The sequence below is a fragment of the Emys orbicularis genome, chromosome 14 (assembly GCF_028017835.1).
Source record: "Emys orbicularis isolate rEmyOrb1 chromosome 14, rEmyOrb1.hap1, whole genome shotgun sequence".
Classification (NCBI taxonomy): Eukaryota; Metazoa; Chordata; order Testudines; family Emydidae; genus Emys; species Emys orbicularis.
Genome location: NC_088696.1, coordinates 34067213 through 34198614, shown reverse-complemented (window position 1 = coordinate 34198614; position 131402 = coordinate 34067213). Strand labels below are relative to the sequence as shown.

At 41.9% G+C, this 131402-nt stretch overlaps 1 protein-coding gene across 1 annotated transcript; it reads right to left on the bottom strand.

The window, feature by feature from the left end:
* Nucleotides 1-25017: 25017 nt before the first annotated feature.
* Nucleotides 25018-91882, bottom strand: SMPD3 (sphingomyelin phosphodiesterase 3). The gene is made up of 7 exons (XM_065416835.1): nt 90539-91882; nt 63157-63232; nt 43089-43244; nt 36887-36976; nt 33886-33949; nt 28198-28360; nt 25018-25119 (listed from the first exon to the last, which is right to left on the bottom strand). Exons 1-7 carry the CDS (start codon nt 91880-91882, stop codon nt 25018-25020), a joined length of 1995 nt encoding a protein of 664 aa, XP_065272907.1.
* Between the last annotated feature and the right edge of the window lie 39520 nt (nt 91883-131402).

Sequence of the window (131402 nt, the reverse complement as noted above, 5' to 3'; positions counted from 1 at the left end):
GTGGAACAGTTCAGTGTGGCGATAATGAACAGAATGCCTCAAGGATTGATACTGGGCCCAATTCTTGTCCACTAGTATAAGCTACAAGCAGGAATATAGAATGAAACTATATTGCTCATGGGAAAAAAAATGTAGGAAGCAAAGTTAATGCAGAGGAAAAGGGCAATAACTGTATGTGAGACATGGACACACTGGAATCAATAAATAGTTCACATAAATAGTTGACTTATTCTTACTCTAGTCAATCAAGAAAAAGTATGCTACTGTGGTTAGGGTAAAGAAATTAACACTGAATATTTCTGGTACAAAAGCAAACCCAGTTTGGTGAGGAATAAATACCTATAGTATGTGTGATAGAAATCATTCTGTACTGAATAAAGTTTAATAAGGTCACACAGCAATACTCTGCCATTCAGGTGCCTCTCTTTTTGGGAGGTAGGGTGGGTGAGGGGGAAGAGAGATGTTATTTCTAGCACTGTCAATGAATAATGAATAATCAGTCTGCTGAGAAACTTCAGAGCTACAATTCATTAGCAAACTTAACACAATCACTATGGGCTTGAATAAGGACTGGGAGTGGCTGGCTCACTACAAAAGTAATTTTCCATCTCTTGGTATTGACCCCTCCACATCCATTATTGGGAGTGGATCACATCTACCCTGACTGAATTGGCCTTCAACATTGGTTCTCCACATGTAAGGTAACTCCCTTCTCTTCATGTGCCAATATATATTTGCCTGTGTCTGTAATTTTCACTCCATGCAGCTGAAGAAGGGGGGGGGTTTACCCACGAAAGCTTATGCCCAAATAAATGTTAGTCTTTAAGGTGCCACGGGACTCCTCATTGTTTTTGTGGATGCAGACTAACATGGCTACCCCCTGATACTGTCAATGAATGTAGCAGGAGGTCACCAGGAAGATGCATAGAGCCACATCTGCAGTTTGGTGTCACAGTGGAGCTATGTTGACTTACACCAACTGATGATCTGGGTCATAGTTTGCAAGAGATGGTAGGAAGTAGGTAACTGGTTTTTTTAAATTGGTTTGGGAAAGATATTTACTAGAGATCTACAAAGCTCTAAAGGGAATCGAGGAGCCAAGGGTAGCAACAGAAATTATTAGAATTCACTGGTTTTTAAAAGTGTAAAATAAAAATAAGTACAGGAGAAGATTGACTACAGTGACTTGTAGCAGTATGGCAAAAATGAATGATTTAAAAATAACAGCTAGATGGGGGAAATAACCTTCTGGGAGAAAGAGAAGAGTGAGGGCAGATTAAGCAATGGGAAATAAGTTTTATACAAGGAGGTGGCTGAGTTATTCTTGCTAGAGTCAAATTAGTTAACTCCTGAGGGAGTAGTGAAGAAGAAGAAATCTCTACTCCTACTGGAAGTGGACTTGGTTATTATTTGTATTGGGGAGGCCAGAGAGCCACTGTGCTAGGCCCTGTATAAACATAGTGACTTTTCTGCCCATCAACTAAAATTTGAAAAAATCTTTTTAATAGTGGGGTGGATACACCAGAATCAAGCTGTAAATTAAAACCAGGGGCTAGATGTAGCCCTTATAATGGGAAAAGCTAAAATATGCATAACTGTACTACAGACCTAAGCTGCAGAAGTTAACCCAAGCACCATCCACACATAAGGAAAGAAATTTAAAGTTTCAAACTGCCCCCTGCACAGTGATGTTGCTGCAATTTGAGAAAAGGTGGAGCACTGCAACTATAGCCTCTGTGGTAAAGGACCACATCAAGTGGACATGTGCAGCAGGCTTTTCTGATCCTATTTCAGCCTGCAATGCTGAGGGCCAACACCACTGCTGTTTGCAGATGGCCCCAATATATTTAGACAAGCACTGATATGCATACAATTATGGACTTGGCAGATCTGCATGAGACTCTTCTGCTGGTATGGCAGCAGACGCCTACAAAGTAGATGGTGTGATCTGATGCATAAATTTGAGGCACAATTTGCCTTTCTGACATGCAACACACATCAAGACATTACATGCTTACAATGTACCTAATATAATTGTTCTGATGTCTGAGCATCTAAATGATTTGGTGGGAAATGAGTGCTTTCAGATGCAACATGTTTATGTCCAACAGCTGTATTGATCTCCCTGTGCTGTGGACCCTTCCAGGTGGAATTATGATACTGCACTACCTGTAATTGCTTGAATAACCACTGCTCCGAAAAGACTATCATCCCTGACATTGTACATATCGTTAAGAAAAAACATTTCTTTCTCTCTCTGTACTATGCCATGAGGCACACCAAGAAATAAGCCACTTTGCTAGAAAAGCACACTTTACCCAACAGCAATGCTCAAACTCCCATTTATTCCCAGATCTGACACCAGCACTGCACTAATGTAATGTCTGAGCTAGAGCTGCTGTGGGCTGCGGCGTCCAAATAAGCAGACCAAGCTTTGCAGATTGCTTTATAATGACTATAGTCAGCCCTGCCACAACAGGCAGCAGGTTTGATCCCAGCTCAGACATGCCCAAACTTGTATGCTATCAGCAGTAGAAACCACCAGGGAGAATTATAGCTTACATTTTTATATATAGGAGGCTCAGTATTTAACTAGTCACTCTTTCATGGAGGCACTAGGAGACAATTAGCATAGTTTCTATTCAGATATGTTGTAGTGAGCCAGAATCATTATGAACAGGTAGTGTGAGGTGAGTATTTTGGATGTGAAGGTACATGGGGGTGTAGCAACTTCCTCACTTTTCAGTTTTAACTTTTTTTTTTTCCAGGGTGTAATAATCTGCTCTAAGATCATTCTCTCTTCCTTTCAGTCTTCACATATAAGTGTTACTGTCATCGTTTCCATGTTTTGTAACTAAGGGCTGGTCTACACTAACCCCCCCACTTCGGACTAAGGTACGCAAATTCAGCTACGTTAATAACGTAGCTGAATTCGAAGTACCTTAGTCCGAAGTTACCGCGGTCCAGACGCGGCAGGAAGGCTCCCCCGTCGATGCTGCGTACTCCGCTCGCCGAGCTGGAGTACCAGCGTCGAAGGCGAGCACTTCCGGGATCGATCCGGGGCACTTCCGGGATCGATCCGGGATCGATTTATCGCGTCTTAACCAGACGCGATAAATCGAACTCAGAAAATCGATTGCTTACATCCGGACCCGGATGTAAGTGAAGACGTACCCTAAGAGGAACAATAATACTCATTAGAGCAGCTGAGACTGACACCAGTGAGCCACTAGAGGGTGCTGAAAATTCACTTTCGAATCCATTTTAGTTTTGTTTTTTTAATGTATTTTTGGAGATGTTCTAGGCTTACCTCTCCCCTCAGAAAAGTACATAATGGGACAGACTTGTACAAGGCACCTGGCTGGCTTGTGTGTACATGAGGTATTTGGTGCTAAATTAGACACACCATATATGCATGCACCTAATTTGAAAAATCTGGCCCTAAAAGACTGCAAGTTACCTTTGCTAACAAGACTGCTATGGACTTATGTATAATGAACAGATCAGCATCATAAAAAGAGCCGCCTCCAAATGTGAAGAATGACAAGAAACATCCCCTGACAGAGAGTGGTCAGTGTGTGTTTGGGGCCTTGTAATAATGATTTACAGCGCCTTCTTTCCAGAGAGCTGCAAGCACTTTACACGTTAGTGAATTAAGACTCTCAGCCCCTGAGAGATAGGTAGGCATTATCCCCATTGTTCAGATTAAGGTGCTCTGTGTGAATGTAGTGATTCACCTACACAGAGCTCATTGCAGGATCAGGGCCTTAGAGCTTAAATCATTTGCTCAAGGCCATGTAGCTCTGACAGACTCAGGAATCAAACTCATGCCCTGACTTGCAGTTGCTCTGCTTTAATGGTTTGTTTCCTTAGTGCACATACAACACTGCAACCTTATGGAGTTTTACTGTGAGATGCAGCAGAGAGAGGCTTGGTAGCAGCAAATCATTGGTTTATCCCTCACACCTGTAGCAAGAAAAATCAGGTGAAAACAAGGATTTAACAACAGGGCTTGATGTTTGACCCAGTGGCATGAAATGATCTTCCTGTTTTTCACCAGCTTTGGGCACAAATGACAGGGTTCAGCAATTCCTTGTCTCTATGAATAAGAGTAATAATAATGATTTTAGATGATTACCCTCCTGGCTGCAATGATTTAGGCCCAGATTCTACAACTGACTCTCCTTGGGCAGACCTCTGCACCCAGGTGAACTCAGCTGGAGGATCAGGGCCTTGCTTTGCAATTACTCCAAGTAATAGGAGACTGCCCTCCCCCTCAGACTTTTGTGGAACAGGCTTTCACTTAAGCAAGATTGCATACAGTATTGCAACAACATCCTACTTAAATTAATGACTCAGCTACATTTTTGCCTAGTGTACGTGCCATGTCTAATTAAAGCAAGCATTCACTACACATTACTGAAGCCTACAGGGAATCATCCACAGTCTTAGGGCCCAGCAAAGGAGTCTCACAAAAGGCTTTGGGGCCCATGTGGGTGGGGGGACTTCAACAGCCTTCTCAAGTGCACTAGGAAATGCTGCATCAAGATCCCCCTGCCTTCCCTCTTGTAGGGTGTTTATGAGCTGTTAAAGCTGCGGTCATTCCACTGTGGCTGGTGTGAGCCATGTATATAATCCCCCTCCTACCTCACAAGCATGGTGTGAGGCTTAGTGAATGAATGATTAGAAAGTTCTTTGATATCCTTGGATGAAAGAGGCAACAGAAGTGCCCGGTATTATTAGTGCCCCAGGGACTCTATTAGAACTCCAAGCTAGAAACTGCAGGCGAGAAGCAGTGAGATGAGAATTTGGATAGAGCAGACAAGCAGCTAGAAGGGCAGGAGAGTGAGGAATCCTAACAGGAAATCTCCCTAAAACAACCATCTCCCAGCAATGGTGATTGCAAAATGCTGAAGCCTTATGTTAATGACATACAGAAAGGATAGATAAAAACCGAAATACTCCTGTTGGAAGGTTGCAATGCAACATTACATTATGTCCTAACATTCAGATGCTAACTCACAAGAATCCAAAAACAGAGACACAATACAGGCTGCTCCCTAAATCTGAGGGGCATAGTACACTCCAGCTTTGCACAGGCTCACTGTTTGCTAGGCCCAACAAACACTTCCCTAGAGCTTCCTAGCCTGCAAGCAGGGCCAGGAAAACAAACCAACCAACCAACCTTGACATTTAAGGTGACAGCCTACAATTTGAACAGAGTACACACGTTACCCCTCTTATACTGACATCACAGATTTCCCCAGGCATTAAAACAGCACTTTACAATGCTGATTACAACACAGAAAAGCACTGCCTTCACTTGCCAACCACCAGCTGAATTCAAGCCCTTTGTGTTTTCCCCACATCATTAGACCTAAAGTGCCTTCCCCCTGCTCCTATTTAACACTGTGTTACCATTGACGTCAGTGGCAGCCAATCTGGGCCCCAGACAAGGGCCTGTGGTGAGGGAATGCCCCTGCATGCAGCCCCCAGTGCCTGAACGCAGGCTGTCTGGGTTGTTTTCCCTGATTGGCTGAGCCTTCCCCCATGCTCAGGGGTTAGCACAGGCCACCATTTTAAGACACTTTCTCAGTGGGAGGGTTGATATGTGCAGGCTTTGAGAGCCAGGCAGCTGCACAGCCGGTGGTGCAGCAGGACTCCTGCTGGCCCTGTACTCCCAAGGCTGGCCAGGCTTTGAGGGGGGCTAGTGGTTCTGAAGAGGCTGGAGGAAGGAGCAGACCTTCCCCCATGCAGACACCCCCAGGTAGGCTTGAAGGGGGCTGGCGTGAGGCCAGGTAGGCACAGAGCCTGTGGGAGGCTGTCATATGTTCAGCTAGTTCAGCTAAACCTCCCGGCCGAACCGGTCGCAGTTCCCTCTCAGGCGAGCTGTGGGGGGAGGCTACCTCTCGCATGCAAAACTCTGTAGGTACATTAATGGGTGTGTGGGGAGGTCTTTTACCTCATCTAATTCCCCTTTGGGTTCATAACCGTGGTAACGTGTGGAGCTGGTGGGAACAGAGCCCACGTCAGCAGCAGCACTAGCCATCCGATGCCCACTGACTGGCTGTCCCTCGGAGGGGTCTGTGGGGCCTCCACGGAGCGTCAGGAGAGCAGGATCAGGGGCTTTTTACTGTGACTGGGCCAGAGGAGGTGCCAGTTCTTTGTGATAAAGCTGAGGAGGGGTGTGTGTGTGTGTGTGTGTGTGTGTGTGTACACATACACCACTCTGATGTTTCAAACTGAGAAAGGCAAGAAAGTTCCCTGCTAATACAGCCACCCTGTTACTCCTGAATAATGCCCCACTCCGTGTCACAGCTGGTGTGTAGCCCAGCTTGCTTGGGCATTGTACCAAGCAGGGGGAATTAAGGACGGCAATGGCCTTACCTTAGAACTCCCCTGTGTGTGGTTGTGTAATCAACACCCTGAATGTTACTGGGTCAGTTTTTCTCCTTATTGATGTTGTTGCACATCTGTGCAGAACACCTCCTGTGACCCCATACTTCCCATGAATGAAACCTCTGTCTCATGCCTTTCAATGGGAAGCCTGTGAGGGGAAGGAAAATGTTCTGAGGTGTATGTGCTACTGAGTATGGTCAGTCTCTCCATGGGGGGAGAAATGTTTAAGTAGTTTCTTTTAGGGCCCAGTTTGGAGGAGAGCCTCAGTTCTTCCTTTAGAGATGCATTTAAAACCATTGAAAGCAGCTCTAAGCCATAGTGTTTGGGCCCGGTCGGTTACTGAACAAACTTGTAGGACTGAAGATGGTTTTGTTTTAAGGCACCGATATATACAGCTGCAGTATTTAAAGTATTTAAGCACCGTACAATTATGCATCGTGCTGTGTGCATACTAATGCTAATGTTTTCGCGGTCTCCCTTGTTCTTGGGGAGTGAATGTCTTGCTTTTTGGGTGGGGTCTGGTGTCTGGTTGGGGATTTGGAGAAAAAAACAAACCAATTGTGCAGCACAATTTCTTTGAGATTGGGCTTGCATCCTGTGGGAGCTTTGCTGCTAACTTGAATGGGAGCAGGACCATTATGTTAAGACATAACCATTCCTGGTCCTTTTATCACAGGAGTTTATTGGCCATCAGGAAGCACTTGAGACAATATTGCCCTGATAGTGTGTTAGGTAAGGGTGCCAATGGGATTGACCTCAGGTACCTGCTTGTAAATCTATTCCTATGGCTTGATGACTTTGAGTGGTTTCTCCCCAATCTACTGATAAAATGCCCACTGTCCTCCCCCATGCCAGCTGTGTCCCAGGGTCCTCCAAGAGACAGGGATCTCATTTCTCCAGACTCCAAGTCTGGTAGTGCATGAAGTCCTTTTGTCCACCGAGTTTGTACAGGGACCACCATGCAGATGCTGCTGCTGTAAGAGTGCTGGGATGAAATTCTGGTGCCATTAAGTCAGTGGCTAAACTCCCATTGACTTTAATGGAGTCAGGATTTCATCCCTGGAGCCAGGCGTATGGGAAGTGGGGGAAGCAGGAGACTATGTATGCATGTCCACATGCACATCCACACACGAAGTGCAAATTATTGTATTGGAGTAGTGGGGGAAGAGGATGAGAGGGCAACGGCTGGCCAAGCCATCGGTTAACCGAGTTGTTTCCTACCATAAAGGTGTGTTGAAGCTCTGTGCATTAAGATTGGTGGTGGCACATGTGGAGGCTAGATGCCTAGCTGAGATTGGGATTTACTGCATAAGGTAGTTCTGATAGGGAGCGCACGAGAGTCTGAGTTCTTTCTCCTAGGAGGTGAAAGGAGCAGAGTACGTTGCTGAGCTCTGCTGCTGCTTTGCAGTGATGGTGGTTGGTGGTGGTGTCACTTGTGATCCAATTTTTGGATGAAACACATTGACCTTGTCTGCACTGGGGGGCTAGTGTATTTTACCTTTCAGTATTCCTTTAAGTCAGTCCCCACAGACTAATTAGTGCAACACAAACCAAGAAGTATCCCAGAACAAGGTAAGGTGGTCAAGCACTCCCATTCCCCTCCAACAAAAAGACTCTCTGCCTACAAATGAGGTTAGATGTTAAAAATGTTTGTTTCTACCATCGGAGCTGCATCAGGCCAAAATAACATGAACTTTCTTTGGGCGGGGTGTGTGTGTGTGTTTGTGTGTGTGTGTGTGTGTGTGGAGAGAAGCAGGGGAGGGGATAGATGGGGGTTTATAACAAAGCATGTACCATCCTTGCCTCCATTGACACTAGAATGCCAATAAGCTAACACAGTTCCCATTCAAATAAGGTGCATTTGGTTCAGAATGGAAAATCTCAGTGGGTGAGGGATATTTGTTCCAGTATTGGAATGTATGTTGCAGATTACAGTATAGTCATTGTCTGAAATCCTGTCTTTGAACAGGAAGTGTGAAGGTCAGAGTTTCAGGGTGACCTGTGAATTGTCTTGTGGTTAAGTGTTTTAGGTTTATCTTGATACAAGTTTTTCTTTTCTCTTAAAAATTTCTTTGTAGTGTTAGAACGCTCCAGCTATAAATAAACAACTGAGATCAAATTGTCTCAAAGGGGAAAGCCTCTGGGAAACTTTCATACAGCATGGGTCTTCCACTGATGTCAAATTTGCTCTTTTGACAGAACCAGAGTGGCCCCAGTACAGTATGATGGTTCTACTTGCTTTCACAGACTCGCACTTCCTACCTGCTTACAAATCAGCATTCTAAAGCATGCATCGCTGTCTTGTAAGAAGGTGCTGGGGTCATGACACCCTCTTTCCCCCCCCCCCCCGGTGCTCTTCCATAAGTGCATTTATTTTGTTTTTGCATGATGCCATAATTGACCTAGAACAGTCCCAGAAATACTAGCAGCACAGCTTATATTGCACAGCAGAATAAGTTAATTATAAGGGCAACCTTTGTATTAACCAGTCTATCCCACCAGCCCTAGGGGCCCCATGTTACCAGATCTAGGCATTTACACAGAAATGAATGTCAAAAACTCATAATCACTCCAAAGGATGAAATGGGGAATCAGACAGTCAGAATCTGAGAGACTTTGTCATTAGTTTTTAATAACGAATAGGATGACTTTGTGGATAATGCATCAGACTGGGGATCAGATCAGAGTTCAGTTCTTGGATCTGCCACAGACTTCTTGTGAAACTACGGGCAAATCACTTAATCTCTCTGTGCCACTATTTCCTGTCTGTAAAATAGAGAACACTTTCTGTGTCTGTCTTTATTTAAATTGTAAATACTTCTGGGCAGGGACTCTCTCTCACTAAGTTTGTGCACTGTCTGCACAATGAGGCCCTGATTTTAGTTGGCACTTAAGTAATGATGTAATACAGATAATAACCAAATGTTAACAGTAATGGAAGGAGAAGGTGTGATGTGACTCGCAGGCATGGGGATGAGACAATGCTGATGGAGAGGGCTGCTCTTATACCTATGGCCAGGTTCTCTTCTGGTGTAAATCGATGTTGCACCTTTGTCTTCAATGGAGCAATGTCATTTTACAACAGCTGAGGAGCTATTTGTTCCTAGAACGGGGCTTTAGGGCTTATTCTCTGGAGAGTGCTGAATTCCTTCAATGATGGTTTGTGGTGTAGAGCATGTATGCAGAATTCCATATTCTTCAATCCACAATAGAGTTCGTGCTGATGTCAATGGGAGGCTTGTGCACAGATTAAAGTCAGAGCTTGGCCCTTCTGTGCTAACTATGATTTTAGGCCTGTTGTTGTAGCATCAGTCATTGGGAGAATACATCCCCATTTAGAACCCTGCGATTTCCTTGTGTCACACAGCCAATCAGCTGAGTCATTCAGTCTGCCACACTAACATAAACATATAATCACCCAACAGATCCGCTATTCAGAGCTATGTAGCACATTATAGCCAACACACCCTTGCCAACTTGCAGTTTTTCTCTTTGTCTTCACACACCCATAGCCATTTATTATGGAGCTTAATAAGAGAAGACAACTCTGTCCATGCCCCTTAAACTGACTTCCTCAATGGGACTCAGGGCTTCACACACCCTGTAGCCTTCTTTACCTCTTCTTAGAGTTGAGGGATTTTGCTGTCTTTTGAGGCAGCCTGCATGAAATTACCTGACCAGCCAATGGACTTCAGATAAAATAATCGTGTTTAAAAATAAGATTTATTAGCAATAGCAAGAAAATTATAGTAAAGCAAAAGGTACCGTTTGAATAACATATTTAGACTTGTACTTTTCATAAGCAGAACTAGACCTGCTGTTCTTCTCAGAAACATGCACAACTGGAGTGGTTCCAAGGTAGCTAGGAAACTCAACATTGAACATTCCTCATCAGGGCTCAGAAGAGAACAGTTGTCCCAATTAAAAAACAAGAAGTTTTAGGTGTTCAACAGGATCTGTGAATTCTCCCATGGCAGAGGAGGGCTGGGTTGATCCCAGCCAGAGCAGGGAGTTTCAAGTGCCACCTTCTTGCACTTGCCTGGCCCACTGCACACTGGAAGGGAATTCATCTGAAGGTGGTTCTCCCTTCTGTATCTCCCTGTACAGATAACAAACTAATTCAGCCAGCTAATAAATGAAAGCAACAAATGATTCCCTCCTCTCTTAAATTTATTATTTGTATTAGAATTGCACCTAGGAGTCCTAGTCATGGACCAGGATCCCATTGTGCTGGGAACTGTACCTTCCTCAAAAAGCCCTGTACTGGGATTGCTAGCGCAGTAAGGAGGTGCACTGATTTATCAAATCCTCTTGGCAAAACTCCCTTCTCAGGCAGCGTTTAGGTCTGGGGCCATATGGGGAAGCTTTGCAAGGCTATCATCACAAATCTTGGTGCTGGGATCAGCTCTCAAGGTGCTGCACCTCAATATTGAGGGAATCTCAGTGGCTAAGAGGGATGTCCTCCTCCAGCTGTCTGCAGAATACAAAGTGCATGTCATCTTGCTTCAGGAAACACACTCTACTACTCAGACTCAACTATCAATTCTTGGCTTTGCTGTTGTCTCTCACTTCCATCACAGGCCATACAAAATGGCATCCTATGTTAGGAAAGGTATTCCAGCATCAGATCCAAATGGTGTCATTGAATGGTAGGCTATAAAAGTGAAGGCCCTGATTTTTTGTTATTAACATCTACAAACTTCCAACTGGCCTACTGTTGTCTTACCCGCCTTCTCAGGACCTTCAGTCTAAGGTGGCAATTTTAATTCACATAATTCCCACTCAGTATGCCCTGTTAATGATGTGGATAAAGTAAAGCTAGAGGAGTGGCCATTGATGGTTGGCCTGCAGCTTCTATGTGATCCTATGCAGCCACACACTTTCTACAGTGACATAAAGACCTTGAGTTCTTTTCTTAACTTTTCCTTTTCTACATCTAGACAACACCTTGTGGTCATAGAGCGTAAAGTGCTTGATAAGTTTCCTTGATTCCAGCATCAGCCATGCCTGATCACAAGAGACATGCAAATCCATCTACAAGCAGTCTCCAAAAACCTCAGTGGAATTTCCAGAAAGCAATCTGGGATCTGTTCCAATCCAAGTTGGAGTCTCTTGTGGGTAAAGACTCAGAATCAGATATTCCAAAAAACATCAGTGTCTGCAATAAAGTTCTGGCCGCTGTAAAGAAATCTATACAGCGATTTCATCAACAATTTATTACTGGATGGTCATCTGATGCAACCAGATTATACCAGGAATTTAGATCCAGCAAGAATGAAAAGGAGGCTTTTGATAAAAGTAGAGGCCATTTTCACCTTCATGATCAAACCAGGCAAGAGCGATGGAAAGATACTGTTACCACGTTGTGCCCGGAATGCATTCACTTCAAAGCCTGACAAACTATTAAGTGACTGAGCAGAGATTTTAGTCTGGGCAAGAGAGAATACCCAGTCACAGCAAACTCCATTGCATCACAGCTGGTGGCCAATGGCAAAGTCCCTGTTCAAGACAAAACTTTGAGACGTAGTTAAAATGTTGGTTGTTGAGAGATGGAAGGCTATGAGTGTGGACGCAAACCTGATGTTTCCTTTTCCTGTTCAAGAGCTTGACCTGGCTATGCATCCATCAACTGCAGCCTAACAAGTCTCCTGGTCTAGATAACATCCACAACTAGGTCATCTCAATCACCAAGAGATGACTGCTTTGATTTTTGTTGCCCCCTAGGATTATAACATTCCAAAAGTCTCTTGCAGAGCAAAGGTTATAGCTGTGACAGCTGTTCCCAAGCCAGGGAAACCATTGACAGACCAAAGAGCTACCAACCAGTTTCTCTGCCTTTTGTTACCTATAAACTGATGGAGAGACTAATATGGATGCAGATTAATGAGGTAGTCAAATCTCACATTCAGACTCGATTCAGGAGAGGATGATGCACCCAAGATCTTGTATGACTCGAGACATAGAAAATACACTTGAAAAAGGAAATAGAATTTGGTGCAGTCCTGGTTGATCTGACAGCAGCCTCCAGTGCTGTGTGGTGCGTCGTCTTGACTGCCAGAATGCTGCATATTATTCCTTGTAGGCTGATGGTGCAGTTCATCCAAGAAATTATTCATAACCAAAGCTTCATCCTGCAAGTGAAGAAGAAAATCAATTGCCTTAAACAGCTCCACAGTGGCCCTCCACAAGGGTCAATTTTGCCTCTGTTTGTTCAATATATACACGTACAACCTTCCTGAAAAACAGGCCGAAAACTGTATGCTGATGACATCTGTATTGGTGACACTGGAAACAACTTCCACAGGATTGGAGAGAATCTCAGACAAGACATGGATACTTTGTCCACTTACTTTCAGCAATGGAAAGTAATTTTCAGTGAAACCAAGAGAGGGGCAACTACTTTCCACCTAAACAATCATCTTGCCAATCAGCTCATCTCAATCCATGTCCAAGAATGGCTATTGCCATTCCCACCAGCTATCACATATTTGGGAGTAAAACTTGACGGTAGCCTGACATATTGCCCTCACCAGGAACACCTGAAAATGAAGAATTTTTCCATATCACCTTGAAAAGAAAACTACCGGGAACCTCCTGGGGAGCAGACCCTTCAGTCCTTCATACATCTATTTTGGCTCTGCTGTTTGCTCTAGCTGAAACACCACACTCAGCTTATTGACGTGGAGCTGAATTTTGCCACTCTTATTATTTGGGGCTGCTTGAACTATACACCAGTCTCCAGGCTGTATATGCTAGTGCACGTAGTTCTACCAGACCTTTGAGATGCCGTTACTGTTACGTCTGCCTGGAGAGCTGTGACCAGATGAAACCAACCTGTTACATCTCTGGTTGACTGGTACCCCATTCTCAGTCAGGAAGCAACATACAGTGCAATGAAAAGGTCTGCTCGTAGTCAGGGGAGGGATCTCACTTCTGATGACACCATTGCTGATCTGACAATGTCTTTTTGCTACAACATTCACGAACTCTTGGACAAGAGCACCACTAACCCTTTACCATGCACAGGTTATCCGTGCTGTCAGGGAGCCAGAAATGATGTCCTCACAGAGTGGAATCACCCCAAGGAGACTCAGGATTCCAGCTCTGCATCTACCTCCTTGTCTACTTGATTGTAGATCTTGAACCAGGCTCTAGAGGCTGCTCTCCGACCCTACCAGAGTTGCCACAACTGGGCACCAAACTTAGACCTCAAGCTCTGATGCCTACATATGAAAGAAGGAGGAAGGTTGTTGGTGCTTTTTGCCTCTGTCATGAGACAATGGTAAAGGCACACCTTTCTAGTCCTAAGCAACAAACTTGATTAGAATAATCACTGTGTTTCATTGAGTTGTCTTGGACCCTGATTGGGTCTGGCCCTGAATAGCTAAAACCTGGGGGGGAACCCGGGGGTTATCCATGATCAAAGAAATGGAAAAACACTTCCAGGAGGAACAGTTCCCTTCCCTCCCCAGCAGGAAGATGCATGCAAATGGCCTCCTCTTTGATTTTTCCCTTGGAATGTCTTTGACTGGCCAGCAGTTTGCGTATTCTCTAAATGAATGATTTTCAGGGCAAACCAATTGGCCTTTTCCCCTCTTGACCTCTTTGTGTGTACGTAGCTCCTCTTCAGGTTTAGTGGACATGCTGATTTAGCTGAAATGTGGAATGTTCTGCAAAAATCCAGTACACCTGAGTGCTTTGGATGGTCAGAAACCTGATTTTTTTTGACTAGCCATACAATATTTATCCGCTATTATTTCTGTCAACACATATTTTAGAACATGTAAATGTGGCGTTTAACAGTGGAGCAAACAGTCGGTCCATAGAATAGCAGAGCTGGGAAGGGTTCCAAGGTGAGGTTGAAACATACTCAAGGCCAATTGAGGGTTAGTGGAGAATTCCTCACTGGGGTAAGCAGCAATGTGTCCTATTTGCCAAGAGTCCCCCTCCCCCAATCCCGTTCCAAGTAGTTAAAGAAGCAACTATAGCATAAGGTCCTTGCTGTGAACTACAAGACCCTCTCTATTAGAAAGCAGAGTGTACCATGGCTACAAATAGCTTTTCCAGCAAACATTGCAAAGGGAAATTATATGTAACCAAAAAGAGATTTTTACCAGAGTCTGAACTGCCATTTTTATAAACAACTTTATTTTGGGGGTAGGTTATACAGAGGATTAGTTTGAGTACATTGGAAAACAGTAAGTGTCATTAGCAAAGTATTTTGAGCACAGTTGCTGGCATCCTATTAGACTAAGGATAAATTTCACTTAATTAGTGTCTTGTATGTGTCCTGCCATTCATCCCTTGGGATCCCAAAGGGCTTTATGTGCTTAATCATCTGACATACAAACACTCAGTGGGAGTTCTGACTTCAGCAGGGCCAGGATTTCACCCAAAGAGATCACTTTAACCACCAATGAAATGCAACCACTTCTTGATTGGCATGCATCAAGTATTTAGCAGCACACTGCAACACTACACAATTGTAGTTTAAACCAAGAAGTGAAGAATAATGTACTCAGTTGAAATAGTAGAGAGAATTTAGGTACCAAGAATGTTATCGAAATTGTAATTTGGCCAGGATGCTGAAGTTAACAACGCCCCAAAACTCTTGTGATTCCTTGGCATCTTTAATTAAAAAAATAGTCAGGATCTCTGCTTCCAACCCATGTGAAAGATGGCACCTTCACCATCACGTTGCCCCTTACGTTACACTGCAGGATTCATTCAGAATTCATGCTTATATGGACAAGTGCCACCTACTGAACAGTTTTCAGAGTAGCAGCCGTGTTAGTCTGAATCCGCAAAAAGAACAGGAGTACTTGTGGCACCTTAGAGACTAACAAATTTATTTGAGCATAAGCTTTCGTGGGCTACAGTCCACTTCATCAGATGCATAGAATGGAACATATAGTAAGAAGATATATATACACAGAGAACATTATCACTACAAAAGTTTTTTTTCTACTGCTGATAATAGCTCATCTTAATTAATTAGCCTCTTACAGTTGGTGTGGCTACTTCCACTTTTTCATGTTCTCTGTATGTATATATCTCTTCTTACTATATGTTCCATTCTATGCATCTGATGAAGTGGGCTGTAGCCCACGAAAGCTTATGCTCAAATAAATTTGTTAGTCTCTAAGGTGCCACAAGTACTCCTGTTCTTTTTACTGAATAGTGAATCCATCACTTTCTACAAGTACCTAGCTATTCTTTGGAGGTCTCCCATCCAAGAACTGAGCTAGCCCATACTGAGTATGTGAGCGCTCAATGGGATCCCAGCATAAGGTGATATGGGTGCCGTTGTAACTACAATAGTTTAGAATGACTGTATTGTTTTATCATATAAATAGAGCACAGAATTGTAAGAGAACAGTTCCTGGGCCTGAAGGGTTTACAATTTTAAACAAAAGCAGATGAAGGGTGTGGGAAAGGATTACAACACAGAAGCAAAAATGATTGAAGCAATGTTAGGCACATAGCTTGTAGTTTTCATTATATTTGTAGTTCCAGTTTTTAAAATCTGTACCCTGAACTACTGACACACTTTGCTACTTTATGCTGTGATCATGAAACCACTGTTTAGTCCTTTACCCATTGTATTTAAAAAAGTCTTCACAGTTTTCTCTTTCCCATATGGGGTGTCACTGCCATTTTGTCCATAATTTCAAACTCTTCTATAATTATTAAAGCTGTTTGTTGATACAGACACGCTCATCCCATAGTCAGCATACTGCACTGTACCATGTGCACACATTATCCTGCTTGGCATTCACATGGGTCAGTGGTTTAACAAGGTTAAATTGTAATCCTTTTCCTCTTTGGAAATGCACTTCTATCCTTCACCATTATTTGCAAGCAGCACAGCTCCTCTGACACAATACAGCAGTAAGCTAGTAATAACCCCTGCATTTCATATAGTTAAAGCAAATGGATTTGTATCAATTACTAGCTAATATAGTGCTTGGCATATGTATCTGTGAGGCAAATTCCATTTTAGCTAGATGAAAAGTGGTCAGAGACATCAATATTCACTATGCTAATGACAGCACAGCAGTGAAGAATGCATTAGGGTTCCCTCCAAAGCTCATCAGACTGATGTTTCCTGTTGCTATGCTTTGCAAAAGTGTCAGAGGCAAACATGTGTCTGCTGTTTGCTTTTCCAGTGTGAGGTTGAGTTTGCAAGTTTACTGGGTGGTATTAACGTGACTATGTTACATCATGATTTGCCGTGTTCGGTTCGGGTTTTGTGCAAAGCTCTGCTAATTTAGGTATTGCGCATTTGTATCTACTTTTAAAATGTTTTTAAAAGCTCTTCCTCGGTGGGGACTGGATGACTCTAGAAGTCTGTAATGGGAGATACAGCCTAGGTGGTTGTTTGCTACTTAACCTGATAGAGATTTGAACCAACTTTTCTTACTATGGGAGTGTTTGGTGGGCTGTGTGAAATGGTCTGGTCCTATTTCCCATTTTGCAGTCAGCATGCGTCCACACCACAAAATTTATCCCTACAGCTAATGTTAATTGACACACTTGTGAGCACTCTGAGCAGTGAACTGGCCTGAAATATACACCCATCCTACACACATACCGTATGGAGGGTGAACTAGAATTCTTCCTTTTGCAGATTCAGATTCTACTGATTTTTGAGCGAGGGTCTTTATATAAAAGTGTGTGTGTGTGGGGGGGGGGGGAACCTGCCAAAATAGGAGGTAAAAACTACTGTTGTACTACAGCAACAACGAAAATGCTACACAATAAATTAGAGAGAGTGGTGCTTTGGGGTTTTACTCGAGTGTTTTTATATGACTCCTGGGGGAATTCTGCACTACTGCACATGTGCATAATTAATGAGCCACACTTATTTTTATTTTTTTGTGCAGAAAAAAAGCTTCTGCTGAAATGTTGCTGCAGTTCTGCCTTTTGCCCACCAGAGGGCACTGTGGTGATAGAACAAAGCAGCAGCAGCTCCTGGACAGTTAGGGAAGAGAAAGAGCCTGCCCTCTTTACAGCACCTGTCAGGCCAGATCAGGAGACAGCGTGGGGGGGTGGGGGTGGGGTCAGACAGGGGCTCATAAGGGCTAGTGAGGGAGGACAGACTGGGGCAGGGGCTGAATGGGAGTGGAGGCACAGGGCCAAGGGGGAGGGAGGAGCAGGGCCACATGGGGGAGGGGGTGCAGAGCTACATAGGATAGGGGTGGCTGAGTAGGGGCACAGAGACACATGGGGATGGGGGAGGGGTACAGGGACACATAGGGACAGGGGACTGGCTGGGTGGGAGCACAGGGATGGGTAGGGGGTACAGGGACACAGGGATGGGGGAGGGGATGCAGGGCCATGTGGGGATGGGGGGAGTGGGGGTGGAGGCAGAGACACGGGGACAGGGGATGCAAGGACACATGGGGAGTGCAGGAACACAGGGGGACAGGGACAGATGTGCCTGACTGAATGGGAGAGGCTAGGGGTCAGCATGGGGAAAGCTCCCTAACAATCCCCCCCCCAAAAAAACCCCCCAACAACCCTGTTCCATACTTTTCCCACCAATACCCACAATCCTCCAAGTTCACACCTAGGCTCCTTCCCAGCAATTTACTTCCCTCTCCCTCAGCTCCTCCATTACCCCTGACTCCCCCAAGCCTTTACACCGCTTCTGAGGGGTGTGGGAAATACGGTTCTGTATTGTAGTTTAAATGAATTATTATTCAGAGTTCTGTATTAATATGCCTAGTAAGGAATCTATTTGTCAAAAAACATTTCCTGAATCTTTTTTGTTGTCTGTATTGTTAGACGTACTTGCTGACAGGTATTTTGAAATAAATGACCAAAAATAATTGAAACTCGTGATTATATTGTCATTTCTGCATATTTTATTTGTCAAATTCTAAAATATTGTGTGCAGAATTTTTAATTTTTGGCGCAGAATTCCCCCAGGAGTAATGTATATAAAGGGATGCTTTGTGTCATTTCCAGTTTCAAATAATGTGCACCTGAAGCAGATGCCAATGTTTTTCATTTCCAGTGAGGCTAAGTTCTGGGAACCAAAGGCCAATTGACATGAGAGAGAGGAGGGAGAGGGTATGGAAGTGGAGGGGTATATAAGTAAGTGAGATAATCTATAACAGAGGCTCATTTGGGAAATGAGTGAGGTTAAAAGTGGACTTTTGAACACTGCCACAGGGACAGAGTCAGCAGGAGTCTGTCTTCAGCAAACCTGCAAGTGGGAGGTACCCCCCTGTTTTTGTAATCAAATGACCATTTGAAGTTGGCAAGAAATAAGTTTTCAGGCAGGCTCTCAACTTAATGAGAATGAAGAGAATATGTGCTCTGAACTGTTGTGAAGAATTCTACAGCCCCATCCTGTGTGGTGAGATAATTGAACATAAGAATGGCCACACTGGGTCAGACCAATGGTCTATCTAACCCAGTATCCTGTCTTCTGACAGTGGCCAATGCCAGGTGCTTCAGAGGGAATGAACAGAACATGCAATCATTGAGTGATCCATCTCCTGTCATCCACACCCAGCTTCTGGCAGTTAGAAGCTAACTGAGGCTAATTGAGTATAAATGCATAAAGCAACCCCATTTCCATGAAGCTCAGGGTGCTGTGCATAAACTCCTAATTAACCAAATTAAAAACTTGGGAGAAGGAGGGAATTATAATTCTTAGCAGTGCTATAATTCTGTCATAGTGCTTTATACATATGAAGTGTTGTATAAGCCTTTAACTAATTAGATTGTAAACTGTCTGGGACAGAGATTGTATCTATGTGTTTCCATAATGCCTGTGACAGTGGGGCCCTAATCTTGATTGGGACCTCTAGGTCCTATTGCAGTGCAAAACAATAACATCTGAGGGCTAACTGCTGCTGGTAAAGAGAGAAGTTTGCAGGTGGTGAAGAGGTACAGACCAAGAAGAATGTCAAAGAAGGAGTAAGTCTGACACCCCAGGGGTTCACCACAGCAATGGTCAAACTGCCTGCCAACCCAAGGTGCAACAGTGACAGTAGGATGCAGACAGGATCGAGGAGGTAATAAGGGAGGAGGCTACAGGGGCCAGTCTCTGATTTCCTGTTTCACAAGATGAAAAGGTCCCTTCCTAGCTAATTAAAAGAAATGCATGCACTGTACACATTCTTATTGGCTTGTAGTCTAGTGATTTCTTTTTCTGTGATCAAAGAAGAAAAAAAAATTCTAGTAGGGTTCTTTTCAGGTGAATGGGCAAAAAGGGCTGAAACACCATAGTGGATTCTCTTCTTAGTAAAGTGAATTGAGTCAATAGAAACTGAACTCTGAACACTCATGTATTTTTTGATTAATTTTAACTGAGTTGACTCGAAGCACAGGCTTTTTTTGAATCTATACTAACTAGTTCAGGGATTGGACTAAAGTCACAGAGGTACCAAGATTTACAATTATATATCAAGAAACACTGGCTCTGTGAAGTTTTCCTTTGCAATTAGCATCTATTATAGAAAGAGGAAGGAAGATGGTCTTGTGGCTAAGGCACTGGACTGGGACTTGAGAAATCTAGGTTCATTGCTATGGTCTACCCTAGATTTCCTAGGGGATGATGTGAAAGTCACTTAATCTGTGTGCCACTGATCCCTCCATCTATAAAATGGGGCTAATACTTTATTTCTCCCTTCCTTTAGTAGTTTAGTTCCTGTCACGAAGAGCTCTGCAATCTAATGTCTTCCTATGTGTTTGTATCATAGTTTTATCAGCTGCATTAGACTCTTTTCAGCATTAATATTTTTAGACTCCAACACATTGAAACCAAAGTAATAAGTGGACTGCAGAGAAATGTTTGAGCCTTGAAATTTTATTATCTTGTTTGCATCAACCATTAATTCCTTTCAGCACCAGTAAAGAAAAAAGCTATTTTCCCCCCCAAAATATCTCGTTTTTATCAAGTGTAAGACTGGTTTTCTTACAGGCGAAGAAAACAATGAACATGTTTGGTTTCTTGTTTTTTATACATTTATAACAAAATGTCAGGTGTGTGCTTACCATATAAAAACATTAGGTCCCAGAAGGATACAATACCAAAATAATAATAATAATAATTGAAATAAAAAAGTCATTTTTATATTAGGTTTCTAAACCTCAGCATTAATACAATATTTAAAAAACATCAAGGTTAATAGTCATATTTAAAACAAGATGATTATGGACAATCTTAATACCTATTTTTAGTGACCCTCGTCGTGATGGAGGAGAGCCAGGAATTCTTCAACACTCTTGACTCCTATGCGTTCCTCTCCTTTCATCCCTCTTGACCGAGCAGGAGAGGGGGGAAATAATTTTCTGAGCTGGGATGAACTCAGGCCAACCAAAAGTGGCCTGGGAGCTGCTCATATTAACCTGAGGACAGTCAGATCTGTTTAATCTGAATCACTGGACAAGTGCCATTTAAAAAAAAAAAAAAAAACTTTTTAAAGGAAAATAATTGCAGGCCCCATAGTAAAACTTCATGCTTTAGCCAACAGGTAGGAGTCGGGGCCTGGCTGCGTCAGCTGCTGGGACAAGACATTGCAGTGAGGTGTAAAAGAGAATTTTTATTCGGCAACATCCTCTCCTCAAAGTGACCTCAGTTCAGCAGGATGCAGAGTACCTGCAACTCTTCTTGAAGCCAATATTGAGTACAATTCACCTTTATTAGGTCACCTTTATTGAGCAACCCATTTTTGTTGGTAACTTGAATGGTTGCTTAAGTTGAGTCTAATTGCATGCTAAGCCAACTCCATCAGAATACATTAGCCAAAATATAACTCTCTTAAGTACAACATTACACTATGTGGAATTCAGCCATGATGTCACAAGCAGTCTTCCTCAGTGCTTGATGCAGGCTGTAGCGTGGGATCTCATTTGATTGCATATAGTCCAGTGATGCCTTTCAGAGCCCCAGGCCAGCAAACAAATAATGCACAGATTAACCAGATTTGAATGAGCCCAGAAAGGCTAAAGCCTGTTCTTTTGGACACCTAACACCCTTAGGCCTTTTTAAAAATGCTATCCTTAGTTTATACTTATTTAAGGAACATTCTCCTGCTCTTGTAAAATGAGAATTGAGTGTAACAAAAGTAGAAGCTTCAGGGCATGTGTGTGTATTATGTGACACTTCAGCTAAAATGTCCATAGTCATCCCATAAAGAACTGGCACTGATGTTCAATGATGTTACATTATTAAACACAAAGAAGTATTATCACCCACTCTTTGGAGAGACCTGAAGTTCCTATGCCTAATAGGGTGAGTAGCTGTTGAAAGTTTAACTCAAACCCTTTGTAAATTATATATTGCTAAGGGGGCTAGTCACGCTGTCCTTAATCAGGCTGGAATTTATTTTAGAGGAACTGCTTGCGTCTTAATTTCCTGTAGTAGTTATTTTATTAAAAAAAAAAAAAAGGAAAATGAAAATATCCCATCACATGACCTGGGTTCTAAGGTTTTTTGGATGGATATTCTCCCAATAGAGTGGCTGTCTGAGTGGTTCTTTTTGAGTCAGCGTGGAGAATATGGTTTCTGTTCCTCTTTCACGAGGTGCACTGTTCTCTGGAGTGCGAAGTGTGTGTTCTACAATCTTCTAAATGCATTTTCTAAATCCCTCAAGTGTATCAAGGCATCAGAAGGCACAGGATCGATGCAATAAAGCAAAGAGCATTTGTACAATGGAGTCACAATACTGTACCTCCCAGCATCATCCTCTTGCAAAGTTAGATCCATAAGATTAGTAACAACTAACTATATTGGTTAGTGGTGTATTTTGTTTTGTTTTAAATAGAGACTGTTTTACAACTATCCATTTATCAACCATTATAAACAGAGAGCACTGAAAAATTAAGAACATCAAAATCTAAGAAACTGCTTACTTCAAAATTGAAAAGATCTCTCATCCTATCTCAAAAGGGCAAGGAAAGTGCCTGTGTTTTAGAGTCAGCATGACTTCACAGAACTAAACAAAGTAATTTAGACATTAGTTTTTACTGTAAATAGCGTAACATTGTTTGGCAGTAATTGTTTGTTTACATCCCACATTGTGTCAATAAATTCAGCAACTGTAACTGATACTCAGTGAATTTGATATCAAACTAATTTACATTGTTAGGAAAGCTATGAAAAATACTGTACCTCAGATTTAGTTCTACTACTGATAGCAATATGGCAGCAGAGCTGCTGGGCAGTACACAAATTGCTATTGGTACTGGTTTGTTTTTTTTAAAAAGGTTAATAAAATACAAGCAAGATAGAAAATAGGATTACAAGCATTTTTTCAGTCTTTCTGAGTTAACTGCAGAGCTAAGAAACCAGGAAACGGTGCACGCGCACTCTCTGTATCCAGAGAAAGCTACCGAGGGAAATAAGTAGTGCATTCGGCTTCTACCTCTTGGCACTTGGTTTCAATTCTTGTTTAGACCAAAAGGGGTGCTACATTTGGTCTCTTTCTAGTCTCCATTTGTTATCTGTCACAACCCCCCATGCAGTTTGGCACAATTCAGTTGTGAGAGGCAGAATGTGTTCAAGGGAGCCCTGGACTGGAAAATGAGGGATGTGATGGGTCAAGATTGAGGTGCAATGGCAGAGCTGTGTGAGGGGAAAACTTGCTAGCACCTGCCTGGCTCTAGCCAGTGAGATCTGTCTCTTTCATGAACACTAAGGGCTTCTCTGCATGCAGAGTGACACAGGTTTAACTAAGTGTTTGGTTTTTAAATTTAGGTAGTTAAACTGATGCAAGAATCTGCATGGACTTGTTTCTGTTTTAAACAGGCTTATTTCAGGTTAAGTCTATAGCAGGTTTAAACTAAAGCACAAGAAGTGTTCACAGAGATGTTTGTATCAGGTTGGCTAAAAATTGTTTGTTTAAACTGGTGCATGTTTGGGCCCAGATGCGATGTGAATTCAATACTTATGGTAGAGAATGGGGAAAACATTGTAAAAATGGAACAAGATTAGGGAGGAATGGCTTGGATTAAAGAGCAACAGGTAATTAGCGGATTGTGTGGGCCCAGAGGTATCCTTTTGAGTAGAATACTCTTCTCCCTAGGAAGAGAAGCCAATTTCTTTAGTGTGGTGTTCGCCTTTGCTTCCATCCCCTCCTTTGCTCTTGCCCCATTTTACATCCCTACATGGACAAAGGGCCGAGAAGCTCAGTTATGAATCCCACTTTTTACTTACATGCGTCGGGGAGGTAGGAAGGTGACAAGGGTAGGGTACTGGGATGGGACAATAAAGAGAGAACTCACTGCTAACAAAGGGGCTGATGTACATGTTTGTGCAGTGGAAAGAGAAAACCACCACCAAAATTATACAAATTAACTGGCCAAGACTCGAAGACTGAGGGCACAAAGAATGCAGTGTTGTGTTCCAAACATTACAAATTATTTTCTCCTTGACATAAGTCTTCACATTTCACTTCCCCTTTTTTTCTTTCTCTATTCTGCCACCACTTTTTGTTCCTTTGAAAATCAGTGTCCTAATCAGTCTTTTGTCAATCACACTCCTTCTTCATCTGTTCTCCGAAATCGTCACTTCCTTTGTTTTTCCTATGTCTCGCATGTTTGTTAAAAGCCTTCCTTATTCATTGTATCCAGTCAAGGCAGAGAATTGACTCTGGTATTACCAATGGTACCACGTGAATCTATTCAAAATAACCATAATATTCTCTGTTACCGTATACTGTAAATCAGTACTGCCTTAAATGTGGGAAAGGAAGCCTATGGCATTAAAAGGGGACCATATTCTTTCTCAAAGTAAAAGTGATATCCTGTGCTCTATTCAGGAGCTGTTACTCAGGCAAAACTCTTGTTGATTTTAATGGGAATATAAATTGGAGTAAGGATTGTGGGACTGGATTCCTAAACTTTAATGTCTGATTTTTAATCATAATCCTTAAATGGAGGACTCTGAAAAAGTAAGATTCTTATCTGCCAATTGGATACAGCTTTTTGTTTTGAAGCCCATCAAGTTGATTGGAAAATGTTTAGCCAGTCCCAGAATGCTTTTCTTTGGCTAGTTTCAGATTTTGAATTCCCATTTCTATTCTTATTTCCCCCATGGTATCTTAATGACTATCTTAGAGTGGCATGCAATGCGGGCGCATGCTACTGATGCAGGCATGCTACTACGACATTAACAGGCTTGGAAAAAGAAAAGGAGAAAAAAAAAAGCTTTAGCTTAGTTTTACAAAGATATTATGCAAAAATCCATTGAGCAGCACTAACTCACAGACGGATTACAAACTAAATTGTGCTATATATTAGTATAAAAACATGTTTTAGTAAGAATGGCACTGGTTCAAAAGGAATAAGGACTTCCATCTTGGTTCCTTTCGGTCCACAGTGAAAGCGTTGAGATACAGCCCTGCCCTGTTGCCTGACCAACTTGTGACAATGGTTTGTTATTGGTCCCAACCCACACAATTTCTTCCCTTTATATCCTCCGATGCTGGTACATTTTGAAGGAACTTGAAAGCCAGTTGAGTTGTGGGGTGGGGGGTAGCCTGGGTCAGGTCTAGTCATCTTTCCTAACGTGGCACCAGAAAAGTTCTTTCCTATCCTCTGATATAGGTCATAAATTGAAACTTTCCTCTTCTAATCTTCTGTCTAAGCTGGTCAGTTTTAAGAATCCTCTTCCCCTGTAGATACCATCAGACGCATAGCGATTGGCAGGTGGTCTGTCAAACCTGCTAACTGTGTAATAAAGTTGAACTCTTCCACTTCCTGCAAAGGAACAAAAGGGGAGTGCAAAAATCAGTGCAGGGTATTAAAAATGCACCAGGTTTAGATTTTCTACATCTCCTCCCAGTTTACTTTCTTAAGCCCCAAACCTGTCTCCCTGCTTCCATGGATGTAGAGGGCCCAAAGACAGTAGCTCCACTGTGCTAGAGGTGGAGTAAGCTGCCACAGAAAGCTCCAGGGGAGAGTGTAATCAGTGCTCTGGGGGTGGGGTTCTGTCTGCTGGAGTGCAAAGGTTACACCTGTAACATATATACACCTACTGGATGAGACAGGTATCCTGTTTGGGGAAAATAGCATGTGCTCATGTAATTCAAGACTGTCATAATGCATATGCATGAGGTGGCTGAATTTAAGGCTGTAGAGACAACCTTAATTTTGGCATTTCCTAACTCTTGTGTGCTTAGCATCCTCAACCTTCTTTAATGTAACTTTTTTTTTTTAAGGACACAGGAAAACAGGAAAAAACAAATTCGGTCATGTGTAACCATATTGATATCAGCAGGGTTAAAATTTTAATCTATGTCAAAGACCTCTGCTATTTGAGGAACACTCCTTAGCACTAGTAAGTTGACAAACTCTTTGTCCAGCCACTAGAGGGAGATATGGTACACATTTTGCCAGTGGGCATCAAAGCTATTTGCTAGCCGTAGAAGAATACTGAGACTCAGGAATCCTGTTTTCAATCCCAGATTCGGAGGAGTGTACTCTAGTTTATTACAGAGCCTTCTGCCACTTGGCCCTCCAGTCTGTCCTTGTCCCAGTCCTCATCCCAGGCTCTCCCCTCTGAATTCAAGTCAAGCTGATTTCTCCTTCTCTTCTGTGCTACCCGGGCTTCAGCAGCAGGAGCATTTCGATATTCAGAGCACAGGAGACGGTCTCCCTGTTCCCAGTTCTGGACCCGTGTCACAATGGTCCCCAGCAGCCAGGAGGAACAATAGCAGGGAAAGTCCTGATTAGTCCCCACAGCCCTTGGGTGGTGCATGCCCAGTGCAGACAGAACCTTCAGACAGTTTAGCTGCCAAACTTTAATGAGTCTGTGAGCATCTGTGAACTGAGACTTTCAGAGGCTCATAATTTGGATAGCTGTTCACAGGGATGGCAAAAGGCACAACCCTGACCCTAACAACACTTCTTCCCCCCACGGTCAAATTACAAACTCCTGCGTCAAAGCATGGAGGAGCTAGCACTTGTCAATAAAATGGTTATGCAAATCCTTTAACCTGGACAAAACAAAGTACGTTTTCCCCTAACCTCAATCTCAGAAAGAGATGAACTTTGAATTCTTGTGGGAAAAAAAATCAGGCTGACATCTGGCACAGAAAATTTCAGCCCAAACTGACTGAAGTTTGGCAAAATTATAAGGTACCAAAAACATGGTCTTCTAATGGGAAGTGTTGGAGCAACTTTAACTACTGAGGTCTCCAGGGATGCCCCCACAATTTTCCCCCATGCTATGCACCATCTCTCCCTGTGGAGCCATCCCCAATGCAGCTGCTGATCCCAGTGCTTCATCCACCAAATCTGTGCCACACTCAGCCCCCACCTTGCAGCCCGGCCTGCCCAGGTGCAGTGTCACTTCCCATCTCTGAGGAGGGACACAGGCTTCTGGAAGAAGGGGGAGGCTGGGCAGGCTCCATGTGTGGCAGGGAGCCCTAGTGCAGGAGCTGGCCCCAAAGCAGCAGTGTTGGTCACCCCTTTCCCACTCAGGTTTGGCTCCATTGCCTCTCTCTCATGATGGGGCAAATGGGGTGGTACAGCTGGGCCAAACTGGTGTTGCAACATGCTGCATAAGGTGTCACCACACAACTCAGGTTTGGCCCCACAGCCCCTACATTACGTGTACAGGGTCATAATGCCACTCAATTTTTAGCCCCTCCATCATGACGAAGGAGCCATAGGCTAAAATCTGAGGAGTGTTGCAACCCCGGTGCACTGTGGTCCCAATGCTGCTCACTTAATTTTGGCCACAAAGACATAATTGAAGGTCTGCCAGGCCAAACCTGAGTGGGCAGCGGGGCTATCAGTGACGCTCCTCCTCACCACTGCCAATGGTACGCACTATGCATACGGCTGCGGGCATCATAGGATGCCACTATCTGCACCAACTATATAATTTCACAAAAATCTATGTGCAGACTTAATTTGGCTCCCTTGTGTGCATGTATGATGATAATATTTAAGTACGTGATCACATTTTTTTTCCCTTCTGCCTCACTCAGTGGCCTTATAATGAGACGTTTCGGGCAGCCTTAAGAATAGGCAGCTTTATCAACTCTGCATATAGTATCACATAGCAGGTTTAAAATTACTCTGAGGATCTCCCAGACTCACAGTGTATTGGAAGTACAGTGTATTTGTTTTATCATCCTATCGTGTTACACTGGCCAGGATAGTCTATAAGGTTTTACAAAACGTTCAAAAATTGGTGACCATCAAATGAAAAACTAGAGAGTAATGCTAGAGGGCATAAGAAAAAGCACCTTCTGCCCCCCAAAATTACCCCTGCCAAATTTAAGGCTGGAGGGGAAAAAAATTCCCATTTTTATTTTGTAACATCCTTCTACTTTCTAAGAATCCGTATGCAGTATTATCTGTATTACTGTAGCTAATAATAATACCACCCTAGAGGCCCCTACCAAGACTGAACTCCATTATGCTAGTCACTATATAAACATGAAGTAAGGTAGAGTAGAGGATGTATTCACTGGTGCTATGTGAGATATTAGAATCAAACCCATTTGAACTGAGCCTGTTTTTGAGATCTGATGCGTTCTTGAACAGAGCCCATGCTCATGGAAGTTTAGCAAACATTCTCTTAGGTTGCTTAAACACTTGAGTAGCTGGTTAACCTCTTTACTCTACCCCACCTCAAAGGCACCTTCTCTTACTTCCAAGAAGTCCCAGACCGCCCAGGACAGATGCAGGAGAGAGGGTCTGAATGGTGAGTTTCCTTTGGAGATGCGAGTTTGAATTTAGCCCTATGAGCAAATCTGCAGGGCCTTGTGTGCCATCCAAGCACTTTACCTTCTGAGTTACAGTTCACTTCACTGTAGAACTCACCACTTTCCATTCCAGGTAGACACCCTCTTCTGTGTAAAGCATGTAGTCAATCCTCCTCCCACTGCCTTTTAGTGATGCCTTCCTCCCCTTTTGACTTGAAGAATGGTTCTTGCTGGTGGGATAGACCAGGTATCCTTTCCTCCCTTCTTCACTTTCCAGCACCCTGGTTTACAAAAAACACAAGCCTGTTAAATATCTCCCAGTTCTACCCCTGTGAGTAGAATAAGCTATCATCAGAATTTGTATTGCAGCCCCCCCCACACACACACACATTGTGCTATCCGGAAGAGTCTACAGTGTAACCAGTAGCGGAGTGAAATCCATTGTTTCAGGCATGCATTTTACAGCATAAGGTTATATTAATCTGCAGCTGACTGAGGGGACAGTTCTGCTTGGACGGTCTCACAATGAGTCTCAATACTGATATTCCACTATGTGTGTGGCTCTGACCCTGATGTCAATAGGAGTTTTGCATTGGGAAGGAAAGTAGAATATTGGCATAAAGATCCACCATGTGAATTTTGTATATGCAAATACTGCATTTGCAGATACCTGCAGCAACTCCATATGCAGGCTATCAAACTTAACTGGTCATCAGCATGTGCAATCATAGAAATTTTGAGTGTTAATTTAGGCATGCAGATATGTACACCCTTTTGTGCATGCACTCTTATGAAAATCGGGGCTAAAATGTTGAATGTAGTTGAAAATGATTTACTTTACTTACCTGCCAGAACCTGAGCTCAGAGGTCTGTGGTTTCCCTTGTAAAAGTTGATTACATCTTTAAGCTACATCATCAACTGTTGCAGCAGAAACACTGAGCCATGAACTTGGGTCCTAGCAGGTACAAAGCCTTTAAGTTCATCTTGAGAAAAAAAATGACATTTTGATGTCCTGGCTTTTTAAAATGATCATGAAAGGATTAAATGGGTGTGTGTGTGTGTGTGTGTGTGTGTTAGTGTTAAAGGTGACAAGCACAGGACTCTTATGAAATGATTTGAAGTTAGGAAGAGAAATAGTCCCTGGTTTTATCATCATCTCTCAAAATTCCATCCTTCAAAAGAATCTGACCTGGGACAAGGCAAGAACTGCAACACTTAAGAGGACTGTTTAGTTTTTTGGCGAATTGGGAGTAAATGCAAATTATAATTGGCTAAAGTTGATTCTTATAAGAAGCACTTTACCCACCTTTACAAGATGATAATCCACCATAACACGTTATGGTTGGCTATTAAGTCTATGGAAAATAAATGTATTGCAGTTCATTTGTTTCCTCTGATTAATTTAAATATGAATGTTCTGATAGTTATCTAAGCCCAGACAGATTATTTTTAGTAACCATCTTATAAAGGGAAATTTTCTTTCATATAGGATGTTTCAAATGTGGACGGTCATGTGATTAATTGTGTTAAATTAGCTTACTAGAACACGCTGATTCCATAAAATGGAGAGTAAGACTGTTCATTCTACAGCTTGTTTCTGAAAACGGTGCTCTTTCTGAAAGTCTCATTTAGATTCAAGAAAATGATCTGGCTCTAATCAAGCTGACCTCCATTGAAAAGCAGCAGCCCACACAGACTTGGTAAGTGCAAATTAAATAACAAAGTTGAGCAAAAGCTGCGCAGAGCTGGACCAATACTGCAACAAAAACCCAAACCCTACAATTTTCATCTGTGCAGTCACTTCATTTAAAAGATGACTTTGCTTGAGCTGCACTTGAGCCCCTTTTACATTCACTTCCGGTGCCCATTTCAGCGATTGAGTCATCTACACAAATGTTTATGGAAAAGGAATTTTCATCTCAAATACTCCAGGACAATGAATTTTAAATTTTCATGCACCTGTATTCTCTGTAAAATTCAGATCACTTATATGTGAGGGGCTGCTGCTTGACACAGCAGGTGCTAATGCCTCAGATAAGACCTAGGACACAGAAAGGGTTTAAAAAAACCTTGAGAGATTTAATACCCCCAGGTGGCTTTTTTTTAAACCTTCCTGCCTATTACCAAAGTTATGACTCCTCCATTTAGAGCATGGAAACAATACCATGTGACTATAGTGGCCAATCACAACTAATCAGCACAGCTCATTTTTAATATTGAATATCAGACTGTCTGATGACTCCACACCTGCAAAAAGTATGATACGTGAGTGAGAGAATGTGATCTGGTGTCTGACATTCTGGAGTCAATTTCACTCCACCTGCACAAAGCTTGGGTAAGCCATCCCACAACCCAGGGGAGCAGGAAATTGTGCAGGCCCCACAGCCTTGCTGCTGTTCCAGCTTGTGGCATGGAATTGTGGGCCACACTCTCTCCACACAGATTGCTTTGGGGCCACTGAATCTTCATAAATGTAGATCTGAATCTCATCTCTTGACTGGTCCCTAATGGGGCCTTCTGTGCTGGACTATGGAGACCTTGTTCCAGTATAGAGTCCCGGTACTTCTGTACAACCAGTGAATACTCCACACCCCACCGACCTTGTGTGGTGCTTAAATGATGCAGATGGCCTTGTGTTGGCCCTCTGCATCAGGGTAAATTTCACCTTCTGTGAGAAGAAATTACTTGCCCTAAATTAAAAGCTCAGCTTTACAGCTAAGGCTCCTTCAAAATGGAAGTGTGTTTACATTGAACCATTGTTCAGAGGTGGAGTCCAAGTTGTAAAAGATCAATATCTACCTTATTAACTTGTCCCAGATTTACAGAAAAATTAGTTAATAAACAGCTTGCTCACTATTGATGCTTATTATATTCTGCTAATCAGGGGGTCAAGCTTGTTCTAGCTCGTATGATAGTTCCCATTACTTATCCTTTTAATAAGGGACAAGTCTGTGCTGTACCTTCATTGACTCATCTAAAGCAATTAATGATGTGATTTTATTAACAGACTGTAGGAGATTGGCATTGACTCTGATTTGCTGAACCGTTTCCCAGGGCTACCTATGCCAATATAAACATTTGGTTAAATTGGATGGGTTTATGTCGCAGCCAAATTTTACTACTGAAGGATTTCTGCAAGCATCTATTTTAAGCCCAATCTGATTTGCCGTCTACATTAACAATATAAGTCAGACAGCTGGAAGCTCCTCTCCATCTTTATGCTGATGATACCATTTTAGATTCTCTATGCACTTCACCTCTATATCAGTTATGAATGAGCTTTGATTAAGTTTTTTAAAACATTTTAATTAACTTTTACAATCTAAAATCATTAATGTAATGTGGACTCTAAAATTACAGATAAATGTTGTTATAAATAGTACCTGCAAATCACTGGCCAAGGCCTGAATCCAAGTTCCAATGGTTCCCTCCTATAGGGGATGGCCTCTCTAAAGCCTTAAATCACTTTCAGAAAAGCTATGAATGAAAATCCCTGTCCTCCTTTAAGGCCTGATTAAAAGTCCATTCAAGTCAATGGAAAGATTCCCATGGACTGCAGTAGGCTTTGGATGAGGACTTCAGAGGGTGAGGGAATTGCTAAGTCTTCCAGGAAAAGAGGAGCCCCGATGCAAATCTTAGCAGGTAAATCTTTCGTTTAATCCTGTAACAAAACTCCTGAACACCTTTTTTCAGTCATACTTTATATTACGGTTGCACATAAAATAATTTCTAAATAGTTAATAAATGACAGATGTTTGAATAAATGGCTAATAAATTAAGAGTTCAGTGGATTGCTCATAACCATCTATACTATTCACTTATTCATGTATGTAACTAAGTATTAATCCTTTATAAACCATTTATCAATGTGACCCATGTTTATTACTAAATGCAAATAGCTCCTTTTTATGGTTGGGTTTTTTGTATATTTGTTTTTTATTTTAATAGGAACAGTAAATCTGTTAAATGACAAACTGTCCCAAAGGACCCCTTGAAAATTAATCCACAAAAATTTTAGGGAGCTCCAGTTTGTAAATCTCCATGCCTGCACTTGGAGCCATAAAATGGGGAATCACGTGCACATGCATATTTACAGTTGCAGATTTGCCTGTGCAGGCCAAATGGACCCCTCTTTTACTTGCATAAATGTCTTTAGTACAGGATAGTTTTGCATCTTGTACATCTGAATGGATGTGCCTGCAAATGTGCATGTAAGAGAGGGGTCATTTGGCCTGCAAATGTAAATAGATTTGTAGATTTTGGAGGCCTGTTGAAAAGTTTGCCCTTAATAACTGCTCCTGGCTACTTATTAATACGGTGTTCCTAAAACAGGCTACAGCTTGTAAATTGTTGAATATAGGCTAGACACAGATTTTATCTTTTAAAATCAGTAAGTTCCATACAACTAAATTTTAACTTAGTTGAGTTTCATGACTACCCTCGTTTCACATATTTAACCCAGTACCTATTCAAACAACCTTATTATCACCGTGGTATATTTCATTTATAGACTTCCAGAAATACCGTAGAAAGTACCAGTAAGTATGTTTTGATACCATGCAGCAGTTGGATCTTCTATACTTATTATGATTTATACAATCTACTAATGAAGACAAGATGGCCAAAGGACAAGCATGTGCTTGTCTGTTAAAGATGTTGCTCAGCAAAGTACTAAACTAGCATCAGAATTGCTTCAACAGTATATTATCTAAGCATAGGCCTCGTATAGTCCTTAAAGAAATGTCTCCTAAGGTTTCGTCAGCCTTTGGTAAGTGGTCTTTTGCAGCAGTGAGTTGGAACATGCCCAAGACACACAGCTAAATCAAACATATCATGAAAATAAACTGCAACTACAGGCCAGTTCTGTTGGCTGATACTCCGCTTTTCTTTTTCCCATGGCATGTTTGATGTGATGATCATTTCCCCCCTCTCCCCCATTCATGGTTTACGTACAATGAACTATGGGAGCTTTCTACTACTATGACAGAATCTACATAACCTCATAGGGTTAGTCTGGGTTGAGTTTTAGTTCTTGGGCCAGTTATTTTATTCAGCTAGTTCCCTCATTGTTAGTACCAAGTCTGCTGGACTGGTCAGCTGTGGAGAGATCTTCAAACAGGCTGTGCTATGCCCAGTCTGGTAGCATTCAAAACTTGGTTTTATTGTCCTGTTCCTACAAACTGAATGTATACATAGGTGTGAATTCATTGACTATTAACCAGCTTTGAATTTTGTAGTGCATGCCTCTTTTGATAATATGGTTAATAACCACAGGGTTTGGAGTCATGATCCAAACTTGCCCAAAATTCAAGGTTGGTTAGACCCAGAGTTTACTTTGTTTCTACCCCCCCTCCACAGCCATTTTATTTTTTTAAAATGTTTTAGTGTAAATCTAGTGCTGGTTAAAGATGTCAGAGTGACATCTCTAGAATCTGAAGTTTTCCACTTGGCCATAAGACAGCATGACTCCCCTATCTGGCTTGGGCAGTAATACTATAGTGCTTTAACCTTTTATTATCTATACATATTTACATCATGCCACATTCACCGTATTCCTGCGGGTCAGGCGGGACCACCTCTAGAGATGCAAAGTCAGTACAGTGTCTAGAGTTAATTAAATCCTTAGTACCTCTGCTGCTATTGCCAAATCAAACGTAAGAAACACATCTCTCAAAGGCCACCAAACAGCCATCGGATAGTAAATTGTAGTCACTTATCACCTGAATTAAAATATTAAATGGAAAATGACAAACTAGCTTTTCAATGAATTGTCTGTAAACAGTGAAAGAGAGACTGAGTGCATACTTCTGTAGGTTATCTGGAGTGCACACTTCTTCGTCATACAATCCTTCAGGATCTAACAAGGTACCTGTGAACAAAAAGGAACACGTGACTAGCTCAGCATACCTATTGCTACTTGCACCTTGTGTAGTTAATTGTAGTGGTGCAAAGAGCGTGGAATCAGAAAGTGTTCCTTTCTGATGTGATAGCATTTTATACTCACTTTGCATTTGCTTTGGACAAGGGTGCTATCGGTTTAAGATATGTCCTCCCTTCAGGGACTGTATCTTGCCCATGCAGGCTAATGCTTTTGATCTAATGGGACTCTTCCATTTCAGAACGAATGCAAAAAATCCTCCCTAACAGCAATGAGGATGGGAATGCTTGCACTCAGTTCCTCCACTCTCCCTCTTTCTGATTCTTAAGTGTCTCTTTTCCCTTGCCTCCTGCACAGAACCCTCTGCCCCCCCTGCCCCCCCCAAGCTTTTTAAACCTTCCTGGCAAACTACCCAATCTGACCTACTCTAACCACTTCCTCAATCAATCTAATTAAGTGAAACCACCACTCATAAGAACGGCCGTACTGGGTCAGACCAAAGGTCCATCTAGACCAGTATCCTGTCTACCGACAGTGGCCAATGCCAGGTGCCCCAGAGGGAGTGAACCTAACAGGCAATGATCAAGTGATCTCTCTCCTGCCATCCATCTCCAACAGAGGCTAGGGACACCATTCCTTACCCATCCTGGCTAATAGCCATTAATGGACTTAACCACCATGGATTTATCCAGTTCTCTTTTAAACGCTGTTATAGTCCTAGCCTTCACAACCACCTCAGGTAAGGAGTTCCACAAGCTGACTGTGCGCTGAGTGAAGAAGAACTTCCTTTTATTTGTTTTAAACCTGCTGCCTATTAATTTCATTTGGTGACCCCTAGTTCTTGTATTATGGGAATAAGTAAATAACTTTTCCTTATCCACTTTCTCTACATCACTCATGATTTTTATATACCTCTATCATATCCCCCTTAGTCTCCTCTTTTCCAAGCTGAAGAGTTCTAGCCTCTTTAATCTCTCTCATATGGGACCCGTTCCAAACCCCCAATCATTTTAGTTGCCCTTTTCTGAACCTTTTCTAGTGCCAGTATATCTTTTTTGAGGTGAGGAGACCACATCTGTACGCAGTATTTGAGATGTGGGCGTACCATTGATTTATATAAGGGCAATAATATATTCTCAATCCCCTTTTTAATGATTCCTAACATCCTGTTTGCTTTTTTGACCGCCCCTGCACACTGCGTGGACATCTTCAGAGAACTATCCACGATGACTCCAAGATCTTTTTCCTGACTCGCTGTAGCTAAATTAACCCCCATCATATTGTATGTATAGTTGGGGTTATTTTTTCCAATGTGCATTACTTTACATTTATCCACATTAAATTTCATTTGCTGTTTTGTGAGATCTTTTTGAAGTTCTTCACAGTCTGCTTTGGTCTTAACTATCTTGAGCAGTTTAGTATCATCTGCAAACTTTGCCACCTCACTGTTTACCCCTTTCTCCAGATCATTTATGAATAAGTTGAATAGGATCGGTCCGAGGACTGACCGTTGGGGAACACCACTAGTTACCCCCTCTCCATTCTGAGAATTTACCATTAATTCCTACCCTTTTTTTCCCTGTCTTTTAACCAGTTCTCAATCCATGAAAGGACCTTCCCTTTTATCTCATGACAGCTTAATTTATGTAAGAGCCTTTGGTGAGGGACCTTGTCAAAGGCTTTCTGGAAATCTAAGTACACTATGTCCACTGGATCCCCCTTGTCCACATGTTTGTTGACCCCTTCAAAGAACTCTAATAGATTAGTAAAACACGATTTCCCTTTACAGAAACCATGTTGACTATTGCTCAACAGTTTGTTTTTCTATGTGTCTGACAATTTTATTCTTAACTATTGTTTCGACTAATTTGCCCGGTACCGACCTTAGACTTACCAGTCTGTAATTGCCGGGATCACCTCAAGAGCCCTTTTAAAATATTGGTGTTACATTAGCTAACTTCCAATCATTGGGTACAGAAGCCGATTTAAAGGACAGGTTACAAACCTTAGTTAATAGTTCCGCAACTTCACATTTGAGTTCTTTCAGAACTCTTGGGTGAATGCCATCTGGTCCTGGTGACTTGTTAATGTTGAGTTTATCAATTAATTCCGAAACCTCCTCTAGTGACACTTCAATCTGTGACAGTTCCTCAGATTTGTCACCTACAAAAGCCGGCTCAGGTTTGGGAATCTCCCTAACAGCCTCAGCCATGAAGACTGAAGCAAAGAATCCATTTAGTTTCTCTGCAATTACTTTATCGTGTTTAAGCGCTCCTTTTGTATCTCGATCATCACTCCTGTTTTTAAAGTTTTTCATGGAAGTGCAGTGGGCAAAGTAATCTCTAGTGTAACTCAGTTGAAATCAGTGGAATTACACCAGGAATGAATTTTTTCTTAAGGTATGCAGTTTGAAGTGGATGTGAAAATGAAAACTGTGCCAATGGAATTGTTTAATTACCTTGTCACAAACACTGATTTAGAACATCAGCAATTAATGGGGCTGGAAGAGTCGAATCATCAGCTGAATGCTTCAGTTTACATACAAATAGCTTGGTGTAACTGAGAGACTAGAATTGGAATACAGAGAAACCACAATGGTTTAACTGGGTTTTAAAAGCTAATTTTAAAATGGCTAAACTGTGGCAGGGTACTTGAGTAATCTTATAAACTGATGCCATGTTCAATTCCAGCAGGGGCTGCATTTTGGTAGAAATCACCTTATCCACTATTTGGGTACAGTTTATAATACAATAAAGCACTCTGAGGCTTACAAAAGACATAACACTTTTAAACCACAGTTTGTAAATCTTTAGTCCCAACTTAATTGTTACTGCCCCTTAGTTATACCATATGCTGCCTGCAGGTGGGGTCTCAGGGCCATATAAGGATAAAATCGGTTGCCTCTGACAGTTTGAGACAAAACCTTACCAACTGCCCATGGTTTTTCTTCCCCAGGACCAAGCCGGCATGGATCTTTGTAGCGTGTAAACAGGGAGTGCTGCTGCTCCAGCTTGTCCTCTGCAAGGAAAGAACAAGTCCAGGGAAAGGCAAATCAATCACATAGTGCAAGCTTTAAAATACAGTGCAAAAACTGGTACCATGCAAAAGGCAAACTTGACTCTCCAATCTGTCCCCTCAGCTCGTGCCCCTGGAAGGGAGAGGAGGTTCCTCCCATCACTCTGAAGCAACCTCTCTGGTCAAGACTACAGCAGCACTAATTTAATTTGGAACCTGATTTCATTTTGGTTTCTAAGGTGATATTAGCAACATTCTGTAATGAATTTAAAAAAAAACAAATAAACCAAAACTCTCAATTGTAGTCAAGATTCTTATTAACCATGAGCTACATTTTATAAATTCTCTAAATCTTAGTCCTCAGATTTGACAAAAGCATTTCCTAAATGTCTGTCTCCCATTTATCACTAGTTTAATGCTAAATTGACAGCTGAAGGAACTGATGCCCCTTATTTATCTTCAAAACAGGTTTGATTGCAGGCAATGGGAATGTGGATTTCCCACCTTGCTTGGGTAATTTACATAACCCCTGTCCTGGAGGGACCAGTCTCCATGCCCTTTCAATTTCTAGTCTGCAAGACTGCCAACGGCGTACCAAATAGTGCCAGCTGTGGTGGTGGCACATGTTTGAGGAACTGGGCTAATATCACCAACTCATTTCAACTGGCCCACTGAACAGACAGCAAATGATGACTTTTGGGCACTAATTACCTGGGCTGGATTTGAACTGGTGACCTAAAGGTGAAAGACCTTAGGCCAGTTGAGATTAATGGCATTAAAAATGTTACCTGTATATTTCAAATCCTCCAAAACTGTAAATCATGAAAAATAGGCCACTTTCATATCCCTGGTCGCCTCCACTCCCTCGTTATACTGCCTTGTTGCATTTTGTCTTAATTAGGAGCCTAAACTCTTTAGGGCCAGATTTTTAAAGGTACTTGGGCACCTAGAGGTGCAGATAGGTGCCCAATGGGAGTTAGGTGCCTAGTGGGGAATTTTTCAAAATTGCCTAGGCACCTATCTGCATTTTTAGGTGTCTAAATACCTTTTAAAAATCTGTCCCTTACTGTTACTATGCATTGGTACAGCACCCAGCATAATGGAGCCCTAATGTCATTGGAGCTGGTTGGTGCTACTGTATACAATTAGTTGTTAATATCCTATTCTCCACTGCCTGAACTCTCCAAATAATTGCCCCCGCCAACAAAACTCCACTAAGAACAAAGAGTCACTGTTGGAAAATAGAGCACTTTAAAACAGAAGAAAATGTATCAACAACAACAACAACAAAAGTTTCACTGCGAACTCCTGCCCATCTGATTTTTGGGAGTAATTAATGGGCCTGATTCTCCATTGCCTTTGGCTGTGTACTGACGTAAATGACAACACAATGTAGGTGTTAAATGTTAGGCAGTGCAGAACTACACCCGCTGGCTTCATATTGACAGGACCGATGGTGAGTTGGGTATGTACATAGTCTCTGCAGCGCATTTGTTGAAGTTAGAAGCTTGTGGTATGACTGCCTCACAAGATTCACTGTTCACGAAACACTTAGGTTACATAACTGACTGAGAAATGATATTTTGTGTTGTGATATTGTTATCCTGAATATTAAAGTAGTCCAAATTACAAGCAGCATACCACATGCATTCTCAATGCTTAATTTCTCCAGGAGCACAATTAGTACCAATTTATCTACTTCAAGTCTAATAGCAAATATATGCCTCTAGGATTATTTAATGTAACAACAAACTAGTACTATTGGCACTGGATGAAGGAGCTAGGAGAATTAAAATTCAGGGTGTACTATTTATTATAGTAAACCTCATATCTAGTAGTATTTGCAGGATCAGACCCTCAAACTGAAAATACCAGCACTGCTGTAAATCCAATAATTTTTTTAAAAACCTATTAAACTGGCAGCGTCCCTTGATAATTTTCTTCTTTGCAGCACTTCCACCATTTTAGATTTTAGAATTTCTTATCAACAGTTCAAGTTCCCTCTAGGGATCCTTGGAACATTCACAAGTCCCTGCACTTGGAACTAATGATGTCATTTGTCACAGGCTATTGTCAAGGCAACAAAATCCATAAATGTGTATGAAAATGGACACACTCAAAACAAGGGAGGGGGAACTTCTTTGAAGTTTGAGCTAGATGTATCACCTAAGGACGACGTTGCCCTGCATCAACAGGAGCAAACCAGACCTGCTTCTACAGGAAAGCAACATCATTCTTGCCAAGGGATGATGTTGTGTGACTATCTCAATTCCAACTAGAAGGGGTCAGAAAAAGGAAACACGTGTTCAGTCTGTAGCCACATTCGTACTAAACATCCACTGCCCCGAGGCTGTTACAGGCTCTTACGTCATTGTATCTGCTTTGTCCCTAGCTATAGGGCCACAGAATCCCATTCTTGCATTTTGTTCAGTGTATCTTACTGAGCTGAGAACTGATACCTCCAGTTCAACTATTGCACCCGCATTGTCTCAGCTGCCTTGAAAGTTGCCGTCTTTAGAACCACAAGACGATTCTGGGGCTGAGGCAGTAATAAATTAGCAGAGACATCTTGGAGGAATTGCAGAAAACGAGGTTATTTAAGATTTGACAGGTACACTTAAATCCCTCCTGTCTCAGCAGGTTATTGATTTTGTTCAGGTATTTTTATTTAAGGACCAGATGAACTCTGCAATTTTATTTCTTCAAGTTTTGCTCTGTCTCAGGGTTTCATATGCCTACAAACCTCATTGGAGAAGCCATGGAAAGGAATAAAATTCTGTGATTATTAATCCACTACCATGCAGCAATTGTTACTATTCATGGCTGAGAGGTACAGCCTAGCCCCCTCTCATTGAACGTTTTTTTCACCTCGTAGCAAAAGGTTTAAAATATAATAGATTTCCATCAGAGTCAGACTACATCAGCCTGACATTAAAGACAGCCTTATAATAAAGTTCCTGATAACTGAGAATTCAATGTACTGATGTTAGAAGTGTGATAACTCTCTAGTACTAGGGTGCAAATGGCCCTAAAACATGGGGTGACTAAGGAACTTGCGAATGTCAGATGGATTAATGGTTTAACTTTCAACAAAGAGTTAGAGCTGGATTTTCACGGGAGGAAACAAACTATTCTACAATTTCACAGTTTGTAAAGAAAGCTGGCGAGTCTAAAAATATTCAGTTAATTTTTTTCCTTAAAAGCTTCCAGACTCTTTACAGCGCAAAATTGGTAAATACTGTATCAAGATTTAGCACTTAAAAATACAAAACCTACATTTTCGGTCTGAAGTACATTACCTAACAAAGATCTGTGACTTTTAAAATTAAAAACATTCCCCTGCAGAGTTGTAAACACAAACACTGCAGCATTGTTCTAATTTAATGCATGAGAACCAAAAAGTGAGACTGACTATAAATAAAAAATGAAAGTGATCAACTTAATTTCAACTTCCATTTCAAAAGTGCAAAATAGTAAACTGCATTAATAGCAAAAATAAAACAAATTTTCAATGCTTTTAATGATTTTAATTGTTAGTAACACATCTAAGAACAGCTTTTACCTTGTTAGCATCCCCTTTAACAATGGTTACGTTTCAGTAATTTAAACCCCTATGCAAACATGCCTACAAAAACTCAACCACTGTACCCCAGCTTCACAAGTATAAAAATATATTGTCAACCAAGTAACATCTGACACTTGGCTAAAATGCACATACTATGTTTGCTACATATTGTACAAAAAGATTATTCTAGATCATTCATTGGATGAAATGATCATGTTTACAAACCAGGAAGTTTCTTTATCTCATCAGAGGTCAGCAATTTTAAGATTTGGAGCAAAGCTACACAAGTATGTAAATAACTGAATTCTGATTGGATGTATCTGAATTCAGCTAAAATTGATTTACCTCTGAGCTAATAAAGCATAGGGAAATTTTTGCTTTACTAATAAACTCTGGTCAATAAATCTTGAATTTCAGCTCTAGAATGTTGATTCATAATTCCAGATGCCAAGTCAGAGTGTCTGCCAACTTCATGTTCTGTTCTTCAGATACTTTTCTACTCAACTTCAGGGTTCATTTGAGATTGGAGATGCAATAACTAAATTGACCGTGAGCATTTGATCCAAAGCGGAGTATGATAGTTATTCATCTCCTGAGAATCCTGACTGCCAAGTAGTAGCACATGTAAATATGAGACAAGACCAGGCAATGCAGGGGCAGTCAACATTTTGAATTTTTAATTTGAACAACTATCTATCCAAACCAGATTAATTAACCTCGTCTGTGGTGATTAGCACTATATCAATCTCATCAACAGTTTCAAAAGAAAAGCACATTCAAAGACATGATATGAAAGAATAGTAGTTATTTTGGACTGTACAGGAGGTATCTTTTTATTTGACATAACTGGTACACCCAGCTTCATTAGAGGGGATGGATTCCCTATGGACACTAATATCTCCACTAAGCAAATGGGCTTGAACAGTGACTAAGAATCCATAAACCTGCTGGTCCTAAACTTTAGAGCCCAATCTGAACCGAAACTTGAATTTAGCTCTAACCTAGCTGACTAAAAGCACAGTATAAACCAATATGCACAAAAGAGAACATATTAAGAGACTCACGGTGCTCATGATTGTTCCTACCCCTTGTCTCACTGGTTCACACTCTGACGGTCCTAGTGTATCCATCTCTTTGTATGCCCACATAGTAGCAGTAGCTCAGATGTAGCCCTCTCCATGCCTTTTGCCAGCTCCAGGCTGGACTACTATAATGTGTTCTATTTAGGCTACCATTGGAGGTCATTTGGCTGCTTCAGCAAGAGCATTTTGCAATTACCTGCCTATTTAGTGGGGCATGCACACACGAATATACATCACCTGTGATTTACACTCTGTGCTGGCTTCCAAGCTGCTACTTGGTGGTGGTAGCTAGTATCTATAATGCTGGTTGTCTTAGACAACCCCTCTTCCTATACTTTTCAGATCAGTTGCTTTTCTAGAAAAGCTTCTGTTGTTTGGGCCCAGGGTTAAACTCCTTTGAGCAAGCAGCAAGACATCACTAGTAGACAGCCTTTGGTTCTGAAATTTGCTCTCTCCTACAGTCCAACAGAGTCCCAATTCACTTACTTTTGGAACATAATGCAAGACTTTTTTTTACTTTGAATATTTCTTAATTTTAGAACATAATTTAGAGGGGATCCCGCATTAACAGACAGTAGTGTTAGAAGTTGGGATGGATTTTTTGATTTGTGCCAATTGTTGGTAATAATTGTTTTTTAATTTCTGTGGTATGCCCAGCTAGTGTAGTGATGAGCCAGTTGAAATAAATTAACATCCATTTATGTAATTGCCTATACACATTGTGCAAACACATACAGTTGCTGCCATTAAAAATAACATTTACTGTATCATGTTTGACTTTATCCTAGTGTGTGAGATATTCTTTACTCAGAATTCCACTGCAAATTTAACATCTGTTTGTAGTAAATGTCTACTTTTAATGGTGTCCTCTGCCCTCCATATATGGAATAACTTCCAAAAAATAAGTTAAAAGAATATTAAGGTTGCAAAGTCAAGTCCTTAAAGATAGTAAATGCCAGAATTAAAGTTGCCTTCGGAACATTAATTCAGCCCCCTTGTGCGTATGCATTATGATACAGTCTTTAACTACACAGTTATGTAAGATTTTTTCCACAGGTACCCAGTGATTATATGCCTGTTGATATATATTAGTAACTAGAAAGAAAGGGTATATAGGTGCCATAGTGACAATAAAAGTGTAGAGCAGGTAAGAGCTACCTGTCTGATTCTTTTAGAGTTTGGTGGAGACTATCAAAGGCACAAATGATAGGACTGCCCTTTGTGCCTTAGAAATTTCCCCTTTAATGAATAGGCATCTCTTAAACATTGGGTTTGCCCACTCAGATTAACAATCTTTACTTCCATTTTTAAAAGTTTTTATAGCAATTTATTCTTATTTAAATGTGATTGCAAAAGCCATGTACAATTGCAGATCACTGCTCTAAAGCAGTTAGAGGAGACATTACAACACCTTAGTAGCTCACTGTGATGCTACGTATTCAAGAGGAAGGGGAAAAGCTTGTCTCACCAGATGAGCAGTTGTCAAAGTTGAGATCTCCACAGATCACATCAAAAGCCACCAGCTCCTCTGGATTGGCTGTGCTGGAGGAGGAGGTAGATTTTCGGAAATCAGCCAGCCAATCTTGAAGCAGATCAAGTTGCTCACATCGAACTGTAGTGTCTCCTATGGGAAGCACAATGTGAAAAAGCCTGAGTACAAGGGAATGTGCTTAAAACAACATTTAACTTTACAGATAGATACTCAGAATGCTGCATTCCTCTTGTGCAGCTAACAGACGTTGTTAGGGACATAAAGCAAAATACGCAGGAGGGAGATAAAAAGAATAAAAGCACAAAACCACTCCAACCCCTCCTACCCACCCCCTCCCCAAACAAGCCCTTGTATTGCATTTTTTCCCCTACTGCATGGTGTATATTTAAACAATTTGGGGCAAGGAATATCTTACTATTTGTATGTAAAGTGGGTGGTATTGTTTTGGACAGTATAAATAAAATTCATCCTCTGTGCAGAGACCTTGCACGAGGCCTACACACTGCGTAAGTCCTTGACATAAGGTTGAAATGGGACTTAAATAGTTTGTAGACCTTCTGCTGGCTCTCTGCACGGGGTGAATTACACTCTCTTTAAATGTAGGTTTTTATATGTAATTTGTATAATGTTAAGGTTGCAAAGTAAAGCATTCATAAGTTAAGAATTTCTAAAATTAAGGTTGCATATGCATTATGATACAGTCTTTAATTACATGATCACAAACTATTTTGTCCACAGGACCTCCACTCCATTCAGTGCTCAGAATGGATGGTCAAGATTTCATTTTATGCTCATTATTTGATATGAGGCTAATCATTCAAACCCTCCTCGGACTACAGAATTATAAGTTTCCCCAGGGGCTTTACTATGGCATGCACCACTGTAAACACCATGGATGGAGAACAGCTATTTAAGCTATACAACAGCGTTGGCACAAGAACAAATGGCCAGGAATAGGCTGGAAATTAGAAGAAGGTTTCTAAAATCAGAGTAGTGAGGTTCTGGAACAGCCTTCCAACTTGAGTAGTGGGCGCAAACAACCGAATTAGTTTACCCTAATTGTGAGCTCATCTGTGAAAAGTGAATGAAAATTAATAAAATGTTTCAATAACCTAACAACAAATGTTGGTGGGGAAAGGTGCAAAAAAGAGAGAGACTGAATCAGTCCAAACAAAAAGACCTACTGATGTAATTCAAGGACTGTTAGAAGCATGCCAGATAAACAAGAACAATGCGAGCCCAGAAATCAATGAACCAAACCTGGTATCAGAAATTAGGCCTGCTGGTGGACAAAATAGTGGGAGGATGGACTATTCCGCCCTTCACTCCCTTTCAGGGTCCTTAAAATAAAAGAGGTTTTGAGATCAAAGTTGTTATAGAGGAAGTGCAGGGGGACAACTGCTGACTAAAAGAAGGGAAAAGAGCAAGCTTCACTATCATGGTTGCCACCTTCATTTATCCTTGAGATCCACTGTAACATCAGTGGGCCTTCGTAGTCTTGATCCCAAGAGCTGTCCTTACCAGACCGAGCTAACAGAGGGACGGATGACATTGCCACCTCCACCAGTTCTGGCTGAATCTTGACTGCCACCAGGAATGTGAGACTTTGTCACCTGAACCCAGTGTGTCTTTTTCCTTCCCCACCGTTTTTCTTCTGTTTCCTATGCTTCTCATTTTGTCTTCTAACAAGAGTCTGGCTTAGCCGGCCAAGACTGCATATTTTGCAACATTACTGTAAGCCTGTGAGCAGAGAGGGAGATAAAAGCAATCCCCTAAACAGCCTGATGCGGGTATAAATCTGCCAGTTCTTGTAGTGGTTGAAAAGCCTGTATGCTGTGCCCATGTTTTGCCAGCAGTGAAGTTGTAATTGAGAGTAAACACCAGAGAAAGAACCTGCATTTTCTTTCTTTCTTCTGCTTGTGTGTGTGTTTTGTCTTGTTTTGCTTTCTAGGAAACAGGATCGAACAGTAACAACAATGGTAGCTCCAGCCCATCTCAATTAACTTCTTTCCCACCCCAAAAGAATACCCTCTAAGAGACTGTTAGACAAGGGGTTTGTTCCTTCTAAAGACTAACTTCAGAGAAAGGGAAAGGGAACAAAGGATGTTGTTAAAATAAAAGCCTTACTTAATATGTTACATTTCAAATGCTTTAACTGTTTTTTCTTCATTTTCTGTATCTTTAATAAAAGGTTTAAAGGCTTTTTAACTGTGTTTGCCATAGTATTTAGCAGGCTGAGGTCTCTGTATATCAAACTTTGTTTAAAACTATTTAATGTTGGACAGCTACAGGATCGTATTAACACCTTTGACTCTCTGGGCCCATATATTCCATTTAAACAAATACAACAGATCATCATCTCCTTTTTCCTATGCCAAGACTGGGTAGGGCCAATGTTATGAGCAGATTCCATTCACGTCTGTTTAGAACCAGGATTTGAGCCTATTGGGGGTTGTTAGGATGGCTTTATATACTGTGCTGGTTCCACTGTCGTCTTGGACATCTCTGGACTCTCTCATTTTTCATAGACAATACGTTTGGGTAGTTTTAAGATGAAGCTTGATAAATTTATGAACAGGATTATATGCAGAGGTGAAAGTAAGCCGGTCCGGTCCGGTGTACCGGCAAGAGCCAGTACGCCGTGCCGGACCGCACCGGCTTCCGTGGCGGGGATTTAAAGAGCTCAGGGCTCCCCGCGGCTGTGGGGAGCCCTGAGCCCTTTAAATACCCACCTGCAGCTCCGGCAGCCGGGCTGGGGCCAGGATTTAAAGGGCTCAGAGCTCCCCCCGCCGCAGCGGGGAGCCCAGAGCCCTTTGAATCCCCCCGCAGCTCCAGCAGCTGGGCTGGGGCTGGGATTTAAAGGGCTTGGGGCTCCCCGCAGTGGCGGGAGCTCCAGGCCCTTTAAATCCCGCCCGCAGCTCAGAGCCCGGGCGGATTTACAGGGCCCGCAGCTGCCCGGCTCGCTAAGCCGAGCCTCACTTGGTGCACGCTGCCCAGGCAGGGGTGGGCTCTGCCAGGAGGGGAAGGGGCGGCAGCGCGGCGGGGGGGGGGCCTGAGGAGCAGCAGCCCCGTTGGCCCTCCAGCCCCAGCAGCTCCATGCAGAGTGAGGCGGCTGCGCGGCGGGGAAGGCAAACACCTCCTGAACCATCCTGGGTGAGCTCTTGCTCCTGGGCTGGTGATGCAGGAAGCCGAGACCTTCCCTCAGAGTCAGTATTGAATCAGCGCTGAAGCATGATGCTCAGGGGGCACTGTGCCACCATCTCTCAGAGGAAGCTTAAAACCAACATCCTGACCATGTGTGATCACTAAAGAGTCCACTTCATCACTGCTTAACCCTCCTGTCCTGGCCAGTGTGGGCGATTGCATCCTGCTGACCCATCTTGCCCCTGCAGTTGTGACAGGAGGAGACATTTTTTCCACTTTGTTGCCTCTGTCACACCGTTGTGGTGCAAATTGGCTGCCAAGTTCCACCCCAGAAGCAGCTGCATTTCAGGCTGGGATGAATGGTCTCTCTGTCTGTACGGTTGTATTCTATAAAGCACAATGCATGAAGAACATCAATGGCAAGTACTGGTATCCTGCTGGCATGATAGCCAGGGCACCATGATACTGTGTTGCATTGTTTGCATCTTTAGTTGTGATGATGCCTCACTGCAGGACACTATTGTGTGTCCTGGGGCACAGTCATTATGTGACACCATCACAATGCACTACATGAACATGCAGCTCTTTAATAGCCCATGCTCATGGGACACAGGACATTTACAACAGTGGAATCATAGGATTGGAAGGGACCTCAGGAGGTCTTCTAGTCCAGTCCCCTGCCCTCATGACAGGTCCAGATACTGTCTAGACCATCCCTAATAGACATTTATCTAACCTACTCTTAAATATCTCCAGAGATGGAGATTCCAAAACCTCCCTAGGCAATTTATTCCAGTGCTTAACCACCCTGACAGTTAGGAACTTTTTCCAAATATCCAACCTAAACCTCACTTGCTGCAATGTAAGCCCATTGCTTCTTGTCCTATCCTCAGAGGTTAAGAAGAACAATTTTTCTTTCTCCTCCTCTCTCTCCTCCTTTTATGTACTTGAAAACTGTTCTCATGTCCCCTCTCTGTCTTCTCTTTTCCAGACTAAACAAACCCAATGTTTTCAATCTTCCCTCATAGCTCATGTTTTCTAGATCTTGAATCATTTTTGTTGCTCTTCTCTGGACTTTCTCCAATTTGTCCACATCCTTCCTGACATGTGGTGCCCAGAACTGGACACAATACTCCAGCTGAGGCCTAATCAGCCTATTACTGTCCTGAGACCTCCAGGTGAAGCGGCAATCCAACTGTATGGAAGCAGGAGACATGCGTTCAATTCACAGCTCTGCCAGTGACTCCCTGGGTGACTTTGAACAAGTCACTTAGTCTGACTGTGCCTCTGTTCTCCATCTGTAGGTACGTCTACATTGGAGCTGGAGGCATCATGCCCAGCTGGAGGAGACATACTGGTGCTAGCTCAGATCAAACTAGAGTGCTAAAAATAGAAGTGTAACGGCATGAGCACCAGGAGGGGCTAATCACCTGAGTGCTTATCAAGGGTCTCAGGTGGGATCACACTCAGGATGGCTAGCTCCTTGCACCACTGTGGCTCCATTTCTATTTTTAGCACACTAGCTTGATCAGCGCTAGCATGGGTATGTCTACACAAGCCAGAAATTACACCTCCCTTTTCCAGTGTAAACATACCCCAAATCATGGGGATACTTCCTTTCGTCCACCCTCTGTAAACTCTTTGTACTCTATATGTACAGCTTCTAGCACAGCCTGACTTCACGTGAGGCTTCTAGGCTCTACTGGACTTGTTATTAATAATAATTAATATGCCACCAAGAAATAAAGGAACCATTGGCTGGAAACCAAGTGTGCAGCACTACAATAGGCACCTGTCACTTGGAAGTTAACACGGCTTCCAAGCTTTCAGTTTTCTCACATCAGGACATCCAAGGGGACCTCAACAGAACAGCACAAAAGCCACAATCTGGTGGGCAGAGCTCCTGGTGGCTCTGAAGCCCAGCTGGTGCCAGCGGAGGAGGTGGAGAAGGAAGGAAAAGGAGGGAAGAGGGGGATGTTTTTTTCTCGTGGTCTCTCTTCAGCGGCATCTTTTCTCCGCGAGCAGCGGCAGCCCGGGGAATGACTCTGCCACAGCCGAGCCGCCGCTCTGCTCTGGGGGCAAGGGGTGACAATTACAAACTACTGTATTCTGTGATTTACTTTCTAGAATCTAAAGTATATCGCAGTATAATCTAAAGTTCTCCTGTGAAATGCCGGCTGTGCAACCCTTCCGTGGCTGGATCATTCTTGTGCTTTCATTTTAAGTACAAATAAATATGTATAACGAATTTAACAGTATGTAATTAGTAATTTGATATGTCGGGTGGCGCCTTTTTTTATGTGTTCGCTCCCCCTGATGTTAGAACTTGGCTACGCCACTGCTCCCAGCCACAGCCAGTGCCCCAGGGCCTATAAATCTTGAGAGGTCCCGCCTCTTCCGGTTGAGGCCACGCCCCCCTCAGGACTCCGGCAGTACCGGTAAATCCTGTAAATTACTTTCACCCCTGATTATATGACACTGTTTCCTGCAATAGCAAGGGACTGCATGAGATGATCCAGGAAGTCCCTTCCAGTCCTATTTAGCATCTGTGTGCTACACAGACACTGATAGATTTAGCTTCACAACTCCCCTTTTAATGGCAACTGAAGCACAGACGTTAATGTCAAAAATGGGTACCCAATTTGAGAGCCCTGTGGCCTGATTTTTCAGATAATTTATCATTTTCTAGAACTAGCTCTGTGCTACCAATAATACTCCATCCATTCAGCATATCTTTGAAGAATGACGTTCCTCTGTTAAAAAATTGGTGGATCCATACATCTGGACACTCAAAGAAGAAAAAAATTGTGCTCAGCTTCCACTCCAGTTGGGCATCTCTGGATATTTGTGGATTTTTGACTGATTGGAAACATTTTCTCAGCTGAATAAGATATAGCAGGAATGTCTCTGATCATCCATATTAGCTACTAAACTACTCTAGGGTTTTGGAGTAGAAGAAAGGAACTATACACAAAAGTATATGAGAGTATATTTTACCAAAGGAGTACAATAGCTAATCCATCTTGGAGCTCATTGAGAACACTTTTAAAATCATTTATTTTATAGCTCCCAGTAGTATGCCAGCCACTTCTGAGGAAATACACAGAAAACACTGCTGTGTGTTCCAACCTAAATTATAGACTTGATCAATAGATTTTATCAAAATCAAATTTAGTTGTTGTAATTACTTTAAAAAAGCCAGTAAAAGTCCAACTGGTGGGGTGGGTGGGTGAGAGGGAGAAAATTTGTTCCTAAAATAATTATTACTGTATTCTCCCTCCCACTTTTGTTCTGTTTGCTACACACAAAATAACAAGCTGTGCATGATACTCGTAACAAATGATGATTATCTTTGATTTTCTGGAACTAGAGTGTGAACCCAGTGAGATAGCTGGCTCAGCCTCCAAATGATAAACATGTCAAGGTAAGAAAGAACAATATTTCTTTCCTTCCACATGAAATGAAGATTTGATTTGAAATGTCACGCTCCGAGTAGATGGTGAACAACATGCTCAGAATCACTCGTTATGATGAAATAGCTTGATTTGTATGTTATATTATTCAGTGTTTTAAAATGTCCCAGGCATGTCAAGACTATCTCAGACATCTGCTTTCACTGATCACACAGTATGTAGATGGTGATTGTTTAATACTGAGGGTTATTTGTGCTTATAAAATACATATCTGCTTTTTCTCAACCACGTATGGTTAGTAAGCCGTAATGTCAAGATGTTAACTTATGTGCATAAAGGGGACGGGAAAGCTGGGCTTTTCTGGCTTGAGGAAAACACCCACCACCCACTCCTTGGCGTAAGGTTAAGGAAAAGACCTCCTTAGATGCATATCTTGTGAGATCTGCACTGGTAGTCCTGATAAGAACTTCAAGTGTGTGTTTTATAGCATGCACGTCCTATAAGACTTGCAAATGTGCCTGTTACCAGATATTTGCAATGTTGTTGTAACCATGCTGGTCCCATAGTATTAGAGAGACTAGGTGGGTGAGGTAATATCTTTTATTGGACCAATTTCTGTTGGTTTTGTCTCTTTCGTCAACAGAACTTGGTCTAATATAAGATATTTCCTCACCTCAGTTACCAGATAGGGCTTTTCTAATCCCAAAGATGGTGAGCACAGAGAGGGGACAAGTGTTGGTTTATACCCACGTCACCGGTTTTTATTAGTGTTCAGAAGGGAAATTAGAGAGCTTGTATATAATATGCACATTGGTTTATATGTCAGGATATTTGGTAAACATACTGAGCAAGCATGCTCACATTAAGACAGATGGCAAAGGGTGTTTTGAGTTATGCTAATGGTTTTAATGTAAGGAGTGTGAGGTTAAGCCTTCAGGATATGTGACTAATGCCTTTGATAATTTGGTAACATATCTTTGAATACTCAATGAAAAATGTGCATCTTAATATCTTCTAAAGGGGACTATTACTCTCAGCTCAGCCTGGATAACAACGTGCATAACTTAACACCACCAAAGTGTGCAGCTATGTGAAGGGCAGCAAAAGCTCCCCAAGGTGAAAACTCTGACTTATGATTTTATGCCAGTGGGAACATAGTCTAATAGATCAGGGGATGGGGCTCTGGATTATATTCATGGCTCTGCCACTGACTCACTCTGTGGCTTTGGGTACATATACATTGTGCATTAAGCCTAGGCTCTGACTCAGGTTTGAGCCCAAACCTGCCTTCTGTCCACATACAAATCAGTCTGACTCAGCTCAACAAGCACTCAGGAGCCAGGTCCTATGACCTGGCTAAAGGGAGTGGGTCAGAGTCTAAGTCCCGCTGTGACTCTGGTCCAAGCCCATTTTGCAGTGTGGACACAGGTCAAACTACAGACCTGAGTCAGAAGGTCTGCGTAGTGCAGTACGGCTGCATTAGCATGGCCATCAGACCTGGGTCCAGCAATTGTAGACCTGGTGTGACCGACGACCTCTTGATGCTAACTGCCAGAAGGCGGAGGGATCCATAGGGAGCTAAGAACCAGTTAGTACAGGCAAGACTCCCAACTATCAGCCCAGGATGCCTCGAGAAGTGTCACATCCAAGTTAACAATGCAGTGTAGACATACCCTAAATCTACAACAGCTTTGTGACCCCCCATAACCCCTTTTTGGGTGGGGATTCCCATGGTTAAAACACTCTGAAATTTCAGATGTAAACATCTGAAATTGTGAAATTGACTATTTTTAAAATTCTATGACCGTGAAATTGAGCAAAATAGACTGTGAATTTGGTAGGGCCCTATTTATAACTATACCAGTGGCTAGCTCTCTAGGTGCCTTGTCTGCTGGATTCACTGCAGCCGGTAGGAATTTTTTGCCACTATTTCACCTTCCTCAATGAAGGATTAAAATTGGGCTCTGTCCTCATGGGGACGTTTGTCCTGTAAAGTCTGCCAGCCTACGGTAGTTGTTAAATCATATTTTGCTAACAAAGCCTGATAGTGATAAAGCATTGCAGATTTGTAGAGGAGAATACCTTTCCTCCTGAAAGGTGGAACCTCTTTGAGCCCTTGTCAGCCAGGGTGGTGTTAGGATGTTGTGACCTTGCACTTTCCATGGCTGCCTGCCTCAGCAGCAAGTGGGCCACTGGGTGGGTGAAAAGGAACTCAGCTCATCTGGCCAGTATGAATTAGTGCCTCTCAGCTCTTTTAGGTGTAAGGGCTCAGAAGGCCAAGTATGCCAAACCACTCTGGCTGGCTCGCTCTAGGATGGCCTCACTTCTGAGTGTGCCACCTTACTTGTATCTGAAAGTAACTTGCTATCTTCTGTAGTAGAGCCTGGTACTGCTTATGGTCGTCCAGCAGAGATGATTAAGACTGAGTGATCATTTCATCTGGAAATGATTTCCTCCTCTTCCTCATAGCCCGTCGATCCAAGAGATGTGTGGGAGAGGTGCAGTAGGACTTATGGATGGATTCTGGACACCTGCCATATGGGTCCCACTGGCCTATGAGGGATCAACTGGTTAATGGGGACCCCACGGCATTGGGTACCTGGAGTCCCTGGGAAAGTTGCATCTGGATCTCCTCACCTCCCTGTTAAGACTCATCTGTGAGGAGATGAATGACCAGCCGGAGTGTTTGATTCATCCAAGTTGGAGTTCTACTCTTGCTCCACCGACGGGAACATTGGTACTGGAGGGTGAATGCTCATGCCTGAGGGTTAGCGTGGAGAGGGTTGCTGTATTACCAAAATAGATTCGTCCATCAGTGCGTCAACGTCTCTCAGAAGGGCCAGAGAGGAGAGGGGATTGAGGATAACAGAAAAAGATATCATCTGGTGAATACGTGTCTGCACATCCTGATGTTTGGGGTATTCCTGCAGTTGGGACTGACCATTCCAATGCGTCCAGAGATGTTGCGGGTGGCCCATCCTTAGAAGGGTGGGCCTGTACCACTGAAGAATCAAGTCCAGCAGTCTTTGATGAAACTGGTGAATGTCAGCCTTTATGTTTAGGTGTCAGTGCCACTAACAGATCTTTTTCTCTTCCGCGCTTTACCCTCCTTCCTGGGAGTCTTAAGCAGTCTAAGACTCCTTATGATCCACATGTTAAGGTTTACTGGATTTGGACAGGGCCAGGGAGGGATCTCTCTTCTTAGGAACAGACCTGGATGCGGATCTGTCCTTGTATTCATGAGAGTGCCTAGACACAGTTTTAAGTCAATGTAACTTACAAAAACTTGAAAAAGCCACTGGCAATGTAACTTACATCCTCTTAAGTGGTAGTGTAGACAAGCCATAAGTCTTTTAGCAGTAGGCAACTTGGACAGATATCTGCTGAACAACTCCCTCCACTCACTCACCTTCTTAATTACATTAATTCTAATGTAAAATAATCTCACTTTTCTTCTGCACATCAATTATCATTTACAAAATGAAGCCAACCCTGTCCCTCCTGCAATCTTTGCTGGAGAGGCTATGGACACACAAGTCAGCAAAAACATTTCTTGGAACTGCTCCCTGATCTACAGTTTCTGGTTACAGATACATAGATAGGGATACATAGGGAGAGGATGAGAGAAAAAAAGACATGACAAATGTGTAGGCACCTTGCTTAAAGCGCTACTGGAAGGTGCTCAGATATTACGGTGATGAGAACATTATAAGAATCTATATCAAATAGAGCCAACAAATACTTTCAGTGTACAGCTTGATAGGAATTCAATCTAGTATATTCTTGGAGACACCCCTCCTCACCACCACACTACAAAACCATACAGAACTACAATTCAGAATGTTAATGGTAGCTGCTAACAAATGTATTGCCAAGCTATGGCTCACAAGATGGAGCCCTACAATTAAGACATGGCTACACAAAATAGAAGTAACACACATGGAATAAATTATAGCCCGAATCAAGAGAGATTCAGCATTCATTTGATGAAAGAGAGTCCTGTTATTTGCAACATATAAAACAACAAACTTCCCTCCAGGCACAATGTTGGTCATAAACCAAAATAACAGCACATGATGATTCTGGCTTTCCAGAGAAATGGTAGTTTCACTTACCATATTAACTACCTACTTATGTATAATGAAGTCACACCAAACTCTATGTAGATTAACTTGTGTGTATGTGCGTGCATGTGCTGCCATTAGGAGAAAATATTTTTGGTGGGAGGTGTGGATGGGGTTAGCCAGCTGATGTCCCTTTCTCTGACCTCAGACTCTGATGAAGAGCCTTGGTTCTTAAAGAACTGTACTGATGAAATCTGTGCCTAGACAACTGGTTCAGACTAAATTCCAGCAAAATTATGCTGGCTTGTTCAGCGAGATGGTGTGAAAAGAGGTGCACTTCCCCATGATTCTTGATTTGATGCTTCAGGAAGCATAGGACGAGAGGCTTCAACCAGGCTACTGTGGCGAAGGGCCTCATCATAGTCCTTGATCAGGAAAGAAGTATTAAAGGGGCGGGAGGCTGAGTAGAGAACTGTTTCCTTCTCTGAAACTTCTGCTTCTTTTGGTGTGGCTCATAGGACCTCAGGGAGGGAAGGAATTGGATGGGGCAGGATCTATGGGCCGCCTGAGACTTGTTGAGTTTTCTCTTGTAGATGGGTGTATAAATACCAAGAGAACACAAGGTAGCTTTAGAGTCCTTCGGTGTTCGCAGAGATTCATCCATGCTATCTGCAAATAACTGGACCCATCAAAAGAAGGTCCTGTACTGTACTCAGGACCTCTTTCGGAACTTCAGAGAGTTGGAGCCAGGAGGCTCTTCTCATTCCCACCACTAAAGCAATCAAAGAGGTGGCGGTGTCAGCGGCTCAGAGGAGGCTTGCGGGGTTGTCCTGGGAAGTAGCTGGCCCTCTACAATAACTGCCTGGAACTGTTCCCTATGTTCTGTCAGTAGATGGTCCATAAAGAGGTCAGTTTGGTGTAATTCACATGGTTGTACTTTGTCATCAAAGCCTGATAACCAGCAATTCTAAACTTTCTCCCCAGTATGTCCCTACACTTGTGGTTTTTGTCATGAGGCATGGTCTTAGCATGGTGCTAACTACCATGTTCATTCACTGAGTCAACTACCAAAGAGTAGGTGATGGATGAGAATATAAAAATTCTGAGTCCTTTCCTGGGCCATAATACTTCTTGTCAACTCTTTTTTGCATGTAGGCAGAATAAAAGCTGGGGTGTGCCAGAAGATCTTCACTGCATTCAGAAGAGCCTCATTAACAGGCATGGCTCTACAGGCTGAAAAGGGTGAATGGAGGATGCCAAACAGCTTATGATGAGGCTCTGTCACCTCCTCAATGGTAATCTGTAGAGTCTGCGGCCCTCCTGACCAGGTCCTGGAAATGTTTAAAATCATCTGCCAGGGATGGAGGAGGAAGAGGCATGACTGCTTCATCTGGGGATGAAGAGGAAATGTTAGCCGTAGGAGAAATCCCTTCATCAGCTCTAGCCTCCTGTTCATTGAAGGATCAGGCCTCCTGGAGGGAGTAGGTGATGCTGGCTGCTCCTGTCTATGACTGGTAGAATATGATGCTTTGGAAAACTGTTGGTGACAAGCTGCCCCGGGGTCCCAATATGGACATGGAGGAGGTGCATAGACAGGAGGAGCCACCCAAAGGTGCTCATACTAGCGAGGCATTGGTGGTAATTCTGGGCCACAAACAGTTGCAGCTTCAGCAGAGGCTTCTAAGAAGCGGCCTCTGTCGGAGTTAGGAGGAGAGCCCTGAACTGACATTTGAGAGAACAAGAAGAGGTCTTCATCAGAATCCTCTTCCTCAAGTTCACTCTGGAATGGTGGCACTTTTAAAGCAGCTTTTATCAGTGGATTGCAGAGCATTTTACAGGCATGAAAGAACCAATCAAGCTTCATAATCCTCCTGTGAAGTAGGTAGGTAAGAAGTTCAAGTCTCATTAAAGGAAAACTCCATCTACCACTGAAATGCAGCTACTTCTGGAATGGTTCTAAGCAGCAATTTAATAACAGGAACACTATAAAACAGTTCCAGGACAGTAAATGGAAAAAAAAAAAAGTATATCCGGTTCCATTTTAATGAAAAAGGTGAATTTTAGGTATAAAAAGATATATAACTGCTTACAACAGAATTTGGCCAGGACATCTCTTGCAGTAAGTGCCATAGGATCTTTAATAGTCACAAGTGCTCAGATCCCTCCATTTTACATCTTATCCAAACATCAAAGCTGTTGTGTGCAAGTTTATATATCCTAGAAGAGGGTCCAAATTACCCTCAGCAGTGACTTATTATTTGAATTAAATGGTAACCTTTTAAAATGTTTGTCTTTTTAATAGATGCCACATCTTTATATAGCTGATCTATTCTTCTTCTATCATTACTCTTTTTTTAAAAGGTGAAATGTTTTGAATCAAGTAATTAATACACTTAACAGAAAACAGCTGTGCCAAACTGTTAGGAGTTTGTTTTCCATTTCATTACATAAACTAATATGACTAACTGAAGGACATGTAGGCTGTTAAATGTAATTCTGTTGTCTTTGATATAGCTTGACAGATAAGCCTGAAAATATGAAGCAAAAATACAAAAGCAGAAATACGAAGGGTACTTCTTATTTTTAAATGGAGAAGCTTAATGCTCTGACTCTGAGAAGTGAACATGTTTTTTGCCCATTCTGTTTGTTTTGTCCTCTAATGTTTTATGGAATCTGACAGCACTGGTGTCAAAGCCTAACTGAGAGAGTGGGTTATTGGGTGGTGAAAAGGAACAAGGGCTAAATGGAAGCTAAGAATCTAAACCAGGACTCAGAACAACTGCGAACCTAGGCTCCAGAAAACAAATGCTCAGAGCAAGATGTTACCAGAATACAGCGATAAAAATAGAAAACTGAAGAAGAATCTTACATTATTAAAATGGAGCTGAAAATTCACATCTCTTTTTAAAGCTATTCACTCTCTTCAATTTACTATAGTGATTGCCAGTTCTGTTCCAAGCTGTCTCACTGTTGCTGAAACACCGACCAAACAAAATGTGTGCTACTTGTCCTTGACTAGGTTAATGTGAACATGCTCTGGCCTGGAGCACAGGTTCAAGGTTCCATCCATTTATAGTAAATCTATGTTTTGCATAAGGCCATATCTGCAATAGTCTTAATGAAGCCCAAAAGGGATGCAGTGTCCTTCCCATCTACTTCGAGCACAATTATAGCCACATTAAGTAAAATACAGCTGGTTGTGGGCACACACAACTCCTGCTAACTTGGGGTCTGATCCTATGTGTTGAGTAAGGGTTTGCAGGATTGTCCTTTATTTTATTATTGCAACTACTATAAATTCTAACCTGAACACGACATTTTTGGTTTTAGAGATAGGGCAGCTAATTCTCACAGCTTATTTTCCAAACCTGAATTGCTGATATTGCAAAATGTATTATGAACTTGTACAAATCAAATCCTTAGAATCCAGTTAATGTAATAAATGAAACAGCCTTTGAACAAATAACTTATTTTGATAAGGAACACTGACTTACCCTTCAGTAACTGTGATTCTTTGAGATGATGTAGGCAGCATGAAACCAGCAGTAGGTGTCAGTATTCCTTGTGGGCACAAGATTGAATTATTTTGAACAGCAGTGTTCATTGGGGCCATTCATACACCCTTTACCTCCTTGTGCTCTTGTATGAGGGCACAAAGGGTGGGGAGGCTGCAACTCTCTCTGTTTCCTCATAATTCAAAGCCTGCACTAGCCAAGAACTATGAAAAGCAGGGACGGAGGGCAGGCCATGGGATACACACTGACTACAACATCTTGAAGAACCACAGTAACTTATTTTTTTTCTTCAAGTATGTGTCAGTTTGGATCCCACTAGATGGTGGGAAAAAGGCGTTTCAGCTTTATCAGTCAAATAACAATTGCAGAATTGCTCTCCCGAACTCAGTGTCAGATCTAGCTGCCATGTCATGGGCAAAATGTTTAAGAAAGGTCAGTGAGTTGCTCCATGTTGCAGATCTCAGATACTGGCATGTGTCTAAAGCAGGCTGAAGGCACTGCCTGTGTCCCAGGGGAGTATGCCTTGATATTTAGAGGGAGCAATTGTCTGATAGCAGGTGGAAATACATTGCATGATCCACTTAGATTCTCTGTCACAAGAGGCTTGGCCTTTGGATGAGATTGATATGGCTACCAAAAGATGGGGACACAGCCTATACAGCTACAGTGAGACCTATGCTAACTAAAACATCTCAACATTTAGGTCCATCAATGGCTATTAGGGATGGTGTCTCTAGCCTCTGTTTGCCAGAAGCTGGAAATGGGCGACAGGAGATGGATCACTTGATGATGACCTGTTCTGTTCATTCCCTCTAGGGGAAGACAAGATACTGGGCTAGATGGACCCAGTATGGCTGTTCTTATGTTCAGAGAATCACTGTTACTGTAGGGTAAGCAACTGTTCTTTATTAAAAGCAGTTATTTATTCAAAGACGGTTTCATTTATTACATTAACTGGACTCTAAGGATGTAGTCTTGGTAATGTAAGAGAACGTGACTCTTGAAACGTCCACCTTATGTAGCTTCTTCTCTTCCAGCATCAAGTGGGTTTTCAGGAAGAAGACTGGCAGGTTGATGGACTGATTTAGGTGAAACTCCAAGACAACTTTAGGGATGAACTTAGGGTGTGGTCTCAATACCACCTTGTCCCGATGAAAGAATGAGTAAGGGATATCTGGCTGTAAAGGCTTGGAGCTTGCTGACTTTCCATACTAAAGTGATAGCAAATAGAAAGTCCATCCTGAGAGTAAGGTGATATTTTGAACAATCTGACAGTGGCTCGAACAGAAGCTCCCTGAGTTTCTTGAGGACAATGTTGAGATCCTACATCGGAGTCAGGTTCTCTCATAGTTGGATAGGTATGCAGGAGGCCCTTGAGGAATCTTGACTCTGTCAGATGTGAGAAAACCAAGTATAACTGTATAACTGAAGCTGAGCTTGCATATGTATTTGTTCAGTCTCCTCAGATCCAGGATAGGACAAAGATCCCCTTTCTTCTTTAGGATAAGGAATTACCAGGAGTAGAAGCCTCCTCCCCTGAATTCTGGTGGTACTTCCTCTATGGCTCCTTGATGAAGCAACATGGTGACTACTGCTTGTAACAGGCTTTTGCAAGGAGAGTCCCCGAACAAGGATGAGAAAGGGGTGGGTGGATGAATAGGGTGTAAGAGTGGAACTGAAGAGGGTAGCTATTGGTGATGATCTCTAGCACCCAACTGTCCAGTGTTATGACAAACCGTGCCCAATGGGATAAGGCTGCTTCTGAAGGTCAGTCATACACTCAAACCCTTTTTAAGGGACTTGGTACCTCTGTACCATACTGGGTCAGACCAAAGGTCCATTTAGCCCAGTACAGGTCTGTCGCATCTTAGGCGCATTTAACATGTGCGATTTCAGCTTTATGCGGTTGGCAAAAACCAAAACAAAAAAAAAGAGAAAAATAACAATTTAAATACTGTTTCTGTAGTGCGGGCAATTCCGCCCGCCATTACACTCAATGTAATTTTGACTATACGCGATTTTCGCTTTAGGCGCTGACTGCGGAATGTAACCCCAGCGTAAGATGAGACAGACCTGTATCCTATCTTCTGACAGTTGCCAATGCCAGGTGCCCCAGAGGGAATGAACAGAACAGATAATCATCAAGTGATCCATCCCCTGTTGCCCATTCTTTTGACTATGAGTGGTATCGTGGCAGGTATTTGCCCAAGAGCCTTAGCAGGATTGAGTAGCCCTTCATTTATAGAGAGGGCAATTCTGGCCAGGCCAGAAGTTGTCAATATTTCAAATACCTCATAAGACTTTTCTTGCATCATCATTGTCTCTATATCTAGGGTTTGTGCATTTCTCATGACAAGTTCTTGAAATGACAAAGTACAGTGCCAGTACCTGTGCTGGTGGCACAGCTTCATTAGAAGATGAAGAAAGGTCATTAGGTGGTGAAGTAGGATGATGATGATACTCTGGACCCAGGTCTGGTTCCTCGTGGTACTCCTTGCTGTCTGTTGTCAATGGTCTGGCCAGAGATGCCACCAGAGAGTGTTGCCAGTACCATGATCTGTGCTGGGGAGCTTTTACTCTGTCCCGTGCTGGTAGGCTGCTCTTTACCACCAATTTATGCCATGTGGGGCTTGGTGATTTTCTTCCCAGAAAGTGTGTGATCTGTCCCTGTAGAAAGACATTGAGTTCACCTGGAGTCTCTGCCCCTGCGCTCAGGGTGGTCTCTCTTCATACCACAGGCATTGGTTTCTGCATCAGTGCTGGTATCAGTATGAGCATTGGGTCTTTTCTGGGCATTTTCTTTTCTATGCTGGTCTTAGGTGTGGCATGTTTGTTCGTTGGAGCACTCAAGAGGGTCTGTTTATCTGGTATCTGAGTTCTGCTGTCTCCTCCAAATCTTCATAGATTGCTTTAGTAGATGAAACTTCAACTGTGCATGCTCAGTGAGAATGACTAGCATACCAAGCACCTCTCCAGTATATGGGTCTCTCCTAAACAGAAGAGGCATCTGCTGTATCCATCTTACAGGGGAATTAATCCTTTGCAAGAAGAGCAGGGCTTAAAGTCCGCAGGTGTAGAATCTGCCATGTTCAGGTGCTCTGTACTGACTGGGGGCATACAAGACAGTCTGTCTGTCAACATTCAGTCCAGGTGGTAGGACATTTTTTTGGTTAGCTGATAAGTCCAAAAACATTTGGAAAAATTCTTTCAATCCAAAACAATGTTTTATTTAAATTTCAAGCTTTTCTACCTTTAATTTAAAAAATAAACTTAAGGTAATTTTGAAATGAAATATCATTTTGAATTGAAGTTGAAACATTTTATTTTGAAAATGTCAAACATTTTGACTCTCTCTTTTTAAATTGTAAATGGTTTTTCAACTGAAACAATTAGCCAATATTGACATAAATACTTTAAATGATTTGGTTGATCCAAATCTGCATTGTTGGGGGGGAGGGGGGGAAGGAGAAGAAAAAAAAAAGTCAGAATTTTACCAGGCTCTACCAGATGGGTTGATTTTGTTCGTGGTGGCTCTTTATCAGTGGATCAGAAAAATTCTGAACGTTTCAAAGAATTTCAAAAAGACTTAGTGGGTAGGGTTACCATACGTCCGGTTTTTCCCGGACATGTCCGGCTTTTTGGTAATCAAACCCCCGTCCGGGGGGAATTGCCAAAAAGCCGAACATGTCCGGGGAAAATACCGGCCGGGCACTTCCCCTCCCGGGCTCCAGCTGCTCTGCTGCTCCCCTGACTCTTCAGCTCTGTTTAAGAGCCGAGCTGCCCGAGCGCTCCGGCTTCGGGCAGCCCCCTTGCCTCCGGACCCCGAGCCGCTGGCCGGGCACTTCCCCTCCCGGGCTCCAGCTGCTCTGCTCCGGCGGCTCGGGGTCTGGAGGCATGGGGGCTGCCCGAAGCCCGAGCGCTACCGGCTTCACGGTTTGCCGGGCAGCCTCCAGACCCTGCGCCCCGGGCTGGGCGCTTCCCCTCCCGGGCTCCAGCTGCGCTGGGGAAGCGCCGGCCGGGGGCGCAGGGTCTGGAGGCTGCCCGGCAAACCGTGAAGCCGGTAGCGCTCGGGCAGCCCTTTTCGCATGGCTGGGAGGGAGGAGGGGGAGTTAGGGCGGGGACTTTGGGGAAGGGGCGGGGAATAGGCGGAGTTGGGTCGGGGCCGGGGGTGGGAAAGGGGCGGGGCCAGGGCCCGTGGAGTGTCCTCTTTTTTATTTTTTAAATATGGTAACCCTATTAGTGGGTGGTAAAGCTTAGTTGGTCAGACCGTTTCCAGGTTCTGTCTCGCTGTACAGAGAGAGCTTAAGGAGATGCAGGGCACATGCACAGCCCCGACAGACACTGCTATTCAAGCCTCTGGGTCTCATGTACATAAGGGGCATATGTACCTACAGTGGGATCCACACTGATACATACACTAAGAAGAACTGAGAAATCTGCTGATAAAGAACATCTTCCCCATTCTTTTAAAAAGAGTTCAAACATATACAATTCTTAGTCTCCCAGCCACTGCTGGGCTTTTTATTCTATTTTATATAGTTTGTTTTACTTTCCAGCATCATGTATCATTTCATGAAACAATGCATATAACATAGCAAGCACTATATATGGTAGTAGCTGAAGAAGTGGAACATGTTTTTAAAATAGGACCAGCAATATTTTCTAAACAGAGCATAAACTTATTAACAATTTATGTTGGAAATGGCAAGCAAAAATCAGGCAGAGAATCTGGGCTTCTTCCAACTTTTTGATTTCTACTTGAACTGCTCTGTGTGATGACTGATCGGCTTCACTTAGCATGGTTTTTCAGGGTGCAGGAAGTTATTCCATTTATAATCTTTTATTATGATTTTCTGGTGTGTTACAATGAGTCTCAGAAAACACTATACCTTTGGATTCTGGGAAATATCTTGTTATAGGAGCAGGTAAAAAATCAGAAACTTGGTATTTCAAAGTTCGTTTTTGTCCCCAAGTTGGGATGAAAAATTCAAAATTTTTCATGGACTGGACAATGTTGATTTGGGAATGTCAAAATATTTTGTGTAGACTTGGTCTGACAGTAATCTGTGTCCCCCTGAGCTGCTGAATTCAGGAGTCTCATGCCCCCAATTCCCCTTAGGGGTCTGGTTTCTTCATGCCACTATTGTCCTCTACAGGCCAGGGAGCCAGGCCCATAGGCAATTACCATTAGGAATTGTGGCATCTCAGTTCAACATTAATGTGTCTGCCTGATCAGAAATGTGTTTTGATTTGGGTTAATCTGACCCTAACTAAATATTTTCTTTAGATTTTCCCAACAGAAAATTGAAATATTTCCATTTTCCCATGAGAATGTTTCAATTTTGTGAAAATTATATTTTCTGTCTCAAACATTTTCATGGAAAATTCCTGACCAATTATGGTATTGTCATCAACAATTTTTTTTTATTCTTCTTGGTGCAGCAGTGAGAGCTGCAGCGTAATATATAAAATAGTGACAGTTTTGGCTCAACAACAGATGCTTCAGAAAAGAAATGGTTTATTTCTCCATTGTAGCTAATGCTTGGGAGTTGCTTTGATACCTATCAGCCTGATCCGGCATGGTGATGAGCACTCTTAATTTTTAAGCCAAAAGAGTGTAGTGGGGGCTCAGCGCTGCCCAGGTTCAGGTCCCAACGTGCCGTCAGTAAAATCTTTACTCGTGTGCAACTTTTGGTTGTGTTTCAAGAAGTGGCTGAAGAATCTATGATGTGTGGCTTTTACAGATATCTTATTTTCTCTTTCCATCCCCTTGCTACTTGCATGACACTGTTACAAATGCAGGATGGGGAAAGATGTTTTGCTAATATGCTGCTCTTGCACTTGATTAGAGAAACTTCTGGCACAGAACTAGGAACACAACATTGAGAAAAGGAAATCGAGACAATACCTGCCAGAGCTTGCAAATGAGTGCAGGAAATGTATCCCACAATTCTTTGGTCCTGAGGTGTATTTCCCACTTGCACCTAAGAAAGGAAGAAAGAAGGCTGTTAATGAACATGTCACTACTATGGTCAAGGCCCTCTGTCCTGTGCAGAATACAAGATTTCAGTTGTTCAATAGGAGCTCTTGAGTTACACCCCTGAAAATACGCCTTCCCTCTCTCATCCAATGCCACTTTAAGCACTTAAATGGATCTAAGAGAGGCAAAAACCACAGGAGATTTTGCTTTAATAGAAGTCCTACTTGCCCTGTATGTTCACTGCCTAACTTCTTCTCTGTCCACTGCTACTTCAAACTGCAAAGCAGTCCCTGTTACTCTCTCTTGCCCGTCCACATCTCAGTGGTTATCTGCCTGCAAACAACTTGCCAGCCCCAAGCCTCCCAGCCCCTCCTGGCATGTGCAGGATTAAAGCCCCACGCAGAAGCACCCCATGAGACTAAGAAGCAGTCTCCACACACACAAAAATCTAGACATTTACAGAAAACTGGAATTCAGAAAAAGGGAAGGAGGCTTTGGAAAACAAAACAAAACTATACACTATTTTCTCTATTTCACTATGTTTTCCCATTATTTTCTCTATTGCCCAGTACTGTTTTTTGTTGATGGGGGAGAGGGAGTAAAGGTGTTGGAGAATTTTGCTTTGTGTTTCAATGAGACATTTACATTTTCCTCCTGCAGATTTTCACAGCAGCAGTCTCTGTACCTGTCAGCCAGAGCAGGGAAAATGTAAATTTTTTCCTCACTCTTCTAGATTCCCCAACTAGGGCATTCCAGACCCTCTAAAACACAGGTAGGGGATTCTTCCTTACAAGGGTTTACTTCCATGGTAGGTGTAGAGGGGGTTTCGGAAGCCCATTTTGCTACAGTGTAATGTACTCCATCTCTCCCACACACACGTTAGACTGTAGATCTGTAAGACAAACCTCTTGGAGGACACACAGGCACTAGAACTAAGTTGTGCTTTATTCTTTTAATCTTAATTAGCACTAGATCTGCCTCACCAAATAATAAAGAAGGATAATAAAGAAGAGATTTAAAAATATATTAGGAACAAAAAGAATCCTGACAATGGTATTGGTCCATTACTAGATGGGAATGCTAGAATTATCAATAATAATGAAGAACAGGCACAAGTGCTCAATAAATATTTCTGTTCTGTATTTGGGGGGGGAAAAGATGATATCATCTCATCAGATGGTGATAACATACTTTCCTTTCCACTGGCATCTTGGGAGGATGTTAAACATCAGCTACAAAAGATAGACATTTTAAAATCAGGATGTCTAGGTAATTTGCATCCAGGAGTTTAAAAAGAGTTGGATGAGGAGCTTGCTGGACCATTAATACTGATTTTCAATAAGTCTTGATGCACTGGAGGAGTTCCAGAAGACTGGAAGAAAGCTAATGTGCTAGTTTTTTAAAAAGGGTAAATGGAATGAGCCAAGTAAGTATAGGCCTGCCACCCTGTCCTTGATCACAAGCAAGATAATAGAGCGGCTGTTACAAGACTCGATTAATAAAGAACTAAAGGAGGATAATGTAATTAATGCAAAACAACATAGGTTTATGGAAAATAGATCCTGTCAAACTAACTCGATTCCTTTTTTTATGAGACTACAAGTTTGGTTGTAAAAGTAATAGTGTTGATATAATATACTTAGACGTCTGCAAGGTGCTGAATTGGTACTGCATGACGTTGATTAAAAACTAGAATGATGTAAAATGAACATGGCACACATAAATGGATTAAAAACTGGGAATCAGCCTCAAGTAGATGTGTTTCCAGTGGGGTCCCAATGGACCAGTTCTTAGCCCTACATTATTTAACAATTTTATCAGCAATCTGGAAGAAAATATAAAATCATCACAGATAAAGTTTGCAGATGACACAAAAATTGGGGGAGTGGTAAATGAAGAGGACAGGTCATTTATTCAGAGTGATCTGGATCACTTGGTAAACTGCGTGCAAACAATATGAGTTTTAATATGGCTAAATTTAGGAACAAAGAATGTAGGCCATACTCACAGGATGGGGGACTCTATCGTGGGAAGCAGTGACTGAAAAACATTTGAGGGGTAGATAATCAGCTGAACATGAGCACCCAGTGTGACTGTGACCGGAAGAGACAATGCCATCTTGGGATGCATAAGCAGGGGAATCTCGAGTAGGAGTAGAGAAGTTATTTTACCTCTGTATTTGGCACTGGTGTGACCACTGCTCAAATACTATGCCCAGTTCTGGTACCCACAATTCAAGAATGATATTGATAAATTGGAGAGGATTCAGAAAAGAGCCATGAGAATGATTAAAGGATTAGAAAACATGCCTTATAATGATAGACTCACAAACCTCAATCTATTTAGTTTAAAAAGGAGAAGGTTAAGGGGTACTTTTTGATTACAGTCTGTAAGTGCCTACACGGGGAAAACTATTTAATAATGGCCTCTTCCATCTAGCAGAGAAAGGTATAATGAGAGCCAATGGTTGGAACCTGAAGCTAGACAAATTCAGACTAGAAAAAAGGTGTACATTTTTAAATGTGAGAGTAATTAACCATTGGAACAATCTACCGGGGGTCATGGTGGATTCTCCATCAATGACAATTTTAAAATCAAGATTGGATTTTTAAAAAAAGATTTGCTCTAGGTATTATTTTGGGGGAATTCTATTGCCTATGTTGTACAGGAGACCAGACTAGATGATCATAATAGTCTCTTCTGGCCTTAGAATCTATGAAGTAAGGAACTTTCCCACACTTTAAATGATCTGTGTAAGGGTTAGGCAGATTTGCAGTCACTGCCTTCATGAAAGCACAAGGACTGATCATTAGCTAGTTCTTGTGGGAGCCCTGCTGGAATGGAATCATGGCTTGTTCCCCCAAAGTACTGGCCAGCTGTACCCAAAGATGAGGAAGTATGCTACACTCCTTAAAAGAGTACAATAATGTGGACACTCCTCCAAGGAGTCTGAGAACTTCTCCCGGTAGGGTGGTGCATCTTTGTAAAACCCCAATGAGGGCATGTGGTCAGCAGACACAACTTAGCCCTTAATGGGGAAATAGTCATCAATGGCAAGACTAAGATGAAACCTACCAGCTATGCTTTATAGACTGAGGGCACATATACTGCATGCAAATCAAACCAACCCTCTACCAGATTTCTAGAGAGCAGAATTCTGAGGAAGGTCTGCTTGCATAGAACTTATGAACACAGAACATAATAATACAAGAGAACATCATGAAAATCACTTGATAGACAAAGACTTCAGATGGATTTTTTAAAAACGGAATAAGGGTGGAGCATGTGTACAGAATATGTTCTGGCCCCATTGAAGTTAATGCCAAAACTCCCACTGACTTAAATGAGATCAGGATTTGGCCCTAGATGAATGGAACAGAGAAGCTGCTGCAGGTGCTTGATTTTCCTGCTCAGGATTTAAAACAATACAGTACCGCTATCAAAGAAAATTCCTGGAAGGGAAAGTTTTATCAGAGCCTCAAAAAAATAAAACCCATAGCTTTGCTGATGATTCCTGTATCACTGGACTTGATGAAGCCACCTTAAATTTCATCTGACATCCTTAAATAAAAATGCAACCTGGTTTTAAGAGGAGTAGAGTTTTGTCCATTTATTTGGATTTTCAGGTTCTCCAACTGTCTGAGAAATATCCTATTAATTTTACCGGCTTTGCAGGCAGTGAATTTACAGGTCATTTATGCTTGATAATGTCCTGTCAATGTTCATTATTTTTCCATCTGGAAAAAGAAGGCACATAATAAAAATCTTACATTGCTCTGGGCCTAGCTTCCTCACTCATCTTTTAACCAGTTTTCCAACTGGACTTTGGGAGCTCATTACCGTTCACACACAGTTAACTACTCTAAAGATCATTTCCAGCTAAGTGATGCTTTTCTATAGAGATGCTATGCTGAGACTATAGGTGGCTCTATGGAAAGTGTTTTTAATATAATAGTATATAAATTCCTATAGAAACTACTCTCGTTGCCCTAGATGGGTTACACTTGCACAGAGGTAGAGAAATTCAGTGTTCAGACTTTGTGTTCTTAATTGAAGTGGAAGAGGAACAAAGACAGGGGAGGTTTGGAATTAACTCAGCAGTTTTACCCCAAAGCCAGTGGATCCTTGCAGACCCACAGGGATATGAGGGAATCCTGGCTGGATGCCACGAACTCTTGCAGGAGCCTTGCTGCGGTTGTTCCTGCAGGCTGCCTCATTACATACACACCATTTTTCACGTACACATTAAATGAGAGTCTTATGCAGCAGGTGCAGCGCCAATACAACATTGTGGGGTTGTTAGTTTAAGAACAACACGCCTCTATCCTATAACACAAACCAGGGCACAATATATATTTTTCAAGCCATCTAACTGCAGCCAACTGAAACGAGATTTTTCACTCAACTACCAAAAAGGACATCTTCACCTCTAGAGTTTCTGGCAAATTACACATTTCTCCCACATCTGAGGAGAGACGAGCCTCCCACTCTGCCCTGCAAAGGGAAAAACAGAAGTTGCAAAATTGTTCTTTATTGTGGCAAGAGTGTACACTTTACACCTCTGTGTCCAAAACTGGCTGAACCATTTTCACTTTCAGGCTGTGACCAAACGTGGAAAGTTTCAGTCTGAAAGGTCAGTCTGAGTAAGTTTTATAGCCAGCTGAAAAGGCTTGTTAGAATGGAATCACTTATGCCACATTACCTTTATAATTGATCTGAGAAGCACAACTATGATTTATGTATGTACACGTAATTGTATTTACATTATATATCAAACTGTATTTTATACACATCTCACACAGAAACAAAAAGTACATGCATAATATGTATGTGTGTGAACAGAAATGGAAGAGGCCTCTCTAACTGTTTTTGAAGTTTCCACACACACACAAAAATAGTACCAAGTAACAGCCAAAAAGTTAACATGGCCAATATTTCCATGGAAAGCATCAATGTTCAAGTGCTTGCTGAATAGCCCTTACCCCAAACCTAAAATTCTGCCATTTTGTAACAGGGAGCTGATTTTTCTGTTTCACTGAGTGGCACCATTACCCTAAACTATTGGGCAGGATCTCTGTAAGCAGACATGATGGAAGAAAACATCCATGGTTACAACGGGAAAACAAAATTCTTATAACCTCTAGCCCAGTACAGCAAAAAAACCCAGCAAACTAAATATTATTAAATAAAATTTGATTACATATTCTATTTGTTATTCTGTAAATGAAAAAGCACTAAAGTATGGACAGCCATGATAGTAATATTGTGGAGGTCTAGTAGCTAACCCTATAATTCTACACATAAGCAGTGCATTGTTTTGCTGAATACTGCGCCTCCTCTGAGAGTGCTCCATTTTAATGGCTGTATTATATTGTGAGAACGCCATCTGGACAGCTCTGCGGGCAGGACAGTGGGAAAAGAACCCAGAGCATTCACTGTCCTTGCAACACAGATCTTGGTGTGTTAGTTTAGCTTTGGAAGGAGTTTCCACCTTCACAGAACTCAGTCATGTGGTCAGTATTTGACCAGCAGATTGCTCAAGTCTGGGACAAGAAATAAGTGTCGATTTCTGGTTCTTGCTGCCAAACACAGAAGGTGCTCTCTAATCCACTTTTGTACAGAAAATAGCAATTATACTAGGGCAACCCAATTCAAAATCACCCAAATAGGAATTAACTTTACCTGAACTGCATTGTTGGTGCTAGAAGGTCAGTGTCATAACAGATAATCTAGAAGACTGTCCCCCATGAGGCATTATCCTACACAGTGTTTTCCAAAAATGTCAGATAGACCGCAGGCTAAAGTTCACATAAACCCTATTTACTGCCACCCAGGGCCCAATCTTCCCACCTTTCCTTTGAAAATATTGTAGTCTATTCAATGGGACTATTAGCAAAGTAAGATACACTCACTGTGCATAAGAATGGGGATGTGGGACCCCAAGAGCCTAGATTACAAAACAAAATAGTAGCGTCTGGACAGTGTGATTGCAGACCACATCCAAAAGCACCACAATTAGAGTCCGTGGACTATTCACATAGTAAAGGATGGAGCATTTAAGCAATAGCTTTTAAAGTGCCCTTTCGTATGTTTCAGGTTGAAGGGTGATAAGTGTCAAATATGACCACTGTCACAACACAACTGATTTTCATATCATGTGACTATTAGCCTGACAGCAGGAAATATCCTGGGTTCTCTCACTAAAACAAATGTTTGGTATCAATAATCTCAGGAATGGCCTTTCAGTCCCCCTTTCTGTCTTGTTACAGAGAATATTTTACAGCACATATGAACTTAAAGGAAAAATCTTGCTCTGATCAATGCAAGAGTAAGAACCCCAAATTAGGCAGTTTTGGAAAACTATATTACGGGCTATACTATGGCTCTAATACAGCTGCATAGGGCAATATGGGAGAGTAAGACCCTTAGCTCTAGTTGCATTAGAACTGCCCAGATTGTGATTCCAGGTGTGGGGACGAGACCAGGGTTCCATTTCTGATGTTCCCCACTGTGAAGCTGGCAAGACATGAGAAGGGAGTATGCTATGCTCTACAGGCCTGTAACAGATTACTTCTGCCTCAGCACCAGCTCAGAGGACCACAGGAATTGCATTGCAGAGGGGTGCCTGAAGTACACAGTGCCTCTCAGGGCTACACTCCTGCAGTGGTGCCGTTTTCACACCAACCCTTGCTCTGGAATGTGCCTAAAGGCAAAACATAGCTCAAAATGCATAATTTATTGTCACCTGCCACTGCATCCTTCTATTGAGTCTCCTGTTATAATGGCATGGGATTGTGAAGAAGTGCCTGAAACTGCATCCCATGCAAATTCAAAATCCCATTGCAGTATCAGGCTCAATATTTGCTCATGTGGACATTTCTGAAGTGTATCTGTATGAGATATAGACTCCTTCTCAAACTGTATCTACTAGGGAAAATTCCAATAAACTAATATTAAAATATGCCTTTAAAGATTCCAAACCATTTTTGGTTAGGTAAACCACAGCAAGAGGAGCTAATTTATAATGGCCATACATAGATACATACAAAAACAATGAGGAGTCCGGTGGCACCTTACAGACTAACAGATTTATTTGGGCATAAGCTTTCGTGGGTAAAAAACCCACTCCATGCATCTGAAGAAGTGGGCTTTTTACCCACGAAAGCTTATGCCCAAATACATCTATTAGTCTTTAAGGTGCCACCAGACTCCTCTTTGTTTTTGTGGATACAGACTAACACGGCTATCCCCTGATACTTGACATACATACATACATCCTGCTAAATTCTGATGTTATCTAAAGCTGAATTAAAGTTGAGAGAATGTGTATGTGATTGAATAAAGTGTCCTGCTTATATAATTATACATTGACAAATGCAAAATTAGTACCTCTCTCAGTATTATACTGCAACATATAAAACATGTTCCAGTTCATAGTACATCTGCAAAGGTAAAACAAGATATAAATGCACACCCATTAATCAAACATTAGGACAGGTATGGAAACATCCAAGGACAGATTCTCATCTCTGTTACACCATTGGAAATCTGAAGCTTGTTAGTTACTCAGCAAGTAACACTCTGAAAAGAGCTTTTTATTTCAAAAAGGGTTTAGGAGGCAATTCTGCTAGGAAACAAGCATAAGTCTCTGTTGCTCCTTGTTTACATTGGACCTTCACTTGTGAACTATTAAATCAGTAAACAGTTCTGCAGCCTTCATTTACATTCCCAGGAGACTGAAATCAATAAAAAGCCCTAGAAAGGGGATTCCTTCTTTTTCTACACCACTCCCCAAAATACCATAGCATTGAGTCGGGCCTAACAGAATAAGACATTGATTTCCGAGGAGCCCCAAGCTGGAAAAGGGGAGAAAACAATGTAATGCCTAAAATCCCTCCAAAAGAAAGGAACTGTGTGATGCAGCACCCTCTGTTATGGGTGAGAAAAATCATTCATTTGATAGGCTTTGGCTGCCCATTCAGATTCTAAATTTGCCTTTATAATGAATAACAAAACACAAGCTGTCATAGTGACATGAGTTAATTTGAAGATCTGCCTCCAAATGATAGAGCTCCATGATAAATTTGCCTAACATCATGGCAAAACTCCAGTCAGTTACCTTAATACTGTGAGGTAAGACTAGCTCAAACTGACAAGCACAGTGGTTTGAGATTACAGCAATACTACTCTCTCCTTAACAACAAAAATTGTGTTTAGGAGCACTGCTGTTCAAACAAACTACTCAAACAGGGGCTTTCCATTCTGATATATAAGTAGACTGAATGGTGTTATTATTTTCCATGGAAATAAAGCATCCCAGATTAAGAACAGGAGCATGACACATAAATAGACTTTATAATATATAGCACAGTAGGCTATCACTACAGGAAAATCCTCCTAATTAGATTTTGTCAACGTGGCTCAAATGCAAGGGAATACTGAGAAATCTCGAGAAGAACACAAAGTGTGAGTTTGAACTATGAGTTATAGACAGAGCTATGGAGAGAGGGAGAAAGAGTCTGCATATGTATAAATAAAAGCTAAATATCTATCTATATATAAAAGCTAATAGTAATAGATGCATATTGAGAGACAACACACATAATAAAGGGAAAAAACGGGAGTATCTAATTTATCCCTGTGATTGGAGTAAGAATATTCCATGATAGTAATCTCTCAAATTGTTTCAACAAATCACCTAATGAATACTTCTATCAATAGTGCCTCAACCATTTCCCATGGCAAAACATTCTCTAAGGGCAGGGCCGGCTCCAGGCACCAGCTTAACAAGCAGGTGCTTGGGGCGGCCAAGGGAGAGGGGCGGCACCTGCGGCAATTCGGGGGCGGCAGGTCCCTCACTCCCTCTAGGAGTGAAGGACCTGCCGCTGAACTGCCACGGCCGATCGCGGCTTTTTTTTTTTCCCCCCAATTGCCACTGGCGATCGCGGCTTTTTTTTTTTTTTTTGCTTGGGGCGGCAGAAATGCTGGAGCCGGCCCTGTCTAAGGGACATGTCTAATCCAGGGAAACTGACCAGCATATCTGAGCAATTTCTCTGCAGTAGACAAACCCTACTTCCTATTGTTGAGAGATGTTTTCTATCTTCTTCCTTCAGTTTCTCCATTTCTTTTTTTCAAGCAATTGCTTCTCCTGAAGCTATCTCAGCTCTTGTGACTAGGCAAAGCTATTTATATACTTAATTGAAGACTTCACTTTCAGGATTGGGTTCAGAAATCTTGCATGATACTGAAGTCACAACCTGTCTTTTCAAATCACAGTCAAGAGGCAAGGCCATAAATCGAATACAATACTGAATTTGCTTTAGGCACCTAAGAGCCAGAATGGTACAAACATATTGGAAAGGATAAGAGCAACAAAATGATTGCTGGGTTGGAGGGATTCACTTATGAGGAATGAGTGAAGGGCTATATACACATTCCATAGCCAAGCTATATTTAAGGGGTGATATGATGGCCATCTACAATTCCCATAAAAAACAATAATGCAGAGGGATTATTGAGAGGTATAATTAAGCATAAGGGGATGAAACTACCAGAAGAGAAAATTTAGACTGAATATCGGGAAAAATCTTCCTCATAGATCAATTAGACTGGAATAATCTCCAAGAAAAGTGGTGGAAATTCCATTGCTTGGAATATCTAAACTAGATTAGAAAAAGCACTTAAAATATATTGCAAGAAAGAATTCTGCTATACTGGAATTGGTTTAATGTTGAACCAAGCCAAAATATTTTGATTTACAAATGGTGAACCATATCATTTTGACCAAAAATGTCTAAAAAAGTATTTCAACATGTCCAAATTAAGTTTTTGAGTTTTGCCTGAACATTTTCAGTTAAAATTTTTTGGTTGTTCTGCTCTTTGATTATAAGTCTAAATTTTCTGCAGAAACCAGTCTTTTTTCATAAAACAAAAACTAAATTTTCTATTGAAAAACATCTGGAATGGAAAAACGCCAACCAGTTCTACTGGTGATTCCCTTGCATTGCTATCCTATGGGTTAGGTGACCAAGCCTAATGACTCCGTGTAGCTTCCAAAGAAATTATATTTTATTCCTACACCATCAGCCTGTAGTATCTCTTGATTAGCTTAGATAGGTTCTACAAGATCTGCAAAAATCGTTATTTTACTATTTTGGCAGCTTTCTGTCTCTCTTGCCTTCAGGGATCTGTTGTAGTTTCTAAAGGAGATACATTAGTTATGTTATGTTAATAATTTATTATTATTATATTATTTAAGCATGTTAAATTTAAATAAATTAAATATAAATTAAAATGTTAGTGAGATTAGCTCAAAACTCTCTTTGGTACCCATCCTACCAACTACTGCTCTGAGTTCATGTCACGGCAGTTGACTCCACATTGAAGTGGGGGGAAATATGATGCTGAAACAACTGCAAGGGAAAATATGACTAGCAAGATTTGCACGAGTTTTAAAGTGGAGTGAAGGGGGAAAGTGAAACTATTTGAATATAATCAATACCATTAACTAGCAATTACTGGCTATGGAAAGGACCGAACCTATGCTCCATAATCTCTCCACCCATGCCCTATCCTTGTGGCATTTTAAATTCTCCCAAGCGCAAAAAGGGAAAGGACGGGGACGGTAATTCAGACTTTCCTGTCACTAAAGAGGGAAAAATATCCTTCTTAAAGATATTAATTGTAACAGGGTGGAGATACATGGTATTAAAAACTGACAAACAAAAACCCCCAAATACACCAGTGTCTGACACATCCAGGCCTAGCAGACACTAAATAATTTTTGCATTAAAATTATATGATGACAGAGGTTGAGTGTGTAGAAAATATTTAGGTCACCTCCCTGACTTAAATGGAACTGCGTTTAAAAGTTGTTTAAACAAAGCTATGCATGGCAGTATATGCCCCTTTTATACATATTAGGATAACTGCAGGTATGGGGGTAACGGATTTATTAAAAAACTCAAGAACCATCCCAGCCCTCAGCCCAGATCCCCAAATAATCTTTTATTCAGTTCACAAAATAAATAAGTAAACTACCTTTATACATACATACTCACCCCTTCCCAGTCCCAAAGAGGCATATGATTCCTGCCAATGCTGAAATCCATCTTTGAGCACCAGCAAATCTAAACACCTACTCTGGGTTGGCTGCTTTCCTGAATGTTGCGAGTTACAGAGACCACCCATCTTAACTTCCTGTCCTCTTCATGCCTTCTTCCATTCAGCTGATCCCATCCTAAGAAAACCCACCACACTGCAACAAAAATCATGGTACATTTGCTGCCATCACACTGCTCTTCCTGCTTGTGGTTTATACAACTTTTGCCATCTTTTGCTGCCTTGTCTATTTAGTAGTAAGCTGTTTGTCTAACCTGTTCTTAAAATCCTCCAATGATAGAGATTGCACAAACTCCCTTGGAAGCCTATTCCAGTACTTAACTATCCTAATAGAGAGATTTCCTAACTCCTCCTAGGTTGGTGTCATCCACAAATTTTATAAGCATACTCTCCACTCCATTATCCAAGTCATTACTGAAAATGTTGAATTGTACTAGACCCAGGACTGACCCCTGTAGGACCCCACTAGATAGATCCTCCCACTTTTACAGGGATCTATTTATAACTACTCTGTGTACGGTCTTTCAACCAGTTTTGTACCCACCTTATAGTAATTTAATCTAGACCACATTTCCCTAGTTTGCTTATGAGAACGTCATGTGTGACTGCGTGAAAAGCCTCACTAATACCAAGATATATTCTGTCTACTGCTTTCCTCCCATCCAGTAGGACAGTAATCCTGTCAAAGAAGGAAATTAGATTGGTTTGGCATGATTTGTTCTTGACAAATCTATCTTGCCTATTATCTGTTATCTTCTAGGTATTTACAAACTGATACTGTTCCAGTATCTTTCCAGATATTGAAGTTAGGCTGACTGGTCTATAATTCTCATTGTTCCCCTTTTTAAAAAGAGGTACTATATTTGTCCTTCTCCAGTCCTCTGGGACCTCACCTGTCCTCCATGACCTCTCAAAGATAATCGCTAATATTTTCGATATTGTTTCAGCTAGTTCCTTAAATACTCCTGGGTGAATTTCGTCAGACTCTGCGACTTGAATACATGTAACTTATCTAAATATTCTTTAGCCTGTTTCCCTATTCTGGCTTGTGTTGGAACATAAGAATGGCCATACTGGGTCAGACCAAAGGTCCATCCAGCCCAGTATCCTGTCTACCGACAGTGACCAATGCCAAGTGTCCCAGAGGGAGTGAACCTAACAGGAAATGATCAAGTGATCTCTCTCCCGCCATCCATCTCCACCCTCTGACCAACAGAGGCTTTCACCCTTGTTGTTAATATTAACTGTGTTAAGCATCTGGTCAAAATTAACCTTTTTAGTGTCAAGTTAAACAAAATAGGTATTAAACATCTGAGCCTTCTTGATGTCATACATTATTACCTCTCGTTCCCCACCAACTAGTGGACCTGCACTTCCCTTTCTCTTTCTCTTGCTCTGAATGTATTTATAGAACCCCTTCTTATTGCCTTTTATGTGCTTTGTTAGGTATAACGAATTGTGTCCCTACCCTTTCTGATTTTGTCCCAACATGCTTTTGCTATTCTTTTGCCATGTTCCCACTTTCTGTAGGATTCTATTTTGATTTTCAGGTCATTAAAGAACTACTGATGGGGCCGTATTGGCTTTATACTATTTTTCCTATCTTTTCTTTGCATTGCTATTGTGCTTTTGTGTTGTTGTCTCTTTGAGGACTTGCCAACTCTCCTATACTCCCTTTTCCCTCAGATTTTCTTCCCATGGGACCTTACCTACCAGTTCTCCGAGTTTGTTAAAGTCTGCTTTTGTGAACTCCATTTTCCTTACTTTGTTGTTCTCATTCTTTCCTATATTTAGAATTACATACGCTTTCACGTTCACTTTCACCCAAATTGCCTTCTACCTTCAAATTCACAACCATTTCTTCCCTGTTAGTCAGAAGTCAGTCTAAAATGGCTGACCTCCTGGTTACTTCCCCCACCTGCTGAACCTAGAAGTTGTCCCAAGTACAGTGCAAGAACTAAATGGAGATTTTGTATTTTGCTGTATTACTTTTTCAACAGATACCTGAGTAGTTAAAGTTGATATCTGTCTAGGGCCCTCAGATGACCTCGTGGATGTTGACTTTAAACTAGGTTCACCGGGGGCAGGAGACCAAAGCCCTGAGGTAAGTGGAGAAATGGGATACGGAGCGGAAGCACAAGCAGGAGAGTGCAAGAGGGGAGGACTCATGTCTCAGACTGAGAAAGCAGGACAATCAGTGAGTTATCTAAAGTGCCTATACACAAATGCAAGAAGCCTGGAAAACAAGCAGGGAGAACTGGAAGTCCTGGCACAGTCAAGGAACTATGATGTCACTGGAATAACAGAGACTTGGTGGGATAACTCACAGGACTGGAGTACTGTCATGGATGGATATAAACTGTTCAGGAAGGACAGGCAGGGCAGAAAAGGTGGGGGAGTTGCATTGTATGTAAGAGAGGAGTATGACTGCTCAGAGCTCCGGTATGAAACTGCAGAAAAACCTGAGAGTCTCTGGATTAAGTTTAGAAGTGTGAGCAACTAGGGTGATGTTGTGGTGGGAGTCTGCTATAGACCACCAGACCAGGGGGATGAGGTGGACGAGGCTTTCTTCCGGCAACTAGCAGAAGTTACTAGATCGCAGGCCCTGGTTCTCATGGGAGACTTTAATCACCCTGATATCTGCTGGGAGAGCAATACAGCGGTGCACAGACAATCCAGGAAGTTTTTGGAAAGTGTAGGGGACAATTTCCTGGTGCAAGTGCTGGAGGAACCAACTAGGGGCAGAGCTCTTCTTGACCTGCTGCTCACAAACCGGGAAGAATTAGTAGGGGAAGCCAAAGTGGATGGGAACCTGGGAGGCAGTGACCATGAGATGGTCGAGTTCAGGATCCTGACACAAGGAAGAAAGGAGAGCAGCAGAATATGGACCCTGGACTTCAGAAAAGCAGACTTTGACTCCCTCAGGGAACTGATGGGCAGGATCCCCTGGGAGAATAACATGAGGGGGAAAGGAGTCCAGGAGAGCTGGCTGTATTTTAAAGAATCCTTATTGAGGTTGCAGGAAAAAATCATCCCGATGTGTAGAAAGAATAGTAAATTCAGCAGGAGACCAGCTTGGCTTAACAGTGAAATCCTTAAACGCAAAAAAGAAGCTTACAAGAAGTGGAAGATTGGACAAATGACCAGGGAGGAGTATAAAAATATTGCTCAGGCATGCAGGAGTGAAATCAGGAAGGCCAAATCACACTTGGAGTTGCAGCTAGCAAGAGATGTTAAGAGTAACAAGAAGGGTTTCTTCAGGTATGTTAGCAACAAGAAGAAAGTCAAGGAAAGTGTGGGCCCCTTACTGAATGAGGGAGGCAACCTAGTAACAGAGGATGTGGAAAAAGCTAATGTACTCAATGATTTTTTTGCCTCTGTCTTCACGAACAAGGCCAGCTCCCAGACTGCTGCACTGGGCAGCATAGTATGGGGAGAAGGTGACCAGCCCTCTGTGGAGAAAGAAGTGGTTCGGGACTATTTAGAAAAACTGGACGAGCACAAGTCCATGGGGCCGGATGCGCTGCATCCGAGGGTGCTAAAGGAGTTGGCGGATGTGATTGCAGAGCCATTGGCCATTATCTTTGAAAACTCATGGCGATCGGGGGAGGTCCCGGATGACTGGAAAAAGGCTAATGTAGTGCCCATCTTTAAAAAAGGGAAGGAGGAGGATCCGGGGAACTACAGGCCAGTCAGCCTCACCTCAGTCCCTGGAAAAATCATGGAGCAGGTCCTCAAGGAATCAATTCTGAAGCACTTAGAGGAGAGGAAAGTGATCAGGAACAGTCAGCATGGATTCACCAAGGGCAAGTCATGCCTGACTAACCTAATTGCCTTCTATGAGGAGATAACTGGGTCTGTGGATGAGGGGAAAGCAGTGGATGTGTTATTCCTTGACTTTAGCAAAGCTTTTGATACAGTCTCCCACAGTATTCTTGCCAGCAAGTTAAAGAAGTATGGGCTGGATGAATGGACTATAAGGTGGATAGAAAGCTGTCTAGATCGTCGGGCTCAACGGGTAGAGATCAATGGCTCCATGTCTAGTTGGCAGCCGGTTTCAAGTGGAGTGCCCCAGGGGTCGGTCCTGGGGCCGGTTTTGTTCAATATCTTCATTAATGATCTGGAAGATGGCGTGGACTGCACCCTCAGCAAGTTTGCAGATGACACTAAACTGGGAGGAGTGGTAGATACGCTGGAGGGTAGGGACAGGATACAGAGGGACCTGGACAAATTAGAGGATTGGGCCAAAAGAAACCTGATGAGGTTCAACAAGGACAAGTGCAGAGTCCTGCACTTAGGACGGAAGAATCCCATGCACTGTTACAGGCTAGGGACCGAATGGCTAGGAAGCAGTTCTGCAGAAAAGGACCTAGGGGTTACAGTGGACGAGAAGCTGGATATGAGTCAACAGTGTGCCCTTGTTGCCAAGAAGGCTAACGGCATTCTGGGCTGTATAAGTAGGGGCATTGCCAGCAGATCGAGGTACGTGATCGTTCCCCTCTATTCGACATTGGTGAGGCCTCATCTGGAGTACTGTGTCCAGTTTTGGGCCCCACACTACAAGAAGGATGTGGAAAAATTGGAGAGAGTCCAGCGGAGGGCAACAAAAATGATTAGGGGGCTGGAGCACATGACTTATGAGGAGAGGCTGAGGGAACTGGGATTGTTTAGTCTGCAGAAGAGAAGAATGAGGGGGGATTTGATAGCTGCTTTCAACTACCTGAAAGGGGGTTCCAAAGAGGATGGATCTAGACTGTTCTCAGTGGTACCTGATGACAGAACAAGGAGTAATGGTCTCAAGTTGCAGTTGGGGAGGTTTAGGTTGGATATTAGGGAAAACTTTTTTACTAGGAGGGTGGTGAAGCACTGAAATGGTTACCTAGGGAGGTGGTGGAATCTCCTTCCTTAGAGGTTTTTAAGGTCAGGCTTGACAAAGCCCTGGCTGGGATGATTTAGTTGGGAATTGGTCCTGCTTTGAGCAGAGGGTTGGACCTCCTGAGGTCCCTTCCAACCCTGATATTCTATGATTCTATGACTCTGTGTCCATTACTGGCAATCTTATCATGCGACCGAAGCTTTTGGTGACCATGTGATTGTTGACCCTGTATAGCAGCATTTCTTGATAAATGTGTTGTGTAATTTGTTGGATTCTATCCTAATAATGCGTCTATCAAGAAAGCCACTAAAACCGAACTAGTCCTGATGGATTGCTGGATTCGGCTACAAATATGATCACCGCTTCACAATTTGCCAGAATAAATATAAAATTCCCAGACAAAAACTATGTTTAAGTAGAGTTAAAGGTAAGAGTAAATATCTGCAATTTAAGGTAAACTACAGGGATGTTGTAATTGTTCCAAAAATAAGCTTTATAACCCCAGGAAATTCACAGGTTAAACTTAAAAGAATTCCAAACATTTTAAGGGTATGTACATGCAGAGTTAGGATACTCAGACAACCACTGAGAACAATGAGAGATCTTTCTCAAAATGACCACCAACTGAGGGCAGCTGTTTTCAGTCCCATTGAAAACAATGAAAGATGGCTGCTATTTTGAAAGAAGGCAGTTCTTTGTGGAATTCTCAGTAGGAAACTATTGTATCCTTCAGCCTCTCCTGCAAGATAAACTTTCAGCTATGAAGAATAATGAGAAAAAGTGATCATATGTCCTAAAACAAAATATTCAAATGTAAACAATGCACAAGATTAGAGTGAGTTTTAAGTATATCAGAAGTTTGAAGGTGTTGTGTTACTGAGATCATTGAGGGAAAGAAAAAATAAAAAAGTCTGAAACTGGTTGCTAAAATTTCTTTATGAACCCATAGGAATTTCAATTCCTAAAGTAATGAACAGATTTACTTGTAAATTCTCAGAAATTCATTCTGTACTCAGACTCTTCAGAGTAAGTGCTGTAGTTTTTGTGAGGATACATTATATTTTTCATACATTCCCAAAAGAAGAGTTTTAATCTCTACTTCAGGTGCACAGCACAACACATCCTTAATTATGGATTTACTACTACTATCTCCATAATAGATTATAGGACAGCCAATAGCTCTGAATGCAGCTGATTCTATTCCAAGTCTGCCTTGAAATGCACTTTTTAGCATTTGTCACTCCCCGGAGGTTTCTTTTAGCATATCAAAGAAGAGTTCCTTGAATCACCCTCTAGGGAGAGATTTTCTTTTTACATTAGTGATTTGAATAGCTTTTACTTTGATAAAGTTTCTTCACTCTCCCTCACCAGCTCTTCCTGTTTTTTTTTCACCAGACTCTCTGTTACAATAGCACATTCAGCAAATACCTATGTTTTGTAGAACAGTAAGTGGTAATGTGATTACAGATACCATAAGTTACCATCATTTAGTTTTATTTGTATGATTGATTTGGCAAACTTTCTGCCTGAAGTGTGGAACATTCATTAGGTGCTTGTACTTGTAGTGGGTTATGGAAATTATTCTATCTTATTGCCTTATGTTCTAAGCTCACTGTGTTAGGGGTTGTACAAACACACCTTAGTAGATGGTCTCTAGGTTTACTTGGCCCTGCCTGAACATGGGGCGGGGGGGAAGAGGGGCCTGAACTAGTGACCTCTTGAGGTCCCTTCCAGCCTTACATTTCTATGAACCAGATGGTGCTTGATCTGCAAGGAAACTACACTCCTTTTCTATATGTCATGCTGCTGCTACTACTAAACAATTAGTAGGCACTGTGGATGAAAGCTCCATTAACTATTTGATTGAAATTGCACTCAACTGGAGCCTCCTTTTCAAATAAACTTCCCACTTCAGAGAGTTCTGAATTAAGATTAGGAGGTGGCATAGTTTTCCCACTCAAATGCAGGGCAAAATGCCATAGAACACACTGCTCTCTGAGAAAAACGATGGGTGTATCTACACTTCAATAAAAGATCTGCAGCACAGCCACAGTTTGTCTGAGTCAGTTGACTTGGGTTCAGGGGTGTTATAAAACTGCAGTGTAGACAGTCAGGCTTGGGCTGGTACCCAGGCTGCATGAACCCCATGAGGAAGACAGGTCTCAGAGACAGGACTCCAGCCTGAGCCTGAATGTCTACACTGCTATCTTTAGCCCTGCAGCCCAAGCCCAAGCCAGCTTATCCAGGCGCTGTCACGGTGTAGAAATATCTTGTGTTGATGAGAACTAGGGATCCTAGAAATCCATTGCCACGGAAAAATGCAAAATTTGCATTTTTACAGAGAATCTTTAATTTTTACATTTTGTAAAAAATAAAAACACATACAGTAGAACCCCGTACTTCCAATGCTCACACAGGAGTATGGGAAATTGACGCTTCAGCCCCGGGCAGCAGGGCTCCCGCAGTCAGATTTCATTTTAGTTGCGGAAAAATGCAGATTTTTATGTTTTTTGATTGAAGACGTTTGAGGTTTTTTTTTTATCATGGAAAACTAGGATCCCTGATGAGAACTCACAAATATTTTCTTGTCTTCGTCCTATCAGCAAAAACACTGATTTATAAAGAACAGGCCACTGTCAATAGAGAAATGTACAAATTTCTGAGTTTATCTAAACCATTAGATAAACTGATTTATTTTAAGCCATTTTTCTGTTCTATGCAATAACACTGTATTTGTAAGCACCTACGAAGTAGACACAAATACATAGTAACAGAGGACATGATGTATTCTGTAGCATGTTATGTGTAAGTAAAGATGTCCACATACCAGGACACCTCACTACAGCACTGTGCTATTCTTTGTTCAGAAGGGGAGAGATACAGGGTGTTAATATTAGCCAGAATGTATTATAGTGAGATGGGGAGCTAACAGCCTATTGAGATCCCCACCCTGTACCGGGGTAGGAAAGAAGTTGAGGTCATAGGGTACAAAATGATATCACAATGCAGACAAAAAAAATATCAAAAATCAGAACCTAGCTTGGAAGAGCATTGGAGTTTCAGTGGCAGGGAAGTGGACAAATTTTATGGCACACACTCTTGGGTGGAACAAGTGGATGAGACAAAGTCAATGCTTAAAAGAGGTTGTGGATAAGACCTCACCTTCTGACAAATACAGTGCACTGTTTGTTCAGAATAAAAACTGCTTGATTTTTTCCCTTACCTAGTGGAGATAGTGTCATAAATTTTATATAAAAGAGAATGTGTTAAGTTATTCTTCAGCTGAGTGTAGAACAAAAAAAAGTGCGTGCCTGTGTGTGAATGTGTTCATGTTAAAGCAAAGTTCATGACTACCATGTACGTGCACAAGGTCCCACTTGTATTCACTTTCATCCACTCAGGAGGCAATCTGGCTTATCAGACAGCATCCTGAGCACAGAAGAGCAAGCATGCCAGTCATACTTTGCAAAGATATCTCTTCCCTTTTTGGAGTGAAACAGCATTAAAGGCTATGACAGGAAATGTAAAATCTGCAAAACAGAGTCCAAGGTTGTGTCTTGAGGGAGTTATAAACAAATGGGGAACTCTGTGCTAGAACACAATGTCACCAAATCCAAGGCAGAGTCTTGCAAGTCCCAAGTTGTCAGAGTATGAAAATGGATTGGTTTTCTGGCGTGTTTGTTAACTTTTTCTCATTAGTCTTCAGTGGCAGCAGAGACCAGTTGATTTAATGCATTACACATTAAATTTTCTCTTGGATGTGAGTAGCAATTTTTTCTCCTAGATTTCTCTTATTATGTACCAAAGGGATCCTCATGTTTGAGATGGAGAACACTGCTGGAGGTTCAAGGGTACAAGGTGCTGGGTTGACAGTTCTGAAGACTTAAGTTCTCCACTTATCCATAGAACAGGGAGAATACAGGGAGCAACAGCCCCTCACTGCCTTGTTAATACATAGGCTTGGCAGGATTCTATTTAAATCGAGAGCCGTCAGTAAACATCGATTTCAGCTCACACATTGAAATCGAAAAAAAATTCCAACAGTAACAGTCGGTGACTCGGTGCAACACCTTGCGCCTGCAGTGATTGGATGTCACCGACCTGCAGCAGCGCAGAGAACTCAGCCCTGCGGTTATGGGAGGGAGGGAAGGACCGGTATTGTGACAATGGAGCTGCAGACGGCTCCTTGCACAGCCACAAGGCCAGTGACACTGGATTCCTATAGGCACAGGGTTGTGGAAGGCTGCAGTCTTGGCAGGGCAGAGCAGAGACCCTGAGCCAGGGCCATGAGGAGAAGGCCAAACCCCGGCTGTGTGGGAGGCCATCCCACTGCTGAATGGCTCCTGCCTGGGGATGGAGCCGTTCAAGTGGGGAGGTCTCCTCAGTGACCGGAGGCTCATCTTCCTCGCAATCCTGGCTGGGGTCTCTGCTGTGCCCCACCAGGACTGCAGCCTTCCCTACACCTTGCACCTGCTGGGATCAAGTGCCATCAGCCCTGCAGCAGCACTAGGGTGACCAGACAGCAAGTGTGAAAAATCGGGACAAAGGGTGGGGGGCAATAGGACTGTCCCTATATAATCGGGACATCTGGTCACCCTAAGCAGCACAGGGAGCCCTTTGCTGCTCTGCTGTCATGGCTCTGCTCATTTTCTCACCAGCCAAGAGTGTTGGAGCCCACCCTGGGCAGGAACTGTTCAGAAGTGGGGTGGCCTCCCCTGCAGCCCAGAGCTTGTTCTCCTCCTTGCAACCCTGGCCCAGGGTCTCTGCTCTGCTGGCCCAGGACTACAGTTTCCCCTGCACATTCTGCCCAGATGTCTTCGGTCCTGCTGCCCCATAGGGAGCCCCTTGCAGTCCTGTTATCAGTGCTGGCAACCCCCTGTAGCCCTGCTGTCAGCGCTGCCCTAGCCCTAATACCAATTCTACCCCCTCAATTTCCCACAACTGTAAAAATAATTAAAAATCAGGGGGGGGAAATAAAAAAAATCAGTATCAATTGTCAAAATTTGAAAAATAATAAAAATTGAGTTCTGCCAAGCCTATTAATATGCCTTAATCTTGACCTGGAGATATCACCTACAGAGGAGAAATTAGTTCAAGCTTCCATGCCAAATCCATGGTCTAGCTCATGAAATTGCCAGCCAAAGTGCCAAGGACGATGATGGCTTCTGTGATGGACTATAAAATCCCCTTTACACAGGCCCATGAAAAGCAGTCAGTTGGCATCAAGTCAGCCCCCACTGATCAAGCTAGGTTTGAACCAATGTTAAAAGGCTCTGAATTCCATTTCTCTCTCTCTCTCTAGTCCTGGCTCTGCCACTGACCTACTATGTTACCTTGAATATGTCACGTCAGCTTTTTGTGCCTCCATTTCTTCTTCTGCAAAATAGTGATAAGGATACAGACCTTTCTTTGTAAAGTGCTTTGAGATCTATGGATGAAAAGCACTATGTAAGAGCTGAGTGTTTTACGGATATTACTAATGATACTTCAGCTATCTATAGCCCCAGATAAACTATATTGTTTGTCTATACAAATCTCTCAAAATCCAGAACTTCACAATCGGGGCAGGGTAATCCTAATTTATAACAGAGCTCCCTCTTCACTGGAAAAAAGGGCCCATTTCAAAGATGCAAGTGTGTGAAATGTAGGGAACTTTTTGGTGAAATAGCCTCATTTTGTAATGCAAAGTTTCAATCCTCAAATTTCAAATAGTTTTGAATTTAATTTGAATTGAATCTAGCTTCTTGCTGCCTTTGCTCTATAGCAGGGGACAGATGGTACCAATAAAATAAGACACACACCCATACCCTCCTTTCCCCTGTGAACATTCTTCTGATTTTGGAAGCTAGCTTTTTTTCTGAGATTCTGCAAGGTTAAAGGGTTTGTCATCATGATGGCTGGAAACTGTATGTGATTAAATATGCGATCCCATGACACTCACCCCAATCAACTCTTCTTCCCCCCCATCCTCTGCCCTCTTCCCCATAGTACAGAGGGCATTCCTCTTTTACCTTGAGAGCTGAATCTGTGGTACAGGAGAGGTAAGGGGAAGATTCTGAAGTACTACTCTGTTTTTGAAAGAGATAGCTTTCCTCTTCCTAAAATGGCAGAAGGTTCTCCTTTCCACATGAGGCAGACAGAATATAATCTCACAATCCTGCAATATGCCAGCCTGCATAAAGAGTAATTTTAACTCCATCCCTGACATTAGAGGGGAGCAGCTAGGCTCTTCCTCAACAAGACTACATGAACTCATGCTGAGATAAACCCTTAATTTAAATCAGATTAGGTTGGACATAGTCCAAAGCAATGTGGGAATAACTACCTGTAAATGAAAATCTTAATCTGGAAACTAGTAACATCCAGTTCCAATCACTGGCTCCCAAATGATTATGGATAATCAAAACAGGCTCTAAAGAATGTACTTTGTGAGAAGATAGATGAGGATTGCTTGGGAATATAGTTGCAAAATGAGCATGTGGGGGACAGCAAGTTGAAGAGGGGTTCCAGGGAGCATTTGGAGGCTGAGAATGAAGAATGAGATTAGACTAAGAAGAGACAGATGATGAAGCCTGTAAAATTAGTGGAGAATAGGACTACCAGACACCTTGCGTTATGTCAGGGACATTTTCCATGTTATAACCCTTATAAAACACACAATGTTCCAGCTTGAAGGAAATAGGCAGCTGATTACCTCATGGCCACGTGGCTCCCCCATGGTCAAGGGAGAAGCTCAGATGCTACTCTCCTGTATTACTCTTAAGCATGGTCACCATATTTTCTGTGAAATAGTTAATTTGAAGACATCTTTCAGGTGTGGCAAAAAACAGTATCTTACAATCAGATAGATTTTATGCTGATGATGTGATGATTTAACTTAGTGCTCCCTTGGTTTAATGTCCTGGCACTTGGATGCCAGGACATTCTGGAGTTCTACTGAAGATTACCGAGATTGGCCTCTCCTCACATGTAGTCTAGTTAAGCTTTTATTAAAAACACAGTTGTCTGTCCTATGAAATCTCATCACTATTGTTCCAAACACAACAAAATGAATTATGTCACTTTGTGATAAGAGCTCTAGAGCTTTACAATACCAGGGTGTGTTTCACTGAATGGTATTTGCTTCCTGCAGGAAATACACTTCCCAGCTGCAGAGATGTCTGCAGGACTATATGTTCTGTACAGATGCAGACATCCCCATATAAACCCTTATCTAAAGCCCATTGAAATCATTGGAGATTCCCGCTAACTTCAGTGGTCTTTGGCTCAGGCCCATAATATCCAAGCCCCTCATTTGTTGTAGGTTATTGTTTCAGTAATACATAAACTCTGCTCTTTGCAAAGTGTTAAAAACTTCTTTTACTAAACAAATAAGTTGTGTCAACACTAAACTACATAGATCATCCTGCATCTTCTCATGAAAGAAAATTACCTGTGACCACTTAATGTACAATACAAACTGAAAAGCATTTCATAGCACAGAGTACACTTAATTCAGAAGAAAAAACATTTCGGGGAATAAAATACATGTCAGAATCACACAGGCATGAGACAAATATTGTTTTCAGGCTGGGTCTGAGATCTGTACCAGTTTAAGTGATCTTGGCCCTTCAGGAGTCTTTATAGTAAATTGGTCCCTCATCCTCTGCTAAACTGTGACTTTAAGAACTTGAATCAATAATTAAGTCTATCATTCCAATGGTATCTGGAAAAGAGGCTTAATTTTCTGCAAGGGGAATGGAAACACTGCTGACTTCCTAGCAGGGTAACAAATCAATGACGCAGCAATGGGCAGCTGAAAGCAGATTAAAAACAATCTCTTAATCCTTAATATATGCACAAATTGAAGTGGAATCATTGTGACCTGAGTAGTTTCCATATTCTAGAGAGTTTATGCTCATTTTATGTATGCAGCTCTGAATGATTAGAGAACAAACTTTAGCTATGTTCATCAATAAAAAACGACCCCAGGCTACAAAATCCAGATCCAAAATGTGAATCTCATTAGCTCATGGTGTACAGACCTAGGATTTTGGTTCTGTAATATATATAAGGAATGGTAAATTATTACAAATTATATATGTATGTGTATGTTTGCTTATCTTCTAATTCCCATATTTAAAGGTTCTGATTTGATTGTTATTAGGGTTTACCAAAACATTCTATCAGCTATCCATCCACCCGTAGACCTTATAGACAAAATTACAGGCACTCCCATTGTTCATCACTTGCATTGAACCTTATTAAGCTGTTCTGAACAATCTAAGGTGAACTTTTGCAAGAAAAATGTATCTGCTTTGAGCACCTGAAACATTTTATTATTTGTAAATGAAAGCGTGGACTTAAATTATTGGAGAAATAATTCTTAAACTGGAGGTATGTGTGGCACTCTGTACCTTAAAGCAGCACCCTGGAACCCCCATATTCACCACTGTCACATAATGATATGTTTTGTACAAAGTATGCCTTGTGAGGTATCATTTTAAAATTCTTGATTTGTTAAATTTTAATATCCTGTTGGATTGTATGTGCTATCATTGTATGTGAAGTCATGAAGTTTGCGCTGTGTGTGTTACTGAAATGTTTGAGGTTGGGAACACCCACAACCAGCCTTTTAGGTACAACAATGGAGTAGCCAGATGTGCTCATGGTCCATTAAAGGGAATCCACACTCCTAACAACCATCCCAGAAGACTTCTCAGAGAGATCATATAGACCACTGGTTCCCAAACTTTAACAACCTGTGAACCCCTTTCACTAAAATGTCAAGTCTCACGAACCTCCTCCTAAAAATGAATATTTCTAGGGATTTTCTCCTTTACCTGAGTATAAATTATAAAAGCAGTGATCTTGGAAATATAAAATTTGTTTTTGACATGCTTATTACACACTATTATTATTTATCATTACAGTATTTTTATTACATTATGAAAACGGCAACACTCTTCCAAGATCTCACTTTGGTAGCTTGTATCACTTTGAATAAGCCTGTTATAAGACAAGGCTCCTATGTTTCATCAAGGAGTATCAGATGTGAAACAGCAGGAAGGGATTTAAGAAGCCAACTCAGAGTTCCTCGTACACAAGCATTCAGGTCTTGAGCAGCCCAGGCAAACAACACACATTACAACAAAGCTTAAACTTCTTCTTCATAATTTTAAAAACAATACTAGCTGCCTATTTCATTTTTAAAAAACAGCAAAAAATATCCACCTCCCTTTCCATTTCTTATAAGGAGTCTTGAAGTGTGATGGGGCTCCGTGCTGCTGGCCCCGTGCTGCCCGGGGTCCCTAGGGACAGCTCTGTCCGCCATTAGGGAATTTTTTCCTGAGAACCCCCTGTAACATTCACGAACCCCAGTTTGGGAACCACTGATATAGACTATGGAGGATGCTTGACCAATGGGGGTGGATCTCCATGTTACAAGCATAGATCTTTCCAGCAAGCTGGAAGAAACTATCAAGAGAAGTGACATTATGACTTGGCCTCACACTCCCCACAACTCAACACCTGGAAACATGTCTGGAGGACAAAGACTTTGAACAGGGGAGGGTGGGCCTGGGCTGGAGGAGAGTTCGAGCCTGAGTACTGAAGATCTGTGACCTGTTTATACTATCAGCGTGAGACACTGCTCGATTCAAATCCTGTTTAGTTTACAGAACTCAGATAGCAAATTTACTTTTATTTCTTAGGTAACCAACCTTGATCTCTACACTTATTACTTATAATCACTTGAAATCTCTCTTTCTGTAGTTTATACATTTGTTTTATATTTTACCTAAAACAGTGTGTTTTGGTTGAAGTGCATGGGAAATCTCAGCTCAAGATACAAGATAGTGTGTGTCCTCTCCAATTCGAGGAAGGGTCAGGCTGGGTAATGAACTTAAACTGGTCAGACTTCTGTCCAGGGCAAGGTAGTACAGTTCTGGGGTGCAAGGCTGGGGAGCTGGGGGGAATTGGCTGGAGCCTTCTATTGTCGGTTCATGAGTGGTTAGGAGAAGCATTTGTGCAACTCAGTTGGGTGTGTCCCTGCCTGTGGATGTCTGCGTAAGTGCAGTACCTGCCAGAGGCTTGTAGCTTGCCAACAGCATCACAGTTTAAGAGGGAGCCCAGGTTGGTGGGACAGAGGACTCAGCAGTCCCACAGTCCAGGCTGCAACCTGGGAAAACCCCTCACACTATGTCAAAGGCCAGAACCTGAAATCTAATACTCCTGGGGATTTTTGGATACGTTTAGATTGGAAACCCTGGATCTGAGCCTAGCCTTACAGTTTTGGTTCTTGGTCAAATCCAAAATGAGAAGGGGTCTGGTTTCTAGTTTCTAGTGAGATATACAGCCAATCTCATAAGACTTCAACACAATGTGTTGCCAGTCTTGCAAAACCAGCTCATTTCATGGAGATGTCTAGTATCTGCCTCCTCTGACCCTGACAAGCACAACTCTTTACTTCAAACCACATATTCTCACAACCATCATCTTATTTAAATTAATTATCCTAAGAAAGTGAAAAAAACATAATGCTCCCAAACTTCTGAAGTGGAAAACAGAACGGGCAGCTGCACTCTGAGTGTAGAAAACCGTCCTACCAAAGAGAAGCATCTCAGACCTACTCTCCAAAGCCTGGGAAATTTTACAAGACAACCCTCTTGAATGATCACTATGTGAAACAGGCTCCCCAGACTTTTTGGTCCACTTGTTCTGCACTTGGTACTCACCACTGTCCTCCACTACAAGTTTCACTCTGCATAAACTACTATCATAATTTTCAGTGCCAAACATTTTCCTTTGGTTTTGCTTACTTCTTTATCAACTATCACCTCACACAATGGGAGAGGCATCATTACATGCTAAAAAGACAGTTCACATATCTCATGAAATAATTTTAGTTTTTGTTTTGTTTTGAGGCTGACTGTCCCTCAAACATCCCCAATTTGCTCCGTAAACACACAGCATGAGTGAATTTGTTAGTGTCATTGTCCCTCACCTGTTAATGTGTCTCTCTTGAGGCTTATTTAAAGCATACTTTTTTTATTAAAAAGAGATTTCTTCAAAATGAGAGCAAAATCCCAAGAGAAGAGCTTGATACTTTGACACCCTTAAATCTGAACCCTAGCCCCAAATCTTCAACGTTTCATGCATGTCTATCATCTTAGTACATTCTCTAAGCCACAAATTCTAGCCTAAATGTAATCCAGATCTGAACACTGCTTCTCTGACCCATCTCTAACAGAGTTTATTGACCAGCAATACAGTTGATTTATAACCAAGCATGTACTAGAGACAGTTATAGGTTTCAAAAAGAAAGGGCCTTACCTTGAGAAACAAGGCCCCCTTGGAAGCCAAGGAGTCCGTTCCTTTTCCATTGGGGTAACAGTGATAGGCAGCATCCATAATTGGGTAGCGGCTGGCAAAAAGCAGGCCACTGTTAACAAACTTAAAGCTACAGCAGCCATGGCAGCCATAGACCCCAACATCATATAGAATGTATTCAAAATAGTGATGGAGCTGCTGTTTCAACTTCTCTGCTGCTCTTTTGTCAAACACTTCCTGCAAGCACAGGAAGTCCAAGTTGGCAGGGAAGAAAGCAGAGATCTCATGGTCAAAAATTTCATCCATATGCTTCTTTTTCCTCACAGAGGTCTTCTTCATGACCGAGGCTTTGTAAAGGAGCTTGTTGTTGATGTTACTTTGGTCCACTGTGCCATCTCCAATGCGAACCTTAACCAGGGACTCTCGCGAGGCAGTGTAGCTGTCTAAACTCCCAGAATCTCCTTCTTTCTGCTTATGGTTGGGTATTTGACCCTTTGGACTCTCTCTTTCACCTTCCAAGGAGTGTTCTGCTGGGCTACTGATATTAGCCTGGCCACTAATGGCATCCGCTTCTGGGTCTGAAATGTGGCCATTATCCTCCCCACTTATGCGCACGATACATGTGTTGTTGTCCTCTCCCTCATTTAGTTCCCCTCCAGCTTTAGCATCTCTGCTATCCTCACTGTTATTTGAGCCAGAATTGTCTCCCTTGTACTCCATAGATGATGTCCTTTTGATGCCTACATTGACAGCACGATTAGTGCTATCTCCAACTTGGGGAGAGACCAAGCTGCTGAAACTGGCTGCACTGATGGATGTGTTAGTGGGGGAATCTATATATATTTTTATCTGTGGTCTGCTTGCCCCATTTCTGATTCTCCGCCCAATTTCTCTAGCCCGTGCCTGTGTGTTGAACACATTGTTAAATCTTGCCAGAGAGTCTGGTAGCAGACAAACATTGGCACTACCAAAGCAGAAGCTTTTCCCATTGCCTGTAGCTTTCCATTCAGTAAGTAGTGTAGCGCCATTGGCCTGGCTCTTGTCTCCTAGCCTGGAGTAGATATATGGCCTTCTAGCTGACTGGAGAGGTGACCATAACAAGAAGCCAATCAGGGCAAAAGGAAGAGATGCCACCAGCAGTGCCAAGTAGATGGGAGTGGTAATAATGATGCAGAGTGCTTGAAAGTAGCACGGATCATCTGCCCTTTGTCGTTTCTCATAGGTGGTAGGAACAAAGGAGGCCACAAGCCTGTCTGCAAACCAATAACATGGGAAAATCAGGCCCCAGGAAAAGGAATGCAGAACTGATAGAAAGCTGTTGGGAAATGGGGAAGTGTATAAAACCATTGCAACTCAGTTATGACAACACTTCAGGGACTACTACATGATGTCACTGTCAACCGTCCATCAGAACACTGGGGTGGAGGTCAGGGAAAAATCGTCCAGCCAACAGTTTGGGTTTCCAAGTGTAGTAAACACTTATCACCTTAAGAGCACCATTTCACTTTGTCAAGTAAGAGGGAAACAAGGCCACTGTGTCTCTGTCTTTTTGGCACCTATATTCTTCAGAGGAGGTCATTGCTCACTGCAAGGTACCATAATGAATCTCAGATGGGGCAGATGTAAAACCTGTAGAGACAAAAAAGTAAAAATATACTTAATTTTTACTCAAGGTTTGAAGCATGTTTTTCCCACACTCATACCAGTTTTTCTTCTAAGTCAATGGTTATTTTCCTTTTGGTTGTTGTCATTTCATTTTACATGGCAATGTGACTGTCTGCTAAACACTGGGTGATATCTTCTTTCAGCTATTTGATGTAAATCTGCAGTAACTCTATTCACTTGTACCTCTGAATCTGGCCCATTCAATGCAAATGACCTTAAGGTTGCCATGAAAATTATAACACTGAATTCTCTGCTCTTGCAAATTTAAAGTCTTAACCTGAGTACTACATTAGCAGTTTTTTTGAATTTTATAATCTCTCTCTCTTTGAAGGCTGCACTGTTATTTAAATCAAATATATCTACATCTCATCAAATTCTATTTGCCAGTTATTTGTAGGTAGTTCTAAAACAGTATTATATTTAGCATCTTATCACTTAAGTTAATCAGTCTTGGAGTGACATAAAAGTCCTTGGATGAACAAGAAAAGATTTATGTGATGTGGGTTTGAAGGCAAAGGCATATTGTGATAAAGGGCTGAGAACAATCTGATGCTTGTTTACCAAAACAAAAAAATCTTAGCTATGCTGTTCTCTAAAATTTGCATTAGGGTAGCAACAATTATGGCAACTCCACTCTGCTTAAACCTAGAAACAGGGGAGTTAACCAACAGGTGGACAGCAGTGAAGACAGGAAAAGGTAGGTAATCAGTATAGCCGTGATAAAGGAGCACGAAATAAGAGAGTAAGTGTGAATAAAAGGATTTTATATTCTTCACCTTAGGCTAAATAAATTTAAATCAGTGTCTTTGTCAACACTGCGAGTAAGACTATGTAGTGACAACTGTTTATTAATTTTTGGAATAAAATTCCCTTCTAGAATTGCTTTCTATAATTCTAAAACCTAGAATTTCTACAGTATTAAGCCATGCTGACTAAAGGCATAGCTACCAAATGAGAAAGAGCGGGGATATAGTGAGCTATGCTACAATGTTCATCTTTTTCCTTTCATACTTTGGGAGGGGACAAGATGAGGATTGCAAGAGAATACGGTCACAGTTAATATTTGGGGCTGGATCCACTGATGACTACTTGGGCACTGACAGTGAATTTAAGTGGTTTAGTGCATATTTAGGTCTTATAAGGGCCAGAAACTAATGGGCATTTCTATTAAATGTGTTATAGCAAGAAAAACAACTATATAGCAAGAATAAGTCTAGCTATTGAGAGAGTGAACATGTGCAGAAGCTTGGGTTAGACACTGCACTGATATATTATTAGCGGAAAAAACACAGTTCCTCAATTTTCTTTCACTATGTAAATTTCCCTCCCTTTGGGCCAAGCTCTTAGTATTGATTTATGTTGTCACCGCTAACACATTTCTTTGCTATGCTTAACATGAAGTACCAGACTGCAGCCTCAAAGTCTCCTGTACAGGTCAACAGTAATTAAAAAAAAAAGACAGTTATTATTTGTGGTTTCAATAGTTCTCCCTCTTTCCCAGCCATGTTATCTGTTTAAAAGGGATGAGAAATTCTTCCCTAGTTCTAGGTTTTCTTTCCATTGTGATAAAGCCTTCACATCACATTTCTACAATTGAAGACTTGAAACCAATGATCATTAAGGTGAACTGGAATTCTTCTCTTTCCACACAAAACTATCATTGGCAATGAGCCTGTTTTGTTCTGGAAAGTGCAAACAAAAATCTACATTACCCAGTCATTAGGCTGATTTTTTTTTCTATATGACAATGCCTTGTAAAATCTGACCACCACATTAAAGAGGAAATTTAAGTTCCTCCCAAAAATTACATTTCAGCCCCACTCCTTCTTCCATGCAGGTAAAAGGCTGAACTTCCATTGACTTCAGTGATAGTACAGAAGGATCTGAACCTTTACTAAGGATGTGGAACACTCCCTATTATTTTAATTAAAAAATGGATGTCTAGAGTGCTTGGTTTGGAGGATGCGATAAGATTCACTTTTGCAAATCTTTGTCTGATCATTCTCTGGAGCAAAGAGCTTAGAAGTCTATGCATCAGATCTGAATCTGTTTCTAGATTCCTTGGGACCACAGGTTAAAGTTTCAGCATCAGCTCAGTTGTTCAACCTTTTAAGGAAGATGAACTGAGTTTTTGGACAGTTTTTACTGCGTGGAGGTCAGATGGATGAGACTTCAAGTCAATCCCTATTCAGAAATGCACTTAAGCACATGCTTAAGCTCCTATTGACTTAAATGGGACTTCACCACATGCTTAAATGCTTTGCTGAATAAGATGCCTGAAAGCTGAAGTTCTTGTCTGTTTTATGTGAACAGTAAAGATCCCATGAGAGTGTTCATAAAAGCAGGGGTGCCCTTCAACCAAAATTCCATCAGCTTGAATCTCCTCTCATTTACACTAGTGGAATAACTATTTAAGTCAATGGTAATACATCAGCAAAAAAATAGTGTAGAGAGGAGAATCTGGCTCACCATCAATGCTCCACACAAGTACGGATATAGCGTACGGATATAGTACTAGAAAGAGGGTTCAAATGAAAAATTAAAAGGAGTCCCTTTCCCTAAATAGCTGACACCAAGTCCTCAATTTGAGAAGAGTCATATTCTCCCCATCACTCAAAAGCTAACCACACCCTTTGCTAATGTCAGGAGGCCAACATTATTCACTGGAGTTTCAGTGAGCCCTACAAGTCTCTCAGTTCTCTGGGCCGATGGAACTGCTCCAGCCTCTCAGAGTCTGACTGAGAAGTGTCAATTTTTTTTTTTAATCAGCTCAACACATTTTTTCATAATATCATAAACAACAAAATCAGTTACTCAGTTTAAAGAAAAGTCTTATTTTTCAAGTGTCAAGCAACTGATTTACTATTTACCATCTAACTGTTGTTGGGACTTTGTGGTGGTACTGATGGAGAAAAACTAATAAATTTGCTCTCCTGAATTTTTCCAAAAGATTTTAGGGCTTTTAAAATAATGTAATGAGACTACACAGAAAGGAGTCTTTCCATTCTGGCATGTACAAATCAAAGTAACTTAAACCCCATCCAATTATGTAATTATTCAGTAGACAAGAAGATGTGTGAAGAACCCTCTCTAATCTACTGGGTACTTAAAATGGTTTTTTTTTTTAATCCCTGCCTAATTACATAATTACCCAGTAGGCCTGAAAGGCTCTAATCTGCAACAGTCTCCTGGGTAAATAACACACAATTGTTTGGGGCATGGGAAGAGAGGGTGGAACATGGATTTATATTCCAGTTTTCTGTCTAATGATATGTAAGATTTTGGTGGGACTGATTCTGTTCTACACTAGAAGCTCAATTTGAATTTAATATTTCCTCTCTTTTCTACCTCTTTAAAAATACCATACCAAACAAATAGAACTATGATAGAGACATAATAATTTATCAGATCAATTTTCCTTGGACAAAAGCATCCTTAAATAGATCATGGTAGATCCAATGGCTCCCAGGGGGACATATGATTCCTGGTGTCAGTTTTGTAAATAATATAGTCAACACCTACTGGATGACAGGACACACAAAAGCTAACTGGAGTAAGCCTTCACACACTCAATGCAAGTCTCTTATGGACTTAAGGGTCAATAAACTGCATATTAAGTATTCTTCAAGTGAACCATAATATGATCAATGAAAATGGCTTCAGAGTCGATTATACAAGCATAAAGAACTCTTGCATTCAAACCATGATCTCAATATGCTATTTAAAAAAAAAAAAGAGAGAGATTTGTACAAAAATATTGTTGACTATGACTTCTGATGGCAAAAGCAAATAAATTCAGAGGTAGGGTTGACACTGTTTTAATAACATTTAGCAAGAATGTAGAACTTTGTAAACAATAAGGGCCGCGGCAGCATGTCCTACCTATTGCACACAAACATACAGAAGGACTGGGAACAAACCAGCCCTAACTAAAAATACCTCTCACAATACCCCTGAGGCAGTAAAATATCCCCATTTTACAGAAACAAAGAGAGAAGTTAAGTGATTTCCCTGTCAGACAATCAGTGGCAGAGCCAGGAACAGATCCCAGATCTCTGACTTTCCTGTACCTTAGCCACCAGAACACGCCCCCCCCCCATCACCTCCAAGAGGCACAAAGAGCAAATGAACAAACAGAACAAAAGAGAGGAAGAAATGTGAAATTTGTGCCACTCCAGCTCTCTCTGATGCTAAGAAGGAAAGGGCTCTGTATGTGTCAGCAGCAGTTTGTGGTTTTGAAAACATGAACAATGACGTCAGTAATATTTCTCCTAGAGCAGTGGTTTAAATGGAACCTGAGGCTAAGTGCATAATTCCTCATGTTGAAGGATATTACTTGGTAATCCAATGCTTTATTCACAGGGGTTGGAGGGATTAAGGGAGAACTGAAGATCGTGCAATGAAACGTATTCTTATAGCATACAGAAGGTAAACAGCAGTTGTCTACTAAATGTTTGAAGTCTTAAAAAAAGAACTTAATTTATGTTTTAAACCTGCTGGTGTGGAAGTTCTTGGTTGAAGTGATAGCAAGGCATCTGGTTAAAAGATTTCAACTAAAGATTTTTAGAATTAGTATTTTCTGTTATCTAGAGTGCCCCCAAAAGTGCACTAAAGAGAAGGTGAGGTAATATCTTTTATTGGACCAATTTCTCTTGGTGAGAGACACAAGCTCTAGTGGTTCCTTGGATTATTTATTTGCATGTTTTATTAATTTAACAATAGATGCACCTATTAAAAAATAAATTAAAAATTCCCTATCTACTTGCATAGTGATTTGATGAAGAGTTAGGAGCTTCAGAAAATTTTACTCTAAGTGATTTGGGAGCATAAGTCCCATTTTCAAAAGCACCTAAGTGACTTAGAAGGTTACATCACATTGGCTTACAGTGAGTTTAGTCTCCGAACTGCCTTTTTTGAAAATGGGACTTAAGCTACTGAACTAAATGGTCCACTGGTTTGATCCACTATGGCAGGTCCTATGTGAGTCATCTTTACCACAAAGAGAAGCATCGTCTGTAACTACAATACCATTTAAGGTTTCTGAATTACCATTCTACAATCAAATTTGCATGACTGTAAAGGGTAGAATTTTAAAAAGTTCTTAAATCCCTCAAGTCAATGAGATTTAAGCTCCTAAGCAACTTGGGAGCAGTGTTCCCTCTAATTTTTCCCACCCATGTGTGGAATGAATTTTGTTATTCATGTGGTGGGGTGGGACCGAGGCATTCGGAGTGTGGGAGGGGGCTCGGGGCTGCGGCAGAGGGTTGCAGTGCAGGGGGGTGAGAGCTCCAGCTCGGGGTGTGGGCTCTGGGGTGGGGCTGGGGATGAGAGGTTTGGGGTACAGTTGGGCTCCCTGTGGCTCCGGTGGGGAGAGAGGACTCCCCCATCCAGCTCTCTCCCCCCACAGCAGCACCTGGGCTGGGGGGGGGGAGCCTCTCCCCTGGCTGCGACAGGTCCAGGCCAGCCTGGGTCAGGGGCACTTGTCCCCTGGCCGGCAGGTCCAGGCCAGGCTGGTTCGGGGCCAGGGGAGGGGTGCCTGTCCCCTAGCTGCAGCAGGTCCGGGACTGGGCTGGGTCGGGGCCAGGGGAGGGGCGCTGCAGCAGATCTGGAGCTTGTGGAGAGGCATCTCTCCCCGCTACAGCCCTGAGCGCCTGCGCGGAGCTTAATAGGCAGCTGCACGGCCATACAGCTTAGAGGGAACTTAGCTTGGGAGCTTTTGAAAATTTTACTCTTAGAATCTATTAACTTATAAATAAATCGGAATATAGTAACACAGAGTTTGAATACAGAATGATAAACTCAGAGACCTTAAATGGTGTTATTGTTATAGACAATGCATCTCTCTATTGTGAAGCTGACACCCAAAACTGCCATACTGAATCAGACAAGTGGTCCATCTAGTTCCATGGCCTCTCTCTGATTATGGCCAGTGCTGGCTGCTTCAGAATTGTGCTCAAGAACCCCTGTAATAGGCAGTTATGAGATAACCTGCCCCCAGGCAAAGTTCCCTCCAAATTAGAGTTGTGTAAATAACTGATCTTTTGATTCACTAGTTGTTACAAAAAAATGAAAAAAACCTCTGTTTTGGATTGACCCAATAAAAAATAAAAATAAAAAAATCACATTTTTCATTGAACCAAAAAAGTTTTTAAAATTTTGTTTCCAGTCTAACTAAATATTTTGGCTCAGCTTTTTAAGATGTTAATTTTTTTAAACTTAAACTAAGTACATTTCTAAACAAAATTAATTTTGAATAAAAAAAATTAAATGTTTTGTTTGCAGACTGTCAAAATGACACATTTTGATTTTTTTGACTGAAACAATTCAGCGGATTCAACACAAATTCACAAAATGTTTTGATCAATCCAAATCTGCATTTTTCAGGGGAAAAAAGTTTTGGATGAAAAATTTTGTCTAGCTGTACCTCTAAGCACAAGTAATTAGAGGTTGATGTACGTCCTGAAGCATGAGGATTTATCTTTTACTTCCAGAATTCATCTTTATCAGGCAGGGAGAATAGAAGTTCCCCATCTACCTTCTGTATATATTACTTTTATCACAGAATCATAGGACTCAAGAGGTCATCTAGTCCAGTCCCCTGGACTTATGGCATGACTAAATATTATCTACACCATCCCTGACAGGTGTTTGTCTACATCAGTGGTAGGCAACCTGCGGCCCATCAGGGTAATCTGCGGGCGGGCCACGAGACAGTTTGTTTACACTGACCGTCCGCAGGCACGGCCGCCTGCAGCTCCCAGTTCCAAAGCACTTGCAACCCCTCCCAGCTTAGTATCATCTGCAAACTTTATAAGTGTACTCTCTTTGCCATTATCTAAATCAGTGGTTCCCAAACTTGTTCCGTCGCTTGTGCAGGGAAAGCCCCTGGCGGCCCGGACCGGTTTGTTTACCTGCCGTGTCCGCAGGTTCGGCCGATCGCGGCTCCCAGTGGCCGCGGTTCGCTGCTCCAGGCCAATGGGAGCTGCTGGAAGTAGCGGCCAGTACGTCCCTCGGCCCGTGCTGCTTCCAGCAGCTCCCATTGGCCTGGAGCAGCGAACCACGGCCACTGGGAGCCGCGATCGGCCGAACCTGCGGACGCAGCAGGTAAACAAACCGGCCCGGCCCGCCAGGGGCTTTCCCTGAACAAGCGGCGGAACAAGTTTGGGAACCACTGATCTAAATCATTGATGAAGATATTGAACAGAGCTGGACCCAGAACTGATCCCTGTAAGACTCCACTCAATATGCCCTGTCAGCTTGACTGAACCACTGATAACTACTCTCTGGGAATGGTTTTCCAACCAGTTATGCACCCACCTTACAGTAGTTCCATCTAGGTTGTATTTCCCTAGTTTGTTTATGAGAAGGTCATGCAAAACAGTATCAAAAGCCTTACTAAAGTCAAGATATACCACATATACCGCTTCTCCTCTATCCACAAAGCTTGTTACTTTGTCAAAGAAAGCTATCAGGTTGGTTAGTCAGCATGGATTTGTCAAGAACAAATCATGTCCGTTATTCTTATCATGTCTCCTCTCATTCGCCTCCTCTCTAAACAGTCCCAATCTTTTCAATCTGTCTTCACATGAGAGTTTTTCATACCTCCAGTCATTTGCCACCTAACTCAGAACCCCCTGTATTTCTGCTATATCCTTTGTGAGACAGAGCGACTGGAACACAGTATTCCAGGCGAGGGTGTATTATTAATTTGCGTAATGACATATTTTTGATATTATTGTCCATGACACTCCTCATGCACCCTAACAGTTTGTTTGCTTTTTTGATTGCTGCTGCACATTGAGCAGATGTCTTCATTGAACTGTCCACAGTGAAGGGATACAGTGATCAGATAAATGCATTGGTAAAGGATTTGAAGAAGGTACTTGTTAAAGGAGTGGAAATGGGGGGTGGGAGATCTGGGCTCCTGTGATTGGCATGGCAGGGAGTCAATCCCTCTCCTTTATAGCTCACTTTAACCCTCATTTGAGGGGGGGATAGTAAGGTCCAAGTAGTGGGTAGGCTGGGGACCAGGATGGCAAAGGGGGAAGGCTGACAGAAGTTCCCCAGGTATATACTGAAATGATCATGCACTGTACACTTTTACCTGCACAGTTCACTCCCAGACAGTTGTTAATAAAGTTACGACCTAATTAAACCACATCCAGGGTCTCCTGTCCTTCTGGCATAGACAGTTAATGATGCTCAGGTCTTTTTTCTGAGTTGATACTGTTAACTGAATTATCTGACAAAAGTACATAATATATATTTTTATTTTTCCTTATACTGTTAATTGAATTATCTGACAAAATTACATAATATATATTTTTATTTTTCCTTAGTATAATACTTGGATTTTGCTAATGATTCATTAGTGATGAGAGTTTCTAAAATGTAAATAAAGAGAAAATGTTAACTGAATCAATTAGTCTTAATTATTTGCTCAGCTGTATTGTGTATGCCATATTATACCTCAGTTGTATTGTACTGTTTCATTGTTCACTGATTTAAAACGGGTGAGGGGAAAAAAGCACATCTCTGGAATATTTCAGTAAATACTACCTGGATTTTTTAGAGAATATGTGTTAATTCTAGACAAAGAGTTTCTTCTTATTAACCCCAATGGGGGGCCAGCCAAGCAAAATTTAAGTGAGTTGCATGACATTGTGACATGGCGCAGGAGGTCACAATGCCACTTGCTCAAATTTGGCTCCCTCCCCAGATCCAAGCAGCACTATAACCGCATCGCTGGAGCTGGGTTGCAATGCCTGGAATGGGGAGCTAAACCCAGCCAGCCCCATAGGACAGGAGCCACGTCAATCAGCACAGGGCAAGGGGGTTTGTGGGTCAAAGCTGGACAGTCCTGCGAAAACTGGGACTGCTGGAAGTTTTGCATATGTGTCACAGCCTATTGTTTGGAGACTTCTACCAGTGTGACGCTTTCTCAAAGACAAGGTCACAAGTATCTTTTATAATGGAAAGTGTTGAGCACCCTAAAGATAGGGGTTGCTATCTTAAATCATTACAGATCCAAAAGTTTTACTGAAATCCTGTTGTCCTATTTGAGAACATGACATGGTGATGCAGCTCTGGGCAGTCGTTGTAGATATACGGTGAGAGAATTTCAAAAGCACTCTCAGTCTGCTCCCACTGAAGTCAATGGGAGTTTTACAGCTTTTGCAAGTTCTACCCACCAACAACTCCCGGATGTGAATCCCCACAGGGTCTATGGCACATGGTATTGAAATAAGAGCATTACTTACGCAGATGAATAAAGCTGCATACAGTCTAACTAAGGATTTGTTATGCAGGGAGGAAAGCGTGTTGTTACAGACTTGAATTTTCATGTGAATTTGGCACATTTTTCATGATCTTTTAAAATGAACTAATCAAACAATCTCCAAATGCCCTGTAACTTGAATCTATACGCTATCATCAGGTGTAACCCATTGTAAACATGCTGTCAAGTTTAATTGAGCTATCCTGTAAAAATGTATTTAAATGTGTATTCATAAGTCTTGTAGGATGCCTATCCAGGGCTGTCAGCCAGCAAATGAAGCAAAAATCCACAAATGCTCAGATTAACTTTTTGTTTAAATGAATGGACCCAGCACTGCGTTTGGCATGCTTATTGAGGAGTTCAGTGCTATACACTCTGCAACCTTTTATAAGAACAAAAAGGTATTGAGGACTTGGGCTGGAATTTTCAAAGGAGCCTAAAGGAGTCAGGCACATCACTACTATTGAATTTGTATAAGAGCTGGGCACCTAACTCCCTTTGGCACAGCCTTGGTAGTTCAGGGTATTTGGAATGGGATACGAAGCATATCAACTTTATAGATCTAATTCAGTCCTGGGGTAACTGTCCAACTCTATTACAGTCAGATCAGTAGGAAGAGAAAGTTACCTTCTGTTGGCTACTTAACAGCTTATATAACATGAGTTGGCGGTTGCAGTTGTGTTCATTCAACACAGCATTTGGTTTTAATTGACATCCTTCCTGTCTCCCTCAGCAGAGAAACTAAGCACTGAACTGGCATGGAACCTAAGCTACTCTCTCACACCTAGAGGTGGGTTTCTCTATTTCAGGGTTGAGACCTACTGGTGGTCAAAATGGTGATGCTTGCACTGTGCTTTGCCTCTTGTGTGGATAGACAGGAAACTACTACCATCTCCAGAGCTCTCAATCTGGTACTTTTACCAGTCGCAAATTCTCTACAAATTCTCAGACCAAAAAAACCTCAAACCCTATATCAAACTGGAGTTAAGGTTAAAAGTACATATCACTAACTTTAAATGATAGTAATTAACCAGAATACAAGTATTGTATATCCAGGAAATTCAGAGTTAAGTTTAGATTTAAAATCCAAACATGTTAATATATGAAAATGCATGTTTAGAAGACAAATAATGGGAGCTTGCTGAAAAATGGGATACATTTTTAATTAAAACTGTCACTCTTTTTTCAATCAAAATTGCTAAAAATGTTTGACCAGCCCTGCAAGTAGCCTTAATTCTGCCCCGTTGCAACAGATTTGTTTTAAAATTTCTGGGAATTTATTTCTGTACTGAAAGTGCTGTAAATTTGGAGATGATACACTATATCATTCAGTCATAAGAGATTTAACCATTGCTTTAAATGTAAAGCTCAGCTCTAACAATGGAATCACAACCAGTGCCCCCATAATCTGGGCATTAATCCTACAATTGTATCTTGTGCCCAAATGGAGCCCTATTGATTTAATTGGGGTCTGTCCATGCAAATTAGGTTGCAGATTTAGGATCATAACAAAAAAGATGGAAGCATGTTTCCAGGTAAAAGAACTGTGCAATGTCATTTTTTATTCTTTTGCAAACTGTCTCATGAAACCTGAATAAATGTCACAAGTGAGCTACATGCATTGCTTTAGAAAACTACTAATTCTCATTTGGCTGGGGACACGACCTTGAACACAGGTGCATTTGGACAATGCATGAGAACAAACATATCACTTGTTTGGGTTGTGGTATTGCTTGGAGAGCTCTGCATGACTGCCATACAAGAAAGAGAAAGGATAGAAGCATTTTCTCAGACACTAGAATGAGTAGCTGATAAGGTGTCAAAAATAACTTTAATTTAGCATTATCGGTAGAACTTCACAGAGTTTAGTATGGCAGAGAATGGAGGCTCTCAGTTATCCTCATTACTGACAGAAGAATTTTGGCCATTAATTTTATTAAAGTCCTCTGCCCTATCAATGGAACCTCCAAATGGAAGTGCCTCAAAAATGCAAGCCCCAAGTTATGTGGACATGAAAACAAACATGCACACTCAATTCTTTTAGTGATGTATAAAGACCAGGGATACATACTTCATTATTAAAACCCTTATTTTGTGGGTGATGTCATTACACTTTTTCTTCCACGTGAAGTCTTTATGGGATGTCACCCAGGCTGTTCTTTAATCAGTTGAAGCATTATGATTGAGTGATGTAGGATACTCCTCTCTCGGCCCCAAGAGATGGATATGCTTCTACCACAGTACTCCCAAACCCTTCCACCCTGAAGAGCAAGAGATTGGGACTGTGATGCAAACTTCTGACTCCTGCATAGCAGTGTAGAGCATATACTCTTCGGCCAGAGGGCTCAGTAAATGGCTTTTGTTAATGCGTGTTTTATTAATGATTAGGGCAGTTTTGTAAGGCATTTTGAAAAGATAGTGTCAAATTTGCAAAAATGGCCTATAATTTTGCATTATCCAAGTTTGTGTGTGCCCCAGGAATTTGTACAAACAACCTGAGCTGTTAGACATCTGCCATGTGGAAACCTGCATTTTAGGGTGTGCAATTCTATACAAACTGAGGAGGGGATAGGCAAAAAATAAAACAAACAAAAAATAAAAAATCCAAAGCTACCTCTGCTCATATATTATGCTGTTGCACATAACGTGCCTCTCAGATTCTCAGAATGCTCCTATAATAGCGCATTGCAATAAATCTTAAGAAGGTTCTCGCAGTCTCCTGGACTGGCAAGTGATGGAAGTAAGACTCCATAACATATTTCTGCCAAGTGTGGAAAAACAGCAGGCATACAACTAGGGGTTTCAAGGGAGACTTGCTATTGGGCAGGACTTGGAAAAATCTCATCCACCCACTTGCTGATCTCATTGAATACCTGAAAAGTAGAACAATCTTTATTTTGAGTCCTTATTTGGTGCAGAGTTGTAGTAGGTCAACCACAGCATGCAAGCGTGTGAATCTGTGCTACTAAGCTCTGTTTATACAATAGAACTGGAATGGGCTCTATTTACAAAATCATTTTTGGTCTGGTTTAGCCTCCTATTTCATAGGAGCTGGTGTAACTCAATAATGGCCAAATAAATCTGATCTTTGTGGACAGGTTGTTTAATTAATCTTAGTGAGGGAAAACAATATTAACTTTGGCTGCCAGAGCCAGAATTTGCGAGAAAACTTTTCCTATTCATATGTCACCATCGCTGCTAAAACTGACAAAGAGGCCAGAATACAACATCTGCTACATACATTGTTTGGGGGTTTCCCATTAAGCGGCGAGGCTATTCATTCTCATGTGACACCCAAGACCTTCAAGCTTCTCATTAGCCAACTATGGGTCAATTAGTGATCATTCTCCATAGCACTGGTCTCTTTATACTGCTGAACTGGTTCTTACCACCTGGTAACAAGTTACTGTAAGCTACAGTAAACACATGAGTCCTTGCTAATAAATAATAGTACTTCTATAGAGGTTCTCATCTACTGCTCTCAAAGTACATAGGAGAAATTAATTACAATTATTCACATATGGAAAAGTTGAAAGGCCGACAGGTTGTGACTTGGCCAACGTGTCACAGAGTCTGAGACAGAGCTGGTAATGGAAATCAGGTTTCCTGACTCCCACTCCCATATCCTATCCTGATCATGTTGCCTCTGAGCAGAAAGAATTAATATTGTACTGTGGTGATCATAAAAGAGTCAGCACTTGCCAAAATGCACCAAGTAGTGGTCAGGCTCAGAAACAGGATGTATTGAGAATCTTTCGAGATACCCTGTTTTCATAAGAGTTGCAGTCCTCATGACAGATTGCCAAAGAAATATCCAACCACTGAAATTCTCATCGAAACCCAAATTTTTGAGATTCACCAAACACAGCTCACTGCATCCTCAATCAGTTTAATCTGACCTTCCGTAAATCAGGAATTTAAGCAAGATTAGGGCACTACTTCTTGCATCATGGTGTTTCAAATCTGTTCCAGTTTCTATCAGAAATGGTTTTTGTTTTGTTTTTAAACCCACTCCATCACTATAACATTGTTAGACTAGACTGTTTTAATTCTTTCATATCCATATATGCATATATGCAACAGAGAAGATATATAACATAATAGGATTTTTATATTCAGTCTAGTTAACCTGTACTTTGGCTGGGGGAACAGAGAGATTTTTTGACATTTTTAAACAAGCTATGGCTGAATTTTGCTCAGATTTTACAAAATATTTTCCTCTTAAGCGCTGGTGCCTACAATATTTGATAGGTAATCCCATCTGATTTTGATCAAGGGAGACTGGAATCAAAGTTTGGATCAGAATCCAGGGCAGAACTTTCCCAAAGTTAGCAGGATTCTAGAGCCACGGTTAAGAGGCTGGGGCTTAGTGTAGTGATGAGGACCTGCTAGACAGTTTGGAACAGGAACTGGATCATAAAATGTGTGACATTCACATGGGTTCAGATCCAAGGGTTTGATAAAGCCCCATTTCTAGTCTTTCATACATACAAAGGGGGTAATTAGCATTTGCATATGCAGCTGTCCATTCAATTCTCCATCATAATGAAATTCTTTGACATGCTATCCGGCATCAGCTTTGCTCTCAATTATTTACTTTTTATTCATGCTCCCAAAAGAGCATCGTTGAACAGTCTTTCCAGACTCTCACATTACAAGAAAAAATGGCTGATCGCAACACACTCCTACTTGCTCTTAAAGTTAAACTTCTTTTTCAGTTTTAACGATAATAACTTTACAGTTTTTCAAAAGACAAAAATCAGTATCAATAAAATCTGTTCCTCTCCTTTAGGAATCCTGTTTAGAAATCCTGAAAAATTACAAAATATATGTTCCTTATGATCGGAAGGCTTTAGTGCTTTAGTATAGGAAGCACTGCTCAATAATAAAGCATCTTTGGAAATGTATTAACACTGATGGACAAGAACCAGGTTTCTTGTCTATAGCCTATAACTCTTCTGTTCTTATTGTTTGCTAACAGATACTCGCTCATGTCAGAATGTCTCTAACTGCATTACAGTGCTGCCTTTCAGTCTCAAATTTCCAGAGGTTCCTAGTCCATGTGCCCCATTGTGTTTATATATATGAATGGGTGGGCACATTTAGCACAACCAAATAGTGTGAAACCGCAGAAGTATTTTTCTCATTTATAGCTGCTGGTGCCAGCCAGTCAAAATATTTTAAATCTTTGTATAAGAAGAGAAAGAATAAGAGCAATCTTGCTACTGCTCATGTCTGTTGTTTGAGCAGTGATCCTTGTTTAAAAGAAAACAGGCAAGCAAAACTGTGTCAGAGGCAGCTGTGTCATTATACCTCACTATATAATACAAAATAATATATCAGTAAGAGACTTTTACTGGCATCTTAAATATAATAAAAAGATTAATGAACAAGCAAACAAGCAACTATTCAGATAATTTGGTGTTGCATGTTAGAGCACAGGAAATGCATCTCAGTATTGTTATCAGCTGGAAATTAGATGTCTCAAAAGTTTCTGGAGGTTAAATTCTATATTTTTCTTAAATTTTGTCATTTTAATTGTCCTTCAGTTACGTGTGGTTATAGCCATGAGTTAACCAATAGTTAAACTGACCAAAGTTCTATTTTTTCTTAATTCATGTTGCAACAGCTTTGAAAGTGTCAAATCTTCCATTTGTTCCAATGGTGAGGTGCATTTTCTGTCTCACTTTTTTTCGGAAGAGGTGACCCCATCTAATGAAGTATTGGCAAAATATCAGACTCAGAGACAGCTGCAGAATAGATTTAGTGAAAAGTGATAGGATTTTTAAAAACTGTTTTGAAATATTTCTATAGGTCTATAGATCTTTGTGTATATGTATATTTATATACAAACATACTCTTTCTAGAGAATATTTAGCAATTTAAAATTAATAACTACAGTTTTCTTTTAGCATCATCATATGAAGATATAGTAGCACTGAACTGAAGGTAAATATGGTTAATATTTAATACACTGGGTTTTTAAAATTTTACTGAGCCAAAACTGTCATAAATTCTTTTACTTGCAATTGAAAGTAAAATGTTTAACTAAAACAGCAGTTGTTACATAGTCAATCAGCAGAGGCTATGTGCCTAACTAGAGTAGGAGATGAGACAACAAATCAATCAAACTCAACAAATCAAAACAACACTGATTTTTAAGGTGTTGGAAATCTGCATCTTCATTTAGACTTGGGCTTATCTCCAATATGAACAGTATGGTCCTCAGAACTTTTAGCATACAAACATCTCCCAGATCCCTATTTTCTCAATTGCAGTTCTACTGCTATAATGGTATTGAAGAGGAGCCATTAGGAAAACAATATCTGGGCAAGACAATATCTTGGTAGTATAATTATTTAATTGAAAAAGTGATCATGGTGGATTAAAATTTGATGATGAGCAAAAGAGTGACCATGTAAAAATGGCACCTTTTTATTCAACAGGGCTGCTTTGTGTGTGTATATTCAGAGCCAGAGCAACTAAGTTTAATGTGAAAAATTTTGTTTTTACTAATCAGCCCCTGCAGAGTCAGCACAACTCTGGGAACTGAACTTGATTTTGGGGGGGGGGGGGGGGCAATGTGGATCATCAGTATATTCATTAACTAAATAAAATTTACAGGGCCATTTGTGTGGCCCATTATCTTCAAATGGTACCCTCAGTAACATCTGCAAATCACCACTGAAGTTAATGGGGTTGCGCGGGTACAAATGAGGGCAGCATTTGCCTGTAGAATCTTTATTATTGGAGATGCATGAGCCATAAAGATAGTAGATTTTCAAATTCAATGATGAGCTTGCAGTGTTGAAAGTTTTTACTTATAACTAAACAAATGATTTGGAAATCACCAGGCTGTGGTAAATGTGAGACCCCATATAATTTTTAAAGAGTCAATTTATGTAGCAGAAATGCATCTCTAAAAGCATTAAGGAATCCTTGCAGATTCTTTATTAGGATAGTATCAGAGGGGTAGCCGTGTTAGTCTGGATCTGTAAAAAGCAACAGAGAGTCCTGTGGCACATCTGTTAGTCTTAAAGGTGCCACAGGACTCTCTCTTGCTTTTTATTAGGATAAATAGCTGTGCATGTCACATGCTCAACTCTGCCATAAGATATCTTGGTCATGAAACCCATTGGAAATGGAACTCCCATTCCATTATGAGTAGGCTTGAGAGGATTATATTTGTATTGGTAAATGCCAATAAACAGTGATTTCACTGTACAAACAAACTGAAGACAAAATATTTCCATAGATGATAATCTGAATGTACAGTAAGGAAAATAATGCTTGAGAACTTATTAGAGTTTGAATTAAGGAAATTTACTTTGTATATTTTAACATGTGATGTTGGCTTCTCCCCCCCCCCGAATTTCATGCAACTGTGCAAGTTTTCATCAATTTAAATCTAAAAAATGCTTAAAAATAAAAATCGCTATTTGCTGGTGAAGTTATATTAAAAAAAAATCAGATTCTGCCAAGCCTAATTTTGAGCATGTGCTTCCATTTGGCATCAAAGTGGTTGCCACTAAAAAAGTCCACCCTTATCACCTACTGGTGGTCTGATTGTCTCACTGTACTTTAAATAGGTTAAAATGATAGTGACCAAGTGGCATCTGTTGGCTTTTTAATGGCAACCACAGTTCTCTTCATTAGTTGTTACTGGTTGTGTGCAGTGCCATTGCTGGGAACTCCCTGTGCCATATTTTGCCGGTCCTATCAGGTGCACTCATATAAATGCTGCAGCTAAAGCAGCCCTTAGTTGGTCATGCCTAGATCTCCCACCCAGCCTTTACAGGGATTATTTCCAGACACAAATTTGCATTAATGAAGCAAATGCATACTGAGCATCAGAGCACTGGTAAGCAGAATAACTGATTATTATGCATCCTGAGTTCTGTAAAATTGTAAGTGAAGTGGAGGGAACATACTGTTAAGCACTTTACATAATTCATCCTGATAATTTAAATACCTTCTTAAAACAGCATCCCCTGGATTTCTAGCTTTTTAAGTGTTTAACAAGGTGTACATAAAGAGGGTAATAATTATAATAGGGGTCTAATGAGCTTCACTATCAATGGGAGTCAAACAGTAGATTTCTGAGATAATTATTGCAGGGTTCACAAGTGTACCAGTAAGACTGAAAAAACAACAACAAAAACTGGAACAAACACAAGAGCAAACCTGCTAAAAGAAGAATCCTTATTTAATTCTACTCCTAATACACCCCTACCTCAATATAACGCGACTCGATATAACATGAATTCGGATATAACACGGTAAAGCAGCGCTCCGGGGGGCGGGGCTGCGCACTCCAGTGGATCAAAGCAAGTTCAATATAACGCGGTTTCACCTATAATGCGGTAAGATTTTTTGGCTCCTGAGGACAGCGTTATATCGAGGTAGAGGTGTATATCATGTGAATTTAGCTTCAGACAAGTGATAGATTTTCAGCACTAGGAACTGAAGGGTATCCACAGAGAACAGTACAGTACATAAAGTACCTGAAAGTCCAGTGTGCCATGGCCACATACATACAGAAACCATTTTCATGAACAGGACAAACTTGGACGCTCAGAACCAAAAGTACAAGCTACTACAACATGACCTAAAGGAGTAACTCCCTTGACTGTATGTAGCACGCTGTTAAAATCTTTGGGTCCAGCCACTGAAAGACATGCCCCAAATCTGTATATTATACAAGTACCTCTATATCATAATCTGTGGAGAAGGTAGTTATCTCCATGCTCCTTCACTGTTAGCAGGCAATGCTAACTAGTTTTTGAGAGACATCTATCTATCTATTGGGGATGGGAGACTATAAACTCACATGGGGCAATAAACAGCCTTCAGCTGGTTCAACTTTTGGCTATAACTTCCTGTGCCGGACTGAACAGATGAAATAGAGATAAAAGGCTGGATAGCCCATTAGCAATTTCCTAAGCATCCAGTCTCCCTAAGCTATGAACTATCGTACCAAAGGACATTTTTGCTTGTCCAGCATTTTTAATTGTTCCCTTTGGTATTACCATTGAAGATATGTTCTAATGAGAATTCTCTTCCTTATAGCACATCTTGTCTTGAGCATGCAATGAATTCATCACCCTGTGATTAAGATCACAGCCAATCACTTTGTAAGTGACTGTTCTGTCACCAGCTGAACCCAGGGTACGTCTACACTACCCGCCGGATCGGCGGGTAGCGATCGATCTATCGGGGATCGATTTATCGCGTGTAGTATAAACACGATAAATCGATCCACGATCGCTCTCCTGTTGACTGCTGAACTCCAGCAGTGCGAGAGGCGGAAGCAAAGTCAACGGGGGGAGCCGCAGCCGTCGATCCCGCGCCGCGAGGACGCAAAGTAAGTAATTTTAATTCGATCTAAGATATGTTGACTTCAGCTACGCTATTCTCGTAGCTGAAGTTGCGTATCTTAGATCAATCCCCCCCAGTGTAGACCAGTGTGACTTCACTGAAGCAAAGAGGCACAGATAGTGAGCAGTAAAGGCAGTAAGATCTTGCTGTTGCTCATGCCCTTAGGGCTGGAATTTTCAGAGTGTAAAGGATTTAGGCACCCAAGTCTCACAGGCCTCTTTGACAACTCCAATCTAGATAAACAGCAGTCTAGAAACATTTATGTTTAAGCATGGTTGCTTCTAGAAGGGCTCTTGAACATGATTCCTTGTATATAATTATCTGTAGCCTTTCCATGACTTTTATGTACATGTACAATTATAAATATATATTATATACACATATGAACATACATGTATACATACACCACTAAAATTACAAGAGAAAGAAAAACAAAGAGCAGGAATATGCAATGCTATGGAATAGAATCATAGAATCATAGAATATCAGGGTTGGAAGGGACCTCAGGAGATCATCTAGTCCAACCCACTACTCGAAGCAGGACCAATCCCCAGGCAGATTTTTGCCCCAGATCCCTAAATGGCCCCCTCAAGGATTGAACTCACAACCCTGGGTTTAGCAGGCCAATGCTCAAACCACTGAGCTATCCATGGATTAGTATTTAAATTTGGTATGTTCTGAAAACTTTGTCCAAGAATGAAATCCTCTCTTTAAAATCAGACATTAATTATTAGGTTAAATATTGCACACTGAATATTCTCTACAGCACTCAGAACTTTCTTTACTGTGACATTATCTCTAGACACACCTGAAAACAGATACTTCCTAGTTTTGTCTTTGTGATAGGACATACAAAATAAAGCTGATTAAATATTTTTTTAAAACGTCGTGTTTGCGAACCTTTGTTTGGATTCCAAATAGCTATTCTGTTTGACTCTGTATCTCTTATTTCCCATTTGCAAACAAACATTCTCACATGCAGGTTTTGTTTGCTCAAATGTTTGGGGAATGGCCATTTTTAATACCAACCCTTGTTTCCCCAGGCGAAAAAGAATGTTGGCTGTTCACCTTTTGTTATCCTTCTATTCAGCCAGTTTCAGTCACCCAGTCAGGCAGGAAAAATGACATTATATGATATGGGTAACCAACCACACACCAGAAATTGTGAAATGTTCACTTTGACTACTTGCTTAGGACCCAATGTCCACACACACACACACACACACACACACACACACACACACACACACACACACACACACACACACACACACGGATCAATCAGCAAACAAGTCTCCAACAGAAAGAAGTGTGAAGTTCCCTGGGTAATTGATTGCAACAAAATTTGAGTCAACCAATTCTAAGCAGTCTCTCCATAGCTGGGTCTCTTCAAGAATGCCATTCAGCCCACTCAGTTTTGCAGTCACTAATGCTCAATGCCAGTCTACATATTATCTTTTACCAAGTATAGGAATCTATCCGGAATCTACTGTGAGATGAAGTGCTGTGAAACAAAAGTTGATTGGTACTGAAGAGGGCCAGGAACCTCATGCTTAGCATTCCTTTTCCAGTACTTTAGTCACTGATTATCTAATAGGGTACAGTTCAGTTCAAATGTTCCTCCATTGTGTTGCTCTCAATAGTATATTTGGAAGGCTAAAACAACAAAGAGGTTTATGGGCTTTCCAGGGGGAAAAAATAACTTTAATAATGATCAATTTTGTATTGTCCTCCTACCCACACATGTACTTAAGCTGCATCCCCTCAGGGCTCCTAACATGGCCTACTTTCATAATCAAGGGGTAGATTATGTTATAAAAGCAATATGCTTAAAAACACTGGTTAATACTCTTTATTGCCAGTGCTTTATTTTTAAATAAATGTCACAGGCTTCAAGACTTTAGTAACACTGGATGCACAACACTCATTTGTCCATTTATTACTGAACAGACACTGTGATGTTTCCTGTAAATTCTTGAAACATCAAAGCAGCTGAGTACCAGCTTCTGCTATAGAGATACAAGGGGCTTTCACGCAGCATTGATGTTGGGAAGATGCTGCAACCCATCCAGAAGGACATAGGCCTGGTCTACACTATGAGTTTAATTCGAATTTAGCAGCGTTAAATCGAATTAACCCTGCACCCATCCACACAACGAAGCCATTTATTTCGAAATAAAGGGCTCTTAAAATCGATTTCTGTACTCCTCCCCGACGAGCGGAGTAGCGCCAAAATCGATATTGTCATTTCGAATTAGGGTTAGTGTGGCCGCAATTCGATGGTATTGGCCTCCGGGAGCTATCCCACAGTGCACCATTGTGACCGCTCTGGACTGCAATCTGAACTCGGATGCACTGGCCAGGTAGACAGGAAAAGCCCCGTGAACATTTGAATTTCATTTCCTGTTTGCCCAGCACAGGAAAGCATAGGTGACCACAGAGAGCTCATCAGCACAGATAACCATGCAGGCCGATAATCGAAAAAGAGCATCAGCATGGACCGTACGGGAGATACTGAATCTGATCGCTATATGGGGAGAGGATTCAGTGCTAGCAGAACTTCGTTCGAAAAAAGTCAATCAAGGGGGCGGGTTTTCAGCAAACAGAACTTTCACACTGTAGCCTGGCCAGTCATGAAACTGGTTTTCAAAGCTTCTCTGATGCGCAGCGCTTCCTGGTGTGATCTTCTAATCGCCCTGGTGTCTGGCTGCGCATAATCAGCAGCCAGGCGATTTGCCTTAGCCTCCCACCCCGCCATAAAGGTCTCCCCCTTACTCTCACAGAGACTGTGGAGCACACAGCAAGCAGCAATAACAATGGGGATATTGGTTTGGCTGAGGTCTGACCGAGTCAGTAACGAGCGCCAGCAACCTTTTAAATGGCCAAATGCACATTCTACCACCATTCTGCACTTGCTCAGCCTGTAGTTGAACAGCTCCTGACTCCTGTCCAGGCTGCCTGTGTATGGCTTCATGAGCCATGGCATTAAGGGGTAGGCTGGGTCCCCAAGGATAACTATAGGCATTTCAACATCCCCAATGGTTATTTTCTGGTCCGGGAAGTAAGTCCCTTGCTGCAGCCATTTAAACAGAGTAGTGTTCCTGAAGACGCGAGCGTCATGAATCCTTCCCGGCCAGCCCACGTTGATGTTGGTGAAACGTCCCTTGTGATCCACAAGTGCTTGCAGCACCATTGAAAAGTACCCCTTGCGGTTTATGTACTGGGTACCCTGGTGCTCCGGTGCCCAGATAGGGATATGGGTTCCATCTATCGCCCCACCACAGTTAGGGAATCCCATTGCAGCAAAGCCATCCACTATGACCTGCACATCTCCCAGAGTCACTAGCTTGTGTAGCAGCACCTCAGTGATTGCTTTGGCTACTTGCATGACAGCAGCCCCCACAGTAGATTTGCCCACTCCAAATTGATTCCCGACTGACCGGTAGCTGTCTGGCGTTGCAAGCTTCCACAGGGCTATCGCCACTCGCTTCTCAACTGCGAGGGCTGCTCTCATCTTGGTATTCTGGCGCTTCAGGGCAGGGGAAAGCAAGTCACAAAGTTCCATGAAAGTGCCCTTATGCATGCGAAAGTTTCGCAGCCACTGGGAATCGTCCCACACCTGCAACACTATGCAGTCTCACCAGTCTGTGCATGTTTCCCGGGCCTAGAATCGGCGTTCCACGACTATAACCTGCCCCATTAACAGCATGATCTCCAAAGCACCGGGGCCCGCGGTTTGATAGGATTCCATGTCCATGTCCTCATCACTCTCGCCGCCGCGCTGCCGTAGCCTACTCCTCGCCGCCTGGTTTTGCAGGTTCTGGTTCAGCATAAACTGCACGATAACGCGCAAGGTGTTTACAATGTTCATGACTGCTGTCTTGAGCTGAGCGGGCTCCATGCTTGCCGTGGTATAGCGTCTGCACTGTTCACCCAGGAAAAAGGCGCGAAACGGTTGTCTGCCGTTGCTTCCCTGGAGAGGGGGCAGGATGTACCCAGAACCACCCGCGACAATGTTTTTGGCCCCATCAGGCATTGGGATCTCAACCCAGAATTCCAATGGGCGGAGGAGACTGCGGGAACTATGGGATAGCTACCCACAGTGCAACGCTCCGGAAATCGACGCTAGCCCCGGTACATGGACGCACACCGCCAAATTAATGTGCTTAGTGTGGCCGCATACATTCGACTTTATACAATCTGTTTCCAAAATTCGAATTATATAAAGTCGGATTAATCCCGTAGTGTAGACATACCCATAGTGTCTCTAGCCTTCTATGAAATGCAATGGTTTCCTATATGTATTACAAATTAGGCACTCTAGTTAAATATACATTTCTTTGTTTTAAGGTTTTAGTAAGTAAGAGACAGGATTCTCTATTGTATCTATGTTAAGTAGATTAGAGGAACATTGAAGGCCTGGGTCTCAATGTAAATTGTCTTGGTTATTGATTGTAGAACTTAGCAAGGTTTAATTTGCAATGCCTTTTTGCTCAATATAAAATACTACTGTTTGTATTCTCAATCTGTTTGTGTAAATGAGGAATGCATGCATCAGGAAAAGATAAGGTGTGAAGGCAATTGTTATAGCCAGAGTCAAGGAAGAAGGCGTGAAGAGACTTAAAGGACATCAAAGAATCATCAACGCGCATCCATAATGAAGGGCAGATTGACGACCCTGAGGGGAAGGCTGGCACCCCTAAGGACAATTGATTAAATCGGAACAAAGAACAGGATGACCCTCTCGAGGTGAATTGGAATGTTTACACCAATTAAGAAGTAACTGGTCACAAACTGACACAGCAAAATCCATAGGCTTCAACAGAGAAAAAAAACCTATAAGAACAGGGTGCTTGGCCATGGGACTTTGGGTTCATCTTGCCACACTCCAGGAGCATCGGATCACGACTGATAGAGCCCCGCTCCCCTCTGCGACCAATCTGGCTGGCCACTAGATTGATCCAGACTCTGGACTGGAAACTATAAACATCACTGCAGGACTATGTGTGTAGGTGTGTGTGTTTAAAAAGCATATGCTAACTGTGGTATTCTCAATAAATGCTGTGTATTTACCTTCCTCTATAAAGATCCCATGTGCTTTGTATGAGCATAACAATGGTGAATGGCAATGTAAACTTGTTGCAGAATAAATTTTTCTACCAAACAGGTTGAGCTTTTTGGCGTCTTTGTCTTCAGGAGTAGCCTTAGCCCATCTCTGCCAGCTCTTCTCCTTCAATGTGAGCCAGGTATGGGATGTATATAGAACTGCTCAGACCCATTGGACAGAACCTGGTATTTATGTTTCATTTGTCTGTCCACAGGGGGACTGGAAGAAGAGGGTTGCCAGAGTGTTTTGGCTGGCTGCATAATGGCCTTGCTGATAGGCAGGGCTTTTCCTTCCACAGTGGGATGGAGAATGTCAGTTTGTAGGTTTTTTCCTCCACATGAATCCCAGAGAAGCTACCATTTCCTGAAGAAGAGCTCCTGATATGTATTGAAGTAATCAGGAACTGAGGATGATGCCTCCGGTATCAGAGCCTCATCAGTTGATGAGGATGCCTGAAGGAAAGGAAAAGATTTCTCCTGAGGCTGTTCCTGTGGTACCAGGGCAGGCTGCAGTAAGTCCTGAGCTTGGGAATCCGAAGGCTGATTGGTACCAATCATCACTGCTCTCTTGATACTGGCAAGAGAAGGCTCTCCCTTGGGAAAGCTCCATATGAGGAATGGGTGATCTAGATCTGGATGCTGGAGGCATCCCCCAAGGCATGTCTGGCCAAGTGTCCCAATCCCTGACTGAAGTCTTCTCCAACCCAGGCCAATATTTGCAGGAACGGGATTGGCAGAAAGTGCTGGACTCTCAGCACTGAGACACCTAAGAGGCTACCTCACAGTCTGATGAAGAATCAGAGTATCCTGAGCCAAAGTGGCACAGTACTTGGAGGTGTCCTTGGTGACCAAGATCTAAATCTGCATTGGGGATGCAGTACCAGGGAAAGCATGGACTGCCTCCTGGCTGCCAGGAATGTGCAGTGTGGGGGATCCAGTACTGTGCCAGAAGAGGTGGAAGGAGGCAGTACAGAGCTCAAAGCTGATGGCCCCAAAATGGAGCGTACTGGTGCCAACAGTCTCAGCAGTTGCACTGATGCCAGATAAGGGACTTTGACCTGAAGCAATGGTGATGACGATACCAACAGGCTTAACAAGTCCCTGGCTGTGGCATAAGCCTCTGGCATAGTTGGTACAGACATGAGCTTCTCTCCCGCCGTGAGCACGGATGACTGCTCCATTGCCACCAGAGAGGTAACCAGTCTTGATGGTCCCTGGGAGGGCACTGGAGTCAATACTCAGATCTCTCCATGTGAGCTGGTACCAGGGAACTGTGGTACCAGAATGATCTTCTATAGAGGAATCCTGGGTTCTGGACTTTGAAGAAACCAATGCTGAATTCTTCGTATGTTTCTGTGACCGGGCCTGATCTGAAGTCTTGGGCCTCGAAGAAGACTGTTCCGAAGAATCAGATCTCCTATGGGTCTTGTATGCAGGCAAAGCTGGGGGAGCACTTCAGGATGGAGTCAAAGAACTACCCTTGGACCACTACAGGGGTTCCAATGCCAGTCTAAGGGTAGCCTCCATGAGGACATAATGGAGACTCTCCTCCCTCAGCTCCTTTGTCCTGGTCTTAAAACCAGGACAAATACAGCACCCATCTCTAATGTGACCCTTACCTAAGCACTTGAGACAGCATGAATGGGGGTCACTGACAAGCATAGGCTTTCTGCAGCCTGAGCATTGTTTTAAACCTGGGACCTTGGCATAGGCTCTTCCAGTACCGGGCAGGACCCAGAGGCCCAGCTGACTGGGGAAAACAAAACAAAACAGAACGAAAAGTTCTTGAAATAAAATAAAATAAAATAAAGATTTTTAGAGTATGTGAAAAGTTTGTGTTCTCAGGGAACATAAAAGTTCCAACCACAGATGATAGCATACAGTTTGCAAGTCGGGAAGAAACTGAAAGAGGACTGGCACAGCTCTCCCCTTAATACTCTTACTTTGTAGTTCAAGGACCTCTGCTGTGGGCAGGACGACTGCTAGGAAACCGCTCTGTGACCTGTGCATGGGATGCGCACACACCTACAGTACAATGGGTATATGCAAGCACCCTGCCCTTCAAAAAGTGGGTGCTCAGCACTTTTTGAAGATCAGGCCACTTAAGGCATCTTAAGTTGAGCATCCAAAAACTGAAGTCCCTTCCCCTCCCCCCAGCCAAAGATATGCTCTAGCGTCTAGGAATTATTTTGGGGAAGTTCGATAGCCTGTGTTATATAGGAGGTCAGACTTGTTGATTGCAATGGTCCCTTCTGTCCTTGCAATCTATGAAAATCAGTAGACACCTTGAAATATTTAGGCCTCAACAGGCAATATTGTGAGTAAAAAATGATAAAAATAGTCACCCTCAAAAGAGTATTCAGAAGTCCACGTGAACTAAGTTGGTGATCTCAGCCCATTTCCCAGTACACGAGTACCCACATCACAGAAACTAGGGTTACCATATTTAAGGTTTTAAAAAAGAGGACACTCCACGGGGCCCTGGCCCCACCCCTTCCCCGCCCCGGTCCCAACCCCGCCCCTTCCCCCAAGTCCCCGCCCCAACTCCGCCCCTTCCCCACCCAACTCCGCTCCTTCCCCAAAGTCCCCGCCCCAACTCCGCCCCCTCCCGAGCGTCCCGCATTCCCCCTCCTCCCTCCCAGCCACGCGAAACAGCTGCCCGAGCGCTACCGGCTTCATGGTTTGCTGGGCAGCCCCCAGACCTCCAGACCCGCTGCGCCCCCGGCCGGGCGCTTCCCCTCCCGGGCTCCGGCTGCGCTGGGGAAGCGCCCGGCCGGGGGCGCAGCAGGTCTGGAGGCTGCCCGGCAAACCGTGAAGCCGGTAGTGCTCGGGCAGCTCGGCTCTTCAGCTACACAGAGCTGAGGTGTCTGGGGGGAGCAGCAGCAGCCGCCGCCGCAGCGGGGAATCCACCTGCAGCTCGCAGCCTGCCGGAGCCGCTCAGGTAAGCAGGGGACTGGGGCAGGGATGCCGGCATTTTCCCGGACATGTTCGGCTTTTTGGCAATTGCCCCCGGATGGGGATTTGAGGACCAAAAATCCGGACATGTCCGGGAAAATCCGGACGTATGGTAACCCTACAGAAACCAAAATACATTACAGCTTATTGGCATAAATCTACAGGCCCGATGACCGCACATTTTTTGCATATTTTGCGTGCACATTTATCCCCCTATCTTTGAATGGAAATAAGGCATTTGGACACAAAAATAGTTAAGGCATGCTAATATCCAGCATACTGACTACAGTAGTAGCTGCATATGCCAGAGTAGATTCACAAATCCATGTGAACTTTTGACTTCATCCTAAAGACACACTGATGGGAGTGATGGAGCAAGCTGAGAAGGCTTAAAATGCTGCAGAACATGCTGTATCTGGTTAAGCAGAGAATTTCAGTTCCCCAACCTTTAAATAATTGCTGGGGGCGGGAGGGAGTGTTTAAAAAGAGGAGAATACTCTTGTGGATAAATCAGAATATACATAAAGGCTCCTCAGCTACATATTTCAGTAGAAACTTCCTTGTCAGTTCTTCAGTAAGCTGCACAACATATTGGTTGTCTCTCCCAATTTCACAGCAAAGATTTAAAAGAGGGCTCTATTGAGATCTATTACTAAATCTTTCTTACTTCTACAAAATCAGTAACAATTAATTTACTAATACATCATAAGTAAAACTAAACAGCAATTTGCCAATATTGAAGTACTTTTTGTAATGCATTCTTGGGTTTTTTTTTTAATTATATTCCCTTACTTGCTATCGTGTAAGTTTTAGAAATTCGTAATGAGCTTCCCAGTCATCTAATTAAACAGGTATTTAATATTAATAAGATCTCTTATCGTGGTGCATGCATTATCCGCCAAGTATAAACTGTCAGTGTCTCTAGGTAAATCTGCGTTTTGGTACAACTGCTGATATTTTAAAACATGCATTTGTTTTTCAGTCACCCTTAGGTTGAACTCTCTAGTTGTTTATGAAAGAGCTGCTCTCTGTCTGAGGCAAAACACTTGAGCTTTCCCAGGAATCACAACATACCAGACAGATCATCCGTTGTTACTGTGACAACTTCAGGGAACATTTTTGGTTTTGAAGGCTGGGTCTGAAATGAAGAAGCTGAGAGATGCTGAGAGTTTAACTGGTTTCTTGATTTCAAACAGTGATGCTGGAATCCAAATTGATGCTTTAATATGAAAATCTCAGCCAGGGATTTTATGTCTGGACTGGAGAAGTTTTCCCTGAGTTAAAAAAGTAATGCAAGATGAGTATCTTCCATGCTGCTATGAAAATCCCAGCCTCTATGTTGTGAGATAAGTCAGTTTTGTAACTGTTGAGTGACTACTTTACTGATCAACCAGTTATTGTGTATTATCCCCAGAAATCCTGAATCTCTTCTATTCCCTTCTTTGACTCCTGTCTCTTGTCTAGAAGTGTCTGTTGTATACATCAAAGATATTGCATTCCCATCCTGTTAAGGTTGAAAATGATCATTAACCTGTGTCAGTTATATATATATATATTTGGTCTTTCAGCTCTTGTGAGCAGGTCACTGACATGATCTGAATATTAACATCTCAACTGAGGAGCAGCACTTAGACCCATTCCTATAATGGTCAGGTGAAAAAGTTCAATATGCACTTGAGCAATGATTATTTCCAAGAAATTAGTTAACGGTGGTTGGGCTTCACTTGAATTTTAATTTAAATATCTGAATGTTTAGTATACAGGTTTGCTGGTTATTATGAATAAATGCTTATTCCTGTCATAATTATTTGCTATATGTTGATCAGATTGTTTTATAGGGTTTATTCCTCGATTGTGTTGTTACTGAGGAAATTCACTGGGGAAATGCATATACTAGTTAGATGTCATGACAAATCTACAACTATAAGTTATTTATCTATTTATTTACTACAAGTGCAGAATCATTATGTGTGAGCACAGATACAGAGCTCATGAGCTATATAGTGTCCTCAGTCTGCATGTGCAGCTCCCACCAACGTCAGTGGAAGTTCAGTAGCAGATTAGTGCATGGTCTTAAGCATGCAGTTTTCAAGTCATCCAAAGAGCTCTCTCTCCTTCTTAGCTACTGGGCAACAGAGGAGTTTCAGTCACTCTCTTTCCACCTATCCAAACATTAGTGGGGAACTGCAAAGGCTGGAGGAAAAGCAGCATCCTCTCTTTCTTTAAACTCCACCCACACGCACAATTTTTGTCCAGTTTACTTAACAAAAACATTTGAAATAAAAAACCCTACCTTTGTCAGACCCTCACAAAAAAAACCCCAAAGCCTGTTCCCCTGCCCTCCAGGCTGGAGATACAGCCTGCATTTAAACATTTTAAATATACTGTCAAATTTCACAGACAGAAAATGGATTGCTCTCACCCTCTACCCCTAACTCCAGATAATTATATTAGAAAAAAATTCCATCTGATACCACAGTGCTATCACCCCACCAAAATGAAAACAATCCCTGATTCTGGGTGGGCAAAAACACCAACGTCAGGGAGTTAGGCCTCATGCGTTTTTTGGGCATAAATTTTACAGCGTGCATGGATGCTGTATGGTATTCCTGCTTTAACTGCTATTCTCACTTGATTTGAGCTGGTAGAATACTGAAATTTACAGGAATCCTGGGCTTCGGCACTAGATTATTGTATGTGTCAATACCCCGTGGGCTTCCCATTGAAATCTATGAGGATCCTGTGTTTATGGGCAGGATTGTTGTCCATTTCAATACTCTGCAGGCTCACAATAACAGAGCCAGCAGGCAGAACAAAGCAGACAGGACATGCCCTCATGAATCGCATGCATGCTCATGCCTGGAAACTTGAAACAGGGCTGAAAGGCCTACTCTTATGCCTCCCAGACTTCGAAATGTCTGTGAAAATCCATCCTCTCTTGGAGATTCTTTCAAACTGAATGCTGCTCTACCCCATCTGCTTCAACGAGTGTCTCAGCATGGGGACCAAAGCACTCACTGAAGGTCAGCAGATGCATTTTCTCTGTGGTTTCCTAGCCTACTGAATTACCAGCAATGAATACAGCAGCTAAAGAACATGAGCATGGAGGGGCTCAAAGATCATGGTACCTCTAGCCATCATACATTATTGTTATGTGGTGTCAGATCAGCAACCATAATGCGACTGTCAGTTATGCAATTCACTGGTGCTCCCATAACCCAACAGTGCGCATGCTCTCTTTTTTTGGATTGAAACTCTTTATTACTAACTGACTGTGATAATCTGCAGCAGCACCAATCCTAATGCAGAAAAGAAAAAGAGGGACAGGGGAATAAGGAGCTTGTTTCATGCCACAGTTTAAGACTGCGCTCTGGAGCACAGCTTCAGAGGGGGTTCAGGTGCCACACTGGAGCCCCAAACTCTGACGTCCTAACGAAACCCCTCTTTGCCAATACAAGGACTTCAGAACTAGGCCCAATGTGAACAGGTCCAAGTGGATTTCCAATGATTCACTGTTTCTTTCTGCTTTTCTTTTCTTTGCATTTCTTCTTCCTGTTTCAAGTCAGATTTAATGGCAGCTATTCCTGACTTGAAACAGGAGAGTAGAGGCTGTAGGTTTATTCCTTGTTCTTTTCAAAACGTGCCTTGTGACCTTTAGCTTTCCTGGAGAGTGTCTTCTGGAGCTCTCCTATGGAGGGGCTCAGATTCTATGCTGATGGGAAAAGAAAAATTTCCCTGGAACCTAGCCCCCTCATTTACATTAAATCTCATGGGGAAATTAGATTCGCTTAGCATCGTTTCGCTTAAAGTCGCATTTTTCAGGAACATAACTATGTTAAGTGAGGAGTTACTGTACATATGCCTGACTTCCCAGCAGGGGGACTGGTTACATCAGTGTTTCTCAAACTGTGGTCGCCGCTTGTGTAGGGAAAGCCCATGGCGGGCCGGGCCGGTTTGTTTACCTGCCCCATCCGCAGGTCCGGCCGATCGCGGCTCCCGCTGGCCACAGTTCGCCGTCCCAGGCCAATGGGGGCCGCTGGAAGCGGCGCGGGCCGAGGGACTTACTGGCCGCCACTTCCAGTATTAAATTGTTTGTTTAGAAAGTAAGAAAGCCACTGTGTTGGGCAAATGCTTGTTCCTAATGGGCAAGTATAGTGTCCTGTGTTGTTTTTTGTTTTGTTCCTGTTTTGGCTGAACAAGTTAAAATACAACAGAATCAAATCCAGTTTTTTTGCATAGTATTCACAATAAAGGTAAGACAAGTCCCTTTACAAGGAATGAGTTAACCCTTGAGTGCTCAACCAAATGCTAGTTCATCATTTAGCAGTAAGGCATTCCCTGGAAAATATCCCACCCTCTGACTCCTCCACCTCAAGCAAGCTTCACAATCATCATCACTGTGTACCAGTATTAAATTGTTTGTTTAAAACTTATACTGCGTGTGTGTGTGTATATATATATATATGTGTGTGTGTGTGTGTGTGTGTGTGTATACACACACACACGCAGTATAAGTTTTAAACAAACAATTTAATACTGGTACACAGTGATGATGATTGTGAAGCTTGCTTGAGGTGGAGGAGTCAGAGGGTGGGATATTTTCCAGGGAATGCCTTACTGCTAAATGATGAACTAGCATTTGGTTGAGCACTCAAGGGTTAACTCATTCCTTGTAAAGGGACTTGTCTTACCTTTATTGTGAATACTATGCAAAAAAACTGGATTTGATTCTATTGTATTTTAACTTGTTCAGCCAAAACAGGAACAAAACAAAAAACAACACAGGACACTATACTTGCCCATTAGGAACAAGCATTTGCCCAACACAGTGGCTTTCTTACTGGAAACAGTGTAATAGACAGTCATAATATCTTTAATTTATTTTCTCAATGGTGGACAGAGAGTATTATTGGGAGGGTTACTGTCAGGTATCTCCACTACAGTCACACTGAGAATGAGATGTTGGTTTCAGGAAGTTTGTTTTTGTTTTAGGCTCATCTGATTTCATCAACTGAATCAAGATGGTTACAAAATCCCCTGCAATTAACATACAATTTTCAATTGAGAGACAAACCAATCATTGCACCATAGTTTAATGCCCACCCATAAAAATTCTTACTTGTGCTACAATCCATTCAGCTGCATTGCTGGTTGCCCTAATGCAGGGCAAGGCTCCTCAGCAGCTTAATGACCTAATGGGAAAAGCTCTGGGTCAATTCAACTGACTCTTGACTGGGTTTCATTACCAGGTAGTTAAGATGCAGGAAGGTGCTACAGTTTTGTTAATACTTGGGCTCCCACCAGTACTATTCCAGTGTAGTTGGACCAGTGATAGCAGCCATAAGAATTTTGCTTAGATTTCCTAGTGAAGGGCACAGCCTTTCAGGTACCTCAGACAGAAGGTTCCCGTTGTCAGAAACTGTGATGGGGATGATCAGGCCTAGAGGTCGAAGTCATGGCTGTCAGGCCCAGTGGTCAGAGCCAGTATCAGGAGTCCACAATGGGGTTGGAGTGAGACTGGAGTGAAAGCAAGGCTGGAGCTGGACTAGGAACTGCTCAGTGGGAACAAGAGCAAAGCTGGAGCAGGCTCAGGCTTGGGGAGTCTGACCACATTAGGTAGGAGAGAGTTCCAAGCTCTGGAGTGAGGTTGAGCAGACTGAGCTGCTGTTCCTCCTGAGGGGCTTATATATTTGCCCTGGGAGTCACTAGACCAGTTCCTGGCTTGTGGATTAGCTGGAGTCCAGCACAGGAGTGATTCATCACCTTACCTGCCGTATGTGTACACGTGTGCTCACACAAAGAGGGTCCATTCTCTCTGAGCTACTTGAAAGAGGGTATGAATGAAAATCGAGCTCTCATATATACATATGTGCATGCAGATTCACCAGTGCTACTGTTGCTATACATTTTCAGATAAAAGGGCAGTTTTAATAAAACATAAAATGACAAAGAAAATTTAGAGAACAAGAACCATTTTCTTTTTATCCCACAATGTATAGATAAAGCTTGGAAGAACTGGATACTGAACATTCCATTCTTCCCTTACGTTATTGCTGCCATGTATCCGTTTACAAGGAACAATGTACCTTATTCTGATTTCACTTACACTTGTTTCATACTGGTGTAACTCCACAGACTTCTCTAAATCTTCAGATGAATCACTGATTCTTTGTGCGTCACTCCTTCTTTCCATTTTTTTTATTTTGTCCATTCACCTTTCAGATACTAGAATGAATTCCATACTACTTATAGCTCTGGAATACTTCAGTGGAACTGCTCCTGATTTACTTCAGTGTGGGGTCAGATTTGATCAACACTATTTTCTTGTGTTCCCCATTTGCATATTGCAAGGCTCATATTTTCCTTTTCTTTAAACCCCATCTAGATTTGAGGATGTAGTAAGCTGAAGGCAAAGATGGTTATGTTCACAGACAGCCCTTCTAAACTATTGTGTGTGTGTCTTTAAGGGATGGGTGACTACAGCATAGTATGGATCCCTAAGGGGTGCCTAATTTATGAATTTGAAGAAAAATAACATTGACACAAAATGCTCATAGAATCATAGATGATTAGGGTTGGAAGAGACCTCAGGAGGTTATCTAGTCCAATCCCCTGCTCAAAGCAGGACCAACCCCAACTAAATCATCCCAGCCAGGCTTTGTCAAGCCAGGGCTTAAAAAACTCTAAGGATGGAGATTCCACCACCTCCCTAGGTAATCCATTCCAGTGCTTCACCACCCTCCTAGTGAAATAGTTTTTCCTAATATCAAATCTAGACCTCCCCCACTGAAACTTGAGACCATTGCTTCTTGTTCTGTCATCTACCACCACTGAGAACAGCCGAGCTCCATCCTCTTTGGAACCCCCCTTCAGGTAGATGAAGGCTGATATCAAATCCCCCTCACTCTTCACTTCTGCAGACTAAATAGGCCCAGTTCCCTCAGCCTCTCCTCGTAAGTCATGTGCCCCAAACTCCTGATCATTTTCGTTGCCCTCCGCTGGACTCTTCTCAATTTGTCCACATCCTTTCTGTAGTGGGGAGCCCAAAACTGGACGCAATACTCCAGATGTGGCCTCACCAGTGCCAAATAGAGGGGAATAATCACTTCCCTTGATCTGCTGGCACTGCTCCTACTAATGCAGCCCAATATGCTGTTAGCCTTCTTGGCAACAAGGGCACACTGTTGACTCATATCCAGCTTCTCATCCACTGTAATCCCTGGGTCCTTTTCTGCAGAACTGCCGCTTAGTCAATCGGTCCCCAGCCTGTAGCAGTGCATAGGATTCTTCCATCCTAAGTGCAGGACTTTGCACTTGTCCTTGTTGAACCTCATCAGATTTCTTTTGGCCCAATCCTCCAATTTGTCTAGGTCACTCTGGACCCTATCCCTACCCTACAGCTTATCTACCTCTCCCCCCAGCTTAGTGTCATCTGCAAACTTGCTGAGGGTGCAATCCATCGCATCATCTAGATCATTAATGAAGATGTTGAACAAAACCAACCCCAGGACCAACCCCTGAGCACTCCGCTTGATACCGGCTGCCAACTAGACATTGAGCCGTCGATCACTACCCGTTGAGCCCGACGATCTAGCCAGCTTTCTATCCACCTTATAGTCCATTCATCCAATCCATACTTTTTTAACTTGCCGGCAAGAATTCTGTGGGAGACCATAGCAAAAGTTTTGCTAAAGTCATGCAGTAATTCATCTGGACTTTTGAGGTTAATTTGCTAAAATAAAGATATGTGTTTCACTCAATAACTGGGAAAAATACTAGATGCAATATGCCTAATTCTCTTCTCGGTTACACTGCTTTTACAGTTATGCAACTCCACTGATACAAAGTTTAACTAACAGCTTTTGAATATAAACACTACCAAAGTCAGGCTAGTCAAAATATTCTGGCGAACAAACACAATTAGAAATAATATGGATTTAAGATCATTGGGAAATGACCAGATAAGTGATTCAAACCAACTGACACAATGAAAATGGAGATGAAAGGGAGTCTCAGATTAAAGGGGTTTGAATCAACTAGGTATTATTGCATAGAAAGTAAGAGCCCCAATTTAACTAACAACAACAACAACACTTTGTATTTAAATAGCATCTTTCATCTAGAGATCTCAAAGTACTTAGCAAATGTAGTTAAGTTTCAATATTTCCACTTTACATCTGGAGAAGAATGGAGTCACACAGCATTCATGGATTAAAAGTAAATATTTAAAAGCCCCCCCCCCCCAAAGTTAGTCTTTAATACCACAATCAGTTTCTTGTAAGCCCCCTCAGACCTTTTATCAAAACATTTCCTTTTCTCCTCTGTCCAAGTCTATTCTCAGTCTCCCAGTCTTGCAAATAAAAAAGCAAAAATTTAGACTTTACCCCTTCAAATCCTTTGCAACTGAAAGCATTCACCTGGAGAGATGCAAGAGAATTTTCCCCAGCTATTTTTTACTGTTACTTGTGCAAATTGTTTACACTTAAAAGAAAGCTTTCTGGAACCACCTAGATGTATGTATCCCTAACCCACTAACCAGGTCATCATGTTCCCATAATCTATGTCCTACCTTAACCCTGTGCTTTCCTCGTGTATATTACGATCTTATTTGTCAGTCAAGTCTGTCCTTTATCATCCAATTCTGCCACCTATACTCATGGTGAGTAGCACTTTACTCCATCCTACAGATTAAAATTTATTGTAACAAAGTTTTAATCCCCAAGAAACACATGTTGGGTTCCCAAGTGACTGAGTAAATTTTATCTCTGGATCTGATCCAATGCCGATTCAAGTAAATGCAAAGGCTTTCATTGTGTTGGTGGTTTGTAAATAGTTCCCCCCATCCCCATGGCTCTTGAATGGGTGCCAAATTTCACCCCTATACAGAGGGCCAGCCCAAGGCCTACATACTTCTTAATTCAGACTAAAGCCCTCCGGGAGGGATTTCACCCTTAGGCATTCACTGGCTGACAATGGCAAGTTTTTTAGAGTGCTTAATATACAAATGCTAGAAGTCTAAATAATGAGATGGGTGAACTAGACTGCCTCATATTAAATGAGGATATTGATATAAGAGGCAACACTGAAAATTGATGGAATGAGAATAATCAATGGGACACAGTAAAGTTACAATCCAAGTATTTTTTCTTATAAAAATCATGTATGTGCAAGGGTGGGATCACAAAGTAATGAGAAATGCTTAGTAGTTAATCAGATGGTAATTACTAAATATTAGCACTTCTTCAAACCACATCAGTGTGTTTGAACAGTGTGGCTATGATAAATGCCCAACCCTGAATCCCATACTTCACATTATTTAAATATAATGGGCCCAGTTCTACATGTATTACACTTGTGCGGTTTGTGCACCTCAGTGGGGCTGCACAACTGTAACTAAGTGCAGACCATGGCCCACATTACAATTGATAATGCTGTATTTTTTCCTCTGGGCCAGATTCCTCCTTCAGATTAGGTTACAATAGACTCAATGGGAGCTAGATGTATCTCAGAGCAGAATTTGTCCAGAGGCCTCAATCTTTCTAGTTTGTTCCATATGGGCAGACCCCTGCACCCATGCTGAGCCCTGATAAAATTAACAGGGCTTGGCATACACTCTGGGAACCTGCTCAGGCAGAACAACTTGGAGGATCGGAATCTTAGTCTTTATGTGAGTTGTTCATTTGTACTGTACATGCCTGCTTGACTTTTCCACTAAGATTTTGTCTGTGTGAATTAATGAGTGTGTAGGTGTGCATAAACTTTAAATTGTATATTTGCATATATTAATATTGGCTGGTAACGCTGTTATGTGATTACACAGCAGCTTAATAATAGCAGGAAAGAATTGGGGGCTTTTTCTTGGTTCTGGTCTGCCTACCTAAAACTGCTTGTCTTCCCTCTGTCTGGTGCTAATGGCTCTATGGGGGAGTGCTTTTATTCATGCAATGCAGAATATTTATATATATATATATATATATATATATATATATATATATATATATATATATATATATATATATATATATATATATATATATATATATATATACACACACACACACACACACACACACACACACACTCTTTAATTTACCATAAAATATAATAGCGGAGACAGAGAAGAAAAGAATAAAAGGCTGCAGCAGTGTTCTCTTCATACAGTCTTTTCTCTCCACTGCACAGAATGTCATGCTTAAATATTCATCACAGCAGCTTTGGAATCAGCAGGGGTAATTCTACTGTGCAATGATCCCAAGGGGGAGTGAGGGAAATTTCTCATAGACTTGGAGACAGGTCCATTCTGGATCCTTCTAAAACAGTATATAAAGAAACGTCAAAATATACTATTAAGCATTTTCACCTGACCATTTGGAAAGGGGGGGAGGAGAGTTTCAAAGGCACAAATGGGAGTTAGGCACCCGACTCCTATTGACTTTATATAGGAATTAGGCATTTAACTGCTCTTTGTGCCTCTGAAAATCTCCCCCGAAAGACCAGCTATTCTAAGGGTATGTCTATGCTGAAAGCGAGAGTGGGATTGTAGTTTTAGTCTAGCTAGCATAGGTAACAATAGTCATGTAGATATAGCTGCCTGGGCTCCAGCGTGAGCTAGCCACCTCAGCATGCACCCAAGGTTCTGCAGCCAGCTTGTACTCAGGCGGCTATACCATCACATCTACACGTGCTTCGTTACCATGCTCACAAAATTAAAGGTAGCACACATGTATCTTCCTGCGTTACAATAGCACCTTCACTTGCATAATATTATGCCGATCAGTGCCTACTAGGGTAACATATGAAGTGTCTTTGCCAGAGCAAAAGATGCTGTTTGCACTCAATCCATTGAAAACAGAACCTCAAATATAACATGTGGTGAATTTTTATATTCCTAGAACATCTCATTGTAAGTGTAAATATCTCTCTGTCTCTAAGAGGATAAGGTAATTTATATGCTGAAATGAGAGATCCCTTCTAATTTCCAATGTTAGGGAGAGGTGTGCTTTTGAACAGTCACGCATCAGTAATCCATCAATCCTCTCTAAATTGGCAGAGGTTTCTAATCAGCCAACATGCCAACTAGTGGCTTATTATTGCTTTCTGAAGCAGATGGCACCTGCAAACAAGTAAATTGCAAGAAACCTCCAATTGTGCAAAAGCCAGACTTCTAAACCCCTTTCTTTCTCATTTGTACTAGCCTTCTCTTTTCCTATAATTTGCAAAGAAAAAAAGCACACAATTCATTACAATTCAGTTTTTCCAGTCAGACTCAATACAACTAAAATGGTGGAATACTTTATCTCCTTGCAGTTCATCAGCAAACAGGAAAGCATCTATTGTCTACTATGGGTTGGGGAAGTGAAATGTCTACTACGGGCTGGGGGGGGGGGGGGGGGGAAGGGGGACGACAAGTACTATAGGCTGGTGCCACATGGCATGCAGAATCACAGACTGTATCATTCAGGGGTAATTTGTGTAGATAAGAAAATTTCAGCTCCATCAATAGGGTTTTGCTTTTGCAACAAAGTAGCTATTAATTTTAAATATATATTGTGGCATTAACTGAAAATAAGGAAAGTAATGCCAGCCACTGAGCAACAAAGCATGAATGCATCACATTTCTTCATAGGAGTTGTATATTTATCATAAAATAAAAATATTCCTATCTATGAAAACAGAATATTTTCTGAGGTGATGTTATTTAAATTATTATTGAAATGTATCTGCTCATGGATGTGTGTTAGGCAAACAACAAAACTAGGAAAAGCACCCTAATATTACTATTACCATGACCAGTCCATCACAACCCTCTTTGTTTCACCTGCTTGTTAAGGCTTTTCTTAAACTAACATTTTCAACTCTTTGGAGCAGGGACTATCTTACTACATGTCTATACAGTATCCACTAAAATGGAGTCCTGATCTAATTGGGGCCTCTAGATGTTACTGTGTGTGTATATATATATATAAAAAATTGACTGAGTGACAAGGAGTTGAGCTTCCACATCCAAGGAATAAGCATGAAGTATTTTAATTATTCACAGTAGTTAGTTGTTGGTGATAGAAATGTTAGTATAGAAAAGAACTTATATATAGATACCTCTGACAAAACTGAAGTCTAGAGCAAATATGGGTACAATGAAGTCAACAGCAAAAACAATTTACTTCAGTGGGACCTGAACCTAAGCCAACATATTTTATAACTAGCAATAAACGAACAGGGAAACATAATAGGAATAACAAATCCTTCATTTTTGTTGCAGACTGGAGCCATGAAGATGAGTATTAGGAAAGCTAACATATTTATTCAATAGTCAACAATAAAGCTCTGCCATTTTTAGGTAGCATTTTTCAGTTTTCCTTCACGAGACTCATCCTTTCCACAAAAATTTAAGACCTGTTATTCCAATAGTCATTGTGGTTGCCTGTATTATGAACAACGCATTTGGGAAGGTGCAGTTTTATTGCTAAGTGACTGCAAGTTAGCTTA

Bases quoted from the DNA above. Each gene is read 5' to 3' on its own strand.
- SMPD3 (XM_065416835.1), bottom strand. From the start codon at position 91,882: ATGGTTTTATACACTTCCCCATTTCCCAACAGCTTTCTATCAGTTCTG. The intron at 36,977-43,088 runs GTGAGACAAGCT...CTTTCCTTGCAG, and splicing joins CTTTGACAACTGCTCATCTG to AGGACAAGCTGGAGCAGCAG. The intron at 25,120-28,197 runs GTGAGTTCTACA...GTTCCTTTGCAG, and splicing joins TCTACCTGGAATGGAAAGTG to GAAGTGGAAGAGTTCAACTT.